This window comes from Lissotriton helveticus, chromosome 9 (genome assembly GCF_964261635.1).
Source record: "Lissotriton helveticus chromosome 9, aLisHel1.1, whole genome shotgun sequence".
Lineage (NCBI taxonomy): Eukaryota > Metazoa > Chordata > Amphibia > Caudata > Salamandridae > Lissotriton > Lissotriton helveticus.
Genome location: NC_136070.1, coordinates 221,590,703 through 221,734,881, shown reverse-complemented (window position 1 = coordinate 221,734,881; position 144,179 = coordinate 221,590,703). Strand labels below are relative to the sequence as shown.

General features: G+C 45.3%; 1 protein-coding gene across 5 annotated transcripts; it reads right to left on the bottom strand.

Moving 5' to 3' along the window:
• Positions 1-33,439: 33,439 nt before the first annotated feature.
• Positions 33,440-127,241, bottom strand: DORIP1 (dopamine receptor interacting protein 1). Of its 5 annotated transcripts, none has more exons than XM_078659748.1 (6): positions 126,850-127,241; positions 123,056-123,195; positions 119,405-119,932; positions 81,007-81,096; positions 47,569-47,703; positions 33,440-33,860 (listed from the first exon to the last, which is right to left on the bottom strand). In XM_078659748.1, exons 3-6 carry the CDS (start codon positions 119,923-119,925, stop codon positions 33,677-33,679), a joined length of 930 nt encoding a protein of 309 aa, XP_078515874.1. In that variant the 5' UTR covers positions 119,926-119,932; positions 123,056-123,195; positions 126,850-127,241; the 3' UTR covers positions 33,440-33,676. The 5 variants fall into 5 exon arrangements, with proteins under 5 accessions (XP_078515874.1, XP_078515875.1, XP_078515873.1 ...); XM_078659749.1 differs by having other exon boundaries at positions 123,056-123,192; positions 126,850-127,232; XM_078659747.1 differs by having other exon boundaries at positions 127,075-127,231.
• Between the last annotated feature and the right edge of the window lie 16,938 nt (positions 127,242-144,179).

The window sequence follows — 144,179 nt, the reverse complement described above, 5'->3', positions numbered from 1 at the left end:
CACCGGAAATGTATGTTTCATTGTAATTTTATTTTTTCATCGAAATTGGCACATTCACGATGCTTGGTAAACTAGACCGCTGCCTGGTTCATCTATATATATATATGAACCCACCGCCACGCGGACTCCCTAACACAAACCTTATTTATTCATATACAGTGCACTTGTGCCCCATTTTGGTAGCAACAACCGCGTGCCCATTGACATTTGGTGATGAAACAACTACCTGTGTTGCTGTACTCGCCCCTCCTCAAATCTTGCCTCCTTCAGTCGCATGTCATGCCCTCCACTTAAGAGTTTTCTACCTCTGGAAAAACAACGCTGTGTTTTAATGCGCGTGTGCTGCTAGAAGAGCAAAGTCCCCCCTCACACACACACACACATACCAACCCAGTGGTCGCTGGTAAAAAAAAGAATGAACGAATTAAGGTAGGGGATACTACAGCACAAGCACCGTGTGTCGAAGCAAGTGGAAGTTCGTGATAGAGCCTAGGCACTTGTTTAACGCTATCCGAAAAATCAAGTTGCCCCTAGGCGCTATGAGAAAACTCAAGGTCTAGTTTGCACGGATCAAGGACGAACAGTATGTAAATTATCGGTAGTGGAAATCAAGGATTTGCATTTGAATCCTAGTTATCCCACTTGATCGCTCAGTGTGATCCTGGGCATATCATGCAACATCTATACTCCATTTACTCATATCTCCTTATTAGGAACACTTAAAAATCGCAGTTTGGTGCTATATGAATGAATGGCACGTTGAATACAAAGGAGATCTCACCTTTATCCTCGATCATGTTGAACTTCTGAACCTCCTTGGCGAAGTACTCGTCCTCCGGGGTCTCGTGGGTTTGGGGGGTCTGCGTCTCCTGGATAAGTTCCAGGGTGCTGTTGTAAAGCACCATGACTTCGTCGGGCACCGGGGCGACGTCGTCCTCCACCTCGGGGGTCTTGTCCAGCTTCAGCTTGCTGAGGATCTGGCCGCGGATGGCTTCGATGCGCTTGCCTTTCACCATCCCCATGTCCACGGTCTGGCAGGTGGAGAGCGCCAGGACCACCGAGAGACAGTGCAAGAGCAACAGGAGCAGCAGCTGCGCCCGGGAGACCGCCATGCCAGCTCCGTCGGGGCGTCTGTCGGTGTCTGGTGGAAGCCCAGCACGAGGGGTGTCTGTCAGTCACCACAAGGTCAATGTCACTGAATGAAGACAGAAGGCAAGCACGCCCAGTGTCTAAAAGTGACAACTTAAGCCCATCGCACTCAACATGGAGGACTAACGGGTCAAGTCCACCAAGCCCAATGTCTGTCTACAACTGTCCAAAGCCACCACGTGCCTGCTCCTGACACTCAATGCCTGTGACTTTCGAACCGGTCATGCACAAGGTAGACTATCTAAGTACTGTCTAACCGTCTACAACTAACAGTCCCAGCACCCTCGGGTTGACTAATCAAGTGCTAAACGTGAAACCACTACATCTACGGAAGCCTAAGATGATCAAATACACTTTAGTCCATGAAAGCCAAGAATAACAATGTCCTGCAATGGCAACCCCAACTCAAAAAGCTCTGCAGCACCTAAGCCCAAGGAGGCTAAAATACCAACCAGAGCAATCTCTAAAATCTGTTAGACTTCTGGGGCAGCAAACTAAACAAGCACGAGCAACGAGGGGGGGCAGGACAGCAAGCACGAGCAACGAGGGGGGGGCAGGACAGCAAGCACGAGCAACGAAGGGGCAGCACTCACCGGAGGAATTGGCAGCTTCTCGACTTCTTGCGGGGGCCGGGCAGAAATGGCATCAGAAAAGCGCCGACATTTTCGCATTCGGGGGCGTGGTTTTTACAGTTGAGTGACGGATGACGTCACGGCGAGAATACTGCAAAAAACACGCCCCCAAATCCGAAAAAGACGGGGCTTGAACGGAGTGACGCCCTGTGGAGAAGAAACCCTTACCTCCTTGCAGCCATGTCCGAGCGTGGGGGTCCTGTCCCCCGCGCCCGGTCCCTTAACGTCCCGGTCACCCAGGACTCCTTCTCTCTTGTTTCCCCTGCAGGCATCTTCGCCGACAACAGACCCCGGAGGACCGGAAGTGACCTCCCGCAACCCCGGAAGTGACGACCCGGAAGCCGCCGCCTCTGACCCCGGAAGTGCTGCTACGGTATCCACCCCGGAAGGTAGAAAAACCCACTACAAGGGAGGAGAAGGGTTCGAAGCAGCCGACTCGTGGCAGGAGACAGCGAGAAGCGGAGAACCACCGACAAGGAGCGGAGCAGAGCGGGAAGACCGAATCGAGGACGAGGAAGAGGAGGACGTCTGGACCGAAGACTGGTGGCGTCCTCAGGAGGTGGCTGGAGAGCGGCCGCAACTCGGATGAGAGTTGCGGCGGGGCACGTGAGTACACACCATCCTTTCTCCGTCCCTCTTCCTTGTATATAAATGTAGATTTTGTAGATAGAGCTGCACCAGCACACGCACTGTATATTGATCTCTTTCCACGTTCACTGTAAAGAGCCCGAGCACCGCCCAGCACCAGTCACCCCCTCTTTTCCCCTACCCTCTCTTACCTGCCTTGCCCTTCCTCCCTGACCAACCCTACCGCACAGCCCGTTTCACGTTCGCTCACTCCCTGGTGTGGGTGGAAGTACCCGAAGTCCAGTTCTGATCAGGACTAATGCCCGTACACTTCTCTCCTTTTCCAAGCCTCCGAGGAGTCCCAGTACACCAGCGGGAGTCAACTGTACCCTTCCAGAGGAGAAGACCGGAACCCCTACATCATCCTCACACCGTGTCATCCGCCTGCAGCCCCACCCTACACGTCCGCCGGATTTCCGAAAACAACCCATCACCCCTTAAGACTTTGTTCACTCCTTGATAATAAAATAACTACTGAGCATAGCTCAATATATCCGGCCTCCTCGCCTGTTATTCTGGCCCGCCCAGCCCACAGCTTCACACGCCCCTCTCCTCCAATGGCTGGCCTCCGTTTAGGAAGCCATCCAATGGAGAATAGGGGCGGGTTCAAGCCCCCATACTGGTAAACATTAAATCTCAGACCGAGACTGCACCAAAAACGATCTCGACCTAAAAAGGCCTGGCACAGGGGTGGGAAAAGCTTAGCAGCAAAGGGGTTCATTTTTCAGTCCAATTAAGAAAGGTAAAAACACATCAACAGGATCAAACAAGCAGCAATTTGTAAGCAGACATAAGCTGAAATTTGACTTCTGTCTTTGAATGCACAGCAAATGTGACACGATTAAATAGCATATTACAGTACCCTTTTGGCATTTTAAATGCTTTGAGAGAGATTTTAGCTTGGATTTCTGCAGTGACCTTCCTGGGCAAGGTCTGTGAAAGCACAGCTGATGTTATGTGCTGTGTTGCCGGTATCAAATTGGTGCCTGTAGTCTACTTCATAACAGTTTGAGATTTTCTCCTGGGCCTTTGAGGAGGAAGTCATTGATAAGGTAGCCAAATGGGTGTGCCATTGACAAGGAGATTGCAGAGAAAGTAGCAGTCCCCGTCACAATGGTTGTCAGTGATGCTGGAATAATCAATGTTCCGAATAGGTCTAGTTCAGTAAATATAGTGCATTAGTGCACTTTTCAGAACTAGTGTATGTAGTGTCTTTTCTGCTACTCTCTCTGGGTTTGCGAAGAAGAGGGGCAACTCAGTCATTTGGTTTATGTGAATATGGGAAATCACTTTCGGGAAAAACTTTGGGTTTGTTCTTAAAACTACTCTATCACTCTGTACTTGGATAAAGGGTTCCTGTACTGTTAGAGCATGCAGTTTATTTATTCTCCTGATAGACATGATCACCAATAGGAAGGCTACCTTCCAAGATCAGAATTGTATATCACAAGTTGCTCGAAAGGGCTTCCCATTAATCTTTAGACTATATTCAGGTTCCAGACTGACATTGGAGTTGTTGGAGGAATGACCATTTTAAGGTGCCCCATGAAGACAGTAATTACAGGCATTTTAAAAAGAGAATAATATTCGTTGTTCTGCATGTAAGCTGCTACTTCTCCTAAATGTAAACAAATCGAAGTGTATACCAACCCCACCTTTTGCAAATGTAATAAATAGCTAATGAGATTCTGAACAGAGGCTTCAAGGGGGCATATGTAATCTCCCAAAGAGTTAGATAAGCGATAAAGTAACCCCTGCCATACATTATAAGAATATTGCAAGTCACAGAGGAGGTGCATAGCTATAGAGGAATAAGGCCAGAGGCTGAGCTGCTTTAAAAAGCTATGGAACTCCAAGGTGACTTCCAATATCCTTATCATGTCCGCCAGAATTACTTTATCCCATACAATACATGGTCACACAATCACCTTTCCCTCAAGCCACTTAAAATCTTGGTGCATAGCTCTTTCATATGAAACAGTAAGCATGTTTGCAAACATGAAGAATAAAAATAAAACCTCTAGTGCAAAATTAAACATATCAAAAACCTGATAGTTATTTGTTGCAAATAGATATGTGAAACAGTTCAATAGAAGTCAGTTTATAAAAAAAAGATGCACTAGCTCAGTGTGTGTAGAAACATGCTGAAAGTTTCTAGCTTTTCTCGGAGTACAAAAAACATAAACATGTTCCCCCTGCTTTTCACTGTAAGCTAGAAAAATAGAGCAGAAGAAAGAAAAGCAATGTTCAATTTTTGTTGCTAAACAGCTGCTTTAATTATGTTCCATTGCCTGCCTCTGCCTTCAGCTGCTAGCAGCAGGCATTGTAACATTAGAACTCAACTGCAATAACTTATTAAGGTCGAGCTCTGACTTCTTTTCTTTATAATCGGCAACTAAGTGTTTTACAAGTCTCTGATTATAAAGAAATTAGACACCGGCATTTCAAATACAGGGATTTCCAAATCCCATGTATTATACATAAATCTTTTCAACTTTGCAGTATAGCAAGCATTTGAGATGAGTTTACATCCCTTGTACAAGATTTGCATATACTACTCTTGGAGTTTAAGGTAACCAAACTATTGGAGCTCAGGTGCCAGATTGTAAATTCATCTGCTTGAGGTTTGCGTTGTGTTATGTTAGGATAATTTGTAGAGTGCTCGTAAACTCATGGTTTCTTTGGCACTATTTACAGGGTCACTGGAATTATGTGACTGTACAGCTGTGGTGTTTTTCACATAATTATAAGGGGCCGCATTTGCCACATAATCCATCATGTGCTGCATAATCGCAGAATTTAACAAAACAAATTGTTTCTTGGTCAAACAGTTCAAAAGTTTCTAAAAGCGCAGCAACGTGTTGTCGCCAGGATATCAAAATGTTCATAGAGCTCGGGAAATTAACTTCCAGTCCTAACTCTTAGGGAAGAGAGTTCCACAAGGTAGGGACCAAGACAGAAAAACTCCTGCCACCCATTCTTTGCTTTATAAAGCTTGGAAATCACAGGTAATAATTGACCAGTAATCTTAAAGCCCTACATTGTGATATAATTTCAAATTTTGTAGATGAAAAGAGTGGAGCCAAATTGATGAAGGCTTTAAGTATTATGCAGTGAGCCCTTGCCTAAACTCTGCTTGATGGGCTTCTAACAGTTTTTTCCCAGGATTGACAAGTCAGTAGATCTGGTTTCAACGTACCAACGCTGACTCACTCAAGTTGGTGCCATGTAAATGAGGGCCATTGACACTTGCTGGGGTTTCCTGACTGCATATGGAGTCAGAGGCAGTGGAGAAAAACCAAATATCCCTGACCAATTAATCTCTAGTACATCGCCCAGATCGACTGTGGGAGTGACCCACTTGCAAAAGTACTTGGACTCATCTTCCATTCATAAACTTGTTGATACACAGTAGGGGCTGGTGTCAGGGAAGAGTGGCGAGCGGGGGTGTCGGACAACAGACGAAAAGAAAAACAAAAAACTATTTAAAAAAAAGCGTACCTGTCACCTGCCGCATTGCGCTCTTCTACTCCTCTCCACTGCAGGCACAGGCTCCCAGACTCCAATACGACCAATCAAGATGCTGCTCTTGCAGTATGAGAGCAGCATCAGGATTGGCCTGAGCGCCCTCGATTTGCGCTCCCAGGGAGACTGGGAGCTGTTGCCTGCTGTCTCCAACCTGGCAACGTAGCTCAGGTTGGAGCAGCTCAGTGCGCATGTCTGTATGGCCGTCCTGAGATGTGCACTGACAACAGTGCCCACCACTCCCCCTCATCACTGTTAACCCAAATGCCCCGCCCCCAAAGACTCGGCCCAGGAAGGAAACATAAAATGATAATGAAAACACGTTTTATTTTTGATGTTTTTAAGCTGCTGGAGGGGGAGGGGGCAACGCTCTTCCGCCATAGCGGAGGAGCGGCCATTGCATCTTGCTTAATAGAGCCACAAAATAGTTGTCCACCACGGGCAGGTGCTCCGCCCGAAGCAGAATGTGTTTCTGAACGGATCCATGCCAAATGGTTTGGGCTATGGTTGAGAGTGGAGGCAAGTGAGCCTCAGCCCCTCTTGCTCCTGGATATAATGCATTGCTCTCAGGTTATCTCTCTTCATGAGGACAATTTTGTGACAAAGGAGAGTTCGAATTGTATTGCTGTACCCTCTAGGAAATTGATGTAGCAACCCTGTTGCTACATCAATTTCCCAGAACAGTCATGTGGTAGAAATGTGCTCCCTACCATTCTACAGTACTAGGGCCGGACTGGCCGTAGCGGGCACGGGGTGTTTCCCCGGAGGGCTGCCAGGGTGGGGGCCAGTTTTGGGCCTCTGTGGTGCCGTTTTTGTTACCGGGGCTATATCGGCTCCCTGTAACAAAATCGGCCGAAACCAGGCTTAGCAAACAGCTCGGCTGCATACCCCTTGCTCCTAGGGGGGGCCGGCCGAGCAGTTTTGCCAGGGCTTGTTTCAGTTCCCAGTCCGGCCCTGCACAGTACTGCTATACAGGAAGCAGATGTATTACTGTGCCCATCGTAAGAGGAAGAGGTTTTTGAAAAAGACTGCAACCTTTGGAATGCCATCACCTTCACTTGTTTTGGGTAAGCCTTTCTGTAATTGAACTCGCCTTTCACCGAATTTCCCCGGCATCCAAGTGTTTGGCGTATCACTTCGCAACGCTGACAGTGCCACTGTATTGTCTCCAGATGGCCGCAGAGGAACCGATCTGAGGCTCTCTCCCCCGCTGATCCTCCCCCGCCTCCGGACCTGACTGCTGCTGCTTTTCCCTAATGTTAGCCCGCCTGCCTCGCCTCCCGTATGACGTCTGGGACTATTTGGAGGTTTATTAATTTTATTTTGATTTGAGCAGAGGTAAGAACTACTCCTTTGAAGTAAGATGCACCCCGCTTCTTTTGGGACCATCTCCTAAAGACACTCTTGTCCTATCCGCCATCTTAACGTCCTTGGTCCGTATCTCCGGTCCCGCCGGTCTCCAGCTGGGCGACCTTTTCGTATCTGCTCCTCGTTTGTGAATATTGCAGATGCCCCTGAACCCTCCATGTTCCGTCATACCTACCTCCCTCGAGTAACCTCATGTTTTAATGCCATGGATCCTACTATGCAACATTGTATTTAACCTATGTAACTGTGTAACTTGTTTCTTACCAATACTCTTGTAAAACACTCTGTTACCTCCGGGTCTAGCCAATATCCTTGGTGATCCTGCCTATACCTGCCTGACTTCAAAATGGTGGCCGAAATTTCCCCCAGTCCGCATCTTCTCCTTTCTCACTCCAACATTTATTTCCAATGTTACTGCAGACTCCATAGTCTGATAATGCTCTCTCCACTCTATGGCCTCCAACATTGGCTACATTGATCTGTTCCTCGATTGTGAATATTGTGGATGACCCTGAATCCATCACGTTGCATCATACCTAAACTCCATAGTCTGCTAACGCTCTCTCCACTCCATGGCCACCATTTGGCTGCATTGGGGCAGCAGCCTCCCAGGCTACTTAACCAGCATCCCAAATCTCAATTCCACCAATCTGCAGTGAAAATCTGTTCTGTACCAGCACGACTGTCCCTTTAATGGCCTCTATGAATGTGCCCCTTGCCAAAGCACTCCTTCTCCCTTTGTTGGGGAGGGATCCAGCATTTATGACCTGGAGTCTCAGAGACCCTTCTGAGAGAGTCCGCAGCTATAAGGGAATCACATATTATTGGAGGATTGGGAATTATTTCTGTAACTCGTGTATCTCATGTAACTACGCTCCAGAAACTGAAACTACCAGCCCAACTGTCCCTAAAATGGCCTCCATATGAATGTGCCCCTTGCCAAAGCACTCCTCCCCTTGTTGGGGAGGGGTCCAGCATTTATGACCTGGAGTCTCAGAGACCCCTCTGAGAGAGTCCATAGCGATAAGGGAGTCTCACATAGCGGAGGTCTGGGAATTGCTTCTGTAACTTATGTATCTTATGTAATTACGCTCCAGAAACTGATGTAACTTTGTAACTATGCTTTAAAACAATTGTCCTGCCTCATGTAAAGGGCTCTGTTACCTCCGGGCCTAGCCAGCGCTATATAAAACTTTTCAAATCAAATAAATAAATAAGTAAACTCCACATAGCCCATAGAAGTGGATGAACCAGCTGTGGTGACAGATGTGACTTTTTAATATAGACTGTGAAACCTCACCTGTGCAACATTGACACTGTTGTCTGAATATGTGCTAGGTATTGGTCTCGGCTGCTGCTCTTTATCATCCAATCGTCCGTATATGAGAACACATAAATGGCGTTTCTGTATAGGTTTACAGCTACTACCCCTACTCATTACGTAAACACCCTTGGTGCTGGTGTAACCCCAAAAGGGAAACTTTGGATTTGTAGTGTTGTTCACTTACCGAAAAGTGAGGTAGCAGCTCTGTGTGGATGGCTGGCGATGTGAAAGCATGCATCCTTCTGGATGAGGGTTGCCATGTGATGCCCTTTTTTTAATAGCAGCCCTGCTATATTACAATGAGAACCCACTGGTCTGTGGTTACTTCCTCCCACTGGAGAAGGTGGGGCGATGGTGGGAAATGTGGGGCATATCTGCCTTGCTGGAGCCACCTATGTCATTACCATAGTGGACACCTCTTTAAAAGCTAAAAGGAATGGTAAAAGACAGGGGATTGCCTCAGCGCTCACATAGCAGTTTAACACAATATATAAAAATGGAGCAAAATAAGGGTGGTACACATAGGGAGGAATGTTCACCCTACATTCCCAATTTGGAGCCCAGAGGGGTTCCAGTACAAATTTTCACATTTCCAATTGCCACACACAGTTTGTAATGAATATTCGATTTGTAGTAATAATGCAATCCACAGTTGATATGTTCCTTCAATTCTTGGGACTCCATAGGTCATTTATTCAAGATTTAGGTCTTCAAAGTAGTAAATCCCTTGGGTGTTTGGCATTCTTCTAAGGGCTGTTGCTGCTGATATCCCCATTTTGTAAACTGGGTTGATGATTTTGCACCCCCCTTGACTGTTCCTTATGAAAACCAGCTTTAAGCATTGGTTTCTGCAGAGGCCCATTGGTTATTATGGTGCCTTTCTTGAATTTTTCCAGCATGATGTCAAATTGGGGTCCCAAAAAATGCTCCCCTTCAAAAAGGCCTTAATGAGGTGTTGTTAAACCTTTGGTTTGAATCCGGAAACACTAAACTCTGCATGGCGGCGGAGAATGATGACAGGGCTAAGCTCCCGTGATGCAGTGGCAGCCGAGTCTAATGCGCAGCTGATGTTTGGATCGGAAATGGGCTTTCCTTTTGCCACAATTTCCTGTCCCCTTTTATTGTAACTGTAAATGCATTTATATAGTGCTTACTACTCCTGACAAGGGGTTAAAGCGCTTTTCGGCGAGTAGCACACTACGGATCCCAAAAAGGATTAGTGGTGAATTAGTATAGTGAAATATGAAATAGATTTGAGCAGTGGACATGTTAGTCTGTTATTTGGATTGAAAAAGATAGTGGAGGGATAGAAGAGGGAAGGGCTGGCATTTATATAGAGCTTGCTACCTTGCTTCTGGGAGGTGTTTCCGTCAATTGTTCCATATCTCCCAATTCATCTAGGTCATAATGGGAGAGCAATCCCACTCAGTTAGAGATCCTTCAGAGTGGATGCCCCCAACAGCCACCCTCTTGACTGCTGCATTACTCTCTTTATTTTCTTTGTCCGAGGAGGATATGCCCTGCTGCCTGGGCACAACTTTGTTTCCTGGCTGTATGCACAACAAGGGAATCGGGTGGGGCATGGCCTTGATGTAAATGGGATTGTCTAGGGCTGCTTTACTTTCCCCAGGGCTGCTTTACTTTCCCCACCCTAGGTGTGACAAACTGCACCCATCACCACGCTCTTAAGCATTGGTAGATATTAGACCACTTCCGTTTTTGAGAGTGCCACATCCAAAAATATACTCTTCTATAGCATACAGCTTAACTTTCTGAGGTGCTGCATCTCTCTGGAAAGTGCGCCATGGTATCATCCGGGGGGAGGGTCTAAACCTTAGACATCCTGTGGGTAGATAGGCTAATCTTCCCAAGGATCGTAACCTCCCTCCCCATTCCCCCCACCTCCCCCGGACATCTTAAGGATTTTAGGGGCCCTGAGCCAAACATATTTTGAGCGCCCCTGTTCGGAAAAGGGCCCCCCAAATTTATGATCCAATTTCAGCTCTTTCAGGACCTTTTTGGCCAAGTCAGTGACAGTGAACAGGTGCACGTCCAAATTCTTTTTGGATAATCAATTTTATTGATTTTACAAAGAAAGTGATAAAAACTGAATACAAATAGTACATCATGGTCGGCAGCATCATAACGTGATTTTCGGCACGCAGTACAAGTACCGCAAAATACATCATTGATCCCCCCCCTCCAGGGGGCATATAGCTAGACCCAAGGACACAGGGGTGACACTCAATCTAACATTGCCAATCATTTGCCCCATATTCTTCAGTGTTTGGCTGGGCAACCTCTGGCTTCATATATAGGGAGTTCCTGTGCAGCGCACCAGTCTACTCCTTGGCGCCACTTAGTTATAGTGGGCAGGGTGGGGTTCTTCCACGCAGCTGCTATGTCGCATTTGGCTACTACCAGAGCAGTTCCTAGGAACGCCTTGTCTGCCCTGGACCCATCCAACCCATCAGTGATACCTAGTAATATGTTCAGGGGGTTTGTGCGGGACTTCCCATCCCAGTACCTCCGTGAGCTCTGTTTCCGCGGCCCAGTAAGGGGTTATGCGTGGGCATGCCCATACCATGTGAAAGAAATCTGCAGGGTCAGTACCACATCTTGTGCATGTTGGATTTAGAATTAGGCCTGCTCTGTGTAGGCTGCGGGGGCAAGGTAGGAGGTGTGCAGGTAATAGAGCTGGACTTGGCGTAGCTTAGCTTAGGCAGTGATAGTTTTAGGTGCCATCAGTGTATCTCTCCAGTCCTCATCTTCCAACAGACCCAACCATGCCTCCCATCTAACTCTCAGCTGTTCGAGAGAAGTGGGACCATTATTGTTAAGGAGAGACATATGCATGAGACTCCACCCCTCCTGAGGTTACCCACCATGACCTGGGCTTCAAGGGGGCTGTGTTCTGGCAGTGAAGTGCTGGATTTTATATGTGTGTCTAGGGCATGACAGACTTGCAAATATCTGTAGAACTGGGATGGATGAAGTGAATATCTAGTCTGCAGGTCGGCAAAGGAACTAATATGATCACTGGCCCACTTGTCTCCACGTTGCGAGATGCCAATGAGGTCCCAACCTCTGAGCCATCTAGGCCCTCAACCTCCCGCAGCCATGTACCTTCCAAAAGGACTGTACAGGTCACCGTGAGGAGGTCTCTGGGAATGGGGGATCCATATAACATAGCTTGAGCATGGGAGAGGTCCAAGTGTTTAAGTTCAGTCCTGTAGGCCGGATCAGACAACCCCCCTTTAACCAATCGTGTATTACCAGGAGGCGGGTTGCCAGATGATACAGGTAGAGGTTCGTTAGACCCATACCTCCATCAAAAGGTGGAATCTGGCAGTGCCGAAGTGCCATACGCGGTTGACGAACGTTCCAGATACATTTTATGATTAGACTGTCTATGCTTCGGAACCAGGCTCGAGGGATGTGGAGTGGACTATTCTGGATAATGTAAAGGAACGAGGGGAGGATCATCATTTTGAATAGTGCTATCCTCCCTAGTGGGTTGAGTGGCAGTTTTTGCCATTTCTGCAGGTCCTGCCTGGTTTTAGTGATTAAGGGGGTCACAATGAGTGCCCATGTCGGGCATTAGGGTGACCCATATACCTAGGTACTTAAAAGATTGTTTCCTGATAGGGATGGTGGACTGCCAGTCGAAGCAATCCCTGGGAAGGTGCAGAGGGACCAAAGTTGATTTGGCTGAATTCAGACGCAGACCAGAGACCCGTTGAAAGGAGTGCAATATGTGTAAGCATCGGGGGCCAGATCGGACTGGGTCTGCGAGAAACAGTTGGACATCGTCCGCAAATAATGAAATGTTGTCATCATGTGATTCCCCCCACAGCCAGCCCTGAACTCAACTATCAGAGTGGACGAGGTTGACCAGAGGCTCCATGGCTAGGGCATAGAGAAGGGGGCGCAAGGAGGCACCCCTGCCTTGTCCCTCTTCCTATTGGGAAAATGTCAGAGAGTACACCATTGACTTGCACCCGTGCAGTTGGTTTAGAGTACAGGATATGGACCACATTGCGAAACTTGAGGCCCAGGACATCCCCAAGGTAACCCCAGTCAACCGAGTCGAAGGCTTTCTCAAAGTGAACTAGAAGAAGCGCTAAAAAAGGGGTTAATGCCTGGCGGTTGGCCGGGGCCACATGGAGACGCTTTAGGCAGTGTCCAGTACCCCGTGCCAGCATGAATCCACTTTGGTCAGGGTGGACCACTTTGTTGAGGAAGGGTTTAGTGCGTTGAGCTAGGACCGTAGCATATATTTTGGTCTCCGTGTTAATCAAGGAGATGGGGTGGTAGTCTGCACACATTGGTGAGGGTGGCTGTATTTTGGGAATGATAGCTATGGTAGCTGTATCCATCTCAGGAGGGAAGGAGCCTTTTTCTATGGCTTTGTCATAGAGGGCAGCCAGATGAGGGGTTAGTATATCTCTGTAGGCGGAATAGTATTCCTGTGGATAACCGTCCGGGTCCGTAGTTTTGCCGGCCGCAACTAGTGAGAGGGCTCCCTGTATGTCCTCACATGTGATCGAACCTTCCAGTCCATCGGACTCAACGGCAGTCAGTGTAGGAAGGTGGAGGTCCTCCAAGGCGATCAGTTCCACCAATGAAGATTCTGGTTTCCGGGTAGAGTATAGATCTGAGTAATAGTCTGCGAAGGTTTAGGCTATCACCCGGGAGAGTGATGGGTATGCCCCATCGAATCCCAGATCTCTGGAATTATCTGAGGTGCCAGGGGATAGGACGCTAGTCTGTGCAGTATTTTTCCGTTCTCATCGCCCACCCATAAACTCAGGACACTGAGGACCTCCAAAGGAGTTTTGCAGAATCTAACGAGATCTGTTTGATCTCATCCCACACTAAAAGAAATTAGTCAGAATGGAGGCCCATGGAGACTTCATGCTGGCATACCTCAAAGCTGGAGTCATTCCACAAGGCTTACGCATACGAAATATTCCAGGACTATTTGTACATGTTAAACAGTTCCTAGATAAATGTTCACGCGCCTTCATGATATTAATTGTGGAAACAGCTAAAGAACTTATAGCGGCCCTCAAAAATGAACTTCTAGAATTGGAAGAAAAAGTTAGAAAAAACAATGCTCTAGAAGAAGCGAAAAAGAAAATAAAACAAGCAGATAAAGAACTTTTATCTTTTAAAGATTATTTACTTAAACTAAACTTGAAAAATTACAAAAAGATATTAGATACAATACTAAAGAAAAAACGTATTCCTATCTAGCAGACGATTTTTATAAACAAAATCATTATTTGAAGGAGGACAATTTGAAGCAATCTCGGGTACATACCTCTGACTCCGAGGCAGAGAATATTGCACATCAATATGAGCAAACAGGGCAAACATAGAAATTTTAATCCTAACCACAATGCCCCACAGCCTTTTTTAGAGCAGCGCAGCTCCCGAAGGGGAAGACCCAGAGTCAGATTTCAGAACCAAACTCGTGGCAACTACCAGAATGCATATCGCCCGCAGAACAGCAACCCTATGTTGGAAACTCGCAACGCCCAATATTGGAGGAGAGGAACATAATTCCGATCTTTAACCTCTCCTCTCAACCTTTAGACATTGCCAGTACCAATCTGCTATCTAAAGATCTCTCCTTTGTTCCTCATTCCACTGCTAACATTTTTGAATTGTATCAAGATATTATAACTTTTTTTCGGAAAGTCAGACGTAAACATGTTTTTAAGGATAAAGAAGAGTTAAGTAATTTCACCACAAATCTTTCAGGCATGTCCAATTCTTCTCTGTTTACTCCGACTTTAGATGTACTAGGACCAGAAGTTCAGGTGTTCGAACACACTGTTCTTAACTGCTTGAAGAAAGCGACCAAATTTGTACCTAAACCCCTGTATAATTTGAATCGTGAAGAATTCCAATCTCTTCACAAATTATCCACTGAAAAGACCCTTAATATCAAAAGCTGTGGCAAAGGGGGTGGCATAGTTATCATTGATACTTGCATTTATGAACACACAATAAAGCCCCTCTTGAATGACACCAATTTTTTCTCCTTGTTACAAAAAGATCCTACACCTCTAGTTAAGTTGAGAATTCAAAATCTAACAAGACTAGCTCTTGACGATGGCGATATTTGCAATAAAGAGTTTGACTATATTAACTAACCTCAACCTACAATGCCATGCATAAATGGAATCCCAAGATCCATATAGATGTATTAGACCCTCCCTATCGTCAATAGTATCCACCATTGGTTTTATCACAGAACCCCTTTCGAAATATTCAGATGCCCTTTTAAGACCGTTCGTGTCTAAAATACCATCATACATCATGGACACCTCATACATCATGTACACATCATCAATAAAGTCGAACACCTTCCATTCAATCAAGCCACTAGCATCCTCGTCACTCTTGACATTGAGGCTTTATACAGTAACATTCCGCAAGATAAAGCTCTCACAGCCATTGCTTGGTTCATTGATAAATATCAGGTTCCCTGCCCAAAAACTTCCCTTCTCCAGTGTATAGAAATAGTTCTAACAGAGAACACTTTCAAGTTTGGTAAAAGTTTATATAAGCAGACAAAGGGCGTAAGTATGGGAGCCTCTGTTGCTCCGTCAGTGGCCAATATCTATATCGCCGAATTTGAGATGACACATATACACAATGAAGTGGCCCCCTTTTTTTAATCCATTTCCACCTGGTCACGCTATATTGATGATATTTTCTGTATTTGGACCGATACAGAGCAGGCGCTCACCGAATTCTTGGAGTGGCTTAATGTGTGTGATAGCAATCTTCATTTTACATCACACACTAGTAGAAACCAAGTAGAGTTTTTAGACATCCTTATAAGACACAAAGAAGGGGCCCTTGAAGTAGATTTGTTCATTAAACCCACAGCACGGAACACTTTACTTCATTTCGATAGTTACCACCCTAGGGCTCAGAAGGAAGGGATTCCTTTCAGCCAATTCCTCCGTTTTCGACGGAATTGCTCTAATATTCAGAATTTTGATATCTAAGCAGGTTCATTGAAAGCCAAATTCCTGGCTCGGGGATACCCCCATAGACTCATTTGGGAATCGTTCAAACGTACACGATTTTACGATCGTGACTATCTCCTTCAGCCTAAATCTAAAGCTCCTAAAAATCAACTGGTATGTATTACCAGACATTCGACCATGAACAACACGGTTCGCCAGATTGTTAATTCTAATTGGCATATCCTCAATAGTAATTCAGAGGAAAATGATAAAATGCCAAAACCTATCTTTGCCCACAGAAGAAACGAGAACATTAAGGATTATATCACCCGCTCCAGATTTGTTGAAGGAACTCTATTTGTCCAAAAGACCATTGACGGCAATTCGCCAAACACTGGCACATATAAATGTAATACTTGCAAAGCTTGTGAAACGGCCATAGTTGGTACTAACTTTACATATCAAGGCTATACTATCCGCCCCCGCAAGTTTTCCAATTGCAAGACCAAAAATGTAATTTACCTCTTGGTTTGCCCTTGCGGACTTGGCTATGTGGGCGAGACAGCCAGCTCCTTTTGTACCCGCCTAACTGAACATCGTTCAGCCATCCATACCTCCAAAATGAATGCCCCCCTGGTAAAACATTACCTTGGATGTCATCATAAACCCAATGAGATACGTTGGTTTATTATTGAAAATTTGGATACCGATGGTAGCACCAAAATGGAGCATGTCACAAAAAACGCGACGCTTTTGGATCTTCTCTTTGGCAGCAAATACCAAAGGGCTTAATAACGATATCCCATGGGAGAATGCCATTAAGTATAATACCAGATGATTGGCCCCCCTATTGGTGTAGTACATATTATCAAGCCCATTATCGGCGCTTTAAAGCGGCGATAATTTTAACGCTGTTTCTTGATAATATGCCCCTCTATTCCCCATAATCATCTCCTTCAACTGAACAATTGAGATGCTTTTTTTCAATGAATCCCTAAAACTCCTGCTAGTGGTGTAGGTTTGTTTTCTCTTGACACGCCACTGTCAGAGTAAGACATTTTAAATGTCATCAATTAGCTCCCAAAAGATAAAACCCCTGGGCCTGATGGCTTTACTGTATGCTTTTATTCACGTTTCAGACATCTTTTAATTCCTAAATTATTACTTTTATTGCTCATTTCTTGACCACAGGACGGACACAAGGTTCTTTCTCTCAGGCTATGCTCTGCTTACTCCCTAAGAAAGATAAAGATCTTTCTCAATGCAGCAATTATAGGCCTATTTCATTGTTTCAAACGGACTGAAGATCTTTGCTAATGGGGAAAATGGTGAAATGGGAATTTATGTTTGGTGCATTGAAGTGGCATGGTTTAAGTCCCCATTTTCTTCAATATATTTCCGTTATTGTATTCTGAACCCTCTACCTCTATGTGGGTCAATGGTAAACAATCCCACTATTTTCCTCTTCATAGAGGGACAAGACAGGGCTGCCCTTTATCCCCACTTGTATTCATTTTATCATTAGAACCCTTCTTAGAAACAGTTTGCCAATCTCCAGCCTTTTCTGGTTTTCAAGTTAAAAGTTTGTATATAGAATATAAGGCATATGATGATGATATTTTGATATATCTATCCAATCCGGATACATGTTTTCCGCATTTTTTTCCACTATTAAAAAATACATATTCCGCTGTTTTGGAAACAAACTTAATATAGATAAATCAGCGGTCCTGCACCTAAATAAATATTGCCTTCTGGATATGTTTAAAGACTCTGAGTAGTTCATGTGGAATTCAAAATGTATTAACTGTCTAGGCATCCTCTACTCTAATAATATTAAAGAAATTATTCAAATTAACCTTAACGAGATTATGACAAAAATCACTTCGCTGATAGAGAGTTTGTCCCCTTTTTTCTGTCCGGGTGGGGTAGGCTAGCTACAACTAAAATGATGTTGCTACCAGTCGCAAAATTGTACTTGTCTATGCTTCCAGTTTCTCTTCCACATGCCTTTTTCAAAACTATTAATTGTTCTTGGATTACATTTTTATGGAACAAACGCTAAACTAGAGTCTCCTTCGTCCACCTTCAACAACCCAAAGATACTGGTGGGGTTAACTTTCCCAACTTTGAATTATATAATTTGGCCTTCACATTTACACATTTCTGGACTTCCCTTCCGGAAACCCATGCAGATTCATCAACAGTTTGTGGGCAACTAGAACATGCACAATTTACACGCTTTGCTTTCAGGAAGATGGTTCACACCATTCAACCCCCGAAGGTGTTTCTTTCTCCAATACTTACTCATTCCATAACTATTGTTTAACCCATATTTATTTCCTCCAATTCCTGCTACGAAAATATTTCACTAACTGCAATTTGGTATGATAAACACAAAAAATTAAACAATAGAGTTCTTTTGTGGAAAGAATGGATCGATAAGGGAATTATAGTCATAGGTCACCTACTCGCTAAAGGTTCTCTGCTGAACTTCTCTGGTATCCATGAAAAATACAATATATCTACTTATTATGCCTTCCATTATCAGCATTACACCTCTTCTTCTCCTTTATATTTCACAACCAGATATTGCTTCAGGCACACTTCTACCCTGCTAGATTTGTCTTCACAAATGAAGGCCTCTGGTATAAATAAATTATTGATCGGGTCCTCTAAGTCTAAACAAAATCAAAAACAGAACTGATGTGCGAAACAGATCTTCAAAATGTGTTTTTGGCTCATGCTTGGAGATCTATATAGGCCAAGATCCATACCTCTTCTTGTTCAGCAAGTACAACAGAAACATATTAGTTCTATAACAGATATGTTACCCCAATGAGTTTATATAAATTCAAACTTTCTACTACTACTAAATGTTGGTCTTGTGCTCATGACAATAGTGATCTCCTCCATATGTTTTTTGAATGCCCTTTAGTTAATAAGTTTTGACTACGTATATGGGATAAGCTTAAACTTTTGCCTACAAATATTCCTTTTGATATCCTGGCATATTTTTCTGGGGGGTCCTCTCCCATTTGGAGTTCCCAATGTATGGTCGGGAAATTCATTGACTTGATTTACAAATATTCACAACAAATTCGAAGGATACTACTAAAATTACCCATATTGGATGGTGGAATCGGTTATGTCATTAACATAGATTGGATCGAGCTTATGCTACTTCTTACCATTTAATGATCCAAAAAAGATGTATTATGGTCACCCCTTACCTCATTCTTATCCAGGCAATTGGCTCAATTCATGTCTAAGGTTCAACTATCACCCCCTTAAAGATTAGAATGTTTATTACATATTTATTTTTAATATTGCATAGCTGTTAACTCTTTGTTACATGATTAAATATAGCATATTTTTCTTTCCTCTTTCTCTTCTTCCCCCTTTTCTCCTCCTTCCTTTCTTCTTTATTTCCTCATAAAAATGATTAAAATGCATTTGTTTAGCATTATGTTTATATATTTCAATTCAAGTTCCTAGGTTCTTCGTTTATGATTATCTGCTATGTTTACGTCAAATGGTTTCTATACGTTGATTTCTTCCTTTTATTTTAGACACTTGTATTATTCCATATTACATTATTTTTCAGTATTTGCTTGGATCGACTTAAGGATGTTTATTTTCATTAGTTGTAAATACTTTTTGTTCTGTACTCTAATAAAGCATTTATATACTTTTTTTTAAAAAGTGCCTGGTAGGTATTTCTCAGCACGAGGCCCTGCCCCCCTCCGAGGCCCCACCTTCCCTGACATGGTGATATTGTTTTCAAGTTGGCAGGTAGGAGCCTCTGACAACAGTTCTGTCCATGGACCTGTCCTCTGTCCAGGTACGCAACATTTCAAGAGCTTCCATTGCGGATCGGTGTTCAACAGGTGAGGACAAGTAGAGCGCATTGACAGGGAAGGGGAGGTGTGAGCCACACCCCTTCCCAGTCGATGCACTGGACTTGTAGTCACCGTGTGACTGCGTGCAAGTGAGCAAATAGTCCCGAAGAGAGCCTCATATACATCTCGGACTGTAGGAAGGAGGCTGTAGTTCAGCATAGGTTTCTAACTGTTCATCACAGTACACCAAATCCGAGAACCAAGCCGACTGTGTTGGAACAGTGCTCTTCCCCAGCCATTTGAGACTTGTCTTTTTACTAGTAATGACCGTCAGAAGCTTTCTATGCGGCTTCTCCACCTGCGAAACCCAGCCCAACAAAACAGATAGAGGGTCCAAGGATAGCATGGTAACGATTAATTGAGTCAGGGTATCTCTGACCTCCTGCTAAAAGCGAGTAATGCTGCGTAGTCTCAGTCGGGATGCAAGACATCCACGTCGAGTGCGCTACAGCGCATACAACAGGAATTAGTTTGCAGTCCTTATTTCCACAGGCTGGCAGGAGTGCAGAGGAGCATATGCAAATATTTAAACTGTGTAATGTGGATTCTGTTGGTAGCAGTATTCTCACTCATCCGTTGGGGATCTGGAAGGACACCAGCCCACTTTTGCTTACATTTTGGCCCATATACTGGGGCCTCAACTTGGGTTGTTAACTACAAAATAGACAACAATTTTTGGGGGACACAGCAGTTAATAGTATCTGAAATGGTCTGAATGTGTGAAGTCCGCCAGTATGGAGTGGGAAGTGAGGGGCATATCAAGAAGGGCTTTATCTCTGCTTTTTTGGCTTTAAAAGCCCAAAAAGCAGAGATAAAACTATCGCCCTATCAACAACAGGGTGCTAACATGCAAAATCGCATGTTAGCACCCTTCTTCACTACGCCTCCCTTTGCATCTCTAATGAGATGCAAAGTGGGCGTTCCTGACGAAAATAACTGGAGAAATGTCACTAACCGACATTTCTCCAGTTATCAATCAACACGCTAACAAGCATAGCGATAAGAAAAGTAGCGCTAACCGCGGTTAGCGCTACTTTCCTTACGCCTGCTTTAAGTTTGACTTAGCCATGATTTCCAATGGAAGGTGGATATCATGGTTAAGTATACCATGCCCTATCAACAACGTAGCGCCAAACGTTGTGTGATAATCACTGGAATCCCAGCAATAATTGCACATTTGGCAGCTAACTATGGAATTTATATAGTTCTGGAGATAAGCGTCGCTGATAGCGCGCTATGTCTGCGATAAAAACAAGCGATACCCATCGATAATTATCCTAGCGCTAAGTGTGCTTAGCGATAATTATCGCCGGGTGTTGATGATATGCCCCCGAGTTTGTTATCTGCCTAAACTCACAGGTAGGTAGGCAGGCTTGTGAGTGGTACTAATAATAGTATTCTTGAGTGCATAAAGAATATCTCTCCATATCAGGCAAAGCAAGCCACCCTAACAGATGAGCCTTCAGTGTTTCCATCGAATAGTGGGCTGTTTGCTTGCCCACACAAATTTGAATAGAAGTGAGGAAGAATGCCCTGGTGAGTAGGACGGGTAGATTAGTAAAGTAGTATGTAAATAATGTGAGTATCACTATTTTACAAACTGCAAATGGGCCAGCGAGCGACAATGGCAGTATAATCCAACCCTTAACCCTGTCCCCTAGTTTACATAGTGTTACTCCATAGTTTGTTGAAGGAATGATTCCTATATATTGGTATATCCAGACTACCAGATATTTCACTGGGCATCCATTGCAAACCAGGGAAAAATCTGATGCACCCCTAGTGGTATTCAGAGTGAAGGGGGAAAAATAACCAGGAAAATATACTCCAGTTAATAGTAATCCCTGATATTCAATTAAATGTATTGAATCAACCCAGTATCCGATAGGAGCTGGTCTCTGAGTCTTTCAAATATAAGGGCAAGTTATCTGTGTAGAGGGAGATTAGTACAGGGCACAACATATGGAGAATACATCTATGGTTTTGCTTAACAATGTTGCATCTAGAGTATCCATGACAACCACAAATGCAACAGGAAACAATGCATCCCTGTCTCATAACTCTACGTATCTGGAACGAATTAGAGGTCATGCTGTCTACTTTAATAGGAGCAGTAAGGTTTGTATAAAACAAGCACGTCCAGTTGACAAGCATATCTAGATGACAGGCCAATGCAGTGATATACCCCAAAGAGGTAAGGCTACTCCATTGAGTCAAACCCCTTAGTGGTGTCCAAGAACCCGGCCACCACCTGGATTTTGGGGTTCAGTTTGTGCATGATAGCGAACAGCGTTTGTACGTTATTAGATATTGAGAGTAGACAAATTGCTTATAATGTAAATATTACAAGGGCAAGGAACCATTTTAAACTGAGGTTAAAAAGCAGAATTTATTTGTAAATACATCAAAAATAAATAAAATAAGCTACAGTGATTTCAAGAAGACAATATTCTAAAAATTAATTAAAAAGGCAATAAGTAAATGAACAGAAACAATTCTGAAAGAATACAATATAAAAACAGAAATACACAGAAAATATTCGTGGCACAAGAGTAATGAATCTCAACGCGTGTTTCGGCGACCAGCGCCTTCTTCAAGCCACACAGTCACCTAAATGATAATAAACATTATATATTAAAAACAAAAAATCATACATTATAACAAACATACAACCTAACCAGCCATATGTACTGACATACAAAAGGCAGTTATTGTTATATTTAAACCAACAATTGTTGAACAACCTCAGAGGATTAACATATTAAAAAAAAAGGTTTCAAGCCCTTGTCATAAAAAATTGCATTGCATTAATACATACAACAGATCATAATAGACTTCTGTGCTCATTTAACTAAACCTGTCGAATAGACAGATTAACTGGGACGGAGGCCAAGCAAAAATAAACATGGCTACTGAGGAGATCCTCTTATCTCCATTCAGGATATTCAACAAAACTAGAAAAGAACTAATCATAATGGGCAGGAATGAATAAATCCTAAGGAAATGATAAATCTCAAAGAAATACATAATTAATCTATATCTGGATTAATTACTTACTTCTATCTTTAAAGGTTAAAAGCTGCCAAATTGTATTGTTTTCAGATAAGAAGGATAGGGAGGAGAAGAAGAATTCAAATTATAATGAGGATATTCCTGAGTTCAATCTCAGGAATATCCTCATTATAATTTGAAAACAATACAATTTTGGTAGCTTTTGTATGTATTATTACAATGCAATTTTTTCTGAAAAGGGCTTGAAACCTTTTTTTTTAATATGTTAATCCTCTGAGGTTGTTCAACAATTGTTGGTTTAAATATAACAATAACTGCCTTTTGTATGTGAGTACATATGGCTGGTTAGGTTGTATGTTTGTTATAATGTATGATTTTTTGTTTTTAATATATAATGTTTAATATCATTTAGGTGACTGTGTGGCTTGTCCTGAAGAAGGCGCTGGTCGCCGAAACGCGCGTCGAGATTCATTACTCTTGTGCCACGAATATTTTCTGTGTATTTCTGTTTTTTATATTGTATTCTTTCAGATTTGTTTCTGTTCATTTACTTATTGCCTTTTTAATTATTTTTTAGAATATTGTTGTCTTATTGAAATCACTGTAGCTTATTTTATGAATTTTTGATGTATTTACAAATAAATTCTGCTTTTTAACCTCAGTTTAAAATGGTTCCTTGCCTTTGTAATATTTACTTTGTAAGCAATTTGTCTGCCTAGGTTGTTGTTTACCAATATGATTTATCCCTGACCTAGGAGTACAGTTTATTCTGTTTTCAGGTGGTCCTTGTTTTATACACTATTAGATATTGAGAGGCTTGGCACGAAATCAGATTGATCCGGCAGGGTTAGCTCTGAAATGAAGGGGATTATTCTATTAGCGATGGGTTTGACCAATATTTTCACATCACAATTGATGAGGGGTAAAGGCCTGCACAACTTGAGTTTTTCTGGGGGCTGCTTGGGCTTAAGTAGAGCAATAATTAATGCAGCTCACAGATGAGAGGCTAATATCCCACCGTACTCTTATAGAACTCCACTGGCAGGCCACCAGGGCCCAGAGCCTTGCCAGACAAAAACTCTTTTATCACTACATTGATTTCATCAACTGGGAATGGCTGACAGATATTCCCATTGAGAGTTGCTCAGCCATGCAATGGCTGTGTTCCCCGGTAGTCTGCGACCTGAGCCGGTTTGCATAGTGGAGTCAAAGATTAGCCTAATAGGAGCAAAACTTCTGCACTATTTCCACTGCTTCAATGTGCTTTTCTCCCTTTTCTTCCCTAATACAGGCAATGTCACCGCAGACCTGGGTTTCATTAGTACGTTAGCTAATGATCTACCAGGGCTTACACTCTCCGTGTAGCTTGTCACCACCACATCATTTCTAAAGAATTGCACCTCTCGCAATGCCTCTTCATTATGAACAGAGATTTTAGATCTAAGCTCTGCAAGAGTATTTTGGTCAGATGTGCCTTTGCATCTGCTCTCTAACTCATTTCATGCACCCGTTTGGAAATCTACGTCCTCATGCAGCATAGTACTCAATTATGTTTAGTGATATGGCAAATAACCACTTTAAATGCCTCCCAGGTTGCTGACATGTCAGGCACTGTGCTTAGATTTATTTTGAAATGGTCTCAAATGTCATTACACAACTCACGGCAAAATGCTCTGCCTCTTACCGAGTCAGGTGCCAGCTTCCAGTGTGCATCTGCGCATACATCCCTGGGATGCATATTTGTGTATGACATGGGCATGGTCCAAGAAGGACCTGGAAAAGTGACAGACATTTGTGACCCAAGCACGGACATCTCTAGTTGTCAGCAATAGGTCTTGTCTGGACCACATATTCTGGGCCGAAAATATGAATGTGACCTTGTGTATTGTTGCATGGTTCAATCTCCAGAGATCTATCAAAGCAGGATCTCTTATCTGTTTTTGGACTGCAGAAGCGCCCATTGCGCATTTGTCAGCTGGCGTGACCTATCCCTATACATGGGACGCCCATCTGGCATGCAGATGTTTTTCTGTAGTTTTTACAAGATGTCTCCTGGACTAGCACCACTGATGTATTGTGTCTAGTGAGGTAGGCATGGACTGGTCTAGTTTTTCACGGGTTGTATAGCCCCATTACGTTCCATGTTAGGCATTCAAGTGTAAGTGTCATTTGATCAGGCGCACAGTGTGGAGAGGTACTGCGTATTCGTGCTGCAACTTAAGTAGTTGCCTGTTGGAGTAGACTTAGTGTGTATGCATTAGCATGCAGATATGTATATCGTGGGTATATCTACATGATGAGGCACACAACACTCCTGAGGTAGTTAGACGTGCAGTCCAGCGCTCAAGGCGTTGCCAGCTCGAGGGTCTTTGTAATCTTAGGGTTCTGGTTGGCACCGGTAGAAGGCTTCAGATCTGAAGAGGAACAGTCCAAAGGTGTCGATCCCTTTCATAGGTAGAGTCCTACTTGGCTCACAACCACCGACAATCTGCAGAATCACTCTATACCGGTACCCAAGCCTCTGTCACTTCCAAATACCATGTTGACTCAAAGTGCACTGTCGACAATCGGCTCAGAGGATTCAGAGCAGCCCATCCCGCAGTCTCCAATAAGAGCTCGATGCAAGGCAGAAGAGCCTCTTCATTCATCCTGTTACCATGAAAATATCAACCAAGCCACCTCTGCTGAAGCCAGCAGAGACTTTAGTTTCACACACACGAAGGGGGGCTTGACACCAGATGGCAGAAGCCTGTGTATCTACAACCACACATGCTGCGAAAAAGTAGTTCCCTAAATGTTAGCAGTGGAAAGGTTAAAGCAAACAAAAATTGTGGGAAGAAGGCTATGATCCAGGGGAAGGACAGATACAAGGCGGCAAGCCATTGGATCCCTTGTTCTTTTGTTGTTCGGCGAACCTTGCTGCTGGGCTGCTCTGTGACCCTCGGAGCTACATCCTGTTAATTTGCACCTCGAACTTTGTTGTGCGGCGAACCTTGCTGCTGGGCTGCTCTGTGACCCTCGGAGCTACAATCCCGTGATTTTGCATTTCGAACTTTGCAATTTGCGGTACCCGCTTCCCGGGTCCCGCATTTGAGGAGGAGGACTCGGCGGATCTGGCAAACTCTATTGGGGTGTCCAGGGGCAGTGCAGGGCTGCGAGCAAGCGCGGGGACTCCATCTCCCAGGAGTCCCTGCCGGCCACACCTGGCCTGCTCTCCCTGCTAGCCCCGCCCCCTGAGTGGTCCATACCTAATAAAACTAAGCCACACTACCGCTGTGCGGGAGCACGCGGAAGCATCCCGGGAGAAGCCCGGGCAAAGGGCGGGCCCTCTGTGGCCCTCAGAGGCACGAAAAGGCCAGGCAAGGCCACCCCCCTGACATCTACCGACACCTACCGTTTGGACAACAAGGTACTGTTCCCAGTTTGACATCCTTGCATATAACACTGCGCTGATGATATTGACCCGTCAAATCGCCATCGCTGATTGATATTTATACCCCATTGTACCGTTATTACTATATATTGAACTCACCCGAGCCAAGTCCTGATAGACTGACCAGCCCCAGACAGCCTTCAATAGACTGCAGCAAACATGGGGAAGAAACTGGTACCTGCTCCCACTGAGCCACTGAACACCTTAGACTCCTATCTAGTACAAGTGGTCAGCAACATTAACAACAAGAGAAGGCAATCCCTTGGCTTGAGCCAATCGCCTATTTTGCCTCCAGAAAGCCCTCCCACAAGTGTACCAAGCATAACGACATCTGATATACTGCTAGAAAATCCCCCTATAAATCTAGCAGATCCTATCTCTCAAGATATTCCTCAAGATAATGGCAATGAGGCTGATGACTCTGACCCACTAATCGATCTAATAGACTTATCAGATAATACTACTGCTGATTCAAATCACCAGATAGCCACTACGGACGAAGTCCTATCACCCCTGCAGCCTGCAACACGGGCTGTTAGAGCCTGTAGAAAATTCCCAGCAAAGCGGGGGGGGGAAACAACAAGGTAGGAAAAAGCCCGCCACCCCACCCCCAAGACGTGAAGGGAAATATGCGGAGCTTGACATTGATGTAGAGTCAAGACGAATTATTGACGACGACCTATTTAATAGGATTCAAGATATGATAGACATCAAAATCAGGACTATAATCAAGCCCCTGATCGGGCAACTGGACAAATTAACATCTGAGGTTAAAAAGTTGGGCGGGGTGCACAGCAAGTTGGCCGACGAGGTAGCGAATCTATCCTCCCTTGTTACAAATCTAGCGGTCACGGACGTGGAGGTTACCCCAACTGAAAGTAATCCACAGCCCACCCAACAAGGGCCGCTGCCACTGCCACCATCTCCATCACTACCTGTACCTAGACAGGATGTAGAAGCTGGAGACCCCCACATCAGTACAACTGCTGTTATAGCGGAACCACGAAAAGAGGATGTCTCAGCCCAATTCATCATGGAAGCCTCTCCAGTAGTACTGGTATTGGCAAACGTCCCTGTTCTATCACAAGACAAAATAGAGTCCAATCAGGGTTTGAAAGACAAAGCGCTACACTGGCTTACTAACAACATGCACATGGCACATCAAGGGTTCGATAAACTGGCAGGGGATATCGTTATGACCAGGAGGGTATCTTGGATTGGGAGTAAGCCCAAAAAGTTTAAAGGGGACTGTGTAATTTTAAACTTTGCCAATGCGGAGGTTCTCCCAGACATTTTGACTAATGTTTTCCCACCCAAACGTCGTAGTGGTTCCATAATTCCCCTTACCCTTAAATTTTTCTATAATGAGACTCAGCTTGCTACCTTCCCCAACATCCCCAGATAGAAGAGTTATACTAACACCAGTAGCTGGGGAGGGGGCACCAGACCACGATATCATAATGATCGATTTCAGCCCACAGCAAACTTTGAGTCAGGAAGATTTAATTACCCGAATGAGTTAAACATCAGGCCTGCCTTGGCACATGAGCCAAGAACAAATGGTTGGGGTCCTGGCTTCTTGGGTTACGATCATAGTGCTCGGGGCAATAGGTCTACACACTGGTTGAGAAACGATCAGTTTTCGATACGCCCAAATACTCCACAACCTATGTGGAACGCAGCACTTTACGGACAGGGTCAGGTAGCCACTCCCTTTGAGGGGGGATTTGGTACAGGAAATAGGTTTGGTCCCTTATCTGATCTAAATACCTGTGATTGACTTAAAGTAGGAGTCGATCATGAAAGGGAGGCGCTGAACAACCCAACATTAAAAAGTGGTCGACATAACACTGTCGAACACTTTAGTGATCCTACTCACAAGGAAGCACCAGAGTCTCAAGCGCCGACAATTCTCGGCCATCCTCCGATTTTACTTCGGACGGAGGCTTGTGCTAAACCAAGCACGATTAGTGAGGATACACAGAGCCTCCCTCAAGTGGAATCTAATGAGGGATCATTAGCGCAACAAATAGTTGAAGGGGACTCGGAGGGGGTAAATGAATCTAGGACACCCACTGACTCCTGTAAGATCATAAGCTGGAACGTAGCAGGCTTAAATGCAAAACGTCAGGATAACGCTTGGCTGAGCTTTGTCTCTAACCATCACATCATCGCCCTGCAAGAAACTTGGGACACATCCGACAATCTTTGGTGGGATGGGTTCACTAGTTTCACTAAACCTGCAGTCCCTAGCAGAGTGGGTAGAGCTAAAGGTGGCTTGGTAATTTTGTTCTCCTTGGACTTAAAAGGAAGCTATAGGCAGATTAGTACTGACTCTGATAATATCTTAATGGTTGAAAGGGTGATCAATAATACCAGCAGGACCTTATATGTCAACTTTTACAATTCTGGGAATAGTGATTATAGAGGTTGCAATATCGCTAACCTAGACAGTATTTTAAACACAGTATCTCAGAATATCAAGTTTGTTTTTGAGTTTATTTTATTAGGCGATTTTAACATACATTTATGGACCTAGCCTGTAAGGGAAGTAGCGAAAACGAGGTTGACGATGCGGCCTTACAGGGACCCCACTTTGAACATTCCGCACAGGGGCAGGAGCTTGAAGAACTACTCGCTAACTATGACCTGTACGAACCTGACTGCGGCCTGAGAATGCCAACTTTTACTGGCACCCAATACGGAACAGTGATTGACTACATCTTTGTTTCACTAGGCATTCTAAATCGGACCACGGACTATCGTACAGTTTTAACACACCATAGCGACCATAACCCCGTATTACTTGAAGTGGCCTGGGGAGCTCTGATGGGGGCATCACCAATAACCGCAAAACTTGCATATCCCCTGAGGACCACTGATCAAGATAGACGAGTGAAGTGGGCCAAAGTGATCCCGGAAAACTTCTATGGAAAAAACTTCCCAAAAATTAAAGACAAGGTAGAGTTCTGTAAAAAAATCTGGCACCCAAGGGAAAAAAATAATAGCAGCATATGAGGCAATATGCGACCAGGTGTCAAAGGATCTTTTAGCCAAACCTATAAAGGGAGCCCCAGGACACAAGCGTTGGTTTGACTCTGCATGCTCGAAAGCCCATAGAGAACTGTTGGTAGCCCTAAAAAATGTTCCTAGGGTTAAAGATGATATCTCGAGACTAAGGAAAACTTATAAGGCAGCCATAAAGAATCGTAAAGATACCATCAAAAGCGAAACATGGGGAAATCTCCTTTCAGCGGCAGTGTTGAAGGACAGTAGGAGATTCTGGGAGATCATCAAACAGCCCCTATTCTCTGAAGATAAAAATGCACCCATGGACTGCGTGATTACTGATGAAAAATGGCTGTCTCATTTCAAAAACATCTATGGGGGTGACGAAGAAGGAATCAAAAAGGTCCAAACGCAGTTGCACATCCTATCATCTTTAATCCCGAAGAAGTGGAAAAAGCTCTTTTGGCAACCACCAAACACAAGGCTCCTGGACCCGATGGAGTCCCTGCTGACTTTTTTATGTATTCACCTAAATTGTGGGCGGAGGTTATGTCAAATGTGTTCAACGCAGTTAATGGTAATCCAGCCCCCGCCTCGTGGGCCATATCCACCATTGTCCCTATTTTTAAAAACAAAGGTCAGCGGGACGATCCTGTGTTTTATAGGCCCATATCCCTTTTGGACTCAACCATAAAAATCTTGGGTAGGGTACTCTTATCCAGATTGAGTGAGAATGTTGAGGGTTGCGGTGGGCTGTCCGAACTGCAATATGGCTTTAGAGAGAGAAAAGGGACCATTGAACAATGTATCAATCTGCATTTACTCATCTCTAAATACACTGTGGCCAAGGAGGGTTCCGTGTTTCTAGCATTTATGGACCTCTCCTCGGCTTTCGACCTGGTCAATAGGTCAAAACTATGGTCGATCCTGTTGGAGATGGGCATCGACGAAGCTTTGGTCGTGTTCATGGCCACGTTGCATCAGGAGCTTTTTGCAGCTGTTCGAGTGTCAAATAATGGCAGATGTACCCCACTGTTTAAATCTCTAAAGGGGGTACGGCAAGGTTGTATTTTAGCCCCCTCGCTTTTTACCATCTACATTAATGGCCTGGGGGCACACCTGCGAGGCCAGGAAGCGGACGTCCCGCGCGCAGGAAGTGTCCAAATTCCGGCACTCCTGTACGCGGACGACGCTGTGTTGATTGCTCGTACCGGCGTTGGCCTCCAGCTCCTTCTGGACGCCTTCGGTTCTTTTATGGATAATTTGGACCTCAAGGTTAATGTCTCTAAGTCACACACGATGGTAATGGGGCGTGAGTGTACTAAAAAAAGACATAAATCATTCTTTTGCAGAGGGGTCCCCGTTTCTAAGGTAACCACATTCCCCTACTTGGGTGCATTGTTCGACCAAAAAGGATCGTGGGGGCCACAGATAAGAGCAAAGAGGCTGGCCGTAATCAGATCATCCTCAGCGCTCTTGGGTTTTGCTGGCAAGTTAGGAGCTAGGCCCATGGAAGCCCTATTAAAAATCTACAAGTGTAAGCCTGTGGCTATCGCACTATATGGGTCCCCTTTGTGGGGGTATGTAAATCTTGACCCTATTCAGAGAGCAGAAAATAGATTTATTAGATCTCTCCTCTCTGTACCACAATCAACACCAACCTATTCTATTCACAAAGAGGTGGGCCTACCCTACCTGTCAGATACATGGAGTCTAGCCCCCTTGACCCTGTGGCTGAAAATGTGGTTGAATGAAGACCTCCCTTTGAACCATAAAATCTTACACGATGTTTTATCGCTTGACAAATACAGCAGCATTCCATGGCTGGCCTATTTAGTCAAATCATTTACAGATTTGGGCCGTCCAGAACTTTTCTCATGCCCAGAAAAAATTAGGGCTCAGGACATAGACTATATAAAAAAGTCATTTAGGGAAAGGAAGGAAGCGCGCCGCGAGGAACACGAACTGTTGAAACCAGCAGTAAGGGCACACAGCCTTTTGGTTAGCGCATCCTCACTCGCACCTTATCTTAGCTTCGTTACATTCCCTTATCACAGGTTTTTGTTAATTAAGTTTAGGTTTAACCTGTTACATTTTTATTTAGGTTCCTTTAAGTGCTGGCAGAAGCCAGACTTAGCCCCTCCTTGTAGCTGCGACCATTTTTCCGTGCAGGACACAATGCATTTTGTCATGTTTTGTAGTTTGTATCATGAGCAGAGGAAAAAATATTTGCTTCCCATCCTGAAAGAAGTGGGCTTCACACAGGTGCGCCCGGCGCTGCTCTTCCTACAGCTCCTGTCAAATCCTCGCATTACTTTCTGCACTGCTAACTTTTTAGTGGCCGCTGCTAGGGCGAAAGCTGTTGGCCAAATTTCGCCTTAAAATTGAATGGTTACTAAGTTCTTCTTGATATGAAATGTAAATCTATTTTTTAATTATGTATATAGCTTTTTAAATGTGCATCTAGACTGTTGCTTTTTAGATAAATGTAGAAATATGTATTGGATGTCATGTTTTATTGTTTTTTGTTTCTTTGTATGACTTGGAAAAAGTCGAATAAAGATATTCTGACTGACTGACTGACTCAAAGTGCACTGTCAACAATCAGCTCAGAGGATTCAGAGCAGCCCATCCCGCAAAGTCTCCAATAAGAGCTCGATGCAAGGCAGAAGAGCCTCTTCATTCATCCTGTTACCATGAAAATATCAACCAAGCCACCTCTGCTGAAGCCAGCAGAGACTTTAGTTTCACACACACGAAGGGGGGCTTGACACCAGATGGCAGAAGCCTGTGTATCTACAGCCACACATGCTGCGAAAAAGTAGTTCCCTAAATGTTAGCAGTGGAAAGGTTAAAGCAAACAAAAATTGTGGGAAGAAGGCTATGATCCAGGGGAAGGACAGATACAAGGCGGCAAGCCATTGGGTAAGAAACAAGCAAATGATAGTGGCAAAGCCAACTAAGGTAAGCAATGGGAGGGCTCAAAGTCCACTGTGTTTGGTATGGTCCACCAGAACCCTTTGCCTAGAGAAAGCTAAATGCTCTTTGGTTCAGAATTCTTTTGGGCTCGTCTACCAATGTATATCAACATACTCCTAGTCCATCAGTCAGAGCAAACACCACATAAGCAATAAAACTATAAATGTGGATATTGAAAGAAGACTTTTCACCATGAACGCCTTTCTCCCATTTATGCACCTTCTGTTCTTCAGGACAGCTTTTCATGTTGTTACTGTCAGTCCAGTTGGGCACCCAGACAGAAGAAGGCTAATTAAAACTTAAAAACACAACCAAACCGTATTGTGAAAGAGCAACCTGTCCATATGTAGTGTGTTACTTACAACCCTTATGGACAAGGACTGATGATGATTAGTTTATTTAGTTGTGTCCTTTTCTGAATTCCCAGATCTGAAAGTGCCGGTCATACTGCCATGTGCCAGAGTTAGGCCCTTTAAGAATTAGCATCATTGTTGCATGTACACAATTCCTTTTTTACTAAGTTGCTTTCTTTTTGCCACATTAAGGTTGGCCACACATTTGTGGCGCTTGGACTGGTTTCCCAGAAACATTAATCGTGCTAACACAAAACGCTACGTGAGAATACCATCACACTGCCTTGGCATTAAGTGCAAGGCCTCTCACATGCGTAATACAAATGTGTTTATTATTACATTCTTATGGCGACACAGCTATTTGTAGAACACACATAAGAATGCCATTTTCAATACATAGCCCTGTTTCCTTAATCAGAGGAGACACTTCTTCTGATCTCGATGCATCCCTGCATGCTGAAGCTTTCACCTAGCAGCTGGCTGACATCTCTGTGAGGGGTGTCCAGTCATGACCAAGACCGGGGCATACACTGTTATGCACCAGGTAAAGGGTTTAGATCATCCAGAAGGGGGTTTTCTTGGCAGACCATACATTCACACCCTTGACACTTAGGTTTTATTCTCTTTGTTGACACTCATAACTTTTATCTGCTTCGGTCTATTAATCATTGCAGCCCATATATGCTCTACAAGAATCACTCTGGTTCAATAAATATTGAAAACACCCCTTTGTGTATTCTTCGTATATTTCTCTGATCGAAAGAAAGCAAGAGTGACTGAGCGAAAGTTTGAAGTCCTTCACCACGGTTCCTGAGGTAAAAGAGTTGTCATGTTCAGCGATTGCCAGAACGGTTTGCTCCCTGTTTAGGTTTAGGGGGACTAGCGGTGGCACTGCGAGCTATCTGGTCCAAGGGAAAACATATCCTACGGGGGTACATGGAATCAGTCTGGCACCATCCTAAGTTTATGTCTTACCCACATGTGTAGTTCCTACTGATTGGTGGAAACTACACGACAATACAACTAAAACTATCTCAAACACCTCTAGGTGCAAGACTCACCTATTCCATTCTGTGTATTGCCCAGTTTACTCACGAACATTGCTAAATGAGCAATGCAAAGGAACAAGGACGACTCTTTACAAGGAAAGAAGCATAGCTTTTATTCCAAATAAATGCTCTGTACAAAAATATATGATACACTGTAAAAAGCAATACAAACTTTTGCATAGTGTTTTGATCTAGGAAAATGCACCTGACAATACAAGAAAAGAACTACTATAGTCCAAACTGTTTACTTGGATGCCAAGTGTACATACATGAAGAGGGTAGAAAAAAACTATTTTGCATAATCAACCGAGCTTTCAGGCATTAGTTATTTTTCAGCTGCTCGAACATAAACTAATGATGACAGAAGAAGAAATTCTGGGGGTTTATTCAGCAAAATTAAGTTGACATTTCTGAGGCCGTCATAGTGCATCCAATATCCATCAATCTGAAAAGCTGCAGAATAGTGGTGTTCCTCTTTATTGAACAACGTCGCACCTTCCAGCAAGTACCTGAAAAGACAAATAAATATTTAAACGAATGGAAGTCCAGATATTTCAAGTGGTAAAATACAAATAAGAAAAATAAAATCTTACAACAAAAGGCTCTAAACATTACGTGCTCATTTGAATGTGCATTCTTGGTTGTGAATTCTATGGAGAGATAAAGGGCGCTCTTCAACATGTGATTACAATACCTCGATTTTCAAATATCTTCATGATATTTTGTCAAATTTATTAAACATGGAGATGCACGATTTTGAAAAAGTTAGGAGGTTGGGGATCCTGGCCAGCATGATGGTCGGAGAGACGTGATGGAGTGTTGCTCCATTCTACCCAGATAATATACCTTTAGTAATCTGATAATAGTCATTCAGAAATCCACCTACATCACTGCCAATGACTTGTGAAAGGGCCCTGGTCACTCCTGCATGGGCCCTGCTGACGGCACAAGAGACCCCACCTGGATTGAGCCGAGTGCTGCAGGATGCCAGGCTCCCAAGACAGACTGGGTGAGATAAAGACCATCTGAACCGCTGCATGGACTCAGCAAAAACAACAAAATGGGCCTCACAAAGGACAGCCTGATCATGCACAAAGCGTTCTGGTTCATAATAAACAACAGGCGCTGGGTGGAGGTCACCATGCAAGAGACAACAGAGAAGGATAATGATACTTACCCAGTATGCATCTGTTCTTGGCATGTAGAGATGTAGAATCTCATGCTATGCATAGATCGCCATCTAGTGTTGGGTCCAGATGTTTGCACTTAGTTTTTCTTTAAAGAAGTCTTCCTAGTCACGAGGTAAGTGACTCCTCCTTCAGGTGATAGTGCGCATGGTCATCGACTCCATCTTCAGATTGTTTTCCGTAGAGGATGAGAGAATGGAGTAGGAGTAAAGAATAGAGATGTCCATGCGTATGTATATGTATAATGACAATAGAACTACAGCAGCTACAGGTACCCGGGGAGGTGGGTGGGCGCATGAGATTCTACAGCTCTACATTCCAAGGACCGATGCATACTGGGTAAGTAGCATTTTCTGTTTGAGGCATGTGAGCTGTAGATCACATGCTATGCATAGACAATACAGCAGTCTCACCCAAACTGTGGCTATTCTGGAACTGATGGAGTTGTCTGAAACAGAGTTTTAAGTACTGCTTGGCCCACATTAGCTTGTTGTCTGGCTAGCACACCTACTCAATAGTCCTTGGTGAATGTACGTGGTGTGGACCATGTTGCAGCTTTGCAGATGTCAGTAATAGGGATGTTCCTTAATAAAGCCATAGTAGCTCCTAGCTTACGAGTGGAATGTGCTCTAGGGGGTACCGTTAGAGTCCTTTTGGCTTTTACATAGCAAACACTGAATACATTGAACGATCCGCCTAGCAATACTGGATTTGGATATAGGATTGCCCTTATGAGGTGGTGCAAAAGCGACAAAGAGTTGTTTGGTCTTAAGAAAAGATTTTGTTCTCTCAGTATAATACAACAGTGCTCTTCTAACATCTACGGTGTGTAGAGCTCGTTCTGCAACAGAATCAGGTTGAGGGAAGAAAACAGGTAATTCAACCAACTGATTTATGACACATGCAGATACTACCTTAGGTAGGAATTTGGGATTGGTACGAAGAACTACTTTATCTTTGTGTAGCTGGAAAAAAGGTTCTTCTATGGTTAGTGCCTGTAGTTCACTCACTCTCCTTAATGAAGGGATGGCAATGAGGAAAGCTATTTTCCACGTGAGGAACGGTAGTTCACATTTGTGCATGGGTTCAAATGGTGGGCCCATTAACCTTGTGAGGACTATATTAAGATTCCACACTGGGGCAGGTGGAAGTCTTGGTGGTATAACTCGGTTTAGTCCTTCCATAAATGCTTTGATTACAAGCACTCTAAATAGCGATAAATGTTGTCTATTTTGAAGATAGGCTGCTATTGCAGCGAGATGCAGTCTGATGGGTTTATAGGCCAATGCTGACTGCTGCAAATGTAACAGGTAGCAGAGAATGTTTTGTATAGAAGCATCAAGAGGGTTGATGTTATTGTTATTTCAGTAGATAACAAATCTCTTCCATTTGGCTGCGTAGCATGTTCATACAGTCTGGTGGAAAGTTCAGATAACCAAACTCTACGACTTCAGGAGCCAGATAGCAAGGTTCAATTGTTTGGGATCTGGGTGCTTGATTTCTCCATGGCTCTATGTGAGGAGACTGGGAGTTAAATGTAATTTTTGATGAAGTACCAGAGAGAGTTCCAACAGGGTTGTGAAACAGGGCTGACATGCCCAGGTTGGAGCTACTAGGATTAGTGTGAGAGATGTTTGCCTGAGTTTCCGAACCACTGATGGAATGAGTGGGAGAGGCGGAAAAGCGTAAGCAAATATCCCTGACCAGTTCATCCATAGAGCATTGCCTTTGGATAACGGGTGTGGGTACCTGGAGGCGAAGCTTTGGCATTTTGCGGTGTTGCAAACAGATCTATGTGAGGGACTCCCCAAGCTTGGAAGTATGGAAGGAGAACTTGAGGACGGAGTTCTTATTCGTGTATTTGATACCTCTCCCTGCTGAGGAGGTTCGCAATCTGGTTGTTCACTTCTGGGAGGTTCCTCTAGGAGATAGATTTTGTGGTAAATAGCCCACCTCCAGATGTCTTAGGCTAAGTGGGACAGCTGGAGAGAGCGCCCCCCCCCCGTTTTTGTATGTAATACATAGCTGTCATGTTGTCAGTTTGAACCAAAACAGCTTTGCCAGACAGGTGATCTTGAAAAGCTTTGAGAGCTACAAGGATTGCCATCAGCTCTAAATGATTGATGTGGAGCATCGTTTGCTGCTGACTCCATAGGCCTAGTACTGTGTGTTGCTGAAGATGAGCTCCCCAGGCAGTAAGGGACGTGTCCGCTGTTAGTACTGTCTGTAGAACTGGGTCTATGACCGGCCGTGCTTTTGACAAATTGTGTGTGTTCCACCACTGCAGAGAGCGAGGAGCACGGCCGCTTACCAACACTAGATCGGTTAATAGACCGTGAGACTGGTTCCACTGACTGGCTAAGCATTCCTGAAGTGGACGCATGTGCAACCTGACATGGGGAACGATCATGATGCAAGACGCCATTATTACCAGAAGTTGCATATAAACTTGAGCTGGAAGTGACTGATTGGTCTGAAACTGAAGAACTAACGCCTGAATGTTTTGAATTCTGGCCGCGTTTTAAAGCGCCAGAGCGTTTTGAGTACCTAAAGTGGCTCCTAGGTAGTTCTGCGTTTTGGCTGGATGCAGATGTGATTTTAACACATTGACTGTAAACACCAGTTGGTGAAGTAACAAAATGGCTATAGAAGTATGCTTGAGGCATTGTTGGTACGTACTTGCTTTGATGAGCCAGTCGTCTAGGTACGGGAAGACATGAATGCTTGGTCTTCTCAGATGAGCAGCTACTACTGCCAGACACTTTGTGAAGACTCTGGGGGCAGTGGTGACTCCAAATGGGAGTACTTTGAACTGGTAATGTTGACCTGCTACCACAAACCTGAGGAATTTGCGGTGAGCAGGGTGGATTGGAATTAGAAAGTATGCGTCCTTCAAGTCTAGAGTGGACAGAAAGTCACTTTTTTTGCAAAAGAGGTAGTACTTGTTGAAGTGTTACCATGTGGAAATGGTGTGATTGAATGTAAAAATGTAGTTCTGAGATCTAATATTGGTCTGAGAGAGCCGTCCTTTTTGGGAATTAGAAAGTAAAAGGAATACACGCCTGACTGTGTTGTAGTGGTACGGACTCTACAGCTCCTTTTAGTAGTAGGGACTGTACCTCTTGATTGAGGAGGTGTAGATGATATGGTGAAAGTTTGTGTGACTTTGGGGGAATGTTTGGAGGAGTGTTGATGAACTCCAGGCAGTAACCAGAACGGATAATCTGTAGAACCCATATGTCTGTTGTTATTGACTGCCACTTTGGAGGGAAATCCGACAGTCTTCCCCCAACAGGTGTTAAGTGGTCGGGGGCGAACTATGGGCAAGTCACTGCTTTGTATTGGAGGGGGAGGTACGTGTGCCTCTACCTCTGCCTTTGCCATTGTTCCCTCTGTAACCCCCTCCGATATAGTTTTCAGAGCCTGAGGGTTGGTTATTGCCCTTATAGGTGGATGCAGTTTCCAAGGAAGTATTTTTGGACCCTGCCCGATAGAAAGAACGCCAAAAAGAACCACGGCCCTGTGTATACTTAAGGGCTCCCACAGCTTTAGCCACTTCTGTATCTTTCTTCAACTTTTCAAGTGAAGAATCTATCACTGGCCCAAAAAGGTATTCTTTATCAAAAGGTGTGTTCAATATGGAGGTCTGAACCCCGATATACGTAGCCAGGAGTGTCTTCTCAAAAGAACACTAGTGTTTACCGCTCCGGCAGATGTATCCGCAGCATCTAATGAGCACCTAATTTGGTGGTTTGAAATTACTTGTCCCTCATGTACCAGGTCTTGCACTTTAGATGTATGTTCTAGGGGTAGAAATTGGATTAGTTGTTCCATTTCATCCCAATTAGCACGGTCGTATCTGGCAAGCAATGCTTGTGTACTAGATATGCGCCAGAAGTTAGCTGCCAGGTAGGCTACCCTTTTTCCTGAAGCATCGAGAAGCTTTGATTCCTTATCTGGGGGTGGAGCGTATTAGGGAGTTTGCCCTTTTGCGTGCATTGGAAACTACCAACAAGTCTAAGGGTAATTGTCCTTTTATGTACACTGGATCAGATAGTGCAGGCTTATATTTTTTTATCCACCCTAGGGGTGACAATAAGTGACCTAACAGGATCCTTAAATATGTTGTCTACATGCCTGGTCATTCCCTTCAGAATGGGTAACATATGTGTTCACTTTTGTGTGCTGTTCAATGTTTCAAAAAAGGGATTCTTTGTGAAGCTGCACCCCATGGTAATTGGCAGCCCTGTATAGCAATTCAATATGGCGTATGTTGTCTGGCTGAGAGGGCCTGGTAGGATATAGGTCAGGATCATTGTCTGGGCGAGTCAGTGTTGTAGTCGTCCCACTCATCTGTAGGTCCTGGCTGACCATCATCATTATTATCATTCCCATCCCCATCCCCATCACCCCGATTGTCAGGTGTATATGATAGTGAGTGATCAGGTGGAGTTGGCACAGGTAGAGACGGAGGAGAAGGTAGTGATGGAAGAGGAGGAGGGGAAGGGTTAGTTCCAATAGTTCTAGTCTTTAAGGGAATATGATATTCCTCTTCAGTATCAGTTTTCCTCTTTAGAGTCACTTTAGTGGTAATGTGTCCAGTTTTAGGATGTATGTACAATACTTTGTTTCGGATCTGGTTTTCCGATCGGATTGCCAAAACTGTGCGTTTCAGGTGAGTTTGGTGCATCAGTCTGTTTCGGTGCCGAAGTTTTCGATGCCCACGGCTTCGGGGTTGGTGTCATCGGATCCGAAGTATTTTTCGGTGCAGAGTGATGAGGTTTGGAGCCGGACCTGGGCTTCGATCCCAAAGGCTTTGGCTCAGTGTCAGACTTGGAATGGGGCTTTTCGGAGCCGGAAGGCTTTTAGGCAGTCTTCGGTGCCGAACAGGTAGGCGTGGCGTCGGAATCGTGGTCTCGGTGCCGACCGGGGCCTGAGGCCGCGGGTTGGTCCGGAACCTTCTTTTTTGGTTGACTTGGGAGTCAGGTCGAAGAAGGAACTGTACTTACAGTACATTGTCCATGCGGGATGTCTTCATCCTGGTCGGAGCAGTCCTCTGAACCGGAGATCAGATCCTGTTTGTCCTCAGTCCCAATAGCGTAGCCGGCTTCTTTTTCCGAATCAGGTCCGAAAAGGTCCGGAATGGAGCTTGTGTGTTGGCTCTGCATGTCGCGTAGTCAAGCCCAACATTCTCAAAGCGTCTTTTTGAAGGGGATAGCCTTGCACGTGTCGCAGTCCAGTTCTCTGTGTTCTGGTGATAAACACAGGTAGCTGACTTTGTGTGAGTTGGTGTGAGGGTATTTCGAGAGGCACCGAGGGCAGAATTTAAAGGGAGTTCATTCCATCGACTGCAAGTTGAATTGAGGCGGTTAGGCCCAACGGCCTACCACTAGCTCTCTGATCGAAAGAGGGTTTTTCTCAAAATAACACAATACACGCAGAATGGAACACACGATTAGAAACAAAGTTGAGGGCGAGAGTTCTACACACAGAGGGAAAACGAAGGATCGGTGTCGAACCGGAGCGCAGCAAGTAACATCCGAAAAAAACAATCTGAAGAAGGAGTGGATGACCACGCGGAGTTGATGACCATGCGCATTATCACCTAAAGGAGGAGTCACCTACCTCGTGACTAGGAAGACTTCTTCGAAGTGCAAACATCCGGACCCAATACTGGATGGCGATCTATGCATAGCATGTGATCACATGCCTCTAACCTTTTCTTCTTTCCACATAATATGGTAGAACTCTCCTAACATCTAATGTGTGTAGACCTTGTTCTGCTACAGAATCAGGTTGAAGAAAGAACACGAGTAACTTAACTGATTGATGTGAAAAGCATAAACCACTTTAAGTAGAAATCTGGGATTGGTTCGAAGAACCACTTTGTGTTTGTGAAGTTGAAAGAAAAGTGCTTTTATAGTTAGTGCCTGGAGTTCACCAACTCTTCTTAAGGAATTGATTGCGATAAGAAAAGCAACCTTCCAAGAGAGGAATTGTAATGGACACTTGTGCATTGGTTTAAAAGACAGACCCATCAGCCTATGAAGGACAATGTTTAAGTTCCATACTGGTGCAGGTGAACTCTTGGCGGTATGACTCTCTTTAGTCCTTCCATAAAGGCCTTATTCACTGGTACTTTGAATAGAGATCAGTGTTGTCAGTTTTGTAAATATGCAGCTACTGCTGCTAAATGCAATCAAATGGATGTGTAGGCTAGTCCAAATTGCTGAAGTGTAAGAGGTATCAGATGTTCTGCACCGAGGCATCAAGGGGATTGATCCTGTTATTGGTATTTCATTTTGCTGCATAACATGCCCTAGTAGTAGATCTCCTAGCCTATTTTAGGATGTTCATACAATCGGGTAGTAATTGTAAATAACCAAACTATGACCTCAGGAGCCAAATCGCCAGGTTGAGTTCCTTTGGATTTGGATGCCTGATTTCTCCATGGTTCGGAGTGAGGAGACTGGAATTGAGATGCAGCTTTTGGTGTGGAACTATTGAGAGCTCTAACAGGGTGGTGTACCAAGGTTGGCATGCCCATGAGGATCGGTTTGAGGGGCGTTTGTCTGAGCTTCCAAACTACAAGCGGAATGAGTGGGAGAGGCGGAAAAGTGTAAGCAATTATCCCTGACCAGTTCATTCATAGGGCATTGCCTTTGGAGAGCAGGTGTGGGAACCTGAAGGTGAAGCTTTGGCATTTTGAGCTGTGGTGAACAGGTCTATGTGTGGGAATCCCCATTCCTGAAAGTAGGGAAGAAGAACCTGGGGATGAAGCTCCCATTCGTGGATTTGCGGTCTCTGTCTGCTGAGAAGGTCTGCAATCTGATGGTTTACTCCTGGAAGATGTTCTGCTAGGAGGCAAGTTTTTTGATATATGGCCCATTTCCAAATGGCTTGTGTTAGGCGTGACAGTTCGAGAGAGTGTGCCACCCCCACCTGATTTTCTACATAATACATAGCTGTCATGTTGTCTGTGCGGACTAGGACAGTTTTGCCTGTTAGGTGAGGTTGAAAGGCTTTGAGCGCTAGAAACACTGCTAGTAGCTCTAGGTGATTGATATGGAGGCGCTTGTATTTTAAAGTCCACAATCCTTGGATTGTGCGAGTCTGCAGGTGAGCGCCCTAACCAGTGAGCAATGTGTCTGCTGTTAGCAGGGTCTGTGGAACAGGATTGAGAAAAGGCTGGTATTTGGGTAGATTTTGTGGGTTCCACCACTATAGAGAGCGATGGGTGCGACCATCTACCAACACAAGATTGGTCAACAGACCCTGCAACTGGTTCCACTGACTTGCTAAGCATTCTTGAGGGGATGCATCTTAAGTATTGCATGGCAAAAAATTATAATGCAAGACGCCATCATCCCTAACAGTTGCATGAATACTTTTGCTGGCAATGCTTGGTTGGGCTGAAAATGAGTGAGAAGGGACTGAATATTGTGAATCCTGGCTGCATTGGGAAGAGGCTAGTGCTTTGTGAGCGTCTATTGTGGCTCCCAGATACGTTTGTCTGTTGGAAGGCTGCAGGTGAGACTTCAACACATTTACTGTAAATCCTAGTCTTTGAAGTAAATGAATAGTGGTTTGAGTGAGTTTAAGACACATTTGGTAAGTGCTGGCTTTGATAAGCCAGTCGTCCAGGTATGGGAAGATATGGATGTGTTGTCTCCTGAGATGTGCTGCGACTACCGCGAGGCATTTGGTAAATACCCTGGGAGCAGTGGTGACTCCAAATGGTAGTACTTTGAATTGGTAATGATGACCAATATGGAGATATGCATCTTTTAATCCAGAGTAGACATACAATCACCCTGCTTTAGAAGCGGGAACACTTGTTGCAGTGTCACCATGTGGAAATGCTCTGTAAGTATGTAGAGGTTTAGTTCTCAGAGGTCTAGAATGGGTCTCAAGGAGCCATCCTTTTTGGGAATAAGAAAATAAAGGGAGTACACACCGGTCCCTTGATGTTTTAACGGCACAGGTTCTATGGCTCCTTTGGAGAGGAGAGACTACCTCTTGCTGAAGTAGATGTAAATGTTCTGGCGACATTTTGAGAGAATGTGGTGGTATGTTTGGAGGAATGTAGGTATGCTCCAGGCAATAACCATATTGGCTAGTTCCTAACACCCATTTGTCTGTGATGAGAGATTGCCAAATGGGAAGGAATTGTAGAAGACGTCCCCCGACAGGTGTTAAATGACTGCGGGAAGGAGGTGTGGACAAGTCGCTGTTTGTTGGGAGAGGGGGAATTATGCAGCGCGGAACCCTTGCCTCGACCATTGTTGTTGTTACCTCTATATCCCCCTCTAAAGAAACCTCTTGTAGAGGAAGATTGGCTGTTGCCTTTGTAAGAGGTGGCAGTATTGGTTTTAGACCCCCCCCCACGGTATAAGGAGCGACAGAAGCAGACTGTAGAGCTACCGTAGACTTGGCTACCTCTGTGTCTTTTTTCATAGTTTCTAATGATTATCTATTTCAGGCCAAAGAGATGCTCCTTGTCAAAAGGAGTTTATATATATATATATATATATATATATATATATATATATATATATATATATAGACTGTTGCACTTCTGGTTTGAACCCAGAAATCCTTGACCATGCAGGTCTTCTTAGTAAAACACTAGTGTTGACCTCCCTAGCTGCGGTGTCTGCCGCATCTGAAGCGCATCTTCTTGAGGAATTGGATATGAGCTTTCCTTCCTGGACTAGATCTTGAGCCCCTTGTTTTGTATTCATTTGGAAGGTGTTGCAGCAACTGCTCCATTTCGTCCCAGTCTGCCCTATCGTATCTGGCTAGTAGGGCATGGGTGTTGGCAATGTGCCAATGGTTTGCTGCTTGGGCAGCTACTTGTTTACCAGAGGTGTCTAACAGTTATGACTCTTTGTCTGGAGGGGGAGCATCACCTGTGGTCTGCGAATTGGCCCTTTTATGGGAATTAGAGACTACCAAAGAGTCTAGTGGTAGCTGACCTTTAATAAAGACTGGAGCTGAAGGAGCAGCCTTATATTTTTTGTCAATTCTGGGGGTAAGAATGCGAGCCTGCACTGGATCTTTGAAGATGTCGTCAGTATGTCTCATCATGCCTTTAAGCATAGGCGCAGAGTGTGACTAGCCCAATGTGTGGTACCAAGGGTTTCAAATAGGAAATCTTCCCTGTGTAACTGCACCCCATGATATTCTGCAGTTCTAGTTAGCAACTCTAGATGTCATACAATGTCGTCAGGAGGAGAAGGCTTTTCAGGGTAAAGATCTGGGTCGTTATTATAGGTGAATCTGTGTGGTAGTCTTTCCAGGGATCTATCGGTACAAGATTGTCCCCCCACATTCCCATCATCATCCTGCTCATCAGGTGATGGTGGTGGAGTGTTATTTGATGTGATCAATAAATGACGTAAAGGTGGAGAGGCTGGTGCAGGGGGGCGTGGTCAAGTAGGAGGATTAGTATCCACATTCTTCCTCTTGAAAAGAATGAAGAAAGGTTCTTCTAGTGACTCAGGTACACGTCCTGTATCAGAATTTTTGTAGAGTTCCTTTTGCTTTGGGTCGGATTTGGGTGTTGGGGCGTCGAAATTTGGACGCTGCTTCGGAGGCACAGTTTTAGGTTTCGGTGCCTAGGATTTCGGTGCCGGGGTGCCATCAGTTTTTGAAGTCGAAGGTTTCGGTGCCGAAGGAGGCTTTGTCTTTGTGTGTCAAGGATTTCGGCTCCAAAGCCGATTTTGGCTTTGAGCCCGAATGCTTCGGCTCAGTGCCAGTCTTTGGCCAACTGGATCACAAGCCGGAAGGCTTAGAGACATGTTTCGGTGCTGAGCTGTGCCGACCGTGGCCTGAATGCAGGGTTGGACCGAAGCTTTTTGTTTTGGGTTAAGGGGCATTCAGTACTCACAGTACGCTGACCTTGCGGCAAGTCTCATTCCGACTCAGAGTCCGATTCCGGGATGGAGACAAGTTCCTCTTTTTCTTCCTCAGACCTTTGTGCATCGAATTCCTGCTTGGATTCTTTGCCGAAGATGTCCGGAGTGTATTTGACATTTTGGCTTTGCATCTTGCGACATCGAGCCAGACGATCACAGAGCGTTTTCTTTGATCAGAACGATTTACATGCGTCGCAGTTTTCTTCGTTGTGCTCCGGAGACAAGCACAAGTAGCAGACTTCGTGCAAGTATACTTGGCGCGACACCGAGGGTAGAATTCAAATGGAGTCCGTTCCAGCGACTGCGAAGTGGACCGACGCGGTTAGGCCGGACAGCCTTCCCAAGATCTCCAATCGACGTAGAGGTTTTCCTCTACGGATACGATACACGGAGAAGTGGGATACACGTTTGAAAACAATACCGACAAGAGTAGAGTGGACTGCGCACCGAGGGAAAACCGAAGAAATGGTTTCGAAGCGAAGCGCAACGATACACGTCCGAATCCGATGGCAGAAAAAACTATCGAGCAATGGAGTTGATGCTGAAGTGCAATATCACCGAAAGTAGGACTCAAATACCTCGTGACTGGAAAGACTTCTTCGAAGAAAAAAAACTTGTAAACATCTGGACCCAACACTAGAAGGCAAGAGTATACAAAGCATGTGATCTACAGCTCACATGCCTCGAACATCTACATATATATGACATGCTAGGAAAGCATGGAGTACTATAACTTGTATTTAGAGTTTCTTATGGAGTCCGCGCACTGCATACCTGTTTACAACCAAGAGCTGTAATTATCATTAGTTGGGAAGGGTGTGTTTCCAGTGAAAGGCAAACATGCGTCGCATCAGCTCCTTTCCTCCTGAACCAGGCTAGATATGCGCTTTCAGTAGAAAGTGCGATGCAGTCAAGATCTTCTCAAGCAGTATCTTGTGCAGTAGTCGGGGCAAAAGACATCTCCTGACAAGCGGTAAAGTGTCGGGACTTTTATAATATCTTAGCTAAGATGGGAATTTTCCATATAACCGTAGGAATTTCTGGCATAACCAATATCAACCAAGACGCTAGCCTAAGACGCATTTTCAGAAACGGGTAAGGTAAACGTATAATGACAATTCAGGCTACACTATTTGGACTATTGTTCTTGTTTGACCTTAAAACACAGCTGACGAGGCAAGTGTTTTAGACCGGTGTCCCATCAGGTGCCTTATCGACCTCTATGTGCGAGTGACGTGACACTTTTCACAGGTACTCAGATAAGGACAAATGACAACTGGGTCAAAGGCAGACATGATGAGGATTCTGTAGAAATACAGAAAATGGAGTAATGGTCTGCATAAGATGGAGTTGGGCCTTATGGACTTTAAGTCACTGCCTGCCTTCCGTGAAAATATATTACTTCCAGGTAAGGAAAAACGATTCTGAAGAACAACATAATGCCTAGGAAAATCCCCAGAGAGAAATTGGATCTCTGTGACCATTAGAACTAAAGCTGAAAAGGTTAACTGCCATTTGATTCTTCATGTTCGAGTTATGCAAATGTTAAAAAAAAAGGCCACATGATCTTCTATCAGCAAATTAGCCGGCTCTCAGGATTGATCTGGACTCCTAACAGGAGTAAAAAAGTGTTAATGGGTGGGGAGGAGTTTGACATTACGGGTTGCGGTTTGGGGCAGGGCTGTTTGGTTTCCAATATGGTTTCTGTTCTTTAAGGACGTGCTCAAGCCTCTGTTTCTGCCTTCACGTCGGGACTCTAGAGCTCTACTGACCACCAGAGGTCTCAAAGCGGAGGTGCTATGGGGGGTGGCGAACGTTTCCGCCTTTGCGGGAGATCACCAGGGGCATAGTCTTGGCTGTGGTGCAACGGGGAACAAGTTAATACGAATCCCTCAGGATTCCCCCCCATTTCCCCTAACCACATTTCGTAAAAGTGTGAAAGTGGGACAGCCTCTGGAACACAAGACTGTAATAGAGAGTAAGCCTGGTGCACTTGAAGTGAACTGCTGCAGGTCGGATCTAATGGTGGATAAACTTGTGCTTAGGAGAGATGGCAAGAGGAGGCAGAGGCTAGACAGGGAGGATTGATAAAAAGCAAAATCACTGCTAGCTCTCTACCTGATGTCTTCTTAGGTCATAGGCATACATTGATGAAATATGAACAATTCAATAGTGGTCTTGGATTCATAGAAGAGCAACCTATGAGGTAATGTGGTCATCAAGTAGCCAAATAGACCCTTGATAAGAGACTCTATCCAACATTCATGTGCCTTTGCCATCACAAAAACAGGATCACAAAAATTATACCTGCTAAAGGTAAACACTAAGCAGGAAAAAAAACAGCCGAAGATGAAGAAAAAAGATGAGAAATATAAACAAATCTCAAGCCCAATCAACCACCACAGGCACTTGCACAATTAATTAAGTTTATAGAAGTGGAGAAAAAAAAAAGTGAAAAGTGAAAATTTGGGTGTATATTGTACATCAAGGGGAAGATACTGGAAGCATTTGCTGTTAAATGCCTGCCCCATAGCGCAATTTTGATGCTCGAGGGACATTAAACGTTCTCTATTTTCTCACCTTAATAGTCTTGCAGGAAAAACATGTGATGAATTAAGCAAAAGTCCTGTGCCCCAACCAGTTTGGGCTTTTTGGAATACAGTTAACACTTATTTCAACTATTTGACGGATTGACAGTCCATCTAGTGTGTTTCTTGCAGTGATCCAAGTACCATACTTGGATTCCCCCTATTTTCTACTCTGTAAATAGCCAATAAATTTAGCAGGAGCCAGATTAACAGTAGTACATGTAAGAAGCTCAACATAGTTCTTTCTCACCATTACTTCACGGGAGGAAATTTCTGTATATAAAACTGGAGGGCTCTGCTTCCCGAAGTCCACACCTTTACCCCACTGGCTTGATTCCAAACCTTGGCTTAACTACAATTGGAGGTTAAAACAGGATTGGAGGGGGTGCAGGGCTGCCGCCTAGTGTCTTGGGGTAACAGTGACAGATTGGGTGGCTCACAAAACTCTACCAGCATAGACCGAAAACAGAAGGTGAAAAGGTAAATAGGAAGAACGATAAAGAAAGGATAAGCAAAACTTACTTGTGATCGGATAACCCCAAGTAATAAGGTACATATGCAAGTTCTTCAGACTTCCACTGCTGCATATTTAAAATAACAAAGGGAGGTGCTCCATGACAGAAAACCCGCTGAGAGAATTCTCTCAATCCATCACACCTATTTAAAACATTAAAGAGAAAAAGGCAGGCGATTTACTCTTTTCTGGAAGTTCACAGTCTACATTAGAAATCTGACTTAACAAGGACAGCAGATGTGTTTCCTTTTACTCTAGCTTAGATTAAAAAGTTACTTATTATCTACTAGCACCAATTCACACACTTACATAAAACTCTACACATGACTGTATTAAACACTTACATGTAACAGGTGTTGTTAGTCTAGCCATTTCATTTCTTGCTAGAAGGCCTGGAACCACACTAACCCTACAGGGCACCATATCTCATGAAATAGAATGAATAAAAGCCGTTTTAGCCACTAAGATAAACTTCAACCTTTGTGTGCAGTTATGAAAGATACTAGAGAAGAAAAAGGAATATGCTACTTACCAGTATGCATCTGTTCTTGGCATGTAGAGCTGTAGAGTTGTATACTTTAGCATAGATCACCATCTGGTGTTGAGCTCGGATGTTTGCACTTTGTTTTTGTCGAAGAAGTCTTTATAGTCAGAGATAGGTGACTCCCCCTTATGGTGATAGTGTGCATGGGCATCGACTCCATCTTTAGATTGTTTTTCGCCATAAAGGGTGATGATGGAGTTAGTAAGAGAATATAAAAGGATGTCCATGTGATGTATCTAAATAAGATAATACTGCAGCAGGTAAAGGTACCCGGGGAGGTGGGTGGGCCTATACAACTCTACACACCAAGAACAGATGCATAATGGTAAGTAGCATTTTCCGTTTGAGGCATATGAGCTGCAGATTGTATACTTTAGCATAGACTATAAAGCAGTTTTCCTCCCTAGCGGTGGCAACCTGTATCCGTTGCAGTAATTTGAAAAAGTGTTCTTAATACAGCCTGGCCCACAGTTGCTTGTTGCTTTGCTTGCACATCTACACAATAGTGTTTAGTGAAAGTATGCGGTGTAGACCAAGTTGCTGCTTTGCAGATGTGATCTAGGGGTATGTTCCCTAAGAATGGCATAGAAGCCCCTAGTTTGCGTGTGGAATGAGCTCTAGGGGGAATAATTAATGTGCGTTTAGCTTTGAGACCGCATATTTGGATGCATCTGACAATTCATCTTGCAATTCCTGTTTTTGAACTTGGATTGCCTTTGTGAGGTGGGAAGAAAGCTACAAAAAGTTGGTTTGTTTTTCTAAAACTTGTAGTTCTTTGGATGCAGTAGAGTATCGCTCTTATAACGTCTAGTGTCTGGAGAGCGCGTTCTGCCACTGAGTCTGGTTGACGGAAAATAAACTGGAAGTTCAACTGACTGATTAAGGTGAAAAGTAGATCCCACTTTAGGCAGAAATTTTGGATTAGGCCTAAGAACCACTTCACTATGGTGTATTTGTAAAAATGGTTCTTGTATGGTTAATGCCTGGAGTTCACTAACTCTCCTAAGTGATGTGATAGCTACCTGGAAGGCTACTTTCCAAAGTAAGGAACTGTAGCTCGCATTTGTGCAGAGGTTCAAATGGGGGGGAACGACGAGTTTGGCGAGAACTATATTGAGATTCCATACAGAAAAAGGTGGAACTATAGGTGGAAATATTCAAGTCCTTCCATAAACGCTTTGATAGTGGGTACCCGAAACAACAACAAATGTCTGTTTTGAAGATAAGCAGCAATTGCTGCAAGATGCAGCCATATATTTGTATATGCTAGCTTACATTGTTATAAATGCAAAAGATAACATAATATTTTGGATGGAAGCATCTAGCAGAGCGATTTTGTTATTTGTACAATAAATGATTAAGCGATTCCTCTTTGCTGCATAGCATGCTCTAGTAGTAGGACGTCTAGCCTCTTTAAAGATGTTCATGCAGTCTGGCGGAAGATTAAGGTAGCCAAACTGTAGGACTTCAGGAGCCAGATCGCAAGATTGAGTTTATTGGGATATGGGTGCCGTATCTCTCCTTGGTTCTAAGTGAGGAACGTGGGGGAGAGGTGGAGCTTTTGATGAGTCACTACTGAAAGTTCCAACAAGGTTGTAAACCATAGTTGGCGTGCCCATGTTGGAGCAACTAGGATCATTGTGAGGGAGTGTTTGAGCTTCCGAACCAGTAACGGAATGAGCGAGAGAGGCGGAAAAATGTATGCAACTCTGCCTTACCAGTTAATTCATAGCGCATTGCCTTTGGACAATGGGTGTGGATATCCGGAGGCAAAGCTTGGGCATTTTGCGCTTTGGTGAGTGGCGAACAGATCTCTGTCTGGATGACCCCACATGTGAAAGAATGGAAGAAAAACTGGAGTATGAAGTTCCCATTCGTTGATCTGCTGTGTTTGCCAACTGAGCAGATCCGCGATTTGATTGTGCACTCCTGGTAGATAATCTCATGGAGGCAAATGTTTTGAGGAATGCCCCATCTCCATGCTTTGTGCTAGTTGTGAAAGCTGAAGGGTGTCCCCCCCCCCGTTTTTGTATGGAATACATTGCTGTCATGTTGTCTGTACAGATCAAGACAGCTTTGCCTACTAGCAAAGTTGAAAAGACTTTAGTGGTAGAAAGATTGCCAGTAATTCCAGGTGATTTATGTGGAGTTATTTCTGTTGATGGGCCCATATACCCTGTACGGTTAGGTTTTGGAGATGAGCTCCCCAACCGGTGAATGATGCGGCTGTGGTTAGCACTATCTGTGGAACTGGGTCGAGGAACGGCCACCCTTTGGATAGGTTTTGTGCAGAGAGGAGAGCAGAGAGCGATGGGTGCGGCTGTCTACCAACACCAGATCTGTTAACTGACCTTGGTTCCACTGATGTGCTAAACATTCTTGTAAGGGACACATCTGAAGTCTTGCATAAGGAACGATTAGGATGTAAGATGCCATTTCTATTAACTGCATGAACATTTGAGCTGGAAGGAAGTGTTGAGGTTGAAATCTTGATATGAGAGCTTGCATGCTGGCTATCCTGAGTGGATTGAGGTATGCAAGGGCTTTTGAGGTATCTATTGTGGCACCTAGATACTGAATGAGGTGGGACGGTTGAAGGTGTGACTTGGGTAGGTTTATCGTGAATCTCAAATTGTTGAGCAGTTGGATTGTTCTGTGTGCATTGTGTACACTGTGTGTGTGTGTGACTTGGCTTTTATGAGCAAGTCGTCGAGATAGGGAAACACGTGAAAGTGTTGTCTGCGCAAACGAGTTGCGACTACTGTGACATTTTGTGAAGACTCGGGGTGCTGTAGTCACTCCGAATGGGAGGACTTTGAATTGATAGTGCTGTCCGTCCACTGCAAACCGTAGATATTTTCTGTGAGCGGGGTGAATGGGAATATGAAAGTAGGCATCTTTGAAGTCTAGAGTGGCAAGGAAATCGCCCTGTTGGAGCAGCGGGTGAACCGGTTGGAGAGTGATCATGTGGAAGAGGTCCGACTATATGTACAGATTTAACGGTCGAAGGTCTAGTATTGGTCTGAGAGTACCGTCCTTCTTTGGGATTAGAAGGTAAACGCAGTAAACCTCTGTTCCTTGATGAGGTATGGGAATGTGTTTTTGTAATAAGGAGAAAACCTCTTGTTTTAACAGGGTCAGATGTTCTGTGGAGATTGGACGTTGTTTGAGGGGTATGAATGGAGGAGTTGAAATAAGTTCTAGACAGTAACCATACTGGATAATTTGTCTTATCCACTTGTCTGTGGTGATGGAGTTCCAGACAGGTACGAACTGTGATAGTCTCCCCCCGACTGGAGTGGAATGGTCGGGGGAAGTGGAGGGAAGACACTGTTTTGTAGTTGGAGAGGTGCAGGTGTTATTACTGCTGCCTCTACCCTTGTTGTTGCTGCCTCTATAACCTCCTATGAAGTAACCTCTGTTAGGGGAGGTTTGAGTAATGTTTTTGGAGGAGGATGAGGTGTTGTCTGTCCCAATAGTTTTAGAGGCGCCCCTTTAGAAGGAGCGACAAAAGGAACCTCTAGTGGTTGTTGCCTGTAGTGCTTCCATGGACATTGCGGTTTCTGGGTCCTTCTTCATTTTTTCCAAAGATGTGTCCAAATAAGTGTTCTTAAACAAAGGGTTGATTAAGAATTTTGAACTGTACATCTTGTTTAAAACCAGAAATGCGTAGCCATGCATATCTGCGTAGTAAAAGGTTTGTGTTAATAGCACGATACGCTGTGTCGGCTGCATCAAGCGAACACTTTATAGAAGTGTTTGTGATTCATTTTCCGTCTTGTATGAGGTCATTAGCCTTAGCCGTACACTGAACGGGAAGATGTTGTATGAGCTTTTCAAGCTCATCGTAGTGAGCCCTATCATACCTGGACAGTAAAGCTTGGGTATTGGCAATGCGCCAGTGATTTGCTGCTTTTGAGGCGATGCGTTTGCCAGATGCGTCCAGTAATTTAGACTCATTATCTGGAGGTGGGGCATCCCCTGATGTTTGGGAATTTGCTTGTTTACGTGCATTTGACCCAACCAAGGAATCTAGAGGGAGCTGTGCTTTAATATAAGCTGGATCATTGGGAGCTGGCTTATATTTTTTCTCAATCCTGGGGTTGAGAACTCTAGCCCTGACTGGATCTTTAAAAACGTAAGGTGCATGTTTGATTATACCTATTAACATTAGGTAGAATGCTTGTTGATTTTTGTGACTATGTGAAAGTCTCCAACAAAAAATCTTTCTCCTGTGGATCAGAGTGTAATTCTACCCCATGATATTGTGCAGCTCTATTTATGAGCTGTGCAAAATGTTGTCGTCTGGGGGGGATGGCCTAGATGGGAAGGAGTCTGGGTCGGGGAGATCTGGGACATTTGGTGGATTATCATAATCATCCCAAGGATCAGGTGGTGGGAGAGTAGTGTCATCATTATTCTCTTGTGGGTTTTCATCCCCACCCCCAAGGTGATCATCATCATCATCATCATCATCATCTTGTGGTGTAGGTGAATATGGAAGCATTGGAGAGTGTGCTGGAGAAAGTGGTGTTGTGGGGATATTTGGGGGAGAGGAGGGTCTGACTGGAGAAGTTCCCAGGTCTCTCTTCTTTAAGGCTATCTTGGGTTAATCTGGGGAGTCCAAATGGCTCTTTTTAGGTCTCGTCCTATTAATCGTGCAAGCGATAATAGGACGAGAGTATAGAGGCTCATCCAAGCTCTGAAACCATCAGGATTACGTCGAGTGCATGTGCTCATGCACGCGCTTTTTACCGAGCCACCTGCCTCCGAGAGCTTCACTTCAAAGGCATCCAGTCCCCCGCCCCCTGCTTCACACTTTTCACGGCCGTCAGGCCATGTCTCGCATTTCTCCTCCCCCCCCCCAATACCCCAGCTCCAGCCCTTCCTACTTTTACATCTCTCTCCTCGCCCAGCCATCCTTACGCAATATGATTCTCAGCCTTTATCGCATTAAATAAAATCCAGACCAAATTATTTTCTGTCCCTTTAAATCACGCTAGAGTGTCAGTCGCAGATTGCACAGCTGGAGCACAGAACGTGGCACTCTCGGAGCTGCGCCATATTGTCACCCTCTGTGCTGGATAATTCGTTTGAATATAATTCTGATGCCAGGGCTTAATTACTTAGCAATCCTTTAACCCCTTCAGTGCTAATGACAAGGGTAACTCGTCATGGAGTTTCCATTGATTTCAATGGAAAGTCAATGGACCCACTCCCACACCCCTTAGCAGCCAAGTGGTTAATAACATCCGCTTCGTTTTCTTTGTTAAGATCATGTAAATGTGTGAAATGTGTGTATACTTGTAAAGTGCACTATCGCCCCATCTCGGGGCATCCTGGCGCTGTATACCGCTGTGGAACCCTTCCTGGCTTTCCCTGCGAGATGTCCCCTCCTGGGCACCCCCAAGGTGAAGCCAGGCATCCCAGCGCTGTTGGGGCCGTTGTGGAGATTAAGCAAGCTATTGCCCAGAGTTGCAGAGTGGGACCCATGATTAGAGTAGGCACAGAGGCGAGAATTATCGAGTCCGCGGACATTGAGCCCAAGACCCTGCCGCGTCGGGAATTGAACCCTGGTCTCGGGCCTGACCTCTGAATCAGGGTTTGCCGCTTCTAACCAGTGAGCCACACCTCTCCACAGATCATCTTCATCGATAACGCAAAAGCTCTTGTAACTGTGACCGATATTGATCACATTTCAGTATTTTAGCCAGTGATTGATTTCAGAGAACATTTGGAGCATGCATTAACGGCTCCCTGGTAAAAGTTCAGGTACGTGTTGTCGGTCATCATCCTTCCAAAAAAGGACAAGAATGACTGCTGCCCCCCCAAACCTTTTCATTATGGCTGAGCTGCTTTGCTCAGGTGTGATGACGGCGGCGTCTGCACCAGTGAGCCTTTTATCTCCACCGAGGGGTTCAAGCTTTTCTTATGTAGCGTAGCTGTCGCAGACTGAGAACGCGAAGGTTGCAAACATGAAGTTTGGAACAAACTATGCACATCTTTATTAGGTATAATCCCGTCTTTGTTTCTCCTTTGTGCTTAAATGACGTTCATGGACCAGCAGGAACTTGGGGGAACATCAGGTGCCTTCGAAAACTCCTCTGCTACCGTCCTCTTTATGCCACACCACCCTATTATTCCCCACCCCCAGAAGCATAACACATTTCTGGTGTCTCTTGCACCCCTCCTGCAAGCACCAAAACAAAACGACCCGGTCTTTCACCTCTCATCGCTGCTGTCTCACCGAGTATGCTGCTCCTATTTTTTTAAATGATCAGATGCACTGTGGTTGACTAAGTAAGTAAGTAACTGTATTAGATTTTACAAAAAAATCATTTAAGTATACATAAAAACACACACAAAAAAATCTTGAGTTCATCTTAAAATGATTACATAATAAAATCTGTCCAGAAGAGCCATCAAAGAACAATGCTACCATAAGAGCCGTTTAGCGCCTTGACGCCCCTGGGCAAAGTTTGCACTTTACAAGTTTTATATTCATTCATTCATTCATAAAGTGCAATAGTGCCATGACACAGCATTCCTCTGTGACTAAAAAATAGCACTAAGAACAGTAGCCAGAAACCTACATATAAAAAAGACACAGTTTGGTTGTAGATAACAGTTGTAAATATAAACAAGCATTTGCAATGCAATAGGTCTCGCAATATTAAAGTTTGAGCTATTGGTGTTGCATTATTTAGCAATGCCAATAGCTCAAACTTTATTAATGCGAGACCTATTGCATTGCAAATGGCAAGTGTACATATCAGATTGGCAGCAGGCACTTCTAACGCAATTCCACCAACACAAACAGCGAGCCCATCACAAAAAATTGAAAGATTAGGTATAAGCGGTGGTCTCCTATTTTATCTTCTCGCCCGGAAACATGAAAAGGAATTATCTCCGATTTCCACAGAGTACACGGCTGCTGAGACCGAGCCCGGCACTATTTTCCTTTGCAAAAAATTCAGAATCGGCAAATGGAATGATTTGCATTTATACAACTTAACTTCGTCAGGCGCACTTTGCATATACTCAAAAAAATGCAATGTATAATTTCTAACGCACTTCATGCGTAAGTATTTATCAAACTGTTACCTAATATGGCGGCAAACCCGCGAATTCTTGTCAGAGGGGAGGGACGCGGTCTATTCAACGACGCAAGATTGATTTTAAAGGCGCCCGAGACTGATATTAAAGGCATCTGGCGCATTTTGAGACCTCTCCTTCAGCAGCCCACGGCAATTGTAATGTAATACAGAATTACAGCACAACACGCCTAAAAGCAATCATTAAACACTTCACTGTAAATCACACATTGGTAGGTTTGAAAGGAGGGCAACAACACTTTTGACTTTAAGATGTGATATTATTTTGGGCTATTAAAAAGTCTAGCACGCTATTATTTTGATGGAACGCAGCCTTGGCGGGTCTTTCCAAGGTGTGCACTTCTGAGATGATTTATTTGCACATTAACGAAGAAGTCAGATATTCCTTAATCCCTCTCTTTTTCGGATCCAATAACGGATAAGCGAGCATCTTAGCGTGATCAAGCGGCAATCTCCCGCGCCAGAGTCCAAGTGTACCTGAATTCGTGATTAGCGGCTGGGTTTTGTAATATCGGATTGAAATAAGCACTTGCTTCTGAAGTGTCGGTGAAATGCAATATGTGACAGCTGTACTGATAGCCATCGCGCATAAACATATAGTAATGAACTTTGCATTAGATATCTCTGAGTTGGGGCCTGGGCATTAGAGGAAAGTCCTGAAACTAAGTGTCCAATAAGAGAAATATGACGGATATGTGCTGTTAATATATGCTCACCAGCTCCGCCATTAACACCGAAAGATGCGTGTTCATCATTTCGGATGATAGTCAAGTCTTAATAACATTCAATCAGGACAGTAAGGGGTGCTCTTGACTAGGCCTTTGAGCAGGAGACACAACATGCATGAGAACAGGCATACAGGGATAACCTAGGTTCATGCACTGCTTCTATCCTTTGTAGTCAAGACCCCAGTTTACCTTTTAAAATACATGTAGCAATTGCCTTGCTAAATTTGGGTCGGAAATTTCAACAATGGGACCAAGAGGTGTAGAAGGCACCCTGCCTCTGCACATCTCTGGCCACGTTCCTGACAATGGCATGTGCTCTACCCTTGGTCTCATTAAGAGTGCTACACAAATGGAGCCTGCCATAGTGAACCATAGTGAAGTAATATAAATACATCTAAGTCACGTAAATACAACACATATTGCATTACAAATGCTATAGGTGTCACATTTGCGAAAGTTAAAACTATTGGAATTGTAAATGACAAAGCTATTAATTTAGCTATTTTCAAAACCAATACATAAATACAAAATTTGTCATTTACAATACCAATAGCTCAAACTTTCCTAATGCGAGACCTATTGCAATGCAAATGCTTGTTAGATAGAATCATCTTTATATGACCAGTTTTAGGTATTTTAGTCCAGTATCCATGTTCGGCACAGATGACTTTGGTTGTATTGGTTTCAGTTCCGAAGCTTTAGAAGGGTTCTTTGTGTCCTTTTGCTTTGGAGGAGCTGTGGAGTCAGAGGACTTTTTCAGCTCTGAGGACGTTTTTGGCTCCGACGATTTATGGTGTGGAGGTGTAGCGCCACGGCCAGGCAACTGACTCCGGAATCTGGGGATCACGGTTCCATCCCCGCTGACGGCGGCAGATTAGCCCAGCACCATGTGACTCTGGGCAATAGCTTGCTTAATCTTCCCGATGGCCCCCAGTTCCTAGAGACCCTTACGGGTGATTGTTCGCGCTTTACCAATGTGGATTATTATTATGGTCTTTTTTCAGTTCCAAAGATTTGCTCTTTTTCGGCTTCGAAGATTTGTGGTCTGGTTTCAGCTCAGAGGGTTTATCCTGATGGGGTTTCGGTGCCGAATGTTTGGGTTTCTGTACCGGGGATGGTAGTTCGGAACCAATGCGTGGCTGACTCGGTCCCGAGTCACCTGAAGGCTTGTTTTTGGACTTTGGAGCCGAGGGTGTGGCGTCATAAGTTGTGTCACGGTATCGACCTGAGCCTGAAGGCGAAGGTGTTACCGGAGCCTTATGTTTTTGAGAAGGCGTAGGGGTGTTGATGTCGGTACTCGCGGTTTGTTACCCTGGAGTAACAGTCTAATCTTCGGTCTCTGATTAGTTGGCCTCAGAGACGCTGATGTCTTCATTGTCCGGTTCTTGTTCTTCAGGTGCATCAGGGCCTGCATCAAAGATGTTGTCCGGCACCGAGGTAGTGGATCGAGACATTACAGGACGTTGAGCCCGGCGATCACGTATGAAGCGCTGGCCGGGCAATCTTTGTCCTCGTGTTCTGGAGAGAGGCAAAGGTTACAGACCTCGTAGAGATCAGTGTGTGGGAATATTGGCACCATACAGGGGGCATTTTTTTAATGGAGTTCTTTCCATTAGCTGTAGGGCCTGATTGAGCGGATAGGCCCAATGGCCCGCGTCGACGACCGGAATCGAAGGGGTTGAGATTTTGTTGGATCTGCGTCGAGGAGCGTGATAGAGGAAACAATAGCGTTGAGCGGTGAAGGATTGCGCGTCGAAGGGGAATGGAATACAACACCGACCCAGAGCTCAGTCCTTTACATCCAAACCCGTTGGCGGAAAAAAAACAATCGAAAGATGGAGTCAATGCCCATGCGCACTATCACCATAAGGAAGAGTCACCTATCCTGTGACTACAAAGACTTCGACAAAAACAAAGTGCAAACGTCCGAGCCCAACACCAGATGGGGATCTATGCTAAAGCATGCAATCTACAGCTCATATGCCTCAAACCTATAGTTACAGCTCTCCTCCCTTGCTCGATGCATCACCAGGCAAAAGTGGAACACTATGGATGTGCAGTTCTCATAACCTGAAGTGGATGAGGAGCTGGTCCAGAGGTAGCATTCTGATGCTACAAGTTGATAAACATGCAGCAGAGATATATTTAGGATTCTGGGGATGAATTGAGGATTCTTTCAATAATGTATATTGATTTTCATTTAGATGTACTACAGAAAAACATTACAGATGTATTCCTATTACCCTCACCCATCCATTACTCTGTAGAACTACATTTCTAGACCCCTCTCAGAATTAATCTTCATTCCCACCCTTGCTTAGTGCTGCTCAGGCAGACGTTGGCTTAGAGCACCTGTTCTTCTCGCTCTAATATGTTAAGAAGTTGGACAACAATAATACCTCAGTTCTCTATATTATTTTGCCATATAGGTGATTAGTGGCTTCCACTGTTTGTAGTCAATTTCCCGCATATCACCTGAACGTTCTCCATGAATAGTTCCCACAAAACCTTGTGAAGAAACATGACATTTGTTAATTTCAACCTTGTGCCCAAACGTGTTAGTAGTTCTTGTTTCTCTGCTAGTCTGCCTTAGTTTGTGTGTAGTGGTTGGATTGACTCAGCCAACTTTCAGAGCAGGATCACCACTGGGAATCTTCCTATGGCTGAGCCATTGATGATCTGCACCACTGTTAGGACCTAATCCCAGAACAAGTACATTTTGGGGGCAGGACAATCATGCCTGTGTCAGTGTCCCCTCTTCCCCACATTCCATCCAGCACCTTTTGAATTTGGTGAAGTCTTTCGTGCGACGTTTGTGTGTACCATCAGCATACATTTTTTATTAAAAAAACTGCCATTCAAGGTTGTGACAAAATAGTTTGCTCTGGTCTTCTCCACGTAGAGTCCAGAGATCTGTCTGAAAGTGGTGGAGATAGCATGCTATGAAATGTCCCCTTCAAGGAGAAACCTCTCAAAGGGAGTCAGTCACCTTGTCACTAATCCCATAATTTAAGGGTTCACATCCTAATGTTTACATGCAATGGATTGCAGAAACGTTTGTTTTCTTCAAGCTGGACATCTTCCTACACTTGCAGGATAACTCAGTATTTCATTCTGAAACATATTGCTGGTTGAGAGACATACTCTCTCTTCCCATGCCTGAAAAACCATACTGTTCATGCCTGGAGTGAAATTTGGGTTATCCATTATCTAAGTCAATGAATACACTAAAGTAGTTTGACCTCTTCTGCCTGCTATGTATTCCAGGCTTCCAGTGATGCTTTTGGGAGAAGGGATAGGTACAGCTTCCTTCACATTGTTTTTTCTGCAAGGCTGCAAATGCTCTGCTGGTATGTTAATCCTGCACATAGCTCGGTCAGCTTTTTTATGGGCCACTCTGTAAAGAATCCCAGTTGTACTTACTGGTAGTAGGATCATAAGTAGCCAATTCCCACCCAGTGCTCTTTAGTTCTCAGGTTTTGCCTCCCAACTATTCTTACTTTCCTACCTTGCCCTACAGATTCTTGGCACAAGAATTTCAACATTTTATTATAATCCTTTCAAATACACACGAGGGATGGCCTGAAAAGTATAAAGAATTTTTCAGGAGAAATTACATTTTGAGTGCTGTGATGCACCCTAACCAGGAGAGCGTTGTGCGTTTCTGACTGCTCAAGTCTGTTTTAACTGCTCTTATGAGAACAGTCCTATTACTTTCTCCGATTTCTGGGAGTTTACTAGTCTGGTGTATGCCTCAGTAATTAATGGTTGTCTCAGACCCCTAAATGGGGACCGTCTATATTAGATCCTGTATTCCCACCTGTCAGGAATCACAGGGTGTATTCTGTAGCCAAACACTTTCTCATAATCTTGCAATTCCCTCAACAAAGCATGTCTCGACCTCTCCAGCTTTAAGAATGAAGCAAAGATATCATCCGCGAAAATGTTTAATATGAGTAAATCTGGACCTAGTTTATGCCTTATATGTCACCATTTGCTCTCATATGTCGAAAGAGGAGCCCTAAGGATATTGCGAAGATCAATAGGAAGCGAGATAAACAAGGCCTTGTTTGTGAATCTGTTTGAATCTATTCCATTGCCTCCTATATGAGCTGCAGGATAACATAGCCAGCCAATGTCAACCTGAGAAATCTCTTGCCCATTCCTACATTTGTGAATGTACCTTTTAAAAAAAACAATCCACACTGTCAAAGGCTTTTCTCGCGATAGACAGACATTCTTTTCGCCCTTTCTTGGAAAGTTATCAAGAAATAGGGCTTTATTCATATTGTCCACAGTATTTCTTCTCTGGATGAAGCCACTATGGTCTGGGAGCAGCAGTCTGCGTAAGTGTAGCTGAAGCGTAATTACAAAGATTTTGGTCATATCTATGGCAAGTAGGAAACTGGTGTAACGCCTTCAGGTAGGAAGGGTATAGTTAGAGTATGAGTAGGGTTTTCAGTTATAACTGAGAAGACACAACAGAAGTTAATATGAGTTTCTTAGGAGAAATCAGAAAACACCAGATTTTGCTAAATTTTTACTGTTTTGGTGTTCTCTAGTGTTAAATCAGTAAAAGAGCAGTCTCTACATCTGAGAACTTCTCTGTGATGGATGCTCCCACTATAAGCTTTTTGGGCCATGGTAAGCCAATCAATATGTCCTTTGACCATCTGCAAGGCCCCAGGACTCCCGCAATCCACTTCCACTCATGCTTTGGGAGCATAATTTACCTCATATGGATTCAGCTCACTGTTCACAGTACATTGCTGTTTAAGGGGCAGCATCTCATTCCAGGGAAAGAGGCACCACCGGGAGGTCATCCTCTTTCACTAATAGCGGGATGGGGTTTTACTTTCTGAAAGCTTCAGTATCAAGATTGTGACAACAAAAATCACTATGTATACGACAACACTAAAATGAAGATCTTCACATAAGGCACTCTAAATAACCCTTTACAAATGGAGTTGTTTTTTTATTACCACCTCAGGCTCCAAACCGAAACAATGGCCAAGTAAATATAAGACATACATTTGGTAGTCATTTATGTTATTCCTGTGACCCAGTATAAAAATATCAATGAAGTTAGCTCGAGGTACCAAAATTTGAAATTAGATTGCATAATACTGATTAATTAGTAATATTCAAAATCATGGGTAGCGGTCATCATTGTGATTATGTTAGCGTTAACAAAAAGTTATGTATTAGTCCAAATTATTTAGGCTTGGAACTTTCAAGACTGAAATAACTAGTGTTCATGATACAGTGTCATATTTCATTACAACATGTAGTTGTACAAGCGATCACTAGTGACAAAGCAAGCATCATATGTGTAAAGGAAACTCTGGGTAAGTAGACATTCAGTGAAACACGTGGTAAAGTGATTTGAAATTGTCCCTTTTATCACACTTTATTTGTGGGAAATTGATAGAAGAGGAAGGAAGGAAGGAAGGAAGGAAATTGGGGAAGTTTGGAGAAGAAGAGAAAGAAAGGAGACAGAAAAGGAAGCTGGTGTCAAAGAAACATCAGTGCATTGTCTTCCAAATCTTGAAAGATGAGTATTTCATATGTGGCAACTATTTAAATTACATGTGCAAATGGCTGTAACACTTCTACTCTTAAATTTATAAGATTACATTCTGCAAGCCCTTCCTCCAAAGCAGAATCCCTTCATACAGAAGGACAAGGACCAGGTCATAAAAATCTTCAGCAACCAAGAACAGGATCATAAATCCATGCACTGCTTTTGCTGAAACTGAGCTGCCCACAGTGCATACATTAACTCAGAAAATATAAGCGTCCGTGTATGAATTGAAGACAGTGTGGCTTAGAAACATGACGGGACAGCCACTGCTCTGTAATTACAAGTATGTGCTGCAGAAGGCACTATCTGAACAAACAGGATGCACTGACCTGTTCGGAGTCTGCATACTGAATTGGAATATGTCCATGATAGTGACTGAGGATGATCAAGTTAAATTTCATTCCTACTGCCACCATGTCAAAATGAAGCTTGGAAACTAAAGTGGTGGAAGAAAACTTAGACCTGAGGAAATAACCAGTACAAATTACAGTGATGTATTGAATGCAATGAAATTGATCTGTGCTCATTCACCCCCCAGCATTTAGTCCCTGAATGCTGTAAGAGGTGAGCTTAACTGTTCCCATTTTACCCAGTAATCTTTTAGGGTCTGTTACCCATCAACCTAGCCACCTTAGCAAGATTGCCTAGGCTATTTTGCAGCCTGGACATTTCTCCCTGTCCCACCCCCTATAAACGAACCTCAAAATAAAAAATTTAATTAAAAAAACAACAATCTCTACATATATCTTTGCAACCCAACCTTCATAAAGATTCTTTGCCCCCACTCTTTCCATCTAAGTCTACAAACATTTTCTAGATTGAAAGTTACAGTAGGGTCGAAACTGCTCCTCCTTCCGTCTGCCCCAATCACTTCTCTTATTGTGCCACATGGCTTCAGATGTCTTTGTGGCTTAGGGGAGTAGTCCATATTCTTCAGTTGTGCCCCATCTATATAGCATCTTCCTATGAGATTATGGGTTACTTGTTCCTGCCTAATCTGGTTCCCTTTGCCTCTGCTGACCCTCTAGATCTGTGGGATGAGGTCTCTTTTTCATTACAAAAAGTCCTGCTTGAGCGCCTCTGCGTTGTCATCTTCCAAGTTGGATCATTTACTTCTCAAGCTTTCCCTTGTTACTTAATGTTTTCGGGTTCAGTTCCAGTGTCAGGATGCTGCAAGTTTTGTTACATTGTAGGTCCCCTTGCGATTGGCAGTTTTCTCTTCTTCAGTATGGGCCTTCCAGCTCCATTTTGCTATAATCCCATACATCCAGGTGCTTCATTTTCCTGCTGCTGACAGATTCTGTGTTTTATCAGTTAATTGCCTCCTCTGTCTAAACTGCGCTTTGATCAGCTTCCATTACCAATGGGTGGGAGTTTGCTGGATGGAGTGCTTTTATTGTGGCCAGAGAGGAGCTCTCAGCTTCTACGCCCAACCAGATTGTAATCTGGGCAATACAACTCAGAGCTTTAATTTTTTTTATTAATGTGTGGTTGTTTCGAAAGCAACAGAATCTCAACAGTAGCTATGTTCAGAAAAAAAGATCTTTAAAACAGGAAATACATTGACAAAAGAACTACTTATCTATAAAAAGAAAGGTAAGCACATTCATTCCAAACTCTGCTTATTACATCTGTGAAAGTCACATTTCAGTAGCATTCCTCCAGTGCTTGGAGTCCAGACTCATCACCCCCACAGTCCCTCAAGTTGGAGGGTATCCATCACATCTTCCCTGGCAGTCCCACTGAAGACCAGAGATATTTGTTAAAGAAAACAAAAACAGTAGGAATAAAAGGGATGAAGGTTGGTAAGAAGTACAAATCAAGCTCATGGGCAAGGGAGACAGAGTGAGTGGGGAAGGGGCTACACAGTGATGGATAAGCTAGGTCCATGTGGGAGGCAGCCATAAGCATCAGTTTTTCTCGTCTTCACAGAATCTGCCTTTTAACAACATCCCGAAATATTAAGAGCTAATCATGCCTCTACAATGACTGGGGTCAGTGGACCCAACATCTTATAGGGAAGACATTTCTCCATTAGCAAGTGAGTCTAAGTGACTCAGGGCATCAAATATATTCCCAAAAAGAGATGTTATCTTTTACTAAGCTCAGGTGGACAGAGTAGACTATTCTGGATTGTACACCCCAAATGCCTTTCCCTCTAGTCTCCTCTCAGTGGCCAATTGGTATTGTCATACCAAATCCATTCATTCCGGAAGGTCAGAACTATTCTTTTGGACAAATTTCTTATTCTCCTGAATGGCTTGAATCTAACTCTTTGGCTGCTGTACTCTTCCCTCCAGTGCCATACAACGTTCAATGGGTGGCAATTTGTATCGCCCAATGCCAGATACCGATTTCTTTCCTGGGCAAGAACTTTAATGCCTGTTTTGTCTGAAGGACAACTAAACATTAAATTGCGGTAAGCCAAAACAAATCTATGTCAACCTGGTGCTCGCAGCCAATCAGCAAGTACAGAGGAGAGTCAATTATGGGCTGAAATGTGAAGCAGCCTTCAACTGGCCAGATAGTGATAATGACAGAAAAGTCTGGACTGGAAGAGGGATCTTCAACTCACCAGTAGCTACACCTTTCCTTACTGTTGATGAACCTTGATCAGGTGTGGACAAAGGGGGAGCAGTTGGCTGTGGAAAGGGGCCTTTTCTTTAGTTTCCAACAGCACAAAAGAAAACATTGGAGCATAGGCATGCTGCTCCCTACAGTACATCATTTTCAGGTAAGAGGTTGTCTGATCTTTTCTGCTTTTGCCAGAGCCTCATGCTACGGCATCTATACTCCGCCAGGCCTCTCATGATGTCCTCTCTAATGCCTTTCATAAACTTTAGATTTGGCACTGTAAATTTTTTATAATTCCAGGGGCGACCGTTTGCCCAGTTTTTGTGAGGAGGAGATCAAGGCTGCTATGGCTCTCTTAAAGCAATGTTTCCTTGTCTCGACTGCCGCTTTCCAGGACAGTTTGTTATCTATCATAATACCTAGATAGGGGTAGTGAGCGGTCACATCTATTTTTTGGTTTTTAAGCAATAGGTCCTTAGGCCGTTTTCTCCCTGTACCTGCCATCATTACAAAGGTCTTCTTAATGTTAATGTGGAATATCTGGAAAGTACTTTCTGCAGTTCACGCGGAGTCCGAGCCAGTAGGACGGCATGGTCTGCATAGAGCAGAGCGGGAATCGGGCGTTGTTTTACTTGTGGGAGGTCCTGGGCACCCCTCAAAAGCTCAACCTCCAGGCTGTTTGTATAGAGGGAGAATAAGAAGGGGGCCAGGACACAACCTTGCCTGACTCCACGCTCTACTCCAAAAGATGCCGATAGCTCGCCCTTTGCACCGAAACGGACTCTCGCGGAAGCCTTAGAGTATAATTCCCTCAGGAAGACTAAAAGTGGGGGATCCACCCCATTTGTGACAGTACGGACCATAATTTCGTGTGGGAAACACAATCAAAAGCTGCGGACAAGTCCACATACACCATGTAGAGTCTGTCCTGCTTTACGTGACTGTATTTCCCTATGATCATAGATAGGTTTAGAGCCTGTTCTACTGTCCCGAAGCCTTCCCGGAAGCCAAATTGCAAATCGGACAGGATACCCCTTTCCTCCACCCACTGCTGGAGTCGCTCAAGAATGACCCTGCCAGCTACCTTGCCCAGCGAGTCCAATAATGAGATCGGGCGGTAGCAGGCAGGGTCCTGGCGGTCTCCCTTTTTGAAAATCGGGACCATAACGGACTTCGTCCAGGACTCCAGAAGCCCCTTCTTTGCAGCTGCCGTGCATACCCTAGTGAGTATGGGGGCCCAGAGATCTGTATTATATTTAAAGAAGTCCACTGGAACTCTGTCAGGCCCGGGAGCTTTTCCATTTTTACTTGATTTTAGGGCCAGTAGGACCTCAGAGGTGTCAAACTCTATGGAGATGGGGTATGCCCCAACTGCGGGGGATTCATCATCAGCTTCTAAATATGTTTCTCTTTTTTTGAAAATTTTTGAAAAGTGAGATACCCACACGGCCTCGTCTATGGCGACTTCGATTTTTGGAGTATTATAGTCAGCCAGAAAGGGAGATCTTACTACCCTCGAGAAGGCTTCGCTGTTTTTTGCAAGGGCACTTTTGTGAAGTTCGTCCCACAGGGCCTGCTTTAATTCGGCCTCTCTCTGGTTCCTCGCATAGAGATATTCTTTTCTTAGTGTGGCAATTAGCTGGGGGTCTCTGTCATCTTTATTCAGTGCCACTTTTAGTTTAGAATGAGCCAGTGTGCAGTCATGATTAAACCATCCTTTTTTGTTCGAGGTTTGGGCTGTTGGTTTCCCTCTGAGTAGGGACTTAATTTTTTTAAAAATCATAGAGAAATTACTTAAGACTTCCTCGTCTGCCACCCTTTGATCTAGGCATTTTTTGATGTGAGGGTATGCTGATTTTATCAGCTCTTCGGTAAGTTGGCCAGGATTTATCTTCGCCCATTTTAAGGTGAACCCATTTAACTGACCTAACTGTAAGTTATTCTGACTCAGGGTTTTTACTATCATTAGGGTAAGGGATTGTTGGTGAATTAGGTTCATTTCCAATTTAAGAGCCGAGTGGTCACTTAGTGCATTAGGAATAACTTCAAAATGCTTGACTCTGTTTAGCAGACCAGCCGATAGTAAAATATAGTCTACCGTTGTGTGATGACCCCTGCCCACATAGGTTGGTTCTAACTGATTGGTATTGCCATTTGGACTGTTCGCTATTTGGAGGTCCAGGTCCGATAGCAAATCATTCATTGTGTCACCGAATTTAGTGTGACGAAAATGGGTAAGGGGGTTACCCTTCTCAGTCACCATCCCAGCGCAATTTTTTCCCCCGAAAGAGTGCAGTGATGTAGGTTGAACCCCCCCCCCCCCCCCATAAGAATGAGACGGTGCCCTTTCCGCCTTTTGCCTGTCTTAAATTGGAGAGTTTCTCATTTAGGTTAGATATCAACCTCAGAAGCTGTCGTTCCTCCAGGTTATTATAGAAATTAATAAGGAAGACTGTCTCATTTTTGGGTAGGGAGAGGGAAAGAAGCTGGAAGTTAACGTCCAGTTCAACAATGGTTATTTTTATTTGCTGGATGGTATTTGCTATGTAGATATTTAATCCCCCTTTGCCCTGCCCATAGTCCCCATCAGCGCTGGGGAGAAATAGATCCTAAATCCCAGTAGGTGGAGTTCCGTCTGCGACCATGTCTCCTGGAGGCAGACAATTTGTTGACTATCTACAAAGCTCAGCACACTCCCATCTTCAATTTTTGGGCGAAGACCAGCGATGTTCCAAGAAACGACGCCCAGAACTTGGGGGTCCCCCTTGGGAATATCACCGGTATGTGGAACAAAAGGAATGTCAGGCTCCACTGAGTTTAACCTCAGTGGGTCTTCTGCCTGTGATGGTCAATCAACTGATTCTAGGCCACTGTACCTATTCATCGTTGGTATTCCGTTCCAGCCCTCCCAGCGTGGTAGGTCCCTATAGTTTCCCCTCTGATGTTGTCCACCCCACTCTTCCCTTTCTCTGCCCCGATGTCGAGGTCCCACTGTGTACCAGGGTCCATCATAGAGAGATCCTTCACGAAATCTGGGGGGATAGAAGAAAGAGGCGCTTTGTTCCTATCCCACCATTTAAACTCAAATCTTCCCCTGCGCAGATGTGGTCAGCTATTCTGGGGTCTTCAAAGGTGATTAGTACGCAGTCAACCTGTATTGTTTTTCTACCATGACCGACCCAAGGGGCCCGTCTAACCATCAGAATTCTAGTTGAACAGTAGGCCGGGGGTGGGCGGTTCATACTGAGCCAGTGTTGGATCTTATTCCTTAGTGACCAGTTTGGTTCAGAGTTTTGATCCGCCAATTCTGGAACACCAGTCATGATAACGACAAAGGGACCCGCTTCTGGCGGGAGGTTAACAGGAAGTCTTCCATCTAACGGTTCTCTCTCCCTCCCTTTGTTCAATTGTGTTGATTGTATTTTTGAACCTGTATTGTTATTTTCACGATTAGTGTTTGTGTTAGTGGTTATATTTGGAGGATTTGATGGTGGCTTCTCTATTGTCTTATTTTTGACCACTGTGGTTGGGGTGGGTTTGGCTGCTACCACTGGGACAGTCGATTTTTTGTTTTGGGCGGTGGGAGTAGAGCAGAGGTGCTTGCCTGCCACACCTTTTTGTACTCCCTGGTTTGGGTTGGGTTTTAAGTTAGATTTTATCAGGGCTGAGAGTTCAGCCAAAGTTTTTTCTATCTTAGATAGTCTGTCTTGTAATGGTGTGAGGGTTTGTTTTAATAGGTCTCCAATTTATGATAACAGTTGGGTGTTGGGGTTTTCGTCTGCCTCCTGGTTTGATGGTACATTGCTTGCAGTTTCTAAGGTAATCGGGGCGGGGAGTCATGTGGTGTGTGGTGCACCATCACCATATGTCTATTCTGGTTCTCTATCATGGGGGAGCCGGGGGGGTTATCTACTGTCTCGGTATGAGGTTTAAAAGGTTTTTCTATTTTTTTATTTGTTTGGCCTGCAGGTTTCTTTTTCCTTATCGCTCCCTCTCTCCTCCCTCTTAACTGCCTTATCTCTTCCGGGGTGGGTTGGGGCACTAGATCTGGAGTCTTTTCTAGATCTAGGACTGATTGTGTTACCGAAAGCTGTGAGACCGATAGATCAACTGTGTTGGGTAGGCTATGCCTTTGACCCCCACCTTCACTCCATCTTAAATCCCTTCGGGGATCCGGCGTTCTTGCATTTGCCAGGTGCCCCATGGAGGATCTTTTAACGTTTGCTAGGTCTTGGGATACTCTACGCTCCATGAGGGAAATACTCTGGTCTATAAACGAGTTGGCCCTAGTGATGAAGCTATCTATAGGACCTGTGAGTTGCCCTTTCTTTGCCGCAGTTTTGCTTCTGCTTCCTCTAGTGGACATGATAAGGGTTAGATGCTATCGAGAGGTAGATAACGTATATAAGCGCTGGAAAATATGGGGGATCGTAATAGTTGTTAATAGGTATTAGGGAAAAATAAAAAGGACAGTAGCAATTCAAAGGATAGTCTTGGATGATGACAGTTTTTAGGGGGATGACCCAGCCCGGTCCTAAACGGTCTCTAATGGGCTACAACGGCCCCGGCGTCCCGCGGTCGCGCAATAGACCTGCCTTAAGTACAATGGAAAAGGGAAGAGGAGGAGACACGGGAAGAGGCGGCAGGTGCGCGTGATGTAGGAAGCGCACTGCCCTGTGGGCCTCGCAGTCCCGGTCCCCGACAGTCCAGCAACAGTTCAGGGTCAACAGCCTCAATCCCAGGGTCAGAGTGCGGGCAGTTCACCTCCAAGACGGTGAAATCCGGCGATTCAGCAAAATCCAACTACGAGCGGCGCCCGCGGAGTGGGGGCCGCGAGTCGAGATTTAAACTATCAGGGGCTCTACGGGAGGAGTCACGGGAAGAGGCGGCAGGTGCGCGTGATGTAGGAAGCGCACTGCCCTGTGGGCCTCGCAGTCCCGGTCCCGGTCCCCGACAGTCCAGCAACAGTTCAGGGTCAACAGCCTCAATCCCAGGGTCAGAGTGTGGGCAGTTCACCTCCAAGACGGTGAAATCCGGCGATTCAGCAAAATCCAACTACGAGCGGCACCCCAGGACGCCACTCCACAACTCTTTATTTTCAAACCGGCTTTTGGTTTCTGAAATTTACATATTTCCCTGACGCGTTTCGGAGCTGCTGCTCCTTCCTCCGAGGGAAGCCTGAAAGAATCACAGTAACACGCTGCACACCCTGCATTAATTAAATGTCATTTCGCCCGCCTTCGGGCTTCACCCAAAGTTCTTGCCTGCTGGGATTTGTAGTTCCTCATATGGTGCAGCGATAATTTTCTGTGTGCTTGCAGGTTCATTTTCAATCATTTTACAAGCCCTCCAGTGGGCCTCAGAAATTCGTGCCAGTTTGCATTGTAAATACCTTTGTGCTGACAACAGGAAAGAAAAGTTCATCCTTGCAGACCTCTATGCTTTAATGGCGGTGCATCCTCCGCGGCCGGGCTGCCGCGCATTATTATTCCCAACATTTGCCCTGGAGCATTGAGGAAGCCACTCCACAATGGCACGAATTTCTGATATATATTTATTTTTTTTCCCACCAAAATGCCCTGAGCAAGCATTCGGGCAATTGGTGAAGAATATATATATATATATATATATATATATATATATATATATCTCCATCCACAAAGAAATGGTCGGAGGCCATAGGGGAACTCAGAGACGAACCAGCTTTATTGAGGCAGACAAAGCAATGCTGACGGGCGAATGCATTTCGGCATTGAGCCTTCTTCAGCGCCCCTCATTGCACGAGCAGCTCCAAAGTAATGTCCAATTCCCGCATCCTTTTCGTATGTAGACTGGAAGCTCCGCCCCCCTGCTAGTGGAGCTCACCTGTTGGCTGTCGTGTAAATTGTCCGAACTCCAACTCCCAGAATGCACGATGTGAGTGAAAACTGGGTCGGCGGTGTGGGGAATGCTGTTTGAATACCCGGAGACACATCCAGAAAATGCAGGTAGGTACTGAAGTTGCGCGCTGGTATTTGCCCAAGTCCACCAGCTCCTCCTTGGGTCCCCTCGGTCCGCTGCTACCTCGAAACTCAGATGAGCATTTCGGCAGGGACAGCTATTACGCATAGCGTCCTAATGGAGGTAAATTACCTCGCTCCACCGGTGCCGTTCTGAGCAGGGGGGTGAACACTGGACCTCTCGGTACCCCGAGCCAAGACGTCGCCACGAAAGCGATGGTTTGCCAGTTAGTAGTCCAGGTTTACTTATGCAGCAGGGCCATCTGAAATACTTCTCTGGCTGGAGTATAATACATGAAGGAACACCCATCCACAAAGAAATGGGCGGAGGCCAGAGGGGAACTCAGAGACGAACCAGCTTTATTGAAATATATATATATCTATATCTATATCTATATCTATATATATATATACACACATATATACATATATACACACATATATACATACACACACACACACACACATTATATATATATTCACTGAAAAAAACATAGGTTTCAGGGACATTATAGTTAGTTGGACATTTGACTCATAAAACCAGAGAAATTCGCCCGTTATAGTTAGTTGAGCTAACTATAACTCGTGCGCCTGCAATGCACTGCTGATAACGTCACATATTACATCACTCATGACATGCTCAGCCTGGGTATTGGTGACTTGTAGGGGTATCAGCCACGGGCAGAGTGCACATCCTAGATCACATGTGACGAACAGTAAAGAGTAATGTGTAGATTTGTGTTGCAGTATGCTCTGTTGTCAGGCTTTACCAGTATAGTAGTATGTCATATGTGAGACTTTCAGATTCACGTTTTACATGCATTGCTTGACTGTAATGAGCGTTATCACTGTGTATGACGTAGCCTCACTGCTGATCCTCCCTCCATCCGAGCACATTCACATGTGTGCGCTTCGCGATAGCAACACTTTCAATAATATCGCACACCATTGACATGCGTGTCTGCGCATATCCACAAGCTTGACAACGACGTGATGTTGGCCATTCAATGTTTTCGGACAGCATATCATTAGCGATAGTTGCCGCCCTCTCGGTACATGCTACATTAATGTAAATTGCTTATTGTGCGACTTCAAAACTACAACAGAGACACACAAATAAGTACACTACCTGGCTAGGCAGGAACTGAACAATGCCCAGGTCCCCGGAATAATTATTCACACCCCTACAGTGGCCTGGCATACGCTCGCCCAGCCCACTTTCCGTACGTATAAATAGGATAACGCCGCCGCCACATGTCCCAGTTCTTCCACACTGCCTCAGGTGATATGGCAGCATCCACCTCGCATATCACAATGCGCAATAAAAAAAAAGGGATTCATGAGGTGTACACCATCCTGGCATTCAAAACTCGATTTGAATTGTGTACCCTGCTGGTCGTCGTGTTTGGACACACAACAATGACAGCAGGGGGGCCTGGGTGCACAGGGGCTGCAATTGAGCTTGGTGCGGCGGGAGGAGTGGGGTGCATCAGCCTGGGTGCGCAGGTGCGAACAAGCGATGTTGCCGTGATTTAACGATGTGATATCTGACCTCATTCAGTCACATCTCTGTCTCATTTTAAGGACCTGCTGGACTGTCCTGTAGGCCTGAGCCAGCAGGCAGCGCTGCCCTACCGACATGTGGCATTGGGTTTTGGGGCACTGTAGTGAGCTGATTACTAAGTGTACATGCACACAGGCTTGCGCCACTGCATTACACATGCACATTATGCTTCTAGCATGCGCTCTGTTCCTTTGTATGTGTACGTTGGCATAACATTATTTAACCTTGTGTATTCTCATGCACTCCAACTCCACGATTACCACTAACAGTTGGTAGATCGTACTTCAAGAAGGAAGGATGCACTCAACTGGTGTTCTCTATTAAGCTTGAAATAAACCTTCATTTACCTCAAGACATGTCCAGCATTATATTATTTCTCCCTTTTCAGACACTGAGTTGGTTGCACCAAAATGGGCGGAGCGGGTGCTCCGCCCGTGATGATGCCCTGGGCATTCCGACACCTTCCATCGTGGTATCAAGACACCGTCCCCAACCGGAGACCTGCTGTGCCACCCTGAGAGAGGCACCCCGGAGTCGAAGCTCACACAGGCACGTCGTTGGACACACCGGTGGTGGCAGGTGAGCAGTGAAGCCTTGGTGCGCAGGAGCTGCAATTGAGCGCAGTGTGGGGGAAGGGGCTGGGGTGCAACAGCCCGGGTGCACAGGTGCAGGCAAGCGATGTTTCCGTAGATAATAATGTAATCTCTGGCCTCATTCATATCTCAGTTTCATTTTAAGGACTTGCTGGACAGCACTCTCTCGCGGACCCCAGAGTCCCAGACACACGGGTGACAGGAGGTGAACAGTGAGGGCTGGGTGCAGTAGGCCGATGCTCTGTCTCCTCCTCCCTCTGTTCCTTTGACTCTCCCTCCCCTTCTCCCTTCCACCAACTCGCTCGCTCACTGTCCCATTCTCACTTTCTTCCTTTCATTCGGACTACCTTTCTTTTTCTCTTGGACATGGCACACATACTTATGTTTCTTTTTTGTCTTGCAGGTTTTGTACACTGCTTCTGGAGGAGACCCACCCACTTAGTTAAAGTTATACTGTTGTTTGTTCGAATAAAGTTGCGTTTCCATTTATTTGTGTTCTTTTAATAAAGGTTTTTTTCCCCCCAATAAATAAGTAAGTGTATGGGTCTTGTTTTTCTGACAACACTTGTCTGTAGTTTATTGTGAAAATGGGCGGTAGATAGGAGGTTATGAGGGAAACATTTGTAATTTTGCCGTGCACCTACCAAATATAAATCAAAAGACTATTACATAAATGAAGCCTGGGTAGTTCTACAACTGCAAGGGTTCTATGAGTGTATCACTTTATAAGACCATGAGTACTGCCCGTGTGATTACAGAACCAATAAGGAACTGTCTAGGGCCACTGAGGCTTCAGGGACTAACGAGGCCCACCCTGCATATTTAAATAAAGCCCCGGAGGGTGGCGATCCCCGGACTGGAGTTGGCCTCGAAACCCCACCCCCGAACAATTAGTAAACAATACCAGGGGACGTGGCGATCCTCTAGGCTGCAAAACATCTCTGTGCACTCCCGCGCCTAATTTACATGTGAGATTTAAGGTCCCGAGTGCTGCAGAGACCCCGCAATATAATAATAGGATTGGCCCCAGAACATTACCCACCAGGGGGCTCATTTAAATGAGTGAGACCCGCTTCATTTTTTTCTCTCCATTTTTACCATCCAGATCCGCTTTATTGAAGAGATACGAGGTTTTCCTCCTCTCGCTTGAACGAGGCAAACAATGATTTGCTATCACAGGGTGGAAGCCATGCTCCCGCCCTGTAATAGAAAACATAAAATGTCCAGCGGATGCACACCCCGGGACATTGTATGGGCTGCACCTGGGAGGTGGTGCTCCATAGGGCCATGATGCATTGGTTATTGCATAACTACAGAATTAGTATAAACACATACTAACACTACTTGCAAACGTGTAGTACAGTGACCAGAGTGTAGTGAAGAGGCAGAGGAAGCCCAAAATCAAAAAATATAAATCCTACCAGAGGTCGAATGACATAGTTCGATGAGCCGACTACCCTGGGATGAGTAGAACCAGCTTCACGAAGAAAAGTAGTCTTCAGCAGAATGCAAGGAAGCTCGAAATATTGGTACGTGCTGCCTTCTTTTTACCCACTCCCGTCCATCACCAAATTTATGTAGTGAAGAGGCAGACAGCAGTGGATCCGATAAGTAGATTTCTTGCAGGAAAACTAGACCGCTTAAACAGCCACCAACAGGAGTAGACAGCAAGTCAACCGTCTTCTCCAGCACGGTGTACAAACTCCCCAAGATTCCCCTAATGACAGCCCTACATTCTAACATTACATACTTACATTCTAGTAGCATTACATACTAACATTCTACTATGACTTATATTGGAATACTACACAGAGCACATGACTTTACAGCAATGAGCTCATGGTTTCACCCACGAGTTTTGAGACCGGTAGGGGTGAGTAGTTAGTTTCCCACTCCCTGTATTGTATAAATGCAAACTAACACTACTTCCACAGGTATGCTACAGCGCCTAGAGTACATTACTTTATGGCAATGAGCTCACAGTTTAGGCTCACTGTTTAATCCCAGAGTCTTCAGACCAGTAGGGGAGAGTAGTTTGCTTTCCACTCCCTGTATGGTATAAACGCCTACTAACACTACTTGCACACGTATGCTACAAAGACCAGAGCACATCACTTTACAGCAATGAGCTGACGGTTTAGACTCTCGGTTTCATACAAGAGTGTAGCAGCATCTCAGCACCATGTCAGCCTGAGCAACACCGCACTTTCAGACCAGTAGGAGTGACTACTTCGCTTCGCACTCCCCCACAGAGGTTACAGTGCTCCTATCCTCCTGTTTCCTACTCTTTTCGCCCTTTTTTTCCCCTTACTCGTTTCAACGGAATCACAAAATGGCTGCCAACACTTCCTAATTGCAACAGCTCGCAGTCAATAAGCAGCAAGCTTGTGCCCGTAACGCCTCAGCCAATCAGATGGCAGAATTCCCAAATAGCGATAACTGTAAAATTTGATATTTCTCCAATACTACTGAACGGATTTACACCAAATAAACAAAAACGCGCTTTCTAGACCAAGACTCTTCTACCTGCCACATTTGGGGTAAATCCGTTCGACCTGTAGCCTTGTCTAAAGTTTCCTATGGAAATTAACATGGACAAAACACGTTTTGGGACCCCCCTTTTTTCTCGAATCACCCCCAAACTTTCAACACAGGAGCTGATATGAAGAAAGAATTTGTTTGAAAAATGTCATTAAGATTCATCAACCAAAGCCAAAGTTATAAGCAAAACATAAAATGCTCTTCCTATGGAAACTAACTATAAATACCTACTGGCGACTGTCAGTAGGATATATATTTTTTTAATTTATTTATTTATTTATTGGGTTTTGCAAACAAAAACACATGATAAACCATAAAAAAGGAAATAATATGAATTTAAAACAGTCTCAGTGTACATACGCTCAGTTCCGGAGATGTAACAAATATCAGAACACAAGTCAACAGGGTTATACATTGATGGGACCCAGACATCTTAAGTTATCCCTAAACCCCTGTATAAGGGGCACATTTCGTCCATATGCAGGAATTCAATCAATCAATCAATGCATTTATAGTGCGCGCTACTCACCCGTGAGGGTCTCAAGGCGCTGAGGGGGGGGTGCTGTTACTGCTCGAATAGCCAGGTTTTGAGGTGTTTCCTGAAGATGAGGTGGTCCTGGGTCATACATAGGTGGGCGGGGAGGGAGTTCCATGTCTTGGCGGCCAGGTAGGAGAACGATCTACCTCCGGTGGTGGTTCTGCGAATCCGTGGGACAGTGGCGAGGGCGAGACTGGCGGTGCGGAGCTGGCGGGTCGGAGTGTAGAAGGTGAGGCGGTTGTTGAGGTATTCAGGGCCCATGTTGTGGAGCGCTTTGTGTGCGTGGGTGAGGAGCCTGAACGGGATCCTTTTGCTGATGGGGAGCCAGTGCAGGTCTCTTAGGTGGGCAGATATGTGGCTGTGACGGGGGATGTCGAGGAGGAGTCGTGCGGAGGCGTTCTGTATGCGCTGAAGTCGTTTCTGAAGTTTGGCTGTGGTTCCTGCGTATAGGGTGTTCCCGTAGTCCAGTTGGCTGGTGACGAGGGCCTGGGTGACCGTCTTTCTGGTTTCGGAAGGGATCCATCGGAAGATTTTTCAGAGCATGCGCAGGGTATTGAAGCATGAGGATGAGATGGCGTTGACTTGTTTGGTCATCGAGAGTGAGGAGTCCAAGATGAATCCTACGTTGCATGCGTGGTCTGTGGGTGTCGGTGCGGTGCCCAGCGCTGTGGGCCACCAGGAGTCGTCCCAGGCGGATGGGGATTGTCCAGGGATGAGGACCTCCGTTTTGTCTGAGTTCAGTTTCAGGCGACTGAGCTTCATCCATTCCGCGACGTCCTTCATTCCTTCCTGGAGGTTGGTTTTGGCGGTGGCTGGGTCCTTGGTGAGGGAGAGTATCAGCTGGGTGTCGTCGGCGCAGGAGATGATGTTGAGGTTATTTTTGCGTGCGATGGCGGCGAGGGGGCTCATGTAGATGTTGAAGAGGGTTGGGCTGAGCGAGGAGCCCTGGGGTACGCCGCAGATGATCTCGGTGGCCGCGGAGCGGAAGGGAGGGAGGCGGACTCTCTGGGTTCTGTTAGAGAGGAACGAGGTGATCCAGTCCAGGGCCTTTCCTTGGATCCCAGTGTCATGGAGGCGGGTTATTAGGGTGCGGTGGCAGACTGTATCAAAGGCGGCCGAGAGGTCTAGGAGGATGAGAGCGGCTGTTTCCCCTTTGTCCAGCAGGGTCCTGATGTCATCGGAGGCTGCGATGAGGGCGGTCTCGGTGATGTGGTTGGCTTGAAATCCAGACTGGGATGGGTCGAGGGAGTGGTTTGCCTCGAGGAATGTAGTCAGCTGTTTATTGACGGTCTTCTCAATGACTTTTGCCGGGAAGGGAAGGAGAGAGATGGGGCGGAGGTTCTTGAGGTCTTTAGGGTCCGCTGTGGGTTTCTTTAGAAGGGCGTTGATCTCTGCGTGCTTCCAGCTTTCTGGGAAGGTGGCGGACGTGAAGGAGTTGTTTATGACTTTCCGGAGGTGGGGTGCGATGATGGTGTCGGCTTTGTTGAAGATGTGGTGAGGGCATGGGTCCGAGGGGGAGCCAGAGTGGAGGGTGTTCATTACGTGGGTGGTGTCTTCAGTGCTGATGGGGGTCCAGGTGATGAGGGTGGTGGTGGGGGGCGTTGGTTTGGTGAGTGGTGGCGGAGTTTGGGCGCTGAAGCGGTCGTGTATATCGGTGATTTTGCGGTAGAAGAACGTGGCGAGGGAGTTGCAGAGGTCTTGCGACGGTGTGATGTCATTGTTGCTGGCGATGGGGTTAGAGAGCTCTTTTACGATGCTGAAGAGTTCCTTGCTGTTGTGTGTGTTGTTGTCCAGCCGCTCTTTGAACTTTTGTCCTTTTGGTGGTGCGAACAGCTGGTGGTGTTTGCGAGTGGCGTTCTTGAGAGCTGACATGTTTTCTGTTGTTCGCTCGTGGCGCCAGGATTTCTCGAGAGTTCGGCAGGATTTCTTTGATTCTTTGAGGGCGTCGGTGAACCATGTGGTTTTCCTGATGCCGGTCTTGCCTGGGGGGTTCTTCAGTGGAGCAAGGGCGTCGGCGCAGTCGGTGATCCATCGTGCGAGGTTGCGGGCTGAGTCGTTGGTGTCAGAGGTGTCGGTTGGTGGGTTCTGGCTCAGTGATGTGGTTAGCTGGTCTGTGGTGACTTTACTCCAGCTTCTGCGGGGGATCTGTTGCGGGTGGTGGTGGGATGTGGTCTTCTTAAAGGTGAAATGGATGCAGCTGTGGTCGGTCCAGTGTAGTCCGGTGGAATGGCTGAAGGAGATGTGGTTGCTGGCGGAGAAGATGGGGTCGAGTGTGTGGCCGGCGTAGTGGGTGGGGGTGTTCACCAGTTGCTAGAGTCCGAGGTTGGCCAGGTTGTCTAGCAGGGTGGTGGTGTTGCTGTCGTTGTTGTTGTTGTTTTCCAGGTGGAAGTTCAAGTCCCCTAGGAGGATGTATTCTGGTGAGGTTTGTGCGTGCGGGCTGACAAAGTCGGCGATGGTTTCGCTGAATTGTGAGCGCGTGCCCGGGGGTCTGCAGACGAGGGTTCCTCTGAGGGTGGTTTTGGGGTCGGTGTGGATCTGGAAGTGTAGTTGTTCGGCGGCGGAGAGTGGGTCTTCGGCGTTGGTCGTGACGCTGATGGTGTTCCTGTAGATGATGGTGATTCCTCCTCCGGTTTGGTTGACGCGGTCCTTCCGGGTGATCTTGTAGCCGTCTGGGATGGCTATGGCGATGTCGGGGGCTGAGGAGGCGCTCATCCAGGTTTCCGTGAGGAAGGCGACGTCCGATGCTGTTGTGTCGAGGAGGTCCCAGAGTTCGTTTGTGGACGGAGCGGGTGTTGAGGAGGATGCATTTGAGGTGGTTGTTGTTAGGTCTGGCAGGCGGTGTGCATGTTCGGAGGCAGGTGAATTTGCAGGCTAGGCAGATGAAGGGTCCTTGGGTGCGCTTCGGGGTGGCTTGGTGGCAGGCGGGTGGTCGTCCGGTGTTGAGTGCGTGGAGGGCGGCGGTGTCATATCTCAGTCGGGTTTTCTGGCTTCGGCGGGGGCCATGGGAACTGGCGCTGGGCGCGGTCCCGGCACTGACGGGCGCAGACGGGCTTGCCTTTGGCGCGCCTTTGGCGCGTCCGCTGCGCGGCCTCCATAAGAGGCAAAGTGGGAGGGAGGAGCAGCTTGGAGGCGGGAACGGGGCGGCCAATGGGCTAAGGCACGGGATACGGAAGGAAAAAGGGGGCGAGCAGCGGCGGGAAGCAGGGAGCGGGGGCACAGAGGAGCGCCTAAAAATACAGTAAAGCAGTAACAAGCTACAGGATGAAAAGCAAAAGCACAGACGGGGAACAAAAGGTTGGCAGTGCAAAGGGGACAAAACAGTTACCGGAACACAGCAGCGTCGAACCCTCGGCAGCAGCGGCACAGTGGGGCAGAGACTCGATCAGGCAGGAGGAGCCGTGGGGAGTGACCTAGAAATTACCTATGGAGACAGCGCAGAAGCAATACCCCGAGACGGATTGCAGACTTTATACACGTAGTTGGCACCTCAAGATGGCGCTCAGACACCTTGAGCCTGTAATTGCCTAGCATTGCCTGCGGTCCCACCCCCATAGGCAGGAGGCAGCAGATTTCCAGATACCTTCATACTCTTTGCCATCTAGAAAGCTCTGGAACAAGCTCCAGAAGTTCGTAGGGCAAATTCGGGGAGGAGAAGATCACTGTATAGTTCAGATTGCGTGTTGCAATATAAAACATATCTTTTGACCATTACGCCATAGTAGGAGGTGGCCTTCTAGCCCAACGCATAGCAACACCACGCTTAGCTATTAATAATCCCATGTCTAACAAGCGTCTTATATCCTTTCGTATACCCTTAAGGTAGCCTAGTAGAGCCAGTAATGGGTCCTGATTCAGAGATTCTACTGTGATCTCGCTAAGTTTTTGGAAAATTGCTATCCAGTAGTTAGCTATGTCTGGACACAGCCAGGCTAGATGAATGAAGCCTGAGGGATGCGTACCACATCTATCACATCTCGCAGTGTTCCGTAGTCCATATCTATGTAAGCGCATCGGAGTGTAATATACCCTATTGAGAAATTTAAAATGTATAAGACGGTGTCGCCCGTTCAGGGAGACCTTCCGTGTAGCCTCACAGCAATAACGCCATGTGTCATTGTCTAATGTGACCTCCAGATCTGTTTGCCACTCCGGCCTGGCTTTGATGAAATAATTCTTCCAATAATCTTAGGCAGATCGTAAATATTGGAGACGACCTTATGGGGGGACAATGCACGCAATAGCAGGGAGAAAGGAGCGACTTCCGGCTGTTCCAACAGCTCCTCTCCAAGAATGTCGTGGAGCACATGCCTGACCCTATAGAAATGGAACAACGTCAGTGGGGTAGTATCAAGTCTTCTAAGATCATCTCATCCCAGCGCCGTCCCCTCCCATCCTCAAAGAGGTCACCTATTTGGGAGAAATCAAGAAGCGACAAGGCATGCAACACTCCCGGCTCAGTGACCACCGGCAGCCAAAGGCACCATTCAACAGGTGTGTGTGGCGAATACAAAATAGAGGCCGCCTGCCATTTCAATAAATTCTGCCATGCGTGTGTGGTGGTATTTATAGAGTCTAAGGTACCTGCACGTCTAGACGGCGCCTGGAACAGAGAAGCAGCCAATGGGGAGGGCGCAGTAGTGCCCCTCTCTATGTGCAGATGCGGAGGAGGGGATTGTTGATGCAGCCAGTAAAAGTGTGCGGACACTGTGCTGCATGATAATAAAGTTCCATATCTAGGGCACCAAGTCCACCCATAGAGTAGGGGAGTGTGAGAATATCCTGCCAGACCCGAGATTGTTTACCGGCCCAGGCTAAATGAACCAGCAGGGACTTAAGACTTCTGAAAAAGGGAGCTGGGAGGATCATTTGTGTATTCAGAAACAAGAACAGGAACCGATGAAGGACCACCATTTTCATTAAGGAGATACGACCAAGGAGGAATAACAAATTCTAATTGTATAGGTGAATGGTCTGAGTAGGAGCGTGGGTGCACCTCACAAGTGTGAGTCGCTGAGAGAGGAGAGCCGAGAGGAACGAATAATCAATCCTGGTGTACAGGTTGTACGGGGCAGAGTAGTGCGTGAACCCACCACCTCGCTACATCTGGAGCCCCAGACATCTACCAAGTTAAGCTCTGTGATTGCGCCCTCCAAGGCTTTAGCAGTTAATGATTGACGCTGCATGAGACCTCCGGGCCGGTCTAGGGCTGGGTTAAGGGTGCAATTAAAATCACCGCCCCAAACCATTTGGAACGATGCCAACCTTTGCAAGCACACAAGGAGCTCTCTGTAGAATTGTGGATGATCGAAATGGGGACCCTATACGTTAACAATAATAAACTCCATACCTTTCCCCTTAATCTTAGAGATGGCATACCTACCCTCCCTGTCAGTCTCAATTTCGTCGAGTGCGATATCACTTCTAGGGTTGATCCATGTGAGCAATATCAATGTGATAAATGACAGACTTTACCATGCGTTAACTGTGTTGCTCTAAAGTGACTGAACAAAGTAAGTCTACATGTATTAGCCTTGTGGCTATTATCAGTTACTGGCAGCAAAAGGTTGCCAGATGAACATAAAACATTGTTTGCAATTGAAATTCTCTTTAAAGCAGTCAGCATTTAAACAACACATAAGAACAGCTGCATTTTGTCAAACACCTACCCGAACTCATCGCATAGCTCCAACTTGGAACAGAAAAGCTCATCCACTGCCAGCTGAATCAAGTCTCTGTGAGGAATTTCATGCGGAGGACTGAAAGAAAGCATTGAGAGAAGCACAGTAAGCATGGAACCCTTCTCAACTAACGAAAGAGGCTTGTTTTCAACAACTACCAAAAAAAGAGCAGTGTAAAACTTCAGAAAAAATGTCCACACTAGGCCAAAGAACAGTATACAGCAATGTTAATTTTATTGATGGCATAGAGGACAGCACTGTTTCTCAGGAATAAATTATGTGCTTGGTGAAAGAGCATGCCAAGGCTTACATTCTTCCTGCTGACAAGTCAACCACTAAGGATTCAAAAACCTCATGTACGCCATGCTAGTGAGAATATAGTTGAATAACGCAATATTTAGAACAAATGTGCATTTAAACGATTATTACTATAATGCAAAGTCAATTTATGATTTATTAACAAAGTAAAGCAAAACCGACATTATAAAAACACTTTACTACTTCACATAATGCCTATTAGAATTATGTAGCATATGTCAACAACTGACAATTACGAGGCCTCTTCAATGAGATTTTGCCTTACTATACAAATGTAATCCCTTCCAACCGGATTTTGGTTGAATACATTAAATATATATATATTTTTTTTTGTGGAAAACACACCCAAGTATACTATATAGTAGTGGTCTCTCACCAGACTCAATATTGGTAATAAACAGCATATTATACTATGTACATTTATGTATATATATATACACTATTTATTTGCAAAGTAATAACTTTCAAGCAGGTGTTTGTTGTTTAAGACAACATCTAAAAGAGTCGTAGAGCTTAGTCAGTTGTGGTCCCATGTAACTTTAAATGAACATCATCTTTTGAGGAATTGAACAAGATTTTCTTATCAAACGGGAGGTCAATGACATTTTCCTCTGCCTATGGTGCAAATACTTGAGCCACAACTGCAGGTGCATGGCAGAAGTTCATGGCCCTGGAAGCCATGTAGTGGATGTCCCCGAAGATCAGCAGCTTCTGGTTAAAAGCCTCTTTTTACACGTGAAGTATGAACTTTAACCCTCCATATGCATAGTCTGGAAGCAAGAAGATATACTTTTAGAAAACTGAGCCAGAAAGTCCATCTATAGCTAGCTATGAAGGTGCTGGACAAAATTGTGTTGGCTGGTCTCCTGGACTCCCTCCAGTTTGGAAGATTCTCTTCCTGTAAGAGTCCAGACACATGGCCTCCTTACCCATGTGAGAAAAGGTCACTCTACCCATCAAATACCTCCTGAAGGGTTCTATGGGCCTGATGTTGTCTTAACTTTAAAATGGTAGGCCTAATCCCTTGAGCCTGCCGAGAATCTGCAGCTCTGTGGTAAGCACTACGCCATACCCTTGGGTAACTTGAAATACAGGCAAAAATATAGCCTGCTTCAGATGGAAGCTAAAAGATCAACTTTGGGGGGCACATCAAATGCACCCTTGGACGGAACTTGCTGGGAAGGAACTTGATGTAAGGCTCCTCATCTGTAAAGGCTTGAAAATTATTCCGGTTCCTATGAAAAGGAGACAGCACTCTGAAGGCAGTCTTCCGCACAAACAATTTCAGAGCACTAAACACAAAGCTTTGTCTATTTCTTGTTGATGATGGCACTGGTTAACTGACTACTGAGCAAGGTCAGCACTTCCATGCGGTCAAAGGAGACCCACAAAAGTCCAAACACTAGGACTGTAAACAGCCATGATTGGAGAGACAGTGACTGGGTATGAAGTTTATTGGCTTGTCCCTTGCCTAGTGTTATTTTGTTGCTGGAGAGTGAGGGCATTCTACCACAAGGGTTAATATGGCACTCCTTCTCTGCCATGCCCAGTTTGGTGCCAATAGATTTATGCAACAACTAAACTACAAGAGTCTCCGCACCAGGCAGTGGAGCTGGATTATAAAAGACACCCGAGGCTGCCACAGGGTTCCCCCTCGGGCCCTACCGGGTCTGATTGCCGAATCACAGGAGCTCTTCTATTACAAATGTTGGGAGGAACCAATCTTTGGATAATCAAGTAGGAGCCCTGTCTGAGGCAGTCATTGCCCATAATTTAAAACTTCAGATTATTAATTTACCGCCAGCCAGTGTTTGCACTGAAATAAACATTTTCCCCTTGCACTGGCTGGCAGCATCCTTCTTACTCGAAAGGTGAATTGGATAGGGAAGGGCCGTATTGATCAGCCTGGCAACTGTTTTATAATATATTTTAGGAACCCTCAGTTTGCCTATAATTTTCAGTTATGCAAATCAGATATGCAGGAGCCAAGTTCCACCATTTCACTCTTACCCTTGGGCTACTTCCATAGACCCCATTATATGGTACATCTAATTCTTTTGCCGCAACACCACTGAGTGGAGCTCCAATACAGGGGCATTCTAACTCCCGGATGCCATACACTTTGGTATAAAAGGTACCGATAGCCAACAGATTTGACGCATTGGAGAGAGTGGATTGACTTAATGGCATAGGGGCTGGAAATGAATACCGGCACAACGTGGGTGACCCCGACCTCTTTGTTGGTGGAAAGAAATGGCAGTGGGCAAAACCTAAAACTACTGGAGGCCAGAGAACATACTCTTCAATAAGGTACTCTTATCCAGATACCATTATCAGTGGTGGAGTCAATATGGTAGCCCCCACCCCTCAACCCACCCGACAGCATGTGGTTGGTCTACCATAGCTGGTCCCATTTCAGAATTTTACATCCCTAGTCAAGAGTTGCACAATTCTGACAGCATTTGAGGCTCAATGGGTCATAAAGGGGGGAGGCATCAGTACTGGTTCTAACTGGTTTAACAACTATGTAAGGAATCCCATGGCAGGGGGAACAGATCAGGTGGATACACAATTGGAAGCGTGCAATGAACTAGATGGTGCCGTGGAACCAACAGGTACTCCACTAACCCCAAATACAATTAAAGTGATGTCATGGAGCACTGCTGGCCTAAAGGCCAAACTTGACTAGAGTTCATTTATAGATCAGTATGATATCCGCTTACTGCAAAAAAAACGGACTGATTAGGGGAGCCAAGTGTACAGGTTATGCAGATTACTCTAAGGCAGCAATTGATAAGGGGGAGGTGTAGACCCTCCGGGGTACTGTCCACCTGGATAGCCACACATTAAGGCTATGCAGTTAGGGTAGTTGAGACTCTCGCAATTAATATTTTAGGTCTCATTCTCACTTTTCCACCTAGCATAGATGTTTACCTGGGCTATGTCTATTCTAGACCAGTTAGCATGGGGCATAAATGTAACAATGTAACAATATTGTACAAAGATGGCCGCCGGGTAGGAGCTCCTCGTAAGAGCTCCAAGTGCTTGGGATACCTTTGGTGGTTTTACCCCTGTTAGCACCCAGCAGCATCTTCACCGCTTCGAGCAACGCAATTCACAAGTAACCGGATTTGAACAAGTAACTGGATTTGCACAAGTAACTGGATTTTAACAGCTCCTACCTGCTGAGGTTCCCAGACCTGCCCGGAGGCGGTGAGCTGCATAGGAGAAGACGACGAATCACCCCCACCTTCGAGTCGAGCAGTGGCAGTCCGACGGAGGGGTCCGACCCGTCTGATTTCACTGCCGTGAGCACCGGACCCCGTGATAATGGACCCGGACCTGGATTCCTGCTGCCGCCACCCGAGAGACAGACAGACAACAAGAGGCGCTGGACAGGTGACTGACACCCACTGAGGAGTAGTCCTGCCGCTCTGCATCCGCCGACGGTGTCCCGCTCCCGCTCACGCTGAGAGTGCTCTCCCTGTCTTGCCCGGTGAGATGTGTGACTGTCGGGTCACACCGGAGATGAGCCCCGCGCACCACGGCGACCCCAGATGAAGTGGGCACCCTGCTGCTAAGCGCCGTCCCGTGAGTGGGCTGCCTGCCGGTTCGCACCAGGTGTGAGTCCCGCGCACAACGGCGACTCCAGAGAAAGTTTAGCACCCTGCTGCCAAGACGTCGTCCTGCACCTCTGCAATCACCGCTCACATCAGAACTGATCACCCTGTCCTACCCGCCTACCCTACCTCCCTTGCGCTTGGATCTCCTTCGGCTCCCCCGTTCTCGACGGTCTGGAGACCACCGGGACTGCCCGCCGGCTGGAGCAGCATTCACTGAAGGGCATTGAGGAGGAGGCACGGTGGTCGAGGCGCTGCGGCTAAGGCTGCGGCTCACTGCCGTGCGGTCCGTGGTCTGTTGGGGAACGCAGCAGGGCGGAGAGAGGGCGAGGAGGACGGGGGGGCGCGGCGGAGGCGCTGGAGGACTGTTCCCGGAACCGGAGCATCGGGCCCCGGTCTGCGCGGCTCGTGCGCACCTGGCCCCTCTCCCATCGCGCCGGCTGCACGGTAGGAGCTGTGGAGGTGGGGTGCAGTGGGGTGGCCGCTCAGCGGCGCTTGGGCTGCGGTGCTGGCGGGAGAGTGGGGCGGTGGGTCGACGGCTCCACACGAAGCACTGCAAGCACGTAGAGAAGATGCCTAATAGCCGCCCCCCCACCGCTCCACCCCCAGGGAATGCCCAGGATTTGCTTTGTTTAAATGGAAAGAATACTGACATTGCGAACATCGGCTATTACCCACTAATGGAGTGACTATTTCTACTCAACTCGCCACTGCACAAATCGACTTTCTGCTTCAGATGTGAACAGTTTCAGGGCAGCCTAACTACAGTGATGTCCTGAAGGTATTTGCATGCATTCTGTTATTTTCATCTCGAGCATGCCGGCTCTACACTCCCTGCCCTGAATGCTGAATCCTATAAAGTTTATCTGCCTGCAAACTTTCTTCACAACATGGCGGGCTTCTCACTCTTCTCACTCTCCATTCCTAAAATGTCTGGGGCCATATACCAGAGCCATAAATCGCCTCCACTGCCCACCAGATGACCATGAGGCTACATACCAACGTGGTCACAGGTCAACAAAACAGAGATAAGACTCTCTCCTCGCCTCCAAATAACAGGGAAGCTAATCTCTCTCCTCCCACCTAACAACACAGAAGATGGACTCTCTCTAAGGCACACCAACAATAGAGAAAGGACTATTACTCTTGTTTCCAATTATGCTACTCTGGCGGCCATCTTTGACTAGTACCTCATTGGGGTGGCCATCTTAGCCTAGTCATCCCTACCAACTGCTCGTACGTAAGTCTTAGGGGGTCTACAGCTCTGCAATCTCACACACTCACCCACGTACACCCCCTCTTCTACCTACGCTTCTTACACTATGGAACGCATGGGCGAACACACATACAAAATAAATTACCCACCCGAACTGTCCAAAAAAAACGCCAAACGCTACAAACACAACTTCCTGAAGGCACACCCTGAAACACCGTTTGTGGACACCTACTTCTCACTGACCAATGGAGCCACAAGCACCGATATCATCTTCTACACACTGCGTAGAGCACAGTGGAGGAAAGCGCTCCTCTCCATTCTCACTAGCTCCTCCACCAGTAAATCCGCTTATGGCCTAACGCTGTCTATTTCGTCATAACAAGTTTTCCCAGGCAAAGCCACCATCTACAACAACGGGACCATACTATTCCAAGCCACTGATAGGAACCTCGACCGACTTGACAACCTGTTCCCTACCTTCTTAGCACACATCGCCAAACGGCGGACCTCCACTCCGAACTCATCAAGCTACACAACACCCTCCAACGCCAATCCTCGAGCTAACTTGCCTTACCCATCTCAACAGCGGATTGACACCCACCTCCCCCATCCCCTCAGTGCTATAGTCAATCGCACACCCGTCCTAACACCTCCTTACCCCACATCTACTGGCGGAGAACACTCCCCCCCCATACATCCTCGATACCCCCACGCTCACTTCCCCCACCTTACACCCCCCGCGAACGCCTCTGAACACATCACCGTCCGGAGCTTATTCCCTCCCCCCTTCCCTCCCCCCCCGCGGCAGATCCTTCTCCCTCCCCAGCTCCCTCCCCACTCTCACTCACCACCTCCCCACCCTCCCAACTAGACCCACAGAACATACCACCTCCCTTACCTTAGCATCCCCCCCTCTCTCCCCTCCCATTCTCAGCCCCCACTACCTTCCTACCACCCCCATTGTCTTCAGCCTTCACTCACTCTTCAATTCACCGGCACCGTCTCCCACCGACGTCTCTACCTATGCCTCCCACCCTCCCCCTACCTCACCCACACCCCTCGCCCACAAATTCTCCCACACATCGAATGCCATCCAACTCAATATCACCGCAGAACCCTCCAATAACGCTAGCATATCCCCCCCCCTCGGTACCATGCTCGCTTTCCAGCTCACTACTCAACCACTCGCCATCGGCTCTCATCACCAACCCCATCCCCAATCCACCTCTGGACTTGACTTTATCCGCCCTCCAACAAGTCAAAGAGGATCTCCTACAAGTCAAAAAAGATCTCCACGCAATCAAAGAACTTCTCTTCTCACAGCCCAGTCAACCTCCCACCATTCCACTACCCTACAAACGACGCACCCTCCCCACATGCCTTCAACGATCCCTGCGCTGGCCGCCTATCCCCGCCCGCGATAATTCCCACCACCCCCGTCGTGTCCTCAACTCCCTGTCAGACCGCGACTTATGCTCCCTCCTTCGCTCTTATGGCCCAGGTCCGGTAAAACACATATCCATCACACACATCCCCATACCCACAATTCTCACAAATCCCCTGAGGCTCCCAATCCCAAGCAACAGAGGTTCCGTCCCTAACAACCTCAGAAAAGTCCCCCTCTCTCTAGAAGGCTCGATCACCCTTCTCACTCCCAAACTCAAATGCATTTCTACTCAATTGCAGATCGGCCCAGAGACACTCCTCCGACATCGCTGATCTCGTCACAACAATGGATCTGGACCTAGCCATTCTGACTGAAACGTGGCTAACTGAAGCCTCTACACCGATAATGGACATACTTGTCCCCCCCAATTATCACATCATTAGACTGGACAGGCCTGGCAAGACGGGTGGGGGAATTGCATGCATTTTTAGGAGCAACCTCTCCGTTACTAAAGCCACCTCCCCCTCCCTTAATTCCTGTGAACTCCTCTGCCTCGATATCACCAGCGAGGGCAAACAAGTTTGTGCTTTACATCTCATCTATCACCCGCCTGGTGACAACCTCACATTCACTCAACAACTCATGGACACGATCACATCCAATGCCGGTCGGCAGACCACCCAAGTCTACCTGGGCGACTTTAATCTCCACTGGAACGATCAGAAAGACGCAGTGGTGAATAGTCTCAAAACTTTCCTTAATGCGCTTGCGCTTGACCTCACCCAAATATGCGATAGACCAACACACGACAAAGGCTCGATACTCGATCTTATCATCGCCAAAGAGGACTCTACCCAACTGGAGGCGATCCAACCCTGTGACTGGTCATACCATCACATTATCACCTTCTTTATCAACGAAAAAGTTAAACTTAACCCGGCTCAACCTACCAAATCCAAGACCTGGAAAAGGGACATGAAGAATCTTAACCCCAATTCCCTGCCTCCCCACATCGGCAGTCTCCTCCTCCCCCCTTCAGGAGCCTCGGATGTTCAATCACTGACCGATCACTACCGTGACTCTATGAATTCAAGTCAACGAAGCCGCCCCATTGCAACTGAAGAGAGTCTCCACCAAGATCTCTAACCCTTGGTATGACGGCAGGCTCAATGATGACAGGCGTGCTATGCGAATGGCAGAGCGCACCTGGAGATCTGACCCCTCATCACTGCATCTCAAAAGGCTTAAGAACAAGAGAAATGCCTACGTTAGGAAGATAAAGCGCGCAAAGTCTGACTTCTTTAGCCGCCAGCTGGACCAAGCAAAAAACAGGCCAAAAAAACTGTTCGAACTAATCAAAACTCAAACAAAGACACAACCCTTACAATCAAACAGCACAACAAGCGATACCCCACACTGTGAAGCCTTTTCTGCTTTCTTTAAGCTAAAGACCGACAACATAAGAAATTACCTCATCATGGATGTAAGCCGATTCCCCAGCCACACCAGAATGTCTAACACTCAACCTAAAAATAATGCATCATGGTTGTCCTTCGACACCTACTCGGAAGAAGCAATACACAAACTGCTCGGCACCTTGAAGCCCTCTAATCACCTCATAGACCCCCTACCTGCTAATGCTGTAAAAGACTTCATCCCCCTGCTCCTCCCACTTTGGACCAAAATCATCAACAGCTCCCTTCAACAAGGTCTCATCCCAGACTCCCTCAAGGTGGGGCAAGTCACGCCTATACTCAAGAAATCTACAGCTGACCCGTCTGACCTGAACAATTACCGCCCTATCACCAATATCCCCACCCTGTCCAAACTGCTGGAAAAATGTGTCCAACTCCAACTAACAAAACACATTGACCAATTTGACCTCCTCAACCCTCATCAATCAGGCTTCCGAGCGAAACATAGCACGGAAACGGCTATGACGCACATAATTGATGACGCACTCCAAATCCTTGATCGCAATGAGTCCTGCCTCCTCATCCTTCTTGACCTCTCTTCAGCATTTGACACGGTCAAACATGAGAACTTACTGGAGCTGCTAAGCACTAGAATGGGTCTATCGGGAACTGTTCTCAAATGGTTTACTTCCTTCCTTCATAACCGGTCTCAGAAGTTCAAGATCGACAATGTGCTATCTACACCTGTGCCAGCAGATCTAGGTGTCCCACAAGGATCTTCCCTCTCCCCCACACTGTTCAACCTCGTCATGGAACCGCTCGCCACCTTGCTCCAAGCATCCAATGTTCAATTCCATATGTACGCCGATGACACACAACTTTACCTAAAGCTACGATCCCCGGAAGATATCAAACTTCTGAATTCCACACTTAGTAACACTCAATCTTGGTTGGCCAATAATCACCTCAAACTAAATGCTCTGAAAACTGAGTTCCTACTCATCTCACCCCCGGCGAAAATTACCACCACCCAAACCTGGCTCAATAACCTAACAGCACTCAATGTCCAACCTACCATCGTGGATTCTGTGAAATCCCTAGGCATCACACTCGACGCCAAGCTCAACATGCAACAGCACGTTAGCATAGCAACAAAAGGAGCTAATTTCCAAATCAACACACTGAGGAAACTTAAACCCTTCCTCCCAGCCAAGGACTTCCAAACTGCTGTACAAGCTTTAGTCATCCCTCGCATAGACTATGGAATTGTGGCCCTCAGCGGACTGCCGCTATCCACAACAGCACCCCTAAGAGCCTCCCTGAACGCTGCCGCGAGACTCATTACTGGCTCTAGAAAACATTCGCATATATCCCCAGACTTAAAATCTCTAAAATGGCTGCCTTTTGAAGCCAGAATACAGCTAAAAATTGCCGTTATGACACACTCGGCCGTGCACCACAAGGCACCCAACTACCTCGCTCAAAAGCTGTCTATATCAGGAGGTTCGAGATCCAATAGAAGTACAAAAAATCTACTCCTGAAACCTCATCGATTCCGGAAGGAAAAAACATACAAGCGCTCCTTCTCAGGAATGGCACCCAGGATCTGGAATGCGCTCCCTCCTGAAACCAGGCTTATCTCCTCCACTGCATTCTTCAAGAAAGAGGTGAAAACCATCCTTATGGCCAAGATCACCTGAACTTTATAGGTGTTGGATCAGAGCCTCTGCATCGCTTTGTATTATTGACTACCTGATTGTCTCTTGGCACTATATTCTTACTTGATTGTGACACTTTTATGCTACTCTCCTACTACCGACCACTATATGATACACTTTAGTTTGTTGAATCACCCTCCTGATGCCCCCACCCCTTGTTCTCTCTATCCTAAGAAATTGGTATAAGCCATCCCTACATCCAAAGTTTACCTGAACTCTATTGTAGCGGGATCAATGACTTTGCGCCGTCTTATATTACTTGCTACCTGATTGTATATTGGTATGTTTTCTGTACATTACTGTTATCCTATTATGTTAGTGACTATTATACTGCTCCCATTAGTTCTGTTCAGTCCTGTTGCCCCTACTCCTGTCTCTGTGAAGCGCTCTGATATCTGTAAAGATCTTGTTCGCGCTATATAAAACTTTGAATAAATAAATAAATAAACATCATGGAGCAATTAGCTACCCTCTGACCAACCTTCCGGAAAGTGCTTACAAGGTGGTAACTTCAATTGCTAATTTGAGCCCCTTGAAGCAAAGGAGGATAATACATTAACTGAATAAAGTATCATTATGAGGATACATTATGGGTGGGCTGTGGGCTATTCCATCACTGTCCATCATTCCCATCAAGAAATGGTCTCCCCAGGCACTTCAAATTAATGCCCTTACTTTAATCAATCAATCAATAAATCAATCAATCAGGCGTTTGTTAAGTGCAACTACTCACCCATAAGGGTCTTTAGGCGCTAGAGGTTGTAGGCTCCAGTCCATCAAGGAGGGGGTCCGAAGAGCCAGGTTTTGAGGTTTCTTACAAAGATGGGAAGCGAGGCGGTCTGTCTGAGGTGGAGCGGAAGCGTGTTCCAGGCCCTGGCTGCGAGGAAGCAGAAGGAACAGCCTCCCACTCTGTTTTTTCTGGTGCAAGGGACCACGGCGTAGGAGAGCTGGGCTGATCGTAGGGTCCTTTGGGGTGTGTGGAAATGGAGTTGGCTGTTCAAATATGCTGGTGCGGTGTCGTGGAGGGCCTTGTGTTCGTGGCTGAGCATCTTGAAGGGGACTCTTGCCTTGATGGGGAGCCAGTGCAGTGTGTGCAGGTCCTGGGAGATGCGGCAGTGTTTTGGCGGGTTGAGGACCAGTCTTGTGGCGGCGTTCTGGATGTTCTGTAGCTTGTGGGTGAGTTTTTTGTTTATTCCGGCATAGAGTGTGTTGCCGTAGTCCAGTCTACTGGTGACCAGCACGTGAGTGACGGTCTTTCTGTGTTCAAGGGGGATCCATTTGAAGGTCTTACGTAGGAGGCGGAGGCTGTGGAAGCAGGAGGACGAGACTCAGTTGATCTGGCGGTCCATTTTGAGCTTGGAGTCCGGGATGATTCCCAGGTTGCGTGCGTGGTCCGTGGGCGGGTTTCCGAGGGCCACCAAGTGTCGTTCCAGGCGTTGGGCCCATGAGTACTTCCGTCTTGTTGGTGTTTAGTTGTAGGCAGCTGTTCTTCATCCATTTGATGATGGCTTTCATGCCTTCTCGAAAGTTGTGTCTGGCGGTGTCAGGTTGGTTGGCTAGGGAGATGATGAGTTGGGTGTTGTCCGAGTATGACACCACGTAGAGTCCGAAGGCTTTGACGATGGGGGCCAGTGGCGCCATGTAGACGTTGAAGAGAGTTGGGCGGAGGGAGGACCCTGGAGGGACTCCGCAGGTGGTTGGTGTGGGGCTTGAGGGGAAAGGGGGAGGCTGACCCCTTAAAGCACTCTATACACGTCTGCAATGGGTGAACTAAGTCAGATAGCCAGGGTTCACATAGGATTAATCAAGCTGGATGCTCATCACTGATGGACTACATCCTTGTTGATGTAAGGCTAAGACCCTTTGTGGCAGATATGGTAGTCCTGCCCAGACACGATAGTGACCATCATACTCTCTCCCTGGACTTAGCACTCTCAAATAGAATGGCTACAGACACATGAACAGACAACCTGGAGTGTGCGTAAGCAGTCCCCTGACTCAATTGAAACATTCCATAGAGCAGTGGGTATACCTCTAACAGAATTGAGCAAAGTAATCTTCCCAGATGGCAAACCCACCCAACAGGCAAGGGTGGCTGGGATTCATTCAACGCTAGTTGGAGAACTTAAAGAACTCTTTTACATAGAAGCACAGTGCAAGGCTTGCATCTGAAAAGGTGCCCGCTCTAATGTTTGCCAATTATACCATACTCCTTTCAAAGACTCCAATGGGTATCCATAGGGTTCGTGACAACTTTAGCAAATCGAGGGGCCTAGAAATTAACATTAGCAAAAGCAATTTCATGGTCTTTAATCCATCGCATTCCACTTGTCCAAACCCAAGTCTGAATTGGATCCAACAAGAGAGGGTCTAAACTTTTGAATATCTCCAGATAACGCTTAGTGAACGAATGGGTTGGTTGTTTCACATTGCCAAGCAAAGACTCAAACTGGTGCAATACACTGGCGGGCTCTCCAAGGTCTATGGAGGGTCCTTTTACAAGCCAATCATCCCCACTATTGAGATTTACAGACTTCAAGGCCTGGGGCCTCTAGTTATGGGGCTGAGCTATGGTGTAACAAGTCTGCCAGTGGTATCACGCAGACAGACAATAGTTTTCTTAGGCACTTGCTGAATCTCCCCCAGTACACATTTGATTCCCCTCAGACTTGACCTGGGCATTAGGCTTTTCTCAGAGGGAATCGGCCTCAGACTTCCTCCTCTACTGGAGAAGAATCTGGGTCACAGCAGAACTGATCTGTTATAGATCGGCTATAGAGGAGATATTAGGGTCATTGGGAGTTTGCCGTGGCTATGTCACATTAGGGAAACCCTAAAACGCATGGGTAAGGTTAGCTTGTGGAATAATCCTGTTGAAGCCTGTCCAACCGTTTCTAAAATGGAACTTGCCAAATGTTATAAGAACTAGAAGCTGGCATCCTTCCTAATGAATTCTTCTGTGGGATCCCTGGCCCTTAGATTCATAGGCCAAATGGATACCTATAGACTGGAAGGAGTCCTGGACGAAATTCAACCTTTAGCAAGGAAGCTTTATGTGCAGTTCAGGCATGGAACCCTCCCCATCCGTACATTTAATAATCACTGGAGCTCTGTGGGCCATGAACTGAAGCAGAATCGTCCATACTGTGGCATAGCTGAGGAAACGGAGGCTCATGCTCTTCTCTGCTGCCCCACATACAAGAAAGTTATGTCCAAATGGTTAGTCACACTGTGTAAGAACATCGCATTGTGTCTAGGCACTCAGTCTTGAAATTGGATATCCACAAACCTATTGTTTTCTCCGTTTCCAGATACCTATTCTCGATTTGGTGTATACGTAAAACAAATTTGAGTGCATCTACCTGGTGCAATTAGTCCAACCAAATTATTACGGAGTGTGCTAAACTTTGTCAGTATTTTCGTCTTAATGTTTTTTCTGCTCAAATTGCTGTGGCTCTACTGGTTACATTGCTTAGTTTTTAAATCGCGCTGGATGAAATTTGTTTTTAAACTTTTAATTATTTCAGTGAATAAATTATGATTTTAAAGACAATTCATGTTTTAAAAATATTTTCTATGTTTGTAATGTTCCTTTATGATTCTCAAACCAAAATAAAGTAAAGAAAGAAAGACACCTGATGAAGGACATCTGTGCTCCAATAGACAGATTAGACTTCTCCCAGTGATCCTGGTTTTAAACACCTGAAGGCATTTACAGCCTGATTCATCAAGCCGAAATCGGCTCGCAAAGGGCCAGATTCTGAGAATCTGGCCCTTTGCGAGCGCTATTTTTGCATTTTGGGATTCATCATCCCAAATGCAAAAATCGGTAATAGCGATTTCGCTATTTTGCGAGGATTTACATTTAAGGAATCTCTATTTGAGATTCCTTAAATGCAATTCAACATCCATTTAAAAATTGCTAATTCGCAATTTCGGCCCGCTATTTACAGCGAGGTCAAACCTCGTGGTAAATAGCGAAAACTTAGAAAAATGCTTTTAAAAGCATTTTTCTAAGTTGCATGTTGCACACACACATGTCCTTTGGACATGTGTGTGCGCAACCCCTGTTTCAATTTGCATTTAAGGGGTGCTACAGGGTGTCCTTTGGACACCCCTGGCACCCTTTAAATCGCTATCTTATTTGCGATTAGCTAATTGCTAATCGCAAATAAGGAATACTCCCCAATCATTCCTATGGGCCTTTTGGCCCATAGGAATGTATGGGGAGTTATTCCTTATTTGCGATTAGCAATTTGCTACTCGCAAATAAGGAATGTGTAGGAATCGCTATTTATTTAGCAATTCCTACATGAATCCCGTTTTGCAAGTCCTTAATAGCGATTCCTTATGAATCGCTATTAGGGGTTCGCAAAACGGGAGATTGATGAATCAGGCTGCTAGTCTTTTTCTCTGCCATACAGCCACAGATGCTTAGGACAAGTAAATGGCTGAATACGTGTTCTATATCATCCACCCAGTTCACACTTGTGAGACTCAGACATTGCCCTGATGTCAGACTCTGGGCAGGTGGTTCACAGTGTGGCTGATCTTCAATAGCACGCAGGAAATGTGGACATGGGCTGCTAAAATTGAGGGAGCAAGAAAGGAGTCCTGTTCATGCGGCTGGAATGTCTTTAGGGTGTATACGACCATCCTGAGTTCAATAATGGTGATGGGTAGCAGTTTCCAGGAAGCAAGTCGAAGACCTCTGATCCAAACAGAACCCAGATGTGCACCCCAGCCTTTGAATGAAGCATTCAACGAAAAAGTTTCTTACCTTTTGGTAGATAGATTTTGGAGCTACATAATCTTCGTGTGGATTCCTCACCATAGGAGCCCAACAATAGCTATTTGGCCTCCGCCACGACTGCACCCCAGATGTGTTGACACTGGAGTATATAAGCCACCACCTGGTGTTCTGGTGTCAGTTCTTGTTTTTCAAGCCTCTCATACGTTGGTCAATAGTGCTTTTCTTTGATTCACAGTCAAAATGGATCCGCTTTCATCACCAATTAGGTAAAATGTCTCTTCCTACGATCTCAAGAGTTGAAGCCCTGTCACAGGTGTTACAAAAAGATATCCTTATCAGACCCATATGATACCTCGATGTGGCATTTGGGCTCTGAAAACAAGCATGTGGCTAGTGTTCAACAATGCACCCAAAGGGCAACAGAAAGTGGAAGGCCACCTATGTTTGGCAATGGAACAGGGATACATTGTAGCATTCTACTTCAGATAAGTTCCTTCAGAGAACCATTTCACAAAAGATTAACCCACGAACCCAAGAAAAAGGAAGAAAAAACAAAACACACTACAAACAAAGAAAGACAAAAAACTAATTAACCCTACTGAACTGGGGTTGTAGTAGTGATGTCACCGGAGGAAAGCAGCAGGGGATGCTGTTGAGACTACACGACCTATCCTCTATCTTCACCTTTCAACCTGTTCATTTAGCAAGAAATGCACAAGATGATGTCCCTGAACCAAGTCATGCTGGCCCTCAATGCGAAGTGGGCTGAGGGAACGGAGGGGGTTGACTGGCATCACTGCAAGTTAAGGACAATCACTTCCCTCTTTCAATATCCAAGCCCACAGACATTACCTGAGGGTCATTGTGGGGCCCCAGCACCATCAGTTCACAGTCCTGCCGCCTGGCTAGACCGCTGCATTACTTTTTCAAATAAAGTGGTGGGAATTTCAATATGGCCATCAGAAATCTATGTATTCATGAATTTTAAAAACTGGTTGGGGAGGTCCTTCAGCACTGCTCAGGGCCTACATCTTTGGCGCATTAGGAACACTGTCCACAACTTGGGCTTCATAACTCAAGAAATCTCATGTTCCTCTCAGGCAGAGGTTGAAATTTGGAGGCGCGTTTCCAGGCATGACCCACTTGAAGGCTTTTCCTTCTATTCAGAGGCTTGCAGAAAGGAAGGAGAGGATTCTACGGTTTCTATATCAGATGCAGGCTGTCATTCTACCAAGTCCTAAGTCGGTTAGGGCTTATGTCTCGGGCATTCCAAGATGCCTTGTGTTAGCTGGAACATCAAAGTCCTTAAGTGATGCTATATGAAGCAACTGCTCCAACAGCAGATGATGCTCTCTGCTAGGCTCCTTATCTTTATGTCAGTTCATCCAGATCTGCAATGGTGGATGTGTCCCTTCATTTCCACAGAGATGCGGGTTAGGTTACCATAGTCAGACACCTCTTTATTGGGCTGGGTCCCCCATCTGGCTGACATGATGGAGCAGGGTCTTTGTTGTATGTATGACAGCGCTTACACAAAGATGATAGAGCTATTGGGGATCCACCTTGCCATGAAGGTCTCAGGGAGCATCATTAAGTTTCTGTCACGCAAAACCACAACCATCAATTATATAATCAAGCAGAGTGATGTGGACATCATGGATCCTGTGTTGGGACAACATTTGTCTGTGGGAATGGATACCAATTTGGAAGATTCTCCTGGTTGCGCTGTACACAGTAGGTGGTAACACATGCCGCCATCAGAGGTGGGCACCGGTTTAGGCTGTGCAGGTTTGCTTTCTTGTGGTCAATCACTTGCACATCATCTGGTAAAGCTCTAGTAACATGCGTCCAGTGAATTGCCATTCCTCCTCCAGAATGTGCATCATGAAGTGGCATCATGGTGGTGCAGAACATCACGAATCCTTGAGGTGCCATATCTGTCTGAGTGTTACCACTCATGATTACTTATCAAAGTAGGACTTTTCTAGTAGAACTCGCACACAGTCTTCTGCACACTCGATTAGGCAGCATTTAGTGGCGCACCCAGGAAGACTATGGGCCCAGACAGGACCATCTGAAAATTTAGCAAAGTTGATTGGAAATACCAGTTACAGAAACAGCTTAGGACACACCTGAATGACGTTCACTGACTTTATTGAAGCCATCACGAATGAATCATCCAGGTGAGGGTGGCGGCGGGAAGCAGTGGACCACTGTTTGCTTAGATGTGCTACAATTGGTGTCAGGCACTTTATACAAAGTCTAGGTGCGAAGGATAGCACCTTGAATGGTCTGTCCTCAGCCCACTCTGAACGGTAGCAACTCTACATAAAAATACGCATATTTGATTATGATCCCCCCCCCAATAATCTTCCTGCAGGTAAAATATTACTTCCTTAACTGCTTGGCAACCAACTTGATCACAAAATGCACCTTCTCTATCATTTCTTCCCAATTCAGTGCCCCAATAAGGTGGTTGGTCGGCTAACCTTCACAAACAGGTAACACATTCCATTTAATGCAAATCTTAGATACTGTCTGCAACACGTAATAATTGGGAATATGGATATATGGTCTGAAGGTTCACAGAGATCATACAATCCAGGACAGATTGAGAGCACCTGCTGTAGAGTATCTATTCTGAATTTCTTACCCAAGAACTCGTTGAGGGCAGGGCAGGTTGAGAACAGGTCTCAGACATTTCCCTTTTTGTGTTTAATAAAGTGTTAAATATTAATTCATACAAATTCCTAATTAAAAACCCTTTCCTCCTTCTGGAACCAATTCTATAGCTCACTTGTATAAAAAAAGAGCCAATAACTGTCAAGATATTGTACGTGCGGGGGTGGGAGGGTGGCCAGAAATGTGGGAAACTAGAAGAAGAACAGATGGTGGTTCTGGTCAGAAATGGCAAACCATATCCTCTGCTCAACAATATGCAAAACCCCAGTGGTCTGAGGTAACATCTCATCATCTGGGAAAGAAAAGGCAGGCAACCAACAATCTGTGTCACATGACAACTCCTCTACAAGAGGTCAAGAGGTTTACAAGTTGCAGAAGTACAAGAGGAAGATAAGGTCTGCAGATTTCCTCGCCCTCTTTCTCCCTAAAGATGAAAAGCCGGAGGCATTTGTTAAGGGGGATTAGCACCCTGTTAGCCTTTTCACCAACCAAGTGCTAACCATCAAATGGCATGTGTAAAAGCAAAGCTTAGACATCCAGTAAGAAGACAGTTCACCTCATTCAGTGGTCATGGAGCTGCAATGGAAAACTAGGAACAGACAAAACAACATTTACCAAGATTCTATAAGACAGACACCCCAAGACAAAGACTATCCATATCAACTGAACCTTTTTGTATTGCCTAAAAAGATGCACTGGCTGTAAAGTATTCTGGTGTAATTTTGCAGGGCAGAATTCTGCTAAGAAAATATCAGTTCTTAGCAGTAAACAAAGACCCAGCTGGTATGAATCAAACATTCTCCTAGACTGCTTCTACAGCAGCCACTAAAGGCTTATCAAAAGGTACAAAATCTGTAAGGATCTAGATTTGATTTTTGTTGCTAATTGTGTGGCTAAATGTCCAATGGTTCAACGGTATTCGAACCACAAGTGAAAAGGACACATGCTCAGAAGACAAGTGCCCCTCCAAAACTGGTAACTCAGATGATTCTAGGGACGCATCCTAGCCACCTGTACTAAGAAAATCAAACATGAGGTATCCTGTGGAGTACTCTGGCAAACATTACTTCTCTACCTCACACCATCATCATCCTTATTAAGGGATGAGCGCTGTAACTAGAAAACAAGAAGTCAAAGCCATCAACAAATCTTTTAAAGGGCTTCTTAGTGGTTCTTTTCCTAATGTAAGATACATTTTCTTCAAGGTTAGAAGCAGTCTTTTTAATTGTTTGCAATACAGTTGCCAAGGGAGTCTTTGATACAAGAAATGACTGTCTCCAGCGCACATCTTCAATGGAGTCAGTTGTAGAAACTCATAAGAAAATTGTGTAGTCTAAATTGAAGCCACAGAGGTAGTCAGCAAGAAGCGCATGTTCTTCCTCAACAAGGGTTTCCCCTAATGGGCATGTAAGGGGGGCTGATGTTTGGAACTGCAAATCCTGTTGTACAACCTGAACTTTATTAATTTTGCTGCTTCAAGGCGAAGACCATGGTTTTTTTCTTACTTCCAGTGCTTACCCTCTGGGACCATCCAAAGAGCCCAATCTCCCTTTCTGATGACCCAATTCAAAGCACCTTTAGGCTCGTGTTATGGTACGGAACAAAAATGGAATGGTTGTGGGTGCTGGATAATATTAAATCAATGATGTAACCAACAATGAAGCTAGGTAGATCAGCGGCCGAAGCAGAGCAGATGAACATGACATAGTCAAAGAGGTACTGTTTCGAAAAAATCCACATGGGGTCTGAAACTGGGAATGTTTTAAATAAGGGATCTGTGGAAAGGAGGATCAATTACAACACTGGCTGGTCACAGAACTCTGGATGAGCCACCTTATAACATACCTTATGTGCATATTTAATCTGTGCCCTTACAGAGCCGAATAGTGATGTCTGTCATATTTCCAAGGTCAGACCTTCTATTTGTGGGTCTTATATCAGGAGGATCATGTGTGGAGTCTTGGTTTAAGGAAATCTACAGCCCTCATGCACAAAGGTACTCTCCGGCACAAACGCGGACACATATGAGAAAGTGTGCTTGGATCTACACATAATGGGTGGCTGCTCACTTACTGGGCCAGGTACTGAAATTAAGTTAAGCGGCTTCTCTTAGGGAGACCAAATTCAACTGAACCAGCATGGACAATTCTCAGATTATATCACTTCTTTCACGAAACAGTCTATTAGCCAAGTGATTTGTTAAACATTCTCTCATTCCAACAAACTTTTTCTTACAAGGATTTTCATGCATACTGAATCAATGTGGGGGTCTCGAGTGATACCAAGATGCTGCTAGAAGAGAAAAGATCTAAAAAACACAATATCTTGTCCAAGTTGATCTCTATTTAATCATGAATTAACTCTAAACTTTCAAATTCCTAAAACACCTCATTTTTAAGCACCTTTAAAGAGATTTACTTTAGTAGAGAATGGGGGCAACCTCGCTGAAGTGGATTCTTTTGAGAAGGGGTCAGCTGTGTCACACTACATAACAAGTAAGCCCAACGCAGTTTACAAAGTGGAAGGTCAACCATTATACTGGAGTGTACAAGTTACTTACATGCGACCCATTTTTTGGATAACTCCTTTACAGTTCTTTGCCAAACAGCATATTTTCAGACAAAAGGAGAAAGGAAATTATTGAACGCAGTCCTACTTTTTCGGCTATTTTAGTTAACAGTACAAAGTAGAATACGTTAGACTAGAATTGTGTCACAGCACATCTAGTTGTTCAATTTCATCTTAGAACCAATCTGGAAGACAAATATCGATTATTGATGGGCTGTCCATTAAAGAGGAATAAGACTCTGAATAAATTCTAAAGGATGTAAGTATGCTGGAGCAGGACACTTAAAAGTGTAAAATTAGATCTCCACTGTGTTTGTCTTGTCTAAAGTTGCATGCGGTTAGCACACTTACTACAGGAAAAAGTCATTAAGCTTGAATCCCTTTAGCTGTAAATACCTATAGTTTCTGTGCTAAATACAATTCCAATCTTTCATTAACGGATAAGGTTATTTGCAAAAAGGCATAAATAGTGAGTCGGAGAGGGATTTCTTAATTCTTGGGCTAGTTATTAGAAACAACTGAGAGGATCCGGAATACAAGAAAATAAATAAAAATATGGATCAAAATATCTGGCATTGAATCCAACAAAGAGGTAAGTCTTTTGAGAACTTTAAGAAAGCTTTCCTAAAGATTAAATAGCCGTGTTGAATCAGGGCTTTCCATTGTAGCAGTTTGAAAGTGAAATCAACTGCAATTCAGGATTCTTAGAAAGCCTGAAACATTATTTGAGAGAGAAAAAACAACAGAATAATAAGGCTCAACATGAAAAGTACGACTGAATTTGATGCAACTAGAGTCTGAGAACATTATCACAAGAACTGTTAGCAGAAACAAAGCTTGAAAGTGCAATTAATGAGACCTCAGAGTTAAATGCAGAATCAGATCCTTCCAGTACTTAGGTTGGTGCTGCCAGATGTCCTTCTACTTTTACTCCGGTTTTTCCTGAGGGTAACTGCATGAATAATTTCCATTACTTCAATATTTACTGGCTCAAAAAATCGTGGGGTCTGTAAGTAACAATAAGACAAATTTGTAAATAGCAACAAGGGGTGATCTTCATGAAATTTCCCAAGACGATGACTCGATTATGACCTAGTCAGATGAAAGAAGGTTTTTGAGACGTTGAGCAGAAAAAATATGGTAGAGGACTAGTAGGCTTTAGAATATCATAAAAAAACAATCCTGCCTGAAATGTAAAAGACAATTTACTTAAAGTTATTACTCTAGTACCAAGTTGTTTAGGCACCAGTTTTTAAATGTGTCCAGGAAGGCTTTTCCTTTAGGCCTGGGTCAACTGGTGATTACTGGGCACTCTATGTAGTTGGTATTGTCATTTATAAGAGGAGTCCCAGAGAATCAAATCTCACTACACTCAACTCACCTGATAACCACATTGATGAGTAGAGAGATTAATTACTCAAGGAAGCGGAAGTTGATCTGGAAATCAGATACCGCATGACATGTTCAATCGAATCAGAGCAACAAGTGGAAAAATAGGCGTGAAAGGTCAAAATAATAATGCATAACCACCAGAATGCCCTGGCACATTCAGGTGCCGACATACAACACCAAATGATAAATCATTTATGCGATAAGGCACTATAATAAAAACATGCAGCTCCATGGCCAAGGTCAGTCTAATGGGTTGTTCTTGGTAAGCTATGTGAACTTTTGGTATTTATTATAACATATGGCTACTTTAGCCAGTAAACAGGGCTGATCGGTCAGATACGTGCCACGGATGCCAAGTTGATTATGAGAACTAGTTTGTCAGTGGTTCTGAATAAGTCTAAGGTTCTAAGTAGGATCCCAGTAGGCCTGATCATATTTATGTCCAGGGATATATAGTCCAGTAGTAGGTATCCTCATCTGGCTAAAGTTCAAGAAGATACCAATTTGGGTGTAAACTTATCACAAGTCAAAACAGTAAAACTGCTTGCACTGGAATAGATTAGCACCAAAAGGATATCCCGCTGTAGTACCAAACTTCAAGGTCATGTAGTCTAAATCTGGACTGGACAACATTTCTAGCCAGCAGTGGCAATAACAGGACAGTACCCACAAGACGGCATGCATGTTTACTAATTGGGCCTGGAGACCTGAAGATAATTTTAAGGTCATAACCCAATCCTTGGAACAAGGACTGCAGAGACCTAATCTTGATAAGGAAAAAACGCACACAGAAACCCGAGCACACACAGAAACACGAGCATACACACAAACACGAGCATACACACAAACACGAGCATACACACAAACACGAGCATACACACAAACAAACACGAGCACACACAGACAAACACGAGCACACACAGACAAACAAGAGCACACACAGACAAACAAGAGCACACACAGACAAACAAGAGCACACACAGACAAACAAGAGCACACACAGACAAACAAGAGCACACACACACATTCACAAACATGCAATATCTAATAAACAAGGTGAAACCATTCCTCATAGAAAGTGACTTCAGAATGCTGTTCAAGTTCTCACATTCTCGTTTAGGGATGGTGGCAAAGCTCTGCTCTGAGCCTTTCCCGTGTTCACACTACCCTTCCCTCCCATTCCAATCTATGTGCCGGTCACTTTGTAATTTGGATCTTTAAAATTAGGTTCTTATTTTAGACCTGCTTTTGAAGACAAGAACTTTGTTATTATTGCTACCGAGTTTTAAACAGTTACAGCATAAATACATTTGAAAAACTTGGATTGTGTAGCAAGCACTTCACCACTGAAAGGGACTACAATCAGATGTGCAATATGCGCAGGGCAAAGATCATAAGGGGAACTAGAGTAGGTGACAAGGTATATACAAATGACAAGATGAACTAATGATGGTAATTATGTCTGAGATTAACTTGCTGAGAGGCAGGGCAGCAGTAAATTAAAGCAACCTTGTGACAGTGTTATGTTAGGTAGGTACCCCGGGTGGGGTAGGGGCTGGTGTTGGGGGTAAGGGGTTGAGGGTTGAAGGGACATTGGGAGTCTAGAGGATGCAGTGAACCGGTGTAGCAATCCCGTGAGGTATGGAACTCTTATCACTCAAGGCCAAGACATATTGTTGGGGGGTCAAGGATAACAAGCCTTCTTGTTTATGGATTTCAAAGGTGTGGATCCACCCACTGCAGCAAAACCCTTTGAATGGAAGTTTATAATACAATGGTGCAGTTACAAGATAGGAGGATTCTCTACTGCTAATGCAAGATATGTAAGCTTTTGCCGGATAGTTCCCCCACTTCCCAGTAGGGGCGGCACGTTTGCTGGGCAACATAAACCTAGGGATGGTGCCAGAATGCTATTGTGCCCCCCACAGGATATGTCACCCTACTGATTAGCTGGCCCACCGTGCCATCATATGCACCCCTAGACGGGTAGCAAACAGTTTTGGAAACCACAGAGATTGACATCCCGGAGCTCTCCCAGCAATTGTGGTAAGAGATCTAGGACCCTTTTGCTCAGTCCCTTTCGCTCACTTTCTCTCCAAGAAATAAACAAGGAATACACAATGGGGTGTTTTCAATATTTATTGAAACATTGGGATTCTTGTATAAAATGAATGTGCTGCAATGATCAATAGACAGAAGCAGATGAAAGTGATAAGCAATGCGATGACAGTGAACAGGATGAACAGTTCCACCATCTTGCTAAGACAATGTATATATGCAGGCATAAAAAAAATTATATACATCTGTGCATTGCGTAGCCTAAATGCCTAGGGTGTATTTAAGTGAGCCCTTCACAATCGAGGAGCTCATACAAGCTATAGATGCAATGGACGGCACCAAGGCTCCAGGCCTGACTGGGTTCAATGGAGCCTTATATAAGGTATTCAAGGGCCTGCTGCCACCACATCTCCTGGAGGTGTACACAGAGGCACTAAAGAAAGGAGTTCTCCTCCTTCCCCCCTCCATATTCCAGGAAGTAGTCATAATATTACTCCTAAAGTGGGGGGGAATACATATGCATATAATCACTGAAAAAACTAATCAACGGTTAAAGTATTTTTATAGTTGGGTGAAATGTTCAGTAACAATGTAACATTTTCAACTCTAAAGATCACACAATTCACTATATAGTTATCTCAAGCAACTATAACTCGTACCCTGAAATGACTGACTCGTGCCCCCACCATGCAGTTTTCTCATTAATAATTTCATTGCAAATGCTGCAGTGATCTTATCAATGATGACATAAAAGATGTCATGAGCGATGTAATAAGTGGGTAATTAGCATTAGATTGGAGAGGGTGCAAGTTATAGTTACTTGAGATAAAAAAAATAAAAACAGAAAATCACCAGCTATAGTTGTTAAAAATGTTACGTTGTTAGTGACCATTTCACCCAATTAGAACATTACTTTATAGATTTTTTTTACATAAAATAGTAATTTATAAATAAATGTAAATCGAATCCCCGCCGCGCAGGGCCTTTGGTCGTGCGAAGCAGGGGGTGTGCCACATGGCCTGGCTTACGGCCAGGCTCTGTAACCAACCACCCTAAAGGCAACCAAATCCACGCTGTGCAGGGTCGTCTGCCGTGAGGGGGGTTGGCTACTGTGGCCAACGCCCTGCAGGTAGCCACCCTCAAACACAGCATAGGATTTGTCTTTGGGTCCCAGGGACCGACTACAATTTAACTGGGCAGGGGGGTGGGGCGTAAGTCAGCCGGCCTGGTCCGACAGGTCAATAATGGCTCAGCGAAGGGGGTACCCAGTCCCCCCCCCTTTTTTTTTGTACAGTAGTGGCCCTGGGGGGTGGAGTCCCCATGGCTTTTTAAAGGCTCAGGGATGAGGCTGCACGGCCCACTCCCCTTAAAAAATACAGTGGGCTCTGGGAAATCCCAGGTGCGAAACACGTTTCGGGAAGCTGCGCCGCGTGCTCCACTCTCCTTACAAATACTCCGTGTGGCGCCCCTGGGAAGGGCACCGCACCCTTCGCCCTCCCAAAATGTAAGCAAGAGCCATCGTCCTGAGCCCTGGCCCACCCCAGGTTTTTTTTTAAAAAGAACTACAGATCCTTTTTTTTTTAAACAAACTTTATTGATCTTCTAAACATTACTACTTCGTGCATACGCATTAAACAGTAATACAAGTTCGGAAATATGTCCCAGACGTATTCCAAAGGTTGAAGTATATAACCAATAATGTTGTTGGGACATCTACTGCATGTATGTATTGAATAACGTACACATTCACGTGTATTACACCGGCTAGCAGGTCAGTCCCGTTTACAACTTTAAAGAGTATGTACATTGCAGTATAAGACACACCCCTTACCCGTCTTAAAACAAACAAAAAACAAAAAACAATACTAACCTAATCTGCCCCACTCTGCGGAAACAGTTCTGCATATTGTCCTTCTCTGTTACATACAGCGACACAATAGAGATCGACAAAAATGCTGAATGGCTTATTACATGTAAATGTAAATGTATAGGCATTTATATAGCGCACTACTTACCCGTAGGGTCCCAAGGCGCTTCGACCGCTGCGAAACCCTTCCTGGCTTCCCTGAGAGATGGTCCCTTAATGGGTATCTCCAGGGTGAGACCAGGCATCCCCGGCGGTCTGGTGGGGCCGTTAGTGAAGATGAGGCAAGCTAATGCCCAGAGTTGCAGAGTGTGATCGCTGATCAGAGTGGGCACCGAGGCGAGAGAATTATCGAGTCCGCTGACCCTGGTCCAGAAACCTGCCGCGCCGGGAATCGAACCCTGGTCCCGGGCCGTCCTCTGCTCTCGGGTCTGCCGCCTCTAACCAGTGAGCCACACTACTTCACTACATTACGTACTGTATATATATCAGACACATACTACAACATTCCCACATCCTGGTCCGTACTTTCAAATGATCAAGCAACGATGGACACGGTGACTGGTTAACAGTGCAGTTATTCTTGCATTTGTACCTCCGCTGCTATAAACCTTTCTAATATCACATTCCATTCCAACCATATAGGTTTTTCCTTAGATCAAGTTAACAAATTTGTAGGCGCGATTTCCAGTTTTGGTTTTAGCGCTTAGACCTAGAATGTAACATTCTAATGACACTTCTCTTCACCCCGGAACCACTGCATTTAATATGGCCTGTATTGTGGTCCAATATTGTATCAATTTCAGGCAGGCCCATAACATATGAATCAAGTTAGCGTTTGTTTCTCGACAACGTGGGCATACATCTGCTATGTCCGGAAACATGAGATGTAATCTGTGGAGGGTTAAATAAGCCTGGTGTAGAATCATAAATTGAATAAATCTAAACTTTGGATTACGCGACACCTTTCTCGGGTATTCAAGAATATTATCCCATTCCTTGTCTGCAGTCCACTTATCTCTAAGAGCCTGCAGTGGTACCGCTGTATGTACTCTGATCCCATGAAGGCCATCAACATCTCCATCGAGACCGCAACCTTCCCGGAGAGCTGGAAGCACGCCGAGATCAACGCCTTGCTCAAGAAACCCAAGCAGACCCGAGGGACCTCAGGAACTTCCGACCCATCTCCCTGCTCCCGTTCTCGGCAAAGGTCATCGAGAAAACCATCAGCAAACAGCTGATCCGCTACCACGAAGAGAACAGCATCCTCGACCTGTCCCAGTCCGGGTTCCGCAGCAAGTACAGCACCGAAACAGCCCCCATCGCCGCCACCGATGACATCAGGGCCCTGCTGGACAAACGCGAGACCGCAGCCCTCATCCTCCTGGACCTATCAGCCGCCTTCTACGCGGTCTGCCACCGCACCCTATGCACACGCCTCTATGACGCAGGAATCAGAGACAAAGAACTGGACTGGACCACCTACTTCCTTTACGGCAGAACCCAGAGCGTCCGCCTCCCCTTTTCAGATCCGAAGCTTCCAAGATCATCTGCTGAGTACCCCAATGATCATCCCTTAGCCCGACATTGTTCAACATCTACATGGCCCCGCTCGCCCAAGTCGCCAGAATACACAACCTCAACATCATCTCCTATGCCGACGACACACCGCTGATCCTCTCCCTCACCAAGGACCCACTCATCGCCAAAACCAACCTCCACGAAGGAAATCGCGGAATGGATGAAGAACAGCAGTCTGACGCTGAACTCGGACAAGATAGAGGTCCTCATCCTCGGCTCCACCCCCTCAGCCTGGACAACTCCTGGTGGCCGACCACCCTGGGAGAAGCACCGACACCGCACACAACCTGGGGTTCATCCTCGACTCAACACTCTCCATGACCAAGCAAGTCAACGCCATCTCATCTCCTGTTCCAACACCCTCTGCATGCTCCGCAAGATCTACAGGTGTATCCCCACCGACACAAAAAGAACGGTCACCAAGCCCCTCGACAGCAGCAAGCTGGACTACGGAAACACCCTCTACGCGGGAGCCCCGGCCAAACTGCTGAAACGACTACAACGCATACAGAACGCCTCTGCCCGCATGATCCTCGACATCCCCGACACAGCCGCATCACACCCCACCTGAAAGACCTGCACTGGCTGCCCATCAACAAGAGGATCACTTTGAAGCTCCTCACCCACGCACACAAGGCACTCTACGTCACCGGACCAGCATACCTCAACAGACGACTCACCTTCTACACCCCAAACTGCCAGCTCCGCCACCACACCCTAGCTACCGTCCCTTGCATCCGAAGAGCGACCTCCGGTGGCAGATCGTTCTCCTACCTCGCCGCCAAGACCTGGAACACCCTCCCCATCCTCCTACGACAGACCCAAGACCTACTAACCTTCAGGAGACTACTCAAGACCTGGCTATTTGAACAGTAGCAACACCCCCCCCCCAATTTGGTTAAATGAAGTATAGATCCTTAACTGTTTTTTTTTTTTTTTTACACATTTGGCCCCACATGTTTTTTTTGGGGGGGAGGAGGGAGGGACTCCTACCACCAGGCCTAGGGGGTCAGGGTATCTCTATAATCAGTAAACAAATGGAAAAAACCCTGCTCATATTTTTTAGACGAATGTATGTCTGATACACATGCCTACAAAATAACACCCACTGCAGCTGCAATACAACCAAGTTAGTTTTGTTTTCTCTTTGGTCACACAGCACAGCATCACTAAAAACAAATGTCAAAGCCAATAGTTCCCAAAGGCAAGGCAGAATAGATTTGCAAATGCTTGTTTTAAATGCCATTGTTAAAAATCCTTGGCTTTCACATGGGGTTTTGCAGGCAAACTTGCGATAGGTGTGTGCAAGAATTGTGTAAGTACACTTTAGAAAATGTGGGATGCTTCTATGGGACTTCTGAGGATTGGGAGGACCGATGTTCGACCCCAGGGATAACTGTAGACAACTTACCACACACACACACACACACCACAGACACCACACACACATGCACGTACACACACACACACACACACGCAAACACACACACCACTGTCAGATCCCGATTAGCCCACAACAAGACTGTTCCTTCTGGTCCTAGATTTACTCCGCATCATGCTGTAAATACCACGTTCCCTATCTGGAGTTGGTTACAAAGAAGAGTGCGAATGGGGGCAAGGTCATTCCCGTAGTGGTTCCTGGTTGTGCCGCTACTTCATTAGGTCAGCGCTCTAGTGGTTATCACTGGCGGCCATTTCGTGACCGCTCGCGCTATCTCCTGCGCACTTCAACTGTGATTTTCTGGCGGTTAGACGCGCTCTGCCTCTCGCGTCTGGTAAATCCGCAATCTGTATTGTTAATTGGACCTCCGCAAGTCTTGGAGCCTGGAACTGTTATCGCTCCAATTCTCCAGTCCTGCAGCACCTGATAATCCTGTGAAGCTGCTAATTCGCGTCTTGTAATTTTCTCGGCGGCTTGCTGGAGAATTCCGAAGACAGCGTATGAGAGAGTCTCTCTCAGTCAGCAGCTGGTAGGAGTTTCTGTCCTAGTATCTTGACCCAACGTCTGCGGTAAGAGACTTCGTTTTCCTGTGAATATTTTGATTTGAAGACATTCGTTGCGGAGCTGAACTGTGTTGAACTCAGTTAATGGAGAACAGTTTGAGTAATTGGTTTTCCACTTTGGGCTAATGCGTAGAAGCTTTTGCTGAGGACATTTTCAGTAGGGATATTCTTCCATAACTACAACCCAGCCTCCAGTCAACTGATGCTAAGTATATAGGGGTATCTTATTCTATGCATAAAATAGATACAGTTGTATACCACCTGTAACATTCCGGTCTGGAGTTCTAGCCCTGGAAATTCCACTTGAGTAGTTTCATTGCTGAAAAGAGACTATTCTTTCAACACAAGAACTTATTTACAGAGAGCAGCAAATTCCACACATTAATAAGGTAGGCTGAGTCTGGGAACAAAACGAGAGTAGTTTGAGAAGCCTATTATGTGTAGAACTGTAGTAATGTTGTGCTTACTGTTCTAGGTGCGACTTGACCAGTTAGAAGAGTCTAGAAGGCACCAGTGTGGCAGTCTCTCTTTTGTCTATCCACTTCCCCTTTCCCTTTCATTCCTGGACTTAGAGTTCTCTGGGTTCAGGGGTGTGGGGGAGTTGGGAATTACTCTTCAGAAGATATTCATCCTTCACGTCAGCTGCTCCCACGGAATCAGAGGAATTCAGGTACCTTCTTGACAACCACACATGCAGGCACACACACACACACACACACACACACCACACACGCAAACACACACAAAACACAACACATGCACACAACATACACACCTGCCTCCCAAGCCGTGCAAGCTAAGGGCAGCAGACCCTGAAATAAGTAAACTTTTGATGTTTCTAGTTATTTAAAATCATAACAACTTAGCACAGACATTTACAGTGATTAAAACAAAGCAGAGTCAATGACGTCACAGCTGATCAATCCGTGCATACCCCGAGGAGTTGGAATGTATTGTGGGGACCCACCCGGACACCCTGTAAACTCTACGACTTTTAGTAATCAACCACGAGGCACAATGGCGGACAGGATGTGGACAAAGAGCATACAAAAATCCTACAAAGAAAAAACACCTATATTATGTGGCAGAAGCCGACACCTGTAACATACAATTTACACCTTAGTCGTATGCCCACCGCAATATGTTTAAACAAGCATTTACAATGCACCCCGCTCGTGAGCTGTGTGGGAGCGAGGGCCGGCCGCGGAGCTGCAGCAGAGGGGTCGGGCGGGGGCCGGATGCAGGCAGGAAGCAGCCCCAGGCTCCGCCTCCGGTGGCAGACCTCGGAAGCACTACTCTGTTGAGGCGGAGGATAAACAACGGGGCACGGGCATCTGACAACACGCACGCACAGGACAGAGCCAGCCCGAGAGGTAAGTGACGGGGGCTGTTTTGCACAGGTTACAAGACTTACATGTTGAATGCTGTGCTGTTTACACGTGCACTAAAAGCATGGGGTGAAAGTGAAACTGCATGCTGGTTTGCCTGGGAGATGTGCGCGTGCCTGTAAGTGCGCGTCCACAGACCCCAATCGCCTGCGCATGCCAGGGTCGGATTGGGATCACAATTTGGCCCGGGCACTGACAAAAAAGTGGCCCACATTTGCGGGGCGTGGCCCACATTTGCGGGCCGTGGCCCACATTTGCGGGGCGTGGCCCACAATCGCGGGGCGTGGCCCACAATCGCGGGGCGTGGCCCACAATCGCGGCCATTCCCTTTCATGAAACACACAAGGAATGTAAGTGGGAGGATACTGTTCTTGGGAAGAACACAGGGCCAAGGTGACAATGTCCTACAAGCTGAGCACCTGAAAATCAGACAGGCCCCTTTCTATTACCAAATTATTCCCTGCCCCTCCAGTGCAGGAGCACCTGAAAACAGCGAGGCCCCTTTCTCTTAAAAAATGATTCCCCAGCCCTCCAGCGCAGGAGCATCTGAAAACAGCGAGGCCCCTTTCTCTTAAAAAATGATTCCCCAGCCCTCCAGCGCAGGAGCATCTGAAAACAGCGAGGCCCCTTTCTAGTAAAATGTTATTCCCCAGCCCTCCAGCGCAGAAGCACCTGAAAACAGCAAGGACCCTTTCTCTTAAAAAAGTATTCCCGAGCCCTCCAACGCAGGAGCACCTGAAAACAGCGAGGCCCCAGCTATTTGTAAATTACTCAACCCTCCCCAGCCCTTCTCTGCCTCAGGGCAATGGCTGGCAGGAGAGGGGCTAAAGCAAAAACACAGCTTCTGGGCCATCCATGGGGCGGGGGGGGGGCTAAGGTGAAGATGGTGCAGTTCCCCACATCACCTGGCCCCCATAGTGAGACCAATTCTTCCTCCCCACTATGCCCTGAATGAAGGGCTGTGGGTGAGGTGTTAAAGCAAACACTGTTTCTGGGCTGCGTGGGCCCCAGGGGGCCGAGGTGAAAATGGCTCAAAGGCCTGAGCAACACCTGGCCCCCTGGGAGGCCGAATCTGGCACACAATCACCCCTCCCAGCCCACCATCAGCATGATTGCTTGGCAGGGCAGGGGGTGGAGAGGCCACAGCTGATCATCACTGAACTGGCCCACATTCTAACTAGATGATCTCACCCTTTGGTTTGGTCTCCCCGTACTCAGAGGGGAGCTTACAAATACAGCTGCAGGCTAACTAGATGCTCTCCCCCATCGGTTTGGTCTCCTCTACAGAGCTTATGGGAAGGGGGAGATCATCCAGATGGGGAGATTAAAACGACGGAACACCGGGTGAAGCCGCTTTCCTCTCCCTGTCAGTGCTCTCTGTGGACTGGTAAAGGGGGAAAAAGCGGCCCACAGAGTGCACTGAGACACCGGCCCTTCGGCCCGTGCCCGCAGTGCCAATCCGCCCCTGGCGCGTGCCCCGGTCTGTACCACTTGAGAGCCAAGTCGCTGACAATAAGTCTCGCTGGCGACAGCGCTTCGCGCTGCATCGCCAGGCGAGACCTAAAAAGGAGACAAAGTTGGACGCTTTTTAGCTTTGCCAGTTAACTTGGGGTGATAAAAAGGTTAAAAAGAAAATTACATGAAATACAACTGTGGGAAGCTATTAAATAAATCCAGAAAAGTTGTTGTTTAATATGCGCCTGGATAGCCTACACAGATCTAAATCTTTGGGAGGCTATTAAACAACCCCAAAAATGTTTTGTTGTTCAATATGCTCCTGGATATCCTACCAATTAGTTTAAGGGGGAATTACAACAAAAAACCCAAAGCGATACATAGGAGTACATTTCTCAGGACGATATAGGTTTACCAATACTTACGGGACCTTAATAGAAAAATAAATGCATAGATTCTTGCAAATTTGGTCCATAATTGGTTGAAATAACTGACCAAAATGTCCATACTCCCATTATTTTTATTTCACTTCTTACCTAGACCGTAAGCATGGACTATTATTTCACCATTCTGTGATGTAAAGTCTTTTTGAGGAATCGTTTAAAATGTTTCTAAGTAAGGAATAATTATGTAATTTGTTTGGCGATAACAACCTACATAGAATCCCATAACAAACTTAGCATCAACCAATGTAGATATTAAGCAACAACTTAAATTAAAACCCACAACACAAAAACGTATTTTCTATAACCACACATGATGTTTATCACCCGGTAATGGAACCCGTAACAAGCATGCACCTTACTCGTTTTGGAAGAATATTTTTTTTTTATTAGTATTTATTCTTTCAGTTAGCACTGCTTAGGCACTCTAATCTCTACAATATCTAGGCAACATTATTATAAACCCAGGCTGGCAATCCTAAAGGCTAGAAATCAACCCCTGCTCATCAGGGGAACTACATGGCATGCACTAATTGGCTGTAGCTTTTGTCGACTGCAAGAGTCTACTGCACAGTAATCTAACCACACAAAGGGGGGTTCCCACATCAGCAGCGAGCTTCGTTGAAGTAAATGCGAAACGTAGTCATCGAGCTGTGTAGGGTGGCGTCATTGAGCTGTGATGGCTATGGACCCGATGTCATTGAGTAGCCTCTGTGGTGGAACTTGTAGTCGAGGCAATGTTTCGGTTTTTGAAGACATCAGCTGTAGAACCCACTTCTGAGGCCCAGGACTGGAGGGGGGACCCAAGGCAAGGTTAGGACTCACAGATGGCAGAGTCCAGCAGCACCACCAGAATTGGTGGAAGTCTTTTGTGGCCCTGTGACTTCAGAAAGCAGGAGGCAAGCCAGCAAACCCACGGGGTAACTCTGGGTTCGAATGAGATGGGTCCAGTCCTTGTCCTTAGCAGGCAGCAGGGCAGCTCAGCAAAACAGATTCTCAGAACAGTCAGTCACAGAAAGGTGGAAATCCTTACAGCACAGCAGTCTTTACTTGCAGCAGAGTTCTTCCCAGGTCCAGTACTGATTTGGAAGGGACAGAGCCTCAGTAAGTATGCCAAAAAGTGCCTTTGATGTAGAGGGTGACTTCAATGGAACTCTCCGAAGAGCACAAGGATCCTTCTCAACTCCGTCCTGTCCACCAGGCCCTCTGTTGAGGGTAATAAACCCTTTGTGTGGGGAACAGGACACAGCCTATTCAGACTTAAGTGTGAGCTCCCTCTCCCCCTTCCTGCCTAGGAAGGCTTTCAGAATGCAGATTAATGCAATTTAACCCACTGTGTTTGTGGCGGTTTAGAAAGAATGCACAAAGTGTAGCTGTCACCCAACCCAGATGTGTATTGGAGGCAAGCTGCAGACACACAGAGCAAAATAATGAGCAGAGAAATGTCCACTTTCAAAAATTGACATTTGTAAAATGGTCATGTCAAATCCAACTTCACTCCTAAACAGGGTTTATCACCACCATTCCAAATATCTGAAACATGATCTAGCTACTCTCTTCTGATCCGGATTTACAGCTTAAAAAAGGTGGTTTAAGGAATTCCCAGTGCTAGTCTATGAGAGAAGTTGGCCTCAGAGCAGTGAATTTAGCTGTTTATCACTACCAGGACACTCCAAAGTTAAAGGCACATGTCCTGCATTGTAGTTACGCAGCATCCTGCCCTTCGTGCAACTTAAGGTCTACCTTAGGGGTGACTTTTATGTAGTTTGTTTTAAATGGCAAGTCAAGGTTGCAGTAAACTGCACATACAGGCCCTGCAATGGCAGGCCTGAGACAGGGTTGAAAGGCTACTAGTAGCATTTAGATTACAGGCCCTTGGTATATGGTATTCCACTTTACATGGGACGTACATGTAATCTAAATATGCCAATTGTATACACACAAATGATACCATGTTTAGGGCAGAAGCACATTCACCCTAGCACTGATCAGCAGTGGTAAAGTGTTCAGAGTCCTAAGGCCAACAAAAAGATACAAAAAAGTGAAAGATAGAGCAAAAAGTGGAGGTAAGCAGGGAAAAGGTTGGGGGGCGGGGGGGACCATCCTATGGGTGACAGGTCTAACATGGAGTGATACTATTCCCGCTGCTGAACAACTGCATTCCACACCAGGCCCTTTGCACCTTTCTTGCAGGAAAGACATTCACGATCCTTCATAAACCTTTTAGTAAGGCCATTTCCGCACACCCTTACTTATCGTGCATAGTGGCAAGATGAGCTCCAAACACTTTTTCTATTTTCAAGGAATAAGCCCAAAAGCCCTCGTCCTGAATAGATCTTCAAAAAACTAATTTCGATTCTAATGATACCAACAACAAGGTGCTGGCAGAGGGAGATCCCTCTCAAAATAAAATAAAGCTTGTGCTTGGGTCAATTATGACTACTCCTTAACAAAAGGAGGCCACAACTCCAGACGGCCCAAACCAACGAACCAGCTCAATCCAGCAAGCAAGGAAAGTGCTCAGTATATTCAACATCCAGGTAGGGAAAGAAGAACTCAAACCATTGAGCCCAGGAATATTAAAAATCACAGATACTGTGCACGGTAATCAATCAAAAATTAACTCCTCCACCTTACAAGCAACCCCAATAGCTGCCAAGCAGATTTAGAGAGATGTACGAAGCCCAAAGGAAGATAGAAACGGGCACAGCCGCAGGGAGCAACCTACGCTCCATCAGTTGTGAACACCAGCAGCATTGAGAGAAACTGTTCCCAACATCAAACTAACTCTGCCCCTTCAGACCAGGAGGCTAGCCGGGGAGGCATAGCTACATCAAGCAACGGGGCAAAAAAAGCTACATAGAACCAACACGACTCATCCGAAGCAAAAAAGTGAACTAATTCCGCGATACAGCTAGAGGGGGCCACATGACATTTTGAATAGAGGGTCCATTTATATACTCTTAGAATTACCAGCTCAGCGTCATATAAAATCAGGCGATTTGGAATCAATTGAATTCAAACCAAACCCCCACCAATTAGGCCCAGACTCCACGATTATAACATGGACTGAACACAGCTTTACAGAACAAATTCTGCAGCATAGGGAGGAATTCTCCTACTGGGGCATAAAGTTAATAAAGGTGAAGCCCGCATGATACCCCAGTCCGCTCCAGAAACAAAGTCCGAAACGGAGCCTCTTAAAAGGCGCGAAAGGTCCAGACCAAAGGAGCACCATGGCAGAAGAAGGCCTCCTACCTAGGCAAATTACAATCACAATTGCTCAACATGAAGAAGTCACACTTGAGGGGCACCCACAAGCTCCCGTGGTTTTAAATCAGAGTGGTGCAGAATGAATTAACCCAAGCCAAACATCAGGAAAAGAGCAGAGTTGCAAGATCTGTTCTTGGAACGTCAACGGGTTAAGCTCAAAGTTAGAAGAAGATGATTTAATAGAGTTCATCACACAACACAACATACTTCTCTTTCAGGAAACCTGGCAGACAGAAAACTTGCCACTCGTGGAATACAGAGAACATTTTATCCCAGCACAAACGGAGGCACAGCATGGTAGTGCAAAAGGAGGGCTATCGACCTTTATATCAATTGACTTCCTTTGGAGAGATGTCTGCATTGATTTAGATTCAACATGGATGCAATGCATTAAAGTCGAAATTTCTCCTTCCATGGGTCTATTAATTCCAAATCTATATATGCATCCAGCGGGAAAACATAAAGGGCAAAGAATTAAGCAACTAATAGCTGCAATTACAACGCTGAAAAGCACCTACCCGGGTGATAACATGATAATAACAGGTGACTTCAACATGAACCTAATCCAAGGACAGGAGGGAAATTTAGAGAGCTTTATACAGCCACGACAGGGCAATCGAAGTAGACAAGATGTAATGGGGAAGAAATGCGCAGCAAAATTGGAAGACCTCTTTCTGCACACGCTAAATGGAAGGGGCCCCTTGGACAGACCAGCAGCTTTAACGAGGGTCACCGGGAATACAGGCTCAACAATAGACTTTACGTTAGTAGACCCTAATCTATTTCCTCAAATCAAAGATTTCCATATCCTGCAACGGGTTGAAAGCGACCACTAACCCTAGATCTTCACATTATTTATCACTCCAAAAGAGTCGGAGCAGGCGCAGCCTCTAAAATTGAACACTGAACTCTTTAACTTACAAAGATTAAACTGGAATGAAATCAAGGTCTCCAATCTGATGGAGACATGTCGTTCATTGCTCTCACCGCCAGTCGAAGTTCAAGATACAGTAACGGCCTGGGAGTCCTTCGTAGTCAACATAATACCAAAATAAGTGCAGAGGACACAAAACAACAAGAACGTAGGAGGGAAGTGGTATACACCAAAAATGCGTTCAATAAAAACACGGCTGAATACACACCTAAGGTCATTTCAAAAAAAGGACCCCCAATTAGCACAACAAACTCTCACAACAATAGAACATTTTAAAAAGGAGCTCAAATGTGAAACCAAGGCGGCCAAGCAAAAATATAAGGAAAACCTCGAGACCACCATACTCCATGCCAGCAAGCTGCGAAACTCTAAACAGTTTTGGGCAAAAATAAACCTTATGCTTAACGGCAAACAGCAGCAGTTCAATTCAGACATGACAGATCAAATTTGGAGTGCTCACATTGATGCAACATACAATACCACACTGGACAAGCGCATAGACAACATAATTGATATTCCAACAGAGTTCAATCCGACCCTCAGTTCAAGAACAGCAGCAGAAGCCGGGAATACCAGCAAGAAAAAAGATTCACCTCACACCCTTAGTCTGGTACGAGTGGAAGCTTCAGCCCCGGACCCAATAAAGCCATTCCAAATCAAATCACAAAGAGAGAAACCTACACAGAAAGCAGAAAGCTAGCCACTCTGGAGCACAAAGAAGAAACAGACCAGATAACTCCAAAGCAGGTTCTGAGGACTATAAACCACTTGAGAGTGGACGGGGCTCCCGGACCAAATGGCCTACCCAACGCTCTAGTTAGGCAAGATCCTACGTTTTGCTCTAGCTTCTTATCCCCCTTGTTCTGCAACAGCTTAAGGACCGGGAATATTCCTGAATCCTGGAGGGGCAGCATCCTTCAACCGATTCATAAATCAGGGACATACTCAGACCCAAACAACTATAGGTTAATAGCCCTAATAGATGTTGAGGCCAAGATCTACCCATCCAACCACTGGCAGATCTTGAGACTTGGGTCAGAAGCAAAAACCTGATCCCAAAGACACAAACAGGATTCCGGGCCGGCATGGGCACGCCAACAAACTTATCAGCACTAACTCTCCTAGCTAAGAAAGCAATTGACAACTCTAACATCCTATACAGATGCTTACTAGACCTCAAAGCAGCAAGTGCCAAGATCCAAACTATTGGTTAAAATGAAAGCTTGGGCGTCCCTCCCAACCTATTGGGAGCAATCATCAACTTATATTTGCATACCTGGGTCCAAATTAAAAAAGGGGACGGTCGGCGCCTAACAAAGAAATTTCCAACAATAAACGGGCTAAAGCAAGGATGTGTGCTGGCCCCTAGCCTATTCAACATCTATAGCGCCGACCTAGAGAGCGACTTACGCACAATCCAGGGTGACCCACCGAAATTGGGACAAACCACCATAGCGAGTCTGCAATATGCGGATGATATCGTGCTTCTCTCTCAAACTCCACTTGGCTTACAACGGCTGATTTCACAACTCGCGTTGTACATCTCAAGTGCACAACTAACAATAAACCTCAAAAAATCTAACGTCCTATGCTTCTCCAGCACTCGCAAACAACGACCAAAATTTGTCTGGACATAGAGTGCACATATATATAGTAATTTAATCGTTTGAGAGTGCGCTGTGGTTTTAATCATTTTCTTCACTCACATTCAGCACTTATATGGTGTGGGACACTACAATATTTTTTCCATATAATCTTCGCTGAAATATGTGCACAATTATAATATTTGTTTAAAGAGGCTTTTTGAAAACTTTATAATGACCTGAAAGGCCTTTATGGTAACAGGAGCATGCCATGTCATACTGCAATGTTCAATTCATTTGAAAAATCCCTTTGAACTACCTACTACGTATATAGAATTACCGATGTTATTAATAGCATTCTGGTAAAATGAATTTGAATCAACAGTGGAGGAGGTTGCCTACTTTTGTTTGTATTGTATCTGCGGCCCAACACCCTAGCTTAACATGGGCTCAACCCTTTTGTATAAATGTTTACAAATTAAAGTAAAAAATGATGCGCTTTTCAGTCAGTCTCCTTTCAACGTACTTTAAAATTAAATGTATTTAATATCAATGTTATATTTGGAAAGTCTGTAGCAATGTGCCTTGAATAAAATTAAATGTTACTGCTTGTGCTACTTTGCATACAATTCCCAGTTTTTAACAATTGCAGAAACAAATGCTACACAATAATTATTAGCAATATGAATAACATTATGATTAAGAAAGTTTTTAAATAGGTTTCACAAACTTACTTTATGTTTATTGTTCGTTGCTGGCTTTCCTTCACGCGGGTTGGACATCTTAGGTTTGAACAGAAGCTTTCCTGAATTGTTACCATCAGGTTTTCAAGGTTCCTTGTAAAGTTCTCATGTTCGTTTCCAAACAGATCAATCTCTAAAGAAGCTTTCTGGATTTTGGAATTGTACTGACGCTTTTTCATCTTATCCCAGATCCACAGTAACTTCACTGATGTGAAACTGTAGGAGTCCATTAACTGAAGAAAGCATTCGACAAACTCCTTTCCCAGGTAATGCGATAGTTCCTTTGGGAAAGAGTTGTTTTCTCGTAGTATAACGTACAGCAACATTAGGAAGCCATCAATTGTACATGTATTTTTCAGAGTTATCTCAACATAAAACGGGGTACAGGACACAGCTTTACGGCCTGCCTTGATGTTAAATATTCCTCCCCAGGGAAGAACAGGCCTCCAAAAAGAACGGTCTATATCATTATTTTTAACTGATGCTTTGATATCCTCAAACAATGTCTTCATCCTGTAACTAATAAAAATAAATAAATAAACAAATAATTTAAAAAACAGATGTTCAAATTCACAATCGGTTAGATAAATTTGCAGTATACATTTACCAATTTGTGCAAGATGTCAAAGCCATTTAACAAACCTAAGTGCAGCTTGTGTAATTGCACAGTAGCCGGTCAATATTAATATGCATGTGCAACATGATATGTGACCTCCTTCAAGTCCTCGTGGCCCAAACCTGGCGAGTCTTCGGATTTATGGACACTTTCATGTGTTGCACCAGAGGCTAGCACACTTCTAATACCCACATCAACAGAGGTTTATCCCTATAGGGTAGGGTGAACATAAGCAGGGCCCTAAAGAAATGTGGTTTGATTCAGCGGGGAAGTTTAGACTTGAAAAATGTAGACCAGAAGTGAGGGACCACCGAACGACTAATGTTCAATCGGTCCTCTTTGTGTTGTGTAATCTTGGCGTGAATCACCATAGAATAAAAAAAAATTAGGATTCTCAGTCAACTTTAAATATTGACGAGATTTTCACTTATCACACTGAAACACTCACCACAACTGAAAACACAATCCATTAGCACAGACAGTTAAAAGATCTCCCAATATAAGAGTCCCTCCCTTAGGGTGTGGTGTCCACTAACCATTGTACCGGCCATAAAGTGTGGCGCTGAACCCAATGATGAAGCATGCCACTTAGTTGGGTGAGGGTTAATATTCCAGAATACAGGATGCCCTTATTAGGACTTGTTAAATGAATGGGGACACTGAATAAGAGTATTTCTAACAAAACCTGTGCAACAAATATTGACTAGTTGGCTATTCTGGAATGTCACATCTATTGACTTCTTAATTAGCTTAAGGAGGATACGTGGCAGACCATTCACGATCTCCTGAACTCCTTTTGTTTTTGTACTGTATCACACCCCGTGCTCCTTCGTCCCTACCCATGTGGCACGCCCACTTGCATCCCAGTGGCCTCATGGTGCTCTTAAATGTCCGTCCATCCTCCTGCAAGAGACTATCAGATGCAGCAACTGGCCATGTGAGGGAAGGGGCAGAAGCAATCTGGCATAACAGCTCCGGAGTGGAAGGGTACGTTTAAAAATAAAAATGTGAATGCGTGACTGTGCGCACATGATTGTGAGAAAGAATAATGCACATTGCCCACCAATGTGCTGGCATCTATGTCATGATGCCCAGCCCTGGTAAAATGCTGGCTCTTGACACAATGTTGATATATCCTGATATTATGCCCACCTGTAGTATGATGGGTCCTATCACCGGTCAATGTTGCGAAATTTGCTCTACGTGCAAAGAAAACATTTCAGAGGCTGTGAGTAAGCTAAATCAGAAAAAAACACATACGACACAGGTCCGCCATCTACAGCCACCCCACAGAAGAACTGGAACATGTTTCAATGCCACGTGGTTTTCATCAGCAGTTGGTCATTTATCAGCTGCTCACCCCAGAACCCACCAATGCAGATACACTGTACTCTAATTTGAGATCTAGCAAATGAGGTCTCCTCGTGCTCGCCAAAGATTGTCCTATCACTTATCTTCCATTTCCTTTGTTCTTCTGGTTAACAGGAGTATTTTTTTTAATTAAATTTCTTATTGGTAGACTGTAGGAAGCTGGCCCCTTATGTGACATACCACTGGTTGGTTATATCATGCAAGGAGTCCAGATTCCCCCAGAAGAGTACAGAGCTCAATGTAAACCCAAAGGGCTCCATTTGTGGTGGTGTGGTCGAGCAGTCTTAGACCGAACACAGAAGAGTGCAGGACATTTGTTATACAAACAATGACTAAATGGTGACCCTCTACTCAAAAAGGAGATCCACGCCAATTTTATAAAAATAAGCTTCTTTCAAGATTTATTTTACTTTTCACTTTAAAAAGTGGACACTGTGTGCAATTTTTCAGTTCAGCGATGTTAACCTATGGAAGAAAAACAAGAGTGAAGTTTTGAAGGTTAAGTACACGACTTATAAATCCATTACTCGGGGTTTCAGGTCAACACCAGGCAAGGTTCAAATTAGTGCTAAGACTGCACCACCAGCGGCCCGGTCGGGCGCAGAGGTCAAATTCGGGGTTAGGCGCACCTCCCTTTCTCACTAAGTTTTCCCACCGGTTCTCCTGCCAAAAGTGGGTGGTTGAACTGGGGGTTCCATCTGCTGCTAGCAGCAGAGGTTGGAGTCGCATTACAAAGGTGGCAAGGCCTTTGAAGCTTCGCTCTTGATCATCCTGGAGGAGGAGGTGCAACACATATGCCCAGGATGGCCTGTGTTTCAGGCCTCAAAGAGCCAGGTCTCGTGACCCAGGGGTCCAGAAACATGTCTGGTGGTGGCAGGCTGCCTAAAGCCAGTCAGAGACCACACCAGGGTTGATAGGTTTTCAGGGGGCACCTGAGGTGCCCTCTGAGTATATGTTTTGATAAATCCAACATTGGCATCACTAGGAATGTCAAGTGAAAAGGTCTGTGGGTCCATACTCCTGTGTGAATTTCTATATAATGTAAAGCGCACATAGTACTTAGTTAAGCTCCCTATGCAAACGCACAATTCTTTTTCTCTCCACAGAGAATTATTTTTCCACAGAGAAAGGTCTTCCTCTACACTTCAAGAAATTTGGGGGAGGAGATTACCTGCACCCCTTCCTATCTTGGAAGGGAAGTTCCTCTTGTTCTTGGCTTGAGTAAATCTCTGCCCAATTCCATGGTGGAAAGGGGTAAGATTAAATTTTGAGATTGCCCATAAACAAGAGTTGGAGGGCATTCTCAAACTTTCATGGCAAACTCCACCTTGTAAAGCACACTTTACACTCTCTGAGCAGGATTTACAACTGCAGATCTCTCCACGTCTGAGCCATAGAAGTCTGCAGCAGCAAATGCATTTATGCCTGCAGGAATCATTTTGTGAATTTTTGGCAGATGTCAATGTTTTATCTGCAGTAAATTGATACTTCAGTAAGAAAATAGATTTGTGAATAATCCCCATGATTAATGTATGTCTGCACACAAGAAACAATGACAAAAGATTGTGTGATGCTAGAACTAACAGTTTAGTAACAAGGCATGACTTTTCTCATTGTTCTTCACATACACTAAAGACAGACAACCAAGGTCTTACCAGGTGGACCACTGTAAACTTCAAATGACAATCGGAAGGACACATGAGAAGTGTCTAAGAGGAGCATTCCCTGCCAAGGGTCCAGCAGACACGACCGGTCTGTGATGGACGAGTCCACTATCCAACTGTGGTAAGGTCTACTGTATGGAAAAAACAACAGCATTACAAAAAACACAATCACAGAATTGTCACTTTTGTAGAAAGCTGTACAACGTAAACATTTCAAGTATTTGTAACTAACACTCAACTATCTGAAACAGTTATAAATCGAAAACCAACACTATAAAGAGTAAAAACAGAAGAGTAACAAAAAGGAATGCAGACCAGATAACAAAGGTTAAATGGTCTCCCAAATCACACTATAACGTTTACAAAAAACAACGGTGTACAAAAGTGTTGGTGATTTTTTGGCACTGCGTTCAACTCTAAGACAACCGTTTGTTCGTGCCTTCATGCATTCAAGAACTTAAGCAACGTACGTACTTATTAGTCTAGCCAAACATTATCTGCTTCTATCCAAATCCACGTCGTTTAACAGCCCATTTTATCCTGACTACCATGGAATGAAGCAAAACCAAAGGGGATGATGGACGGAGTGTTGAACATTGCAAGCACTCACCCCAAGTCAACTGATCTGGGTTTAATCCATCATCATTCTTTAGCTCTCTCCGCCACCCCAGTTAAGACATGGCCATACGCAAATCAGTCTGACCCTTTTCCTCATGGGAACAGTCCAGCCCGAACTGCCAAGCCAGGTCTTCCCTGGACCGGACACAAGCATCCTTGGACTGGTTTCTGGCTAATCAGCCGTTATCAGCCATGGAATTAAAGAAGATTTCACCCAACAACCGTGCCATCCCTTAAATAACCTCCAAAACACTGATGTCTTCCACAAAGCTACCCACCTCACATAGAGAGCCCAGCAAGTTAACAAGCTCCAGACACCTAAAGAGTTCTCAGTCCAGACAGGGCAGTAGGAATACTGACAGACAATGGTAATTGTTGGTTGTAAATACTGCCCATTACTGAAAGCAGACACAGGACCTGGTAGTGAAATTCACTCATAAAGGTTACATTTTAGTGGTAGGATTACAGACGCCATTAAATGCCTTAGCGCCAGCAGTCAGAAAAATACTACTTTAATGAAATTAACTGCCCAACCAAAGATCAGTTCTGGAATAGTTTTAAAAATAAAATCTCCTCACAGTTTCCCAAACGTGAAGTTTTAGTAAGGTCTGGTCACTAAATGCTCAAGTAGCGCCTCTGCATATTTTACTGATTATAACAGTGGTCAACTTTACGCAGACGGTATATGTCTTTATGCATATTATATAGATACATACACACACCCCAGTCCTAATGACTCAACAGCACTACGCATAGCACCAGAATACCAATCCTACCACGAACAGGATGAACCCACTGATAAAACGATAATCCGACTCTATTGTAATACCTGTATAATTGAATCACTTACAGCCAGGCACAAAAAACATTCGACATTTTTGATTAATATCTTGCAACTTCTTTCCCCATCTACAGTTGAAGAAAAACAATAAAAGCAATTGTTTTACTTCCAATACCTCCCATGGGACTTTTTATTTAGATGTCAGCATTGCATTCCATGTATCATATGAAGATTCTTTTTTATTTTAATCATGTTGAAATAAAGACTACAAAATAGAATGGTTTAATGAAACTATAGGTGTAGGATTATTTTGCTTAAGAAGACTGACTGTCTTTGCCTGGTCCACCTAAAGTATCTGAAAACATTATATAACCTTAATATTCAAAGCCAAATGTGTAGATTATGAACTAACGTCAATTACAAACAATTCAATAATATGTGTCCGAATCCTTCTTTTTGTAAACCTCTGATTTATGCTGCTTTCATTCCAGGCATGAATTGTAAACAGATAGGAATCTTATTTTGATTACCAATCTTTGCAGAGGAGTTTCACACAACTTCTGGCTAGCCTCATCTTCGGGTTATTGTCACCCAACTGTTTTTCCTTCCCCCCCCCCCCATACGTGGGATTGTCCACTGCAGTTCAGATTTAAATGGATTTTTTTTTATTAACACAGGCTGATTTTACAGAGTTCTTTTTGGTGCGGAGTATCAAAAGCAAGCTTGTGATTATCGCAGGGTTCCGCAGCTACTGTGGTTTATTTTAATCACAATGTTATCTAAAGTAAATGAGTCGGGACAACGGTTAAGCGCGAAACCATGAGATATGGGTCTTCATCTACCTATCCAAATACGATCCTATAGTTTGATCCTGTTAAAGTTGTATAAATCGAGGATTCATTTGTCTGGTCGTACAAATGTGGATATGTTAATCATTATAACTTTCTTTAGTGTTTGGTGGGGGTTATTAACAGAGCTACAGAGCAAAGGTCTTCAGTTAAGCCATACAACTAAATTATACATAAGAGGAAACGAAGAAAACAGATGGTTAAGTATTGCACAGAAAGGTCAACAAGTGAATCGGCTCGGTAACACTGAAAGGAGAAATCCCAACTCTTATTCGTCGTGCTGGTCTTCCACGCCACACCTTCCAGCTCCGACACAAGCCACGTGGTCGTGGCTGCCAGTGCTAAAACTAAACAGTGGCAGCTCAAGCGTCAGCGGGGACACGGCGACTCAACAGCTGTCGTTGAGGGAAATCGTTGCTGCACATTCTTGAGGCAGAACATCGGCCACTTACACCGCACACGGATTACTGCGGCGGTTCCTCTTAAATATGTATTGGACTGTGATCATCCTGTAATTTCTAAAATGCAAAGCATCCTTCACTGCGACTTCAGCACAAGCCAGGCCTGTAGCGGGTGTGGAGGCGGGGGGCAAAGCGGTGTATATTATATTACAGAAATGGTGCGAATATCCCGCCCAGGCCTGTGCCAGCAAACACATAAAGCCGCGACAGCCGCCTACTCACACAGTGATTTACAGAAATCAAACCGCGACCGCACCTTCAGCTTGCACAGAGAAGCAACGCCCCTGCTTCGTCGAAAACACCTCCAGAACAGTCGATCCATCAGGTGCAAAACAGCTCCAGAATCCATCCAACGGGACCAAAACACCTCCAGCGCCCCCTCATCTGGGCCATGCACCCTCGGATCATACTTGCAGAGCACCCTCATCTGGGCAATGCACCCCGGATCATACTTGCAGAGCACCCTCATCTGGGCAATGCACCCCCGGATCATAATTGCAGAGCACCCTCATCTGGGCAATGCACCCCGGATCATACTTGCAGAGCACCCTCATCTGGGCAATGCACCCCCGGATCATAATTGCAGAGCACCCTCATCTGGACAATGCACTCTCGGATCATACTTGCACAACCAAAACACTTCTAAGCTCCCGTGCTGAACCAAAACACATGTACAGCCAGAACACCTGTACAACACCCCCCATGAGTGCCGGAAAAAAAAAACTACGATCCGCCCCCTTTGCTTGACGGAAAAAGCACTCTATATCCCCGTGCATGACAGAAACACTTGTATAACTCCGAGGCATAACCAACACACATAAACCCCCCACCAAGATAACCAAAACACGTCCACTTCAATAGAACTTAACATGTGTACACCCACTCATGCATTACCGTGCACATCTTGCAGGGGGAGAACCAGAGTTTCCCACGGGCCTCTCACCTAGTTTCCTATGCATTTAGATTCTTTTTGCCTGTTTTAGTAATAGGATAACACGGGACTACAGATCCCAGAATGCAAATAAATAAAACAGACTGGATCCTACTCGTGGAGTATTGAAACTTGAAAATTCTCACATGGCAAAATCATCCTAGAACACTCGATCAGCACACGCTGGGTTCCATGATCCACAAAACAGCCTAACCAAGCATCCTTCTTCGGGACCAGGCATATCCAGCGCCAAATACTCGAAGTCATGGTAGTCCAATTCCTTCGCAAGAGAAGTCCTTCTCATCATGGTGTCATGTACCTCCGACACAATCAAACCCCTCCAGGTGCTAACTGCGTATCCACAGACGCACCTATCAGAATCCTCCTTTGGTGCTCCTTCGCCGCCTATAAGGTGAGGGTCAAGGGACCCGCACGGGGCCCCTGTATGGCTCCATGGCCCCACTCGCCCTCGGCTCCAGCGCGGCCTACGCCGCCTGCCCTCAGGCACGTTCCTTGTTATTACGAGAGACCCCGCCCCGCGACGTCACCCGCGCTCGTCCAACACAAACAGGGGAGCACCGCACATGCGCACAAGAGTCTCTACACGCCCCCGCCCCTCCCGAAGACGCTCCCTGCTTCTGGAAGCAGCTCGTGCAGCTGTATTGGTTAGTCAGTGTACAGTGACAGGAGAAATGGGGACGAAGGGGCGAGGTCTCCAGCCGTAATTAACGGGTTCCCATGGTAACAGGTCATAACGCTGACGAGAGACTGGGCCCTGGAAAGAAAATTATGTGATTATGGAACAAAATTGAGACGCGGAGTACTAGGTATGGCTGGTAAATTAAGCATAGCATAGTGGCCAATATCGGCGCCGCAGTGACAGCAGGCACGTCGATGTGCCTGTGCTCACACTGCCATCACTTCTCACTAGTGGAGAAGTTACGACATGACGTCATGCCAGGTGAGCGTTGTAGGCGAAGGGAAATCCTTTAAAGAGAATAATTTTCTCTCAGGATTTCCCTTCTCTTTTTGAAAGTAGTAAGTAAGTAAATATTTATTGTACAAGTTAATAAAAACCTTTTATGAAAAGAAGATTGTTCAAGTCAAAACAAATTCATAAAAATAGTGCACTAAAATGTCATCGTTTTTGCAAACATTTAAAAAAGAAAGCGCTATGGGAGGATTTGGCCTGGCCCAGTTTTTCCTTTTCAGATTGGAAGAGCCTTGCTCCGACAGAATGTCTATATCAACAAGTGTGCTTTAGACAATCCTTAGTCTGAAGGTTGTGATATAAAAACATAGATTAAATGAACTTAAGAATTTCATTTATATTTAAAGGTCACAGAATGAATAGTTGCATTTATCAGGATTGTTTACATTTTTATGATATAGATACTACTGGTCCTTCTTGTCCTTGGCCTTTCCAAAGCCCAATAGTTTTCAAGGCAATGAAGAAAAGCTTTATTGTGTCTAGCGTTTCCCCAGTGTAAAAAAGAAGAGGCCAATCTCGTGACCAAGCAAGGTAAGCCCTTAATTTACAGCTGTTTTATGGTGTGCCAGATCTCTTCATTTTCTCCTCTGCCGCCACCATAAATTGTAAAAACCGTCATGCCAGCTGTATGTCTCCTCCACCAAAGCAAGCCTTCACTGCTTGCCTGCAGGTTCTTAGCCTCTTGGTGTTAAAGATAGATTTCAGAAACACGCATCGTTCTAGGTCCAAACCGTGGCAAATGCATAGACATGCTCCTACATCAGCACACCTTGTGTAATTAGTAGACAGTCAGGCATTGAGAACCTTGTGTTAATTTATTCTGGTAGCAATTGTTCCCAATATACATAACCAGGATCTATTGTACTCACTAGGCCTACTGTATTTTTATTTGTATTTGTATTTGATTTATTTTTGTTGTGATTTTTGTTGTGATATATATAAGCAATAGCTTGTGTGCATTTACCTGGGACCCTTGTTCTCCAGCCATCCACCGCTACAACTCCTCAGTACTCCTCGCACTCAACCCCGGAAGAAACATCAATTGCCAGAGATCGACGCCGAACACCACCCATGGCCAGTTCTCCTGCCAACACTGCAGACAATCCTTCACCATCAACAGCCCCCCCATGACCGCAGAACCCATGCCCGGACCACTGAAGCCCTGACATTCATCCTCCTCAATGTGCGCTCCCTCCACAGACATGCCACGGAGATCTGGAACCTGCTCGTCACCCTCTCGCCGGACATTGCCTTCTTCACAGAAACTTGGACCAACGCCGCCTCCACCCCCCCCCATCGCCACCGCCATCCCCGACGGTTATAAGATCCAATGAAAGGACCACCCCCACCGCCCAGGAGGAGGACTCGCCATTGCACACAAGAGCTCCCTCCGACTCTCCACCTCCAGTATGAGCGACTCCTCTTCCAACACAGAGCACCTCCACTTCCAGATCCAAACCAGCCCCAGAACCAAAACCCCCATCTACAGACCCCCCCAGCCTCGCACCTCCTCCGCCACCACCATTGCAGACCTCATCGCACCCCACGCCATCGCCTCCACGGACTTCATCCTCACCGGAGACAAAAGCTTCCACCTTGAAAACCGCAGTGATCCCGACTCCACCATCCTCCTTGACAACCTCGCCAACCTTTGACTGAAGCAGCTCATCACCACCCCCACCCACAGAGCGGGACACATCCTCAACCCCTTTTATCGCAGGAGGGACTAACATCCACTTCAGCCACATCACGCAGCCCCTCTGGACAGACCACCACTGCGTACACTTCACCTTCACCGCCACCATCGCACTCAAACCCGCCCGTGCCTGCCCCAAGAAACTGGAGCAAGATCACAGAGGATCATTTCATCACCACCCTCCTCCACGACCCCCCTCTGCCACGACCGACTCCAACTTTGCGGCCAAAGAACTACACTCATGGATCTCCAGCTGCGCTGACAAGCTTGCACCCCTCTGCCACCCCGCCAAGTAACACCCCCTGAAGGCCGCCTGGTTCACCACCGACCTCCAAGAAGCCAGACGCTCCTGCAGGTGCCTCGAGAAACTCTGGCGGAACAAGAAAACCACGAAGACCTGAACAACTACAGAAACGCCATGAATGAATACCACTAGCACATAAGAGCCACCAAGAGGACCTTTATCAAGAACAAAATCCACTCTAACGCAAGTAACGCAGAGGAACTCTTTTACGTCGTACAGCAGTTCACCAAACCCCCAAGCGAATCCTCGGACATCACTCCATCCCAGGACCTCTGCAACAAGCTCAGCTCCTACTTCCACCTGAAAATCAACGCCCTCTACAACAACTTCAGCCAACATACTCCGGACACCACCCCCTCTCCACCACCGACAACCGGCCGACCATCACCACCTGGAAACCTGCTACCTCTGAAGACACCACCACGACCATGAAGAACACCCACTCAGGAGCCCCCACGGACCCCGGCCCACCCCACATCTTCCTCAGAGCTGCAGCCGCCATAGCTCCCAAACTAGGCCGGACCATCAACGCCTCCCTCGAATCCGGCATCTTCCCCGACAACTGGAAGCAGGCAGAAGTCAAGCATCTCCTCAAGAAACCCTCAGCAGACCCGATGGGCCTGAAAGTCACAGAGAGATTGGTTAACACCCAACTGACCACCTTCATCGAAGAGAACATCATCATCGACTCCTCCCAGTGTGGATTCCGCAGCAACCGCAGCACTGAGACCACCCTCCTCGCCACCACCAATGACATCCACATGCTATTCGACCAGGGCTACACTGCGGCCGTCATCCTACTAGACCTCTCCTCAGCCTTTGACACCGTCTCCCACCGCATACGGGGAACTGCCCTCAACTGGATCCGATCCTTCCTCACCGGCAGAACCCAAAGGATCAGACTCCCACCCTTCCTCTCTGAACCCACATAGATCAACTGCGGAGTACCCCAAGGAGCCTAGCTTATCCCCACGCTCTTCAACATCTACATGGCTACCCTCGCTGCCATCGTCAGATAGCATGGGCTCAGCATAGTTTCTTACGCTGACAACACTCAGCTCATCCTCTCCGAAGACACCAGACTCAGCTTTCTTTTTTTTTTTTTTTTCCCAGTTACATTTTAATTTAGTAGCTTTGATATTCTTCTATGGTGTTTACATTTTTTGGCATGTTAGTCATGTTTTATTCACTTGTTCTATTTTTTTTTAATGATTTTTATTGATTTTTATATAAAATCATAGAATACATAAATTTACACTGAGAGAGTTCACCGTAACCCCCTAACCCTCCCCACCCCTTAGTCTGGCAGACTTCTATAGGAAAAGAAAAGATACAAAAAGAAAAATATGCAATATGGGTACCACATTATGCATCATTTGGCCCAGTCTAATAACTGTGTGCTGTGCCCTAAAGTCAATCACAGAACTGACATTTAAAAATAATAAATCAAGCTACATCAAGCTAGGCACATGTACAATAATAGCACAGCATAAAAAAAAAACAATCTTCAAATAAGAATACAGAGGCCTTTGCCAGTTCAAATACAAATACAAGAGCAGTATTCAGTTCCTTTGTTCCTTACTACCTGGTTAGATAGTTAAATCCCATATATAGACTTCACTAAGAGTGACACCAATAAATCTAGATTATGTTTGAAGGAGTTCCCTGTTATTAATATTATTATTGCCTTGATTATCACACCATTCCTGTAGCGGAGCCCAGATTTTCAGACCGGCACTGCGTTTCTTTCTACCTTTCCCTTTATAGATTGCAATTTCCAACTTAAATGTGGCTAGTAATCTGGCGAGCCATTGCTGAAATGAGGGTGCCAGTTCATCTAACCAGGCCGATGCAATACACATCCTAAAAACAGCCATTGACATAAATATAAATTCCGCCCCTTGTTGATTCCGGTTTGGGTCATTCGCTCCTAAAAGCATCGTTTCAATAGTCAAGGTAATGGGATTTTTCACCACCACTGTTATAAACCTCTCAATATCGAGTTTCAGTTGGGATAGGCCGTCGCAGGTAGCAAAAATATGTATACAGTCTGCATTCGGAAAGTGGCATCGGGGACAGTGAGTTCCTTTACCCGAGCCCCATTTTGCAATTTGTCAGGAGTGTAATATAACATAAAAAGGGTTTTTATAAAACTGTGTTTGTAGTTTAGTTGATAGTAAATACTTTTGTGACATTGCCATTGTACTTTCAATTTCAGCTCGGGATATGCCAATTTTGTTTTCCCATTTCGAGGCTATCTTTCCTATATCATCAGGTACGGTGTTACTTAATAGTATATATATTTCACTAATGGTGTTAACTTTACTGGACGACAGTGTCTTAAATATCTCACATTTTATGCTGATGATTTCACAAAGATTTCTTTTTGTTATGAAGTCCCGTATTTGTAGGTATTTGAAGAAGTCACTGTTGTTAATTTGAAATTTCATTCTTAGTTCCTCGAATGTGTGAAACCCCGAAGCAGAGCAGAGATTGCCAAAGTGTGTAAATCCGGCTGCTTCCCATTTCTTCATACAGCTATCCCTGAAAATAGCGGGCAGATCTAAATTATCTTTAAAGAGTGTATAGTATGAGATTCGCCCAATATCCACTAGTTTTCTTATTTTTTGCAATATTTTAAAAGAATGTAGGAGCGGCTTAAATTTAACTTTTTTGTGATAGCTGTCATGTAGATGACGCCATAGATATCCAGAGTTTTTTTCGCCTAACAACAGGTGATAAATAGATGGTTGCCCACCCTGTGATGCTACATTCGCTGATTCTATTTGCAGAAGTTCTTGACTGTTAAGCATATTTGCTGCCCAATAATAGAGCCGCAAGTTAGGTAAACCTAAGCCCCCCCGTTCCTTTGGTAGTGTAAGGAATTTTAATGCGCGTCTTGGTTTGGAATATGACCAAATAAATTTTGAGAAGGTCTGTTCCACTGATTTTAAACAGGAGTCTGGGAATTCTAGGCATATTGCTCTAAATAGGTACAGCAATTTAGGAAAAAACACCATTTTAATGGCGTTTGCTCTACCAATCAGGGAAAGGTGCAGGTTATCTAGTCGGTGGAGATCCTTTTGTATTGTCCTTAAAACAGGTTTTGAATTAATATCTACCAGATCTTCTAGTTTGGCGGTGATAGCAATCCCCAAATATGTTGCGTTTGTAGTAACTCTGGGGTCGGCAAAAGCTAAATTATCGTTAATCACAATTTGGGTTTTACCTTGATTAAGGGCGTATCCTGAAACAACTCCAAATTTGGTGGCCTCGTCAACGATAGCAAGCATAGTTAGTGCTGGGTTCTTAATGACGATTGCTATGTCATCAGCATAGGCTAAAATTTTAGTGGAGAGATCGCGTGATATAATAGGCTCTATTACCAAATTCATTTCCAATCTTTGTAGAAAGGGATCTAAATAGAGGGCGAAAAGCAATGGCGAGCAGGGGCAGCCTTGTCTCGTCCCTCTCGATATCTTGAATGATTTGGTAAGATTGCCATTGACAGAAACCATAGCGGTCGGGTTGACATTTAATTGTTGTATCGCCTTGTTAAAGCTTGGGGGAATTCCAACTCTTTTCAAAGCTGCCCAAAGGAATTTCCAGGAGACCCTATCAAATGCCTTTTCCGCGTCTAAAAGTATGAGGGCCATAGGGTCTCCTGTAATTCGTGACTGATCAAAAAGTGTAATAACTCAATGGACTTGATCAGTAGTAGATCTTCCTGGGACAAAGCCATGTTGGCAATTGGCTATTACTAAATGGATAATTGGGGCCAGGCGATTTGCTAGTAGTTTGGAATACATTTTAGAATCCGCTTTAATCAAGGTAATTGGTCTATATGAGCCTAATTGATCTGGGGTTTTTTTTGTTGGGAATATTATAATTTTTGCACTAGACCAAGATTTAGAAGGGGTTCCCCCTCTGAAAATATAACCAAATAGAGTCACCATTATATGTTGAAGTTCGGTTAGGAAAGTTAAAAAAAATTCCGAAGGTAAACTATCTAAGCCTGTCGCCTTTCCCTTTGGTAAGTTCTTGATTATTAGTTGAATTTCCTCCAAGCTTGGATCATCCGTTAATACCGATTGGTCTGTTTCATCAAAACTTATTGTGTTTTGTAGGTTAAGATATTCGTTTATCATATTTTCTATATTATTATCCTCACTTCCCTCAGTATATAATGAGCTATAAAACTGAAAAAAGGCTTCCTTAATGTCTTCGGGATTAGTAACTATACCTTTTATTGGATCTGATATCTCCTGAATAGTATTGGTCGTCTCTAGTTGACGCATACGGACCGCTAGTTGGTGACCCACAAGTTCGTTTACCTCGTATACCATCTCCCGATTAGCAGTTGCTTTTTTTACCGCTTTAGCTGTGATATCATCTATAATTACTGCTCTAGCTATTGCGACTCGAGTTTGATTTCTTTCAATTATTTCTGTCCCAGCATGCGTTCTAATAGCCTCAATTAGATCCTCTTCCGCCTGTCGAAGTTCTTCTTGTTGAGTCTGAGATTTGATGTGAGATAAGCGATTAGATCTTACGGAGTATTGTAGGGTTTCCCCCCCGAATCCCTGCCTTTAACGCGTCCCAGACCACATCTATTCCAGTGCTACCCAGATTCTCCTGTATAAAATTCGGGATCCACTCTCGCATATGTGAGCAGTAGTTAGGGTCATTAACAGAGTTTTTTCAAAGGTCCATGATCTTATTCTTTTTTCAGTGGCGCCTATATTCACCATACACATTAAAGGATTGTGATCGGAGAGTATTTTGGTTAGTTTATTAATTTTACTTATATTTTTTAAAGAGTTAGAAAGGAAAAAAAAATCAATTATGGCATGCGTGTGATGTGGATATGAGTAGAATGTATACCCAGTGTCATGAGGGAGTTGTGTGGTGGATTGCCATCCATCTACCAATCCATGCATGCAGCAAAGATCTTTTACTGCCCTAAAGACCTTTGGTTTGCGGCCCTTATATACCCAGCGGTCTTTAGATGACCAATCATAGGGCAGATTTAAATTAAAGTCACCACACATTATAACCGGTAATGGCCAGTGTGTTAATTCATTAGAGATTTCGTTGATGCTTGAGGGATCATCTTGATTGCTACCATAAAAAGTGCAGATCGTCATTTTCCTCCCTTCAGTATCTTGTCGCATTGTGATTGCCCACCGCCCATTTTTGTCAACTTTGCTTTTCGGGAATGTTTGTCCCTGACCCATAAACAAAATAGCAACCCCCTTAGTCCTAACGCCTTGAGTGGTAGCGCATACAAGCCTAAACCCGAGTGATTTTAAAAGGTGGGTTTGAGCTGCCTCAATATGGGTTTCTTGTATGCATATTATGTTTGCCCCAGTTGATTGAAGCCAGATGGCTACATTTTGACGTTTATTTATGTCGTTCAAGCCACAGATGTTAACAGATAAAATTTTTAATGAAGACATAGTAAAGTTTTAGGTATAGTTTTCCAGGTTTGTTCGTTCATTGAGCCAGCCGAGAACTTATCTTCTGTAAGAAGCATTTCGCCATGTGGTATCCCTTTTATTAATATTAGCCAGACTGCCCCTACTGTCCCTCCCCTTTGAACCCCACCCCTTCGCAATCCCACCCTGTCTAGAGCATCGCCCTCCTCCCCCTCCCATTCATAGAGGTGTCCTGGATCCGAGGGGATCCAGGTGTGGGCATCTGGGTGGTCAGATCGCCGAAGACTACTCTCACAGCCTCCTATCCTGCCAGTTGGCAAAGAACAAGAAAAAAAATAAAAAGAAATAACTATCGAGAGCTATATTTCCATACCTATATAAGAAGGCATTAATACACATCAGCAGTAACTAGATTAAACCCAAGACTGGTGTATGTAACAAAAAATATGCTATTGCACATGTTAAGTGGGCATAGACAGGTGTGCAATAAAACATATAGCCGAGTAACGACCATAGGTATATATACAGTTAATAGTATATAGTCTTAATCAATTTGGCTTCCTAGCGGCATCTGTTAGTTCTTGCAGGTAGCTTTCCGCTTGGATTTCACTGTTGAAGGTACGCGTTGTTCCTCTAAAGATTACTTTCAGGCGAGAAGGATTCTGGAGGTACACTGTCGCACCAATTTTTTCAAACGGGGTGTAAAGTTGCCGCATTCTCCACCTTCGTTCCACAGTGGGAATGGACGAAGTCTGGTCTGACAAAAAATAGAGATCCGTTATACTCCCATTTGCTGGTAGGCCGTGCCAGGTCATAGATGGCCTCACGAAGCAGAAAGTTCCCGAAACAAACCAGGATAGCTCTTGGAAATTTAGAGGATTTCTCGGTGTATTTCCGTTGTATAAGGGGAAAGTGATGTGCTCGCAGGATTTCCTTGTCCATATCCCACTTTGTTAGTTCAGGGAAAGATTTTATCAGGAGATTAATTATATATCCTCGGATGTCATTATTCTCCACAGATTCTGGGATATCCAGAAAGCGGGGATTGTTTCTTCTGGATCGGTTCTCCTGATCCTCAACTTTAAACATTAAGTCTCTAATGATTTCGTCTTGAGTTTTATCCTGCTTTTGTAGAAGAGCTACATCTTTCTCTAAATATTTGGTGCGGGTTTCTAGCGAGGACATCCGTTCTGAAAATCTCGGTGCAGGTATTGCCAACTTTTTTGACCGCACCCTCTAATTTCTGAATAGCAAGATGATTACGTTGACTGTCTTTTTTTATGTCTTTATGAAGAGCTGATATGGTGGTTAGAATATCTCTCAGGGAAGGTTCTGCCGTTGTACCTCTTCTATTAATATCTCCATGGATTAGATTAGTGTCAATCTCATTCGGATTTTCCCCCATGTGTTGATCTGCAGCCTCCTCTTCTGAATTTGAGTGTTCGAAGTATTTTTCCTTCCCATTAGTTTTAATACTTTGTCTATAGCTACTACCGGGATTGGAGCTTTCCACAGCAGTCAGTTTATTAAGCCGTCTACTCCTTGATCTTTTTTTCACATTTTTTTCCCCTTTGGAGTGATGCTTAAGTCACATTCTTGAGATTTTCTGGATACCTCGCAGTCAGAGTCTTCATGAGGTGATAGAGGATCATCGCCGTTCATCACATCGCTTAACCCACTTGATGTTGAGACACCAGTCTCATAGATATCTGCATCTGATTCCTCAGTAGGATTTTCAGTTTCAGATTGTAACAGTTGTTTCTCCCCTTGGTAAGTGTTTTGTGCATGGCCTGGAGTTCCAGTTTGGCCAAGATATGAATTACCAATTTCCAATTTGTTGGCGTAGGTTGCCTTAACTCACTTCTCCCATGTTGCAATTGAAGGCCCCCGGGGCCGACGCTTTTATTTGTGATGGGGTTGCCTCAAGCCCAGTGTTCTCTAGTGTGTCACAGACAAGATCTGGATCTCTTGTGCCATTATCCTCAAGTCTATTGGTTTGAGCAGAAATCGGATCTTTGTGAATTTTATCACCTCTTTCCTTGGGGATTGGGCTGAAGATAGTAGAGATACTGGGCTGCAGTGTAATTACATGCTCGTTCGTTTTAGAGCTACCTTTCAAATTTTTGATCGTTTGTAACCTTTTGGCCTTTTTTGCCATCAGCTCCACATCATCATTTGAATCGATATCTTTCTCTTTCTCCTTCTCCTTGCGTTTGCCTTTCTCATTATCCCCCGGGGCTTTCTTTTTTTTATTTTTTTTTTTTAAACCTTTATTGTACAGAAGGCGCTCACAGATACGGGCCTACAACCCACCGGGCCGGCCACCACAATAAATTGACATATGAGGCAATACAGGAGTGACAACAGGATATCTAAATAACTCATATGAAGACAAAGGCAACAAGTCGTCGAGCCGCCATCACGGACAGGATAAGAGTAGGTTAATTTTATAATAGAAAAAGGGTTTTTTCGCAGGATAATGACAATCTGTAGAGTCCAGAGGGCCGCGGTGGGCCGTGAGCAAGCCGAAGTTTCGAATACAGGAAAAGACCAAAAGAACAGACACATTTTGGCGAAGGCAGAACGTGAGTCCCACATCAATAACAATCACGTTCGCTGCTCAACGTCCTCCCACCACTACCATGGCACATAATAGTAAAACAGCGAAAAAGACGCTTACGAAACTAAAAGCCCTCCGTTACAGCAACCCAAGAAAGAAAAAGAAAAATAAGGGGGGGGGAAAGGGAAAATAAGGGAGGAAAAGGACATCGGAAAAAAGGAGGGGGAAAGAGAGGGCGCAGCGTCAGTGTACGCCCCCCACGGCAAACAAGGCACCCAATACTAATTCGGCTCAAGGAACTAGAGGCCACAGGAGAAACGGATGCGTAGTAAAACGTAACAGCAGACATACCAAAAGGGCCATGCCGGCACAAACACCCCGGGGGGCGACGTGCCGACACCGCGCCACGAAATTAGGGGATACATAAGAGCCATAGAACCAAAAAAGGAACAAAAGAAGATACAATAAAACAGACCCCCCCACCACCCCGCACTGCCCACCCTGCACCCCTGCAGAAGGCTTTGGCCTACCCCCCAGCAGCGTGCCTGTCGCCCTAATTAGAACCCGAAATATAGAAGAAATATAGAAAGAAAGAATCACGTAAATAAAAAGGGGGAGGGAAGGGACAACAGGGAAAAACAACGGGAGAGGAGCCACAGAATCAAAACCCCTTCGGCTCCCACCCCCCGCCCGAAAGTACTCAGAGCCCACGGGAAGATAGTAAATACACGGATAAGCTCCAGGAACGTTAAGAAATATCAAACAGAATCATACAATTATAAACGGATCACCCAACCATACCACAAAATAACAGTCCACAGAGGCAAGAGCAGCTCAACCCTGTCCTCGTTTTTCGCAAACTGTAGTCGTCCAACAAAGCAGGAACCAGATCACATGGAAACGGAGGTGAATAACAGGGAGTCGAATCACAAATACACTCAAGTCATAGAGATCACGACACGGCTGATCCAGAAAGTACAGTAACCACCTCAAGCAAAACAGGCACAGTTCCGAAGAGAACACAGAGAAAGCCGGTCCAGCGGCACAGTCACAGGATCTTCGTTCGGCCATGTGAGGCAAAAGAGGAAAAGGAGACCCATCAAAGTCGGTCCAGACGGGATCCGGCTGGCGAACCTCCGGAGCAGACGGAGGCACAGGATGAAGAAGGGCAGCGGACTTCCGTATATCCACACCAACAGCAGCCTCCAGGTCCACGACCCCAAGGAAAGTTCCGGCAGCACACAACAGAGATGAAGCCGCACAAACCGGAGGGGGCCCGGCAGGCCCAGCCAAGGGACCTCTCTCCAGGACAGCGATAGGTGCGGTCATGGGCGCCCCCCAGGAGCGCAGGGCGGCGAGGATGTCGCCAAGTGTAGGATCACCTTTGCAGTATTCAGAAAACGTGCCGTGCGGCGGATCCGCATCGCCGGTCCCAGCAAGGCCGAGAACCATGGGGCCGGCCGCCATCTTAGGAGCCCGGCGGGGCCGCTGCAAACACCAACCCCCGCCCGGATGCCAACGGGGCCAAATAGGATACCGGCAGCCACCGGCGGAGGTGCCACCAGGGCAGGAAAGGGGGCCACCAGAAGAAGGCGATGCGCCGGCACCCCACACGCCGCCGGCACCGTTCTCCGAGCCCGGGCGGAGGAACTCAAAATGGCCGGGTCGGAGAACAAAGGGGAGACGAGCCAGATGTACGGTTAACCCTGTCCATGGAAGGCAGCGCCCCAACACCAGGCCGCAGGATCGCCGGACCAGGCCCGGGGGGCCGCAATCGGACTATTAGCACATCGGCCTCTCCGACCGACTCCACACCACCACCAAGGGCCGGCCACCGCACCCCGTCCAGCCCGGGTGCCGCCAAGAAGTGCCAGGCCCGGCCGCTCCGGAGGCCCGAAGCAGACAGGGGCGTAACTCAGGATCCGTGACACCCAGGAACCACCGGAGCAAACGGTAAGCGCCTGTGAGGTATCGTCGTTCCACTGCACATCGTAGAATACTTCCCGGGGCAGGATAAAGTACAGGATAGTTGTTGCAAACAGGAGAGTGAACGGAGCAGAGCTAAAACGCGGCCATCTCGGACGCGAGCTTGGCTCCTCCCCCCCCGGGGCTTTCTTATTCTGGTTATTTTCATTGTCCCTTTCATAGGTTTTGTCTTTGTCTTTATTTTTGTCCTTTTCTTTTTCCTTGTCTTTCGGTTTATCTTTTTCCTTATCCGAACCTTTACCCTTTGGTTTATCTTTGTCCTTCATTATTTCTTCATCTCGTGCTTTGTTTTTAGATTCCTTTACTTTCGCTCCCCGGGTTTCAGGCCCCTTTATTGCAGGTCGTCGATGAGTGTTTTTGTCCATTACATGCATGATTTGCTCCCTTGGAGTTTTGGTTGCATAGTCGTGAAGAGTATCCTCTGCATCCTCTGTAGTTTTGGGTGATGATGCTTGCTTACGAAGATCCTTTAGTCGATCTTGTGAAACATCAGCGCCGGTTAAATTCTGCTCTTCAGGTTCATTCAGCTCATTCAGTGCCTTGTGAATTTTAGGCTCACTGGCCGCCCTATGGTCCTTGGGTTCCGTGGGTACAGTATGTGTGTTCATCAGAGGCAGATCAACTCTTGTCTCTAAGTCATCCATAACCTCCAATTCAGGCTTATCAACACGTGGATCGCCTTGTCCACAAGATTTATGCAGAGCTCTGCACGGTCGTATAGTCGTGGTACTGATGATCGTGCTGGTAGTTTTCTTTATTAGGCCCTTCTTCTGCTTATTCTTCTGTATAATCAGTTGGGTGGATGTTTTGTAACCATGAGGTTTGCCAGTTGAGCGGGTAGTGTCAGCTATAAAGGTTGGACTACCGGCCCAACTATTGTCCAAAATAAAAACCTGAATTTTTATTGTAGGTATGTTCATTAGTGCTTCATCTGTGTATCCGGCGATAGGGGCGCTGTTCACTCCTGTATACACTCCTATATACACTCCTATATACACTCTTGTAGCTAGTCTTCTGGATATATCACCCAGCATTGGCAGGAGTTGACAAGAGTTATCAGAGTTATCAGAGTTATCAGTACAAAGTAAGCACAGAGTAAGCGACCCAGAAGACCCAGAAGAGAAAAAAAAACGTAGATAATCCACAGAGGTTGACCAACACGTACTGAAACAAGCACTAAGTAAGCACAGAGTAAGCAGTCCAAAATAAATTTAAGGACACAGTTAGTAGCCCGAGAGGTCTTACTCTGCACGGTTCACCGTCTCATCCTCTCCCACGTATAATACCACAAGAGTCTCAAAAGTGTGACAAAGAATAGCCAAAAGTATCACACAAAAGGTCAGTTATCGACTCCGTTTGAGTGACTACCTCCGACTGACGTAGGTTTTGGGCTCACTTAAGTTGGTGTCTGTTTTTAGCTTTTTAGCTTTTTTTTTTTTTATAACCGTTATTGATTGTTATTGTTATTGTTATTGACTGTAGGTTCTTCTCCCCTTTTTTTAGAGTCTCCGTGCAGAATCTAAAAGATGTAGCTCCTAGGTAGCACTGGGCACTAGGGTCTGAGCACTATGATCCCTATGGAGAATCCCCAAGACCTCAACAGCACGAGAGACACGTGCAAGTTAAATGGAGCAAACATTTTCAATCTATTTATTGCTGATCTATCAAGTACGTTGGAGAAAGTAATTAGCCATCCACCAAAAGTAGGAGGCACGGCATTAAGTAATCTCTTATATGCTGATGACCTGGCACTGTTCAGCCTCACTAGAGTGGGGCTCCAGAGACTCCTTGACGCCCTAATGCATTATACGGTCAACAACCAGTTAGAAATTAACATGAAAAAAACGATGGTTGTTCCGTTCGGCAAAAAACGTTACAGCGGTGGAGGCTGGACAATTAATAAAGAAAGCATCACAACTGGCCAGTCGTACAAGTACTTAGGGGTCCACTTGGACTCCAGGGGCAGTTTCACCAAGCAGAGCACTGTGATTGCAGCCAAGGCCACTGCGCTAAGGGTATCCCTGGCTAAGCTATCGAGGAGACTTTCAGGCCCCACGCTCTTGCCCTTACTGGATGTGCTTAGAGCAAAGATCGGGCCCACACTTTCGTATGGCATTGAGATCTTTAAGGGTAAAATGAACAATTCCTTAAACAAACTGACAATCAAACTCTACAAGAAACTGCTTCATCTGCCGAGTTCCTCCTCGCCAGCCCAGGTCAGACTAGAGTTGGGCTTAATCAACTACGAATTCTCTAACGTTGGCTCATACCTTAACCTGATTCACAAACTAAGACAGGCAGAAGATGGCACCCTGGAACTCTTGGTTTGGAACGAAATCAGTGTGAGCAATCCGGGGGGGTCATATGGTCGCCTTTTAAATGACTACACCCAACAAATGTCTGCTGCGGACCTCTGGGCCCTTAATCCAAGTCAGACTGCTTTCAAAACTACAATCAAAAAAGCTACAAGACTCAAATCTCTGATTACGGACAAAGCTCTCCTTGTGAAACGTAGCCATGCATGGGCAGTAGTCAACTCCTACTAACGATTATCCCCGGCTAACTACCTTTCGACTACTTTTTCATATCTGTCAAAGCGATGTCTGATCGCCCTAAGACTGGGAGACTGGCGCCTCCTTCAAAACCTTCCTGTATGGCGTCGAAAAAGGGATGATCAAACGTGCAGAGCGTGTAGGTCAGCAAATGAAACTTTTTTGCACGTGCTCTGTACATGCCCTTTTTTTACTCTCCAATGTAGACGGCTTCTCAGGCCAGAATGGATTAGGCTGGGAGTTCGGACTTGTAGACATGCCACTATTGCCGCTCTGTCCCCAGAGAACACTGTTTTAAATATAAAATTGGCCAAATTCATTCAGCAAGTGTATAGTCTCTTAGAAAAATTGGACAACTGTGCAGAAAAACATGTACTTTAACCACACCTGCATAGTGCGGGAGTGCTAATTTCTAAATTGACACGCTGCAGTAACCACTGAAAAGAAGGCCAAATTTTACTCTGTCTTTTACATTTCCTTTTTTCTTAATCTCTTTTAATCCATAAAATTGTGTTAATGTGCTCGAGGAATCTTTTAAAGATATGTTTTATATATCTAAATAAAGAATTTATTATTATTTTTACAAGTTAAATGGAGCAAACAGAATCAAGCAAAGTCAATGTGAGAAAACGCGGGTCAGATGCGGGCCGCAAGCAGGATTATTATTTTCCCCTCCTCACCTCAACACCATCATGCTCAGTGCGTGGTCAGCAGATCCTCAACATCATTGTCAGTGTCAGCATCGGCGCCGGTATCAGCAGTGTCAGCATCGGCACATTGGTAATTCACCCGGTACACGGCACGGCAGAGAGATTTCCATCACTGACCCCCGAGCGCCGCCTCCATCCCGAAGTTGTTGAGCTTGCTCCACGGAAAGCCCCGAAGGTTCCGAATGCTCTGAGGGGGATCAGATTGTTTCTCTGGAGACTCGATGACAGGCGGACAAACAGCCTTACGAGGGACGTCGGATGCTGAATACCATTGCTTTTCAGAAACACATGCAGTCAACAGCTGTTGGCAAGATCGGAGGTTATCGGAAAATTATCAGCAGCTTCAATCAGCATTTAGTGAACTTCCCCATCGTCATTACCATCGCCATCGGAGTCAATCCTGTTTTAAAAGCACTTTCACCGCTGCGTTGGCAATTTCTCGCAGATACCAGCAGATACCGGCGGATCACAAGTGGCGTTCTGCTCCGGCTTTCTACCCGGGTTAATGGCGGTGCCCCCAGAGATGAAGACAGCGGTAAGAGGTAGGAGATAAGGAGGCTTGGGTAAACTGCTGCGAGTCTGCTGCGAGTTATATTAAGCTTCTAGGTTTTATAATAATCTAATCTTCTTGCCGGTCATAGCTCCCGAAGACCATAGTGTAGGCAGGTTCTCAGAGAGAGTGAGAGTGACACAGCGGCTGCTCACTCAAACGCCATCTTGCCTCTTCATTCATGCAGTTCCCAGACTCCGCTTTCAAGAAGGAATAAAAGACGTTGCAGCCTGGATGAGTGACAGCTGCCTAAAACTGAACTCGGGAAGACCAAGGTCCTCGTCCTTGGTCCCTCGCCCATGGTGTAGGACAGCTCTTGGTGGCCCCCTGCCCTCAGAAACATACCCACCCCGACAGACCCCACCTGGAACCTCAGCATCATCCTAGACTCCTCCCTCACCATGACTCGCCAGATCAACGCCTTTGCCTCGACCTGCTTCAACTCCCTCCGCATCTTCTGCAAGACCTTCTAATGGATCCCCCACGAGTGCAGAAAGACCGTCATCCACGTTCTTGTAACCAGCAGACTGTACTACGGTAACGTCCTCTATGCCGGAATCAACAAAAGCCTCCTACACAAGCCTCAAACCATCCAGAACACTGCAGCCAGACTCGTCCTCAGAACCCCACGACACATGCACATGACCCCCCACCTACAAGACCTCCACTGGCTCCCCATCGAGAAGAGA

Bases quoted from the DNA above. Each gene is read 5' to 3' on its own strand.
- DORIP1 (XM_078659748.1), bottom strand. From the start codon at position 119,925: ATGAAGACATTGTTTGAGGATATCAAAGCATCAGTTAAAAATAATGAT. The intron at 81,097-119,404 runs GTAAGTTTGTGA...GCTTTCTTTCAG, and splicing joins CAACGAACAATAAACATAAA to TCCTCCGCATGAAATTCCTC. The intron at 47,704-81,006 runs GTAGGTGTTTGA...TGTTTTAAATAG, and splicing joins GAGCTATGCGATGAGTTCGG to GTGTGATGGATTGAGAGAAT.